Consider the following 144,179-nt stretch of genomic DNA (forward strand, 5'->3'; position numbering starts at 1 on the left):
AGAAGCCCCCTCTCCCAAAGGAAACAGGGCTGTCCATACACACAGCCCCAAGCTATTTGGCTGGCAACTTTGATTGACAAAACTAACAGGCAGCTCTACAGATACAAGTTGGCTAGCTTCTGGATGCTGAAGACAGCCTGACTTGTCCTTATTATAATTTGGCCAGGCCCATGTAGGCATGCGGGTGTCCGGCATGAGGTCAGCACACACAAGGGCATGCTGGGGTTTCTAATTGTAGCCAAGGATGGGGCCAAAGAAACCCCAAATCACAATTAATTCCTTACACTGCCAAATCCTGTGTAATTCTGACTGTAGCTCCATGGTATATTAGTTATTTCTTTTTGGTTGCTTGCAATACCTTTTCTTTGATCTGTGAGTTTTGAAATTTGGCTATGATGTTCCTGGGAGTTTTCATTTTGAGATCTCTTTCAGGCAGTGATTGGTGGATTCTTTCATTGTCTATTTTGCCCTATAGTTCTAATATTTCAAGGCAATTTTCCTTGATAATTTCTTGAAAGATATTGTCAAAAAGAAAAAAAAAAGAAAGCTATTGTCCAGATTTTTGTTTTTGTTTTTTTTTCATATCTTTCAGTTAGTCCAATAATTTTTATATTATCTTTCAGGAATCTATTCTCTAGGTCAGTTGTTTTTTCGATGAGAAATTTTACATTTTCTTCAATTCTTTCTTTTCTGATTTTGTTTTACTGCATCTTGGTGTTTTATAGAGTCTCTAGTTTCCATTTATTCCATTTTAATTTTTAAAGAATTATTTTCTTCATTTACTTTTTGTAATTCCTTTTCCATTTGGCCAAATCTGTTCCTTAGGGAATTATTTTCCTCAGTAATTTTTTTTGTATTTTTATATTACTATTTTAGATTTCTTTTTCATGGTTTTGCTGCATAACTTCCAATTTTTCCTCAACCTCTCTAATTTGATTTTCAAATTCCTTTTTAAGCTCTTCCAGGGGATATTCTGAGCCAAGATGGCTGAGTGAGGAAGCAACCCACTGCAGCTCTCCCAGATTTCCCCTCTAAAGCGACCTAAAACTGCCACTGAGCTCACAGAGGAACAGGGAAACAATCTAGCAGCCTGGTGGGAATGGTCTCTCTTACCTGGATGGTAGGGAAGTAAGGTCCAGAAGCAGCAGCAACAGCAATAGCTTCAGGGCTCACAGTAGAGGCCTACAGCCAACATCTGAACCTGCTGAACAGTAGTGAAGCCCTGCCCAATCAGGTCAACAACAGATTCCCATGCCTGTGACCTCCCAACCAAGAGACTATTTCCAGAGCAAAACCAGCCCCACAGATTTAGCAGATTGCAACAAAATTACTATTCAAGGGCCTGTTAACAGAACAACAGGTTACCATAACAACCCATCAGCAGTTTGCCACCACAGGGCATGAAGATCAAAGGGATCACTTCTCCAGGGCCCCACAAAATGAGTAAAAAGAAAAATGAAAAACAACAATGAAAAAAGTTTGACTATTGAGAGCTATCTCAATAAAAGGAAATCTCAAGACACAAATATAGAGGAGGGCAGTAACAAAGTGACTACAGGTGAACCTTCAAAGAGAAGTACAAATTGGTCTCAGGCCCCAAATAAATTCTTACTTTGAATTTCAAGCGGCCCTGTTGCTAAAACAGCAACTAAGGCAATTGCTTTAATGTTTATGATAAATCAATGTGATTTCCAATTTAACAAAAGTCTTTGCCCTCTAGGAAGAGAAGGAGAAAATTTTTGTTTCCTTCAAGTTGAAGGAGCTAATTTCTGCTACCCACAACTAGAAGTAAACTCGTACCAATTCTCACCAGACTCACTATCTAGAAGGTTTTTTTTTGGATTTCTGTTTCCATTGCTATACTAGGTAAATTTGGAAAGAGGATTGCAATTTTGAAATGCTGATCCTCTACTTGCTGCAAATCTAAGACAAATAACATTAATACAGACCAATAAAGCATGGACATGTGTGAACCAAGAGCAAACAGTAGACCATATTACAACTCCTTAATGAATGGGTAGATCTAATAGAAATAGAAAAGGAAAAGTATAGAGAAACTGTGCTTGCTCTTTAGCAAATACTTATAGGGCACATGTATGAAGCAAGAGCAGAATATATATGAAATGGAAAGCAAAATTGTTATCTTCCACAAGTTAGAAATGAAGACTCCAACAACAAAGTTTTGCTTCTTTTTTTAAGCAAGGGATTAAATGCAGATTCCCTCTATCTCAAAGGAAAGAATAAGGGATTGGGAGTGAAAGGAGTGGAGTTTGAATGCTAGCTCTACCACCTGCTTCCTATGTCTTTCAATGAATCATCCCCTCAAAATCTTTGTTTCTTTAGCTTTAAAATTAGAAGGCTGTACTTGATGACCTTCATGGAGCCTTCTAGATTGTCAGATATAATCCTACAAATTGGATCACTATAGACTTCTATTGATATTTTAATCGAGTATTGTGGTTGGGTGTCTACAGATATGGAATGGTGCATGCAATTTAGCATGAAAAGGGAATGAAAGGAGGTTCCTCTTTTCTTGAGTTATATCTAAAAGACATTCCAATTACCAAACACTAAGAAAATCAAACTATTTCTGGCCATTCATTGGGTAAAAAAAAGTGGCTGAAAAGTTAAAGTAACTATTGGTGACAATGAGGGGTGATGAATATTGGCAGAATTGACCATACATTCTTTGTAGGCAAGATCACAGAATCACTGAAGATGTGAGTTGGAAGGTATCCCAGCATCCATCTATCTGCTCCCACCCATTACAAAATAATAAGCCTCTTTTAAATTTATCTGAAATTTACCATCCAGGTGATATTCAAAAAAGAATCCAAGCCTTTAAGAGGAGCTTAAATAACTGTTAGACATATATATTTTTTATTCTTTCAACAAATCTTTGCAGCAAAAATACAAGAAAAACTCTTTCCCTATCACCTAAAGTCACTTTATAATATGAAATTTTGTGATTCTGTGCAATTTCCAGTGATGGTTTACTCACTACCCTCAGAAAGAGCAGATTCTTCCTTTGGACAGATTTATTCATTGTAGTGAGCTTCCTTGTGATGAATCCTAATACGCTTCAGTAATTACCACCTGCTGGTTGTAGCCCTGATTTCTGGTCCAATCATGAACACATCTATTCCCTATTCTAGATGAAAGTTCTTGAAACATTTGAAGCCAAACTTTAGGAAGTCTCTGTTCTCCCCAGGAAACATGCTCATTTCCTTCAACCATCCCTCAAATGACAAGGTGTTTCTGACCTCTCCCTCTCCTGGTTGACCTCCTCTGGACACAGTCTATTTGTCAATGTCAATCTTGAAAAAAAAAAAAAAAGCCCAGCACTGGACAAAATGCTGCAGTTAGGAGCTGTCCAGCAGAGTTTGTATTTCCTATGATACAGACATCAACCTTCTACCTATTCAGCCCCAAAAGAGGTAAATGTGTGTTTAGCAGCAAAACCACACTATTGTTTTACATTAATCTGATGCCTAAGAATAAATTATGTTTGTTTTCACAAGTGATGGCTCTATCACAGGTCTACCAAACTTATATTTGAACATTTTTACTATTTTTGTGGGGCAATGAGGGTTAAGTGACTTGCCCAGGGTCACTCAGCTATTAGATGTCAAGTGTCTGAGGCCAGATTTGAACTCGGGTCCTCCTGAATCCAGGCCTTGTACTTGATCTACTGTGCCACCTAACTGCCCCCCAACAGTTAGACTTTTATTAACAAAAGTGAAAGATATCTCACTTTTCCCTGTTGAATTCATATTTTCATTTTGATCAAGATCTACATATATTTTAGTGACTCATTAAATATTTGCTAAACAAATGAATTAACTATTTAAATAAACAGGAACAAAAGAAAAAGCAAGAAAAGGGGAAGACAGAAGTGTATAGGTATAGAAGAAATCATTCCACCATCACATCAATATTTGGTTCTGGATATTTATCACATTCAGGTCAGGCACATCAATTTTTTTTAAATCCGTTTTAATACCAAAAGGCATTTAAAAATATTTTTGCAATTTTTTCACATTGATATTAATGTCAAATTTACATTGAAACCCATACATGGTATAGGAGAGAGAGACAGAGACAAAGACAGAAACAGACAGAGCTGGCCTCAGATGCAGCTATCAAAACACTTGAATAGCAAACGATTATGTTGTGGTGTGATGGATACAAGAGTAACTTCTGAGTAAGTCCTAGGCTCAAGTACAGCTTCTGAGATTGTGTATATGTATGTGTACAACACACACACATGCACATAAACGCATACACACATATAGATGTGTGTATATTGTGGCTTGGCGATTTGGGGGCAGGTTACTTTATCCCTCAATGCCTCTAATTTTGGATCTTCATTGATAGAGGGTACTTTCTTGCCTAGAGTTCCCTACACTTGATTAAATGGTACTTGCATATAATAATGATAACAACAACCATAATGAAAATATTAAGAATAATGGAAAGAGTTTAGATTGGAAGATAGAGTTGGCCTCAGAGCCAGTAAGGACTGGGTTCGAGTCCCATCTATGACACATATTTTCTCTACAATCCTGGACAAGTGCTTCTGTATATTATCTAAGACTTTAAATTGCAGAAAAATGCCCAGTTTCTACTGCCAGAAGAAATTTGCTGATTAGGTATTCCCTATACCATCAAAAGATCTGGTCCAAAAAAGTAAAACTGTAGATTAAAATGAATATTTGTTTTACTGGTTGTTGATCTACAATTTGGCCACAAGATACCTGTGATCATTCCTGATATTTATTGAATTTGAGAGGATGAAAATAAAATTGCTAGACAAATTTCTATACTATAATTTATCGTGCTAAAGCAGCTCCATCTTCATTTTTGATTCCCCATCTTCCACAGAGAACCAGAAAGTATTATAAAGTCTGGTCCTATGCTAGCAAAGATGGTCATGGTGGATAAATGTTCAGAGCTAAGAACTCAATCTTGTTTTAAGACTGCCATGGTCCTATTTAATGTTTAACTTTTTATCTGGCAACAAGTCATGTAAATAACTAATATCCAGCTTTTCTCTGAATAGTTCAATAAACATCATTAGACTTCATTTTATGTCAATAATATTCTAATTTGATCATTTTAATTGAACAAAATAAAGTCTTATCTAGGATAATTATAAAATGGTCAACTTCAATTGAAAATAAAGTAATCTTAGATGACATATAAGACTTTGGCCTGAATTCTTCTTTACAAGTGGCAATTCAATGTTTGTTACATCTCAAACAGTAGGCTAGATTTTCTGGTAGATCTGAAACTTTGTCTAGTATATTATCTCTGTATCATATCCTCGTTCAAAGGGCACTGGAGACATCAGGAAATCTCTCCACAACTTGGGGACTTTTCTTTCCTAGTTCAGTCTGTCTCCCTATGTGTATTGGAAAGAGTGGAAAGAGTGCTGAACTTGAAATAAGATGAAATGGAGTTGAGTTCTAACACCATTTGACAAAAGTAGATATTCTGTCTGAGCCTTGGTGTCCTCCTCTGGACTTGAGTGTCATCCCAGGGGTAATTGAAAGCAGAGTTGTAACTAGGAATCCCAGTAACTGTATTTGGTGAGGGAGGTTAGGAGAAAGAGAAATAGGGATGGTAAATCAGACTGCCACACAGTTTGGTAAAGTTAGTACAACATTAGGTGAATTTATGGCCCATCCCCTCTCCCTCATTGAACTTCTTTGACTGTTCTTTCTTATGACAGGCCCCAATTTCTCCTCAAATCTCCCTGTAGGCTTAAAGCAAAAGAGGATCATGAGGCACAAGAATAATTGTTTCCCAATCACCAAAGGCAGGTAATCCCCACCTCCCCCACCATATTATTTGCTAATGAAAAACCTTGCCTGTTCCACTCTAGTTATACCTTAGGAATGAAGACTGTGTAGGTACTTTATCCAAAAGCATTGATTCAATATCTACTTTGGACGAGGCACTGTGCAAGATTCTGAGAATATGAGCACAAAAATGAAGTGATACTCATATGGTTAGGAACACTTTGGTTAGCATTCCAGTTAGATTTCAAATTATACTAATAAATGATATAAAATAAGTTTTTGGATAATTAAGAAAATTCCCTTTTTCCTTAAAACAATTATAGGTGACATGTGCACAGCAATTTGAAGTTGTGTGTTATCTAATTTGATCCTGAAAATATCCCTGAGTGAAGTATTATGATCATTTTTATCCCTACATTGCTGATGATAAAGCTGATACTCAGCAAACTTAAATAATTTTTCTCATAACCATAAATCATTTTAAGAAGAATGATTTGAACCCATTACTTCTCTAAATACAAAATCAGTCCACTACAACTCAATATCCAATGCATCTCCAAAGTGATTATTATTGCATTTGTTGGTAAATTACATTACGATTCTAAATTTGAATCAGTCTGGAAAGCAAATGTTCCCTTGACTATAGTTTGTGCTAACCTAAACTTCTAGCCATGAACACAATTGAACTTTAAGAAAAGGTAAAGATATCTTAGGATGAAAAACTAGAAGTTACATCAGAGGGAAGCTAAAGAAACATGCATTCATCAGCATGCCGAACTAGTCCTCCTTCCAGCCTGTGCTTGAAACAATGGTGAACTCTCCTAAGCATCTCTTCCTTCCTTGCAACCTATTCCATGTTTGCAAGATTTTGTTAGGAAACTTTTTCTTTCAGCCTACAAATCCAGAGCTATGTCTAGTATACACCATTCCTGGTAAGAAACTGGCACATTCCTGGCACAGGCCAGGAGAGTGATGAACATGCCTCTCCTTAAATCATACCACCTTGCAAGAACTAAGGATTTACAAATTCCTTGAAGCATCTTGGAGAACAGCTGCTCAAACCCCTTGAAGTTTGGGACAGTGTGCCCTCTTCCCTGTAAGCAGTGCTCTACTCTAACAAAGAGTTAAAAATCAAGAAATAGGCTGGGAAAATGAGCAAACAGAAAAAATTGCTGACTCTAGAAACTTACTATGGTGACAAAGAAGATCAAAATACACTCTCAGAAGAACATAACAAATTCAAAGCTCCTAAATCCAAAGCCTCTGACATTGCCATCACTCTAGTGGAGGCCTTCATCACCTAACATTTGTACTATGTTAATAGTCTGCTAGTGGAGCTTTTCGGATTTCATTGGTATAATTATTATTATTACCCAACAATTCTCAGAACTACATATCCAGCCCCAATCACTGCTTGACCTTTAATCCCACACTGCCAGTTTGAACATTTCAAAATTGATGTCCCAGAAACATTTGAAACAGCATTTCAAAAATCAAAACTCATTATTTTCCCCTTAAACTCATTGCTCATCTAAAGTGTCTTACTTTTGTTGAAGGTTTCACCATCTTTTGAGGTCATAACCTTGACATTACCATTAACTCTTAATTCTTCCTCATTCTATTTATGCATGTAGTCTCAAACTCTTGGCATTTTTTTCCTCCATGACATTTCATGTGTCTCATTCCGTCTAGCCTCACAAACAGTTCAGATCATGCCAATTCAGATGCATCCGTAATCAGCTAGGTTATTGCAAATACCTTCTAATTGGTCTCTTTTCCTCCTGTTCCAGTCTACCTAAAGTACTATTACCAAAGGCATTTTCCCTAAGTAGACCTAGCCATGTCACTCAACTTATTTCAATGCCTTCCTATTGCCTCTGAGATCAAATACGAATGCTTATGTTTAACTTTCTAACTAAAAACTTTCTCATCTTTTTAGACCCATATAGACCGGCATTAACCTATTTTTTCCAGCTTCAATGGATAATACTCCTCTTTCCCATCCTCTGTGATCCAAACTGCTATGCCTCAAAGATAACACTGCATCTCCATTCTCCCATGTCTTTGTTTGTGCCATACCCCTTCTTGGAATGTCCTCCCTCTTTACTTTTAACTCATTGAATCCATCTTTTTCTTTAAGTCACAGCTCAAGTACCACCTTCAGTCTGAAGCCTTTCTTCCCTTCTCTTTACATATTTTGTTTCAATTCTATTTATATGTATTTTATCTAGAATTATGTAAGTTCCTTGTGAATAGGAATTCTTTAGTAGTAGTAAATAATTAATTTAGCACTTATGTGCAAGTTACTATATTAAGTGTTTACAACTATTATTTCATTTGATTCTCACAATAATCCTGAGAGTTAGGTGTTATTATTATCCCCTTTTTATAGAATAGGAAACTGGAGTGAACAGAGCTTAAGTGACTTATCAAAGTCATATGGCTAGCATCTGAGAGTGGATTTTAATTAAGGTCTTCCCAACTCCAGACTCAGTATTCTATCCACTGTGTCACCTTGTTGCTCTTGTTGTGAATTTGTTTACCTAGTGTATAGCACAATCCTATTGTAAAGAAAGAATAAGGGCCTAAAATTCTAGCTATGGTGTCTAAAATCTAATGAGTAGTCTCTTTAAATTAGAAGCTTTAGCAAGAGTTTAGACTTCTAAGTATTTATTAAAGTATAGTAGGGGTTAAAAAAGAGAAACACATGGATAAAGTATGAGATTTGTCTGCCCTCCCTATCCTGCCTGTCTCTGCTGCCAAGCCCTCATCTGGCCATGAAAAGCCTCACTCCTCCCAGAAGCCTCCTGTGAAACAGGAAACAGGGTCATCCACACATGCACAGCTCCAAGCTAATTTGATGGTAGCACTGATTGACAGGACCCACAGGGCAGCAAACATCACTTCCAGATGCTAAAGTCACATGGTTTCTTTTCAGGCCAGAGCTCACAATCTCCCTCCCAGCAGGGGGTGTCATTCCAATTCTCACAGTCCCCCCTGTGCTTTTCCTCACATAAAGCAATAATGTTACAAACACCTATGACTAACAAAATAAAGAGAATGAAAAGAGAACAAGAAACTGAGTGATGCATTGACAAAGGTTAAAGGGGGCACTCCCCTATTAGCAGGTAGACATCACAAACAGAAAAACTAAAGGGGGCACTCCTCTTTACTATGTGGACATTATAAACAGTATATACAATGTGCAAAAGGAAAACAGGAAAATTTCCATTTATGTCTTTGGAAGTTTTTTCTCAGATGATTCTTGGGATGTCCTCTGGGCGTAGTTGTGGAATGTCTTTTCAGGTGTAGATGTGTGGATGCTGGTAATTAGCCAGGAAAATTTCCTACAAAATTGAGCTTAACACAACTTTAAATAGTGTTGCCAATAATCAAATCAAACAATGAGAGTCCTCAAAAAAAAATCATGTCTAAGGAAATTCAGAATCTTAGTTGTCACAGAAGAAATGTGGAACATTCCCTAACATGATTGTGTTTTCTAGATGAAATAGCATTTTAGTCCCTCTGACCTCTATTTATAATAATCATCAGTTGTGTAATTTAGCTCAAATTAACTTCTCTAATGGGACCCAAAAATCAAGGATCAAATGCTGTTGACATAAAGAGGAAAATCTCTGCAAAATTTGGAAGAAAAGCAAACAAATAAAATAATGAAATCTTGATTCCATCACCTACATATTACAGTTGATTTTCTCTTAAACTGAATTATCTTAACTTTCCTCAATTTACAAAGTGGGAAACTAATACTATTATCTTTGGAAAGGACTTCTAATATCAGTTGCCATGCAACCAATATATTCATCTTTAAACTGTTTAGACATGCATTCTTAAAATATGTCAAGCAAGTGAATGAATGAATTGTTCTACAATACTTACCAGGAATCAATTCATCTAAAAGCAATAACTTTTTAATGAGCTCTTTTCTGATTCACCAGCTGTTAACTCCTTTTGCTCTCCCACACTACTAGATGCAAGGATAGATAGAAATAGCGACAGAGACAGATAGATGAGATGTAGATATAGATGTGTATATAAATGTGATTGTGGATGTGGATGTGGATGTGTCTATAGAGATCGAGATGGAGATAGAGATAGGATACATCTATATCCCTAATACAATGTAAACTCCTCAAAGGTAATTATGTTTTTATTTTGTTCTATCTTCCCTCTAGTAAAGTGCCCTCAAATGGTAGGTACTTAATAAATGCTTGCTGATTTCTTTGTTGACTGAGTGAAGTTAGTCAATAGATACTCAATAAGCACCTATTTTGTGCTAGGCACTGTGCTGAGTCTGGGGATACAATAAGATAAAAGACAACCCCTGCTCTCCTCTCAAAGAGCTTACAATCTAATGGAAAAACAAAATGAAAACAATTATATACAAAGAAGATATAATAGAGAATAAATTATAAAATATCAGAGGGAAGACAATGAAAACAAGATGAATGGGAAAGCCTTCTTGCAGAAGGTGAGAGTTTAGTTGAGATAGGGAAAAAAGCCATGGATGTCAGGAGACAGAGATGAGGGAGGATAAAATTCTAGGTATGAGACATGCCAATAAAAATGCATGGAGTTCCATGATGGAGAGTTATATGCGAGGAATCACAAGGAGGCCAGTGTCACCGGATTTTAGAATATATGGAGAGCAGCTAGGGGGCACAATGGATAAAGCACCAGCCCTATGTGTGACCCTGGGCAAGTCACTTAACCCTATGGGGTTTGGGGCAATGAAGGTTAAGTGACTTGCCCATGGTCACTTATTTCCCTCCACATACATATGTATATTTATGTGTGTGTGTGTGTGTATATATATATATATGTGTGTGTGTGTGTGTGTGTGTGTGTGTGTGTGTATGTGTATGTGTATATATATATGTATATATATATATATATATGTGTATATATATATATATATATATATATATATATATATATGGAAATAAGCTGTAAGAAGACTAGAAAGGTAATAAAAATGGAACAGCTTATTAAAAGCACCGAAAGGAAAGTTCTGAAGAGGAGGGTGTTTGGGGTTAAATATAATGAGTTCAATTTTGGAAATATTGAGTCTATGAAACCTTCAACTCAAGATGCCTATTAGGAAGTTTGGAAATGTGAGGCCACAAATTAAGATGGGGGTTAAAACTAGATAAATTCTATCTGAAAACTATTAGTAAAGAGCTGATAATTGAATCCAGGGAAGCTGATGAGATGAGCAATTATGAGAGGAGTGAAATAATATATACTATACCACCATCCCTTAATTTTCTTTAGATATTACAGATTTCCAAAGGGAGCTAGGCAGCACAGATAGAGTGCTGGATCTAGTCAGGATGAACTGAATTCAAATCCAACTTCATAAGCTTAATAGCTAAGTGACCCTGGGAAATTTACTTAACCTGCCTGCCACAATTTCCTCAACCATGGGATGAGGATTATGGCAGCATATACCTTGAAGCACTGTTTTGAGGATCAAATGAAACAATATTATTAAAGAGCTTAAATATAGTGCCTATCACATAGTCGATTCAACACATTTTTTTTTAAATTTCTGATTTCAATGGAGAAGTATTTGTTTCTTTTTCTCTTAGATGTTCAAAGCTTCTGTACTTTCTCGTCTTATTCAGGTTTTTTGTTATATATTTAGGTTTACTCTTTCCCATATGTAAATGATATTCCAAAATATTAATATGCAATGTTTTTAAACAAAGGTTCCTCTTGAGGGAAATCAGTGTGTCATAAAAGTTCGAATACTTTTTTGGAGTTAGGAAGAACTATGTTGGAATGTCCCTTCTGATGGCTACTAGATAAATGATCAAGGACAAATCATTTTATAATTCTCCATTTTCTCTCTTGGAAATGGGACACTAAAATACCTGTAGCATCCACCTCACAAGATTTTTGTGGGGCTCAAATGAGATAATATGTTTACATCTCTCTGTGAACACCATGTTGCTATATTAATAACATTTTTCTTCTTTCCACAGTTTTATCTTAATATTTTCCTATGTTGTTTTAGATAAAATGACAAGAATGTTCTGTTCATTAACTTTTACATTAGCAATCAATGTGACTAATGGTTTACTTTCTGATGTGGGTATCCTTAAAGAATAGCAACCATTTATATTCGTTTTTACATTTTAAAATGTAATTTAAATTGAAAAAAGATTAACTGAAGGAAAGGACATTTACTATTGGACTTTGATAATCTTATCAAAGTGGACCATGTTGGTTATCAAATTGTGTGGCCTATAGATAAGTCTTTTAGGAGTAAGGTGATTTTTTAAAAAAATGAGAGTTGATTATTCCATTTGTTTCATTTACCCTGGTTTTTTTTGTTTGTTTTTTGTTTGGGTTTTTTTGCGGGGCAATGGGGGTTAAGTGACTTGCCCAGGGTCACACAGCTAGTTAAGTGTCAAGTGTCTGAGGCTGGATTTGAACTCAGGTACTCATGAATCCAGGGCCGGTGCTTTATACACTGCACTACCTAGCTGTCCCCCCCTACCCTGTTTTATTGAAAATTGTGTACACACACACACACGTGTATATATATATATATATATATATATATATATATATATATATACACACACACACACACACACACACACACAGATATGTGTGTGTGTGTGAAATATGAAATTGAATGGATTTGGTTTTGTCTGTTTGGTTTTTGTGGAGAGGTAGGTATCTCCTAGCATTTTTTACTACATCAGTGTAAGGAATTTCAGTGAAGAAGCAGTTTCTACAAATGCAACTTCTCTGAATCTTCATCTTAGGGACGTATCTGTGGCACTGAGATGTTAAGTGGCTTTCCCCTGGTCATAGAGCACAGGATTATTACTTCAATAAATTATTCAATTAATAAATATCTATTATATGCCAAAATCTCTGTTAGTCTCAGAGGACAAAAATGAAACAGCCACTAACCTCAAGGAATAAACATTCTCTTAGGGTTAATGAAACAATGGTAGCTCTCATGTAAGCATCTAAGTATCAACATTAATTTACAGTTTTATTCCTGAAAGTCAAGATGACCAGAAATTAAAATCCTTCCCCAGATATTTCTAAGCTGTGATCATAGGCAAGTCACTAAATCTCTTAGACTCAGTTTCTAAATATGTCAAATCAGGATTAAATATATTTATTGTAACTACTTCAGAGCCTTATAAGCCTTAAAAGAGACAATGTGGATGAAGTGTTTTCCAAACTTCAAAATCTTATTAGAATAGTCCCAAAATTCTTAATCTATTTAAGATTTTAAAAGTTTAAACAGCATTTTTGGTAGACCCTGTATGAGTTCCTAGTTATGTGATTGGAATATATTATACAAAAAGAATAGACACATGAATAATTCTTTGAGAACATGTTTAATTGTCAGAAATTCATTCTTGGATTTTGTCTGAAGTAATTCTATCAAAATTGAAACTCAGGCACCAAAGAAAATATGAACTGCTTTCTTTTAAAACCCAGTCCTAACTTTATACTTGACAAGTGTAAACTACAAGGAACATATAAAATCAGAAAAGCTTATTTCATGAAACTATCTGTCTGTCAGCTTTGGGATTATCAAAACATGATTTTTTAATCATTTTCATCTACTTTGGAATCTTTCAACTTTGATAATCCTTTTTGACAATAAAATGAGTATAATACAATGAAATACAGGTTATGGTTCAATACATAAACCATAGGGAGTCTCCACTTTGTAACATTTCTGATTTCACACTAACATGATTAAAACTTCCTTGATAACAAGATAAAATATTTTATGGGTAAAGTGGTTTTTAGAATTATTTTGGTCACACACATTTTTCTGTGTGTACACACACATACATGTATACACAAACTTAGAGATGCACATACATGTGTTTATATATTTGCATACATATACATATATAAATACATATATATGCTTGTATACTTTTATCAGGGATACATAATAGAAAATTTTTTCTTCCAAGCACTATCTTTTATATTCATTCTAACTATGTTGAATGTGCATAAAGTATTAAAATAATATGGAATCAATACCTCCTATTTTTCCTTTATTATTTTTCTGGCTTTTAACTAGTTATATTTTCCCTTATCATACTTGTAAATGATAATTCCTTCCATTTTCTTCTTTTTATATGTAAATTATATACAAATATAAGTATTATATAAATTAATAAAATGACTATATTTGTAACCAGAATAGTCTAGAGGAGAAAGAGTAGAAAGGCATGGTACTACACTAGAAAGTCCTGTACCATGCTGGCTCAGGATACAGATATACAGTGGTCTGTGGAGTTGTCAATTCTATACTTTCAAGTTGGGAGAGTCAGAAGTGAAGATTATGTGCATGTATATAGAGTCCCACACCGATATAAACTATAAATGCATTTAGCCTAACCAACAAGGTTAATTCAGTGTGATAGAGGGGAGGGGAAGCAAGGGGAGAGGAGAAGAGAGGAGAAGAGAGGAGTTTCATGTCATGATGAGACATCACTATAAAACTAGTGAAATAGTAGAAAATTAATGTAAAGACAAAATAATATCAGAAGAAGTAATTGTGAAGAAAACTTAAAATAGAAAACCTGTAGTTATAAACAGAATTTGATATAGACAGAGTAGATATACAGATCTAAAGATGGGGAAAAAAACATCTAAAGCCACCTGAAGACTGTGAACACAAGTTACATATAGGAAATTAGGTTTAGGGGCAGCTAGGTGGCTCAGTGGATAAAGCACTGGCCCTGGATTCAGGTAGGACCTGAGTTCAAATCCGGCCTCACACACTTGACACACTAGCTGTGTGACCCTGCGCAAGTCACTTAACTCTCATTGCCCTTAGGGGTGGGGGGGAAGCTAGGCACAACTTTACCAGCTATCCTTTGCTATTTCATTTCTCTGATCTGCTTCAGTACTCTGAAATTCTAGGTCTCAAAGCTGAACATGGAAATATCAGAATTGTGGAATATTATAATCTGCTTTTATCCTCTCCTTCTATTCTTGTTGTCATAGGAGGGATTTAATATTTTCTTTTCAAATCAAATTCTCCATAAATAGAAAGTTATTTTTTAGATGCACACATTGGATTTTGATGAAAAATTTCCTAAGAGTAGCCAGTCTATAGTTTCACTGTGCATTTGGGTTTAATAAACACTTCTTCCTTTATCTAGGAAAGATGTGTGTGTGTGTGTAATTAATGAAGGATGGAAGCAAATTATGAAAATATACTAGAACAACTTCTGAGGTCCCTGAGTTCAGAATGCTATTTTTGTAGAGAAAATTACCTAAAATAAACCACAAAATCCTTGTTAACAATATAACCTGCTTAATTGTAGGCAGACACAAGTCATGGACTGAGACAGTTCACGATATATCAGCATTTTGTGTTACTAAAAGGAAAATGAAGACATGCATAGGATTTACATATGCTTTAGTATATCACCAATGAATATTTTCATCCAGATATTAGTGTAACATATTTTCTGAACTAAATATATCATTTGCAAAATAATGTGGACAGTTCATGAAGTGAAAGGGAGGAATGACAGATAGACATCTCAAAGATTTCACTGGTGTCCATTCAATGTTAAAACACCTAAAGGATACTCTTTAGCAGCTTGGGAGGGTTCTTACAAGGCCCAGAAATAGAATCACTTTTGAAAAAAAAAAAGGCATTGATCAGTTTCCATTTGTACTTTGGAAAGAGTAATCTTATCAATGAAATAACAGCTCCCTCGAAGTACAGTTTCTGGTTAATGGTTTGCATTTACATTAGCTTAGTTTATGAAATTTATAGATAGGAACTTTATCCAAACTTTCACTGTTGTACTTTGTAACTCTCAAGGAAATGTTCAGGAATAATAAAACTAGTGAAATACAATTAAGGAAGGTTTTGATGTAGTTTATTGGCCAAAAAACTTGTCATAGATCTCATTTCATGATATTTAACTCCATATTCAACAGCAGGAATCAGTACTACAGAATAATTAATAAAATTACATGTCAAAGCTTATATTCATCTTTTCCATAATCTTTTGACTCACCTGAAAATTTATAAGACAAATAAGGAAATGTTCTGGATACCTCCTTATTTTTTTTATTCCAATTCTATCACTCACATCATGGCAAACAAGACTGTGTCATTAGACATCTGTAGTACGAATGAGTTTATATATAATCTGATAATTGATCTATAACTAAAGTATTCTCCTAAAGGTAATAACTAAAAGCCAAACAATCAGGTTTATGCTCCCTTGATGCATCTACCACTAGTTTTGTTTTGTTTTACCTCTCCCATAGACATCACTGTGACAAAATGAAAATATTATCATAAACATTTTGTTTTCATCATCATCAGTCTTGTTATTGCTGATAATGAAACAAACCTACCTAAAATTTCTACACTTATTCTCAAAAATATCATCATGAAAATAGGTTCGCTTTTCTTATTAATGTATCATCTTGGCTAAGACAGTATTAAAAATGTGGTACAGGACTGTTAGGTGGCACAGTAGATAATGGAATATCCCTGGATTCAGGAGGACCTGAGTTAAAATACGACCTCAGGACCTTGACACTTACTAACTGTGTGACCCTGGGGAAGTCACTTAACCCTCATGGCCCTGCAAAAAACTAAAAACAAAAATAAAAACAAACAAATAAACAAAAGAATATGGTACAGTGTGTGTGCCAAGATAATGGAATGTGGTAGATAATCTCCCTGGCTCTAGCAAAGACTGACTCAAATACCAAACTAGCTTGCTGCTCAGCTAACTCAAAGAGCTGCCCTCACTTCCACTCACCACCTGGGGTCCATAGTTTTTCATTGAGAGTCAGCTGTGCAGTCCCTCTCCAGTTCACTCTAGAAGCTCTCTCACCCCAGAATGAATGTCTCTTCCCTTCCTAGTTCCTCCTCTCTCCCTCCCCCAAAGGGGAGGTCCTTCAAGCTGATTGATTGAGAGTGGTATCTTGCTGACTTCAGTAGTACACAAACGCGTCACTCAGGACTGGCCAGGTGTGGCCTCCATCCAATCACCCTTAAGTGGGTTCTTAGTCAGTTTCTCATTCTCACCCATTTCAAACAATACTAAGTCAATCAGGTGGGGCCCCTGGGCATCTGCCAAATTCCATTATTTTCTCACAAAGGTAACACTGCTTTAAATCTGTGAGTCCATAAAAGGTCTGTGAGACAATTATATATTCCTTATAAACTCCTATAATTGTATTCCATTTGTGTTCCTATACTTGTGTCTCAGTATTTTCTAGAAGTAGTTCTCAACAAGAAGAGTTTTCCCTTAATAATAATAAAAACCCCAATGTCACATGATATTTTATCCATCCCTTGCATATTGACTGATATTTGCCAGGATATTCTGTTTGAGGTGAGACTTAAAAGTATGCAAATGGGTTTGCTCTGTAAGGGACAACGGGGAAAAGAGGACCATGGAGCAATACTTGTAGAATGCCTTTTTATGAATCACAAGGAAAAAAGAGTGTAAATATGATCAAAACTGTGCTACGCACCTTTTTATCAGGTCACGGCAAGACTTAATCTATCCAGATTCATATGACAAACCATATTATAACAACCTCTGCTTCACTCATTGAAAAGTAATTTTTGGTCAGTCCACAAGTACTCTGTTTATGATATAATAACAGCTAGATACTAAGAAGCAGGACTTTTTCACATGATAGGACACCACTTTGACTACTGTTGACATGTAGGATGTAACAAGACTACTGAAATCATTCAGAAGTTAAAAAAAGCATTTGGTGTATATAGTATTTATTTCTTAGTTTTTGGTGATTGCAATCAATTCAGGGCTGCGGGGGTTTTTAATTTGGAAATGAGCTACTGTGTTCATTGGACCATTTGTAAAATAATGAGATGAAAGAGCCAAAGTTCTAGAAGGTGATAGACTAGTGGAGGTGTTGTTCTTGGAGCTAAGTCACCTAAGTGCATGTCAGGGAGGGGCTTCCATCTACTCATTTGACTACAAACTCCTCTCTGCTTATCAGTTCCTTCATCTTACAGATGAGGGGATTTGACTTGAACATCTTTAAGATCCCTTCCAGATCTGGTATTCTAAGAATCAAACAATCACAATTGGTGTGCCAATTAATACCTTTCTCTTAAAATAAACATGTAATATTTTGTAGTAGCAATTGCTAAGTAGAACTTTGGAGGCTTGAAAAGATCAGGGAGCTCTGCAAGGTGTCATATTTCTTCCTAGGAACTTCTTTGTGCATTGGGTAAGTTAATTGTATATGGTCCTGATTCCAGTTCTAAATATGTTATCCTATGTATAGAATAGAAACAGAACAATTGACCTAGAACTTTTGAAAAATTTACAGATTGACTGAATCTAAAAAGTGGAATAATCCTTGGAAATGATTTAGTCCAACCCAGATATAAAGAAGAATCACATCTTCCCCGTCGTTATATAATAATCATCCAGCCTTTTTAATCACAGAAAGTTTCATTTCTTGAGAAGAGGATCACCTCTCTGTAGTCAATGGTCAACACCCTTTCATCATCCTCCGTGAAGGTTCCTGTCATTTCAAGTTGTGGAAAATACAGGGAAATTGAATGTAAGGGCTATTTTGTCTGCATTAGGGTGAGCTCATGATTCAGTGCTATACTCCAATTATATATCTTCCACATAGAGAATATTTTTCAAAAAGGACATGAAGATACTGATGATGGACAAACTGAATAGCACAAATTCAGAAAGTATTTATTGAATACCTGCCTACAATGTCCACTTGTGAAAAAATATCTAGTGGAATTACTCGTAGATCTGATCTTGCCCCATGCCCTTCAATATTTGTTATGAATAACTTCAATAAATGAAAGAATGCATAGATGGCATGCCAATCAAAGGTACTGATGGCATAAATCTGGCAAGAGTGGCGAAGCAGTATCTAAAAGACTACTACAGTTGAAAAGTCTGGGCCATCTCTAGTAACATAAAATGTAGACCAATGGATCAATGAATCAGAAAAGAAATTCATGCATATGGTCCCTCTAATGACACAGATTAAAACATACATACAAAAAATGTATGTGTATGCATATGCATATGCACATATATGTATATGCATAGCTATCTGTATAATATTTTTATGTCTATGATGTATATGTATATGTGTGTGCCCATCAAATGCACTTCTTATTTATGCTCTCCCATATGTTTTCCAGAGCTAAATGTATTCATTATACTAGTTGATTACCAAATATCTATCTCAGAAATACAGAATGGTAGAGGCATAGAACGGGATGTTGCATTAAAAATATCTTTGAATTTTAGTATTTTTTTCAATATAAATTTATCACAACAGATTTAACTGTGTAATAAACATGGATAGGTAAAGACGGGAAATATGAGAAGCTCCTCTTTACTACAGAATAGGAAAATTCATACATTTACATAGTGATATTATTGAATCTGTTTAGTTCTCGTTTTGCTTTGGTTTTGCCTGAAGAAGTTTGTTCAATTTCTCTGTCTCTGTCTGTCTATCTTTATCTTTCTGCGCGTTTGTATGTGTGTGTGTGTGTGTGTGTGTGTGTGTGTGTGTGTGTGTGTGTGTGTGTGAGATGATGATCATGACAAGGAGGAAACCTACAGTGTATACCTGGATCATGAAAACAACAGTGTCTGTGCATGGTGGGGGGAACCAGTTTGAAAAGTCAGATGTTAGTTCACTGTTCCCATTTGATGGATAATTATTTTGCTTAACTAATTCTATTACTGGAATGAGATTTCCCATTTAATACACACTTTATCTTAATATTTAGATAATTAGTTTTTTAAACTAAATTATATTTATTTATTGTTACATTTTAAGTTCTAAATTGTCTTTCTTCACTTCCTCCCCACCTCACACTAGAGAAGTATTAGGTTTTTCTAGGTACCGGTACTAATTACTGAAAATCAAATTCCATTTCTTGCCTCCCTCAATACTTTTTGGCCATTTCTTCCTAAACATATTATCATGCCATACATATTTGACTTTCCTCTGTTCATACTAATTTACTTCTTGAGTTTATATACCCTTTTCACTATCAGGGGAAAAATTATAAACCCAATGGTCATTTTGAGGCTCTTAATTTAGGAGCTTGTCAGTTTCACAAAGCTCTTTTTGTAAAGAGGTTTTAAAAGTATGCCTCCTACTTTGACTTCACATATAGAAGGATAAGCTGATGAAAAATAAATGGAACCCACAAATGAAAAAAAAAATTATTCTTTTGAATCTTTTGAAATGCTTTGACTTTTCTTGATGCTGAGTGAATATTTGCTGAATTAGATATTTGTGCTGGATTTGGATTTAGCAAGATCCTACCTCAAATCCTAGCTCAGTCATTTACTTACTATTTATGTGGCCCTAAAAATTCATTTTATCTCGATGGGGCTTAGTTTTCTCATGATTAAGGACTATAAAATAAGGGGCTTGGATTTGATGATATCTAAAGGTTAATTCCAGCTCTAAATGTATGATTTTTATGACCACAAGTTTCTAATAGGATATACACCAAATCATTCAGAATTACTGTAGCTTTCATAGCTATAGAAAACCTTTGAATTAATCTAGTCAAACATCCTCATTTGGGATAGGAAACTTGAGGCACAGAGTGGAGCAAATGATTTAGCCACAGTCATACAGAGAATAAGTAGGAGATCTAGCATTTTTAACTCAGAACTAAGAATGCTAAAAGCATATATTGAGTTGGAAGTGACCCTTTTATTCCTACTAGTAATCACATTCTCAACCTCAAAAAGACAACTTACAAATGCTTGTGATAGAGTATGAGGAGAAACAAATAAGATAGTATGGAAGACTGTTCACTTGCCCTATCTCTGCAAAGAAGGACTCATAAAATCCATTATTCAGCACTAATCTCCCTCTTGAGCTCTTCTTCTCCGTTACCAATGAATGAATGAATGCCACCCAATTAGGTGTCCTATAGAAAATTTCAAATTCAACATGTCTCAAGTGGAACTGATTGTCTTCTATCCTAACATTTTCTCTCTCCAAACTTCTCTATCTCTGATAAACACTCCCCTATCTTTCTAATCATAAAGGTTCATGTAATTAATTGTCAATTCTTCATCTTCCCTCTTTTAAGAAAATAAAATTAGTTTTGTGTGATGAGTTATCTTTCTCAATGCCATATTTGTTTGTTTGTCTTTATGTGATAATCAGCAATATTTCCAGGCTTCCCAGTTATTCAATTTTTAAAATTATCGTTCACTGTATTTATGCCTAGAGATTTGACTGGGATGAAAGTCTTCCCTTGAACTTTTCCTTTCCATATCTTATAGCAGCTCCAGAAGCAAAGTTGGGATTATTCATTGTCAGCCAAGGAGGCAAGGTAGTGATTGAAATCATAGAACTAGGAGGTCTCCTGTTATCTGTCTCTTCAACTACCTGACCTTAGTGGTACTGTCACATATGAAGGATAAAGACACAAAATGTTTTATGTAGTAGTGGAAATAGTATCCACAGTATTTAGAGTTGGAGTAAAAATGACAATCATATAACAATCTTGACTTTACAAATCATTTTATTTGAATGTGCCAAACACCCCAGGAAGTAACAAATGCAAAATTTCTTATCCTATTTTATAGATGAGGAAACTAAAACTCAGAGATGCTAATTGATTTATTTATAGCCAGACAAATAGTGCATCTGTCATGGAAACAATAACCTAACCCCACTCTCCAAGCTTCCAAAAGTTAGGCTAGTCCTTTCTTGCAAGGTAATGAAATTAACCTAGATATTCAAATGGTTTGGGGTACTCAGGCTTAAACCATTGATATAGAATCCTACTACCCTACAAAATAGCCAGGATGAGGGTAGCTTGAACTCTCCCTCTAAGTCTTAAGATGCTGGAAATGCAGAATGACCAGGATGTATGGGGCATTCAGGGAGAAAGAGCACCTCTGGAATGAGGGCTTGCTAAGTCTTCTTCGTGTTGCTCATCTAACTTTGGTGTCTATCTTCACCCAACTCTTACCTGGGCTCCAGAAAGCTATAGTATGTGCAATGGCCACAATCCTACCTCACCCCCAACCTTCTCAGCTATTAGGTTAGATCAGGTTGAGGCTAGGCAACAGGCTTCAGCCCTGTTGGTGAGTTAGGGTGATATCTATCACAAGCATGTAAAGACTTTCCCTGGTGGAATGGGAGAATAAGAACAACTTGTTCCATGAGACATGAAAGTGACTAAAGCAGACATTAGAGAGATTTGGGTCAGCCATTGAATTTGCCAAGATCCTGGATCCTGGGCAATCATGAAGAATTTTGTCTTTCCACTGGACTCAGGAAGAGAGAGTGAGGTTGAGGAATTTGAACAACTCTGCCTCCCTTAAATCCAATTCACATGCAAGTCAAGACATCACCAGTGATGTCAATGGTTCTCTTCAGAAATGAAGGATGAAAAACAACAAGCATAAAGACCAACATTAGGAAAGGAGAGAGATTTATTCAGGTGAATCTAGGCTATATCATGGGTGAGCATCTCTCTGTTACTTAGAATATCCTTCTCCTGCAATAGCTAAGTGTCTTCTTGTGTTCTCATTTTTGGCCTAAATTAGCAAGAGATGGATCTGAGTTAGGCTGTGTCCCCCAAATCAGAGCTTCTTGGTTGTTCTTCAAAACTTTGTCTGATAGACATTTGCTTGTGAATTAGATTTTGTCAATTCAAATAGAAAATATAGGCTAGCCCCTGTTGTGTTGCATTATGTTATCTGTGTCTATGCCATGGCCTTAGTTACTCTTTTTATCTCTGCCTTTTCAAGTCATTGCTTCTGATGTTGGCTTAAAATGAGGTGGCATGCCTGTGATTATATGGAAATTAAAGTTTCATCTTTATCATTATCCAATTGTAAGAGTGCTGTCCTGGAGGTCTGGAAATATGAACATTTAGCTTTCACTGCTGGGGCTGATAGTGACCCCATGTATGATCTTTGGCAAATCACTTATCCTAGTTTGTGAAATCAGTGGAGTCGACAAAGTGACCTTTAAGATCCATTTTACCTCTAGGACTCTCTGATTTAATTATACATGGCTAAAATGAGAGGAACATAATATATACTTGTAGTAGAGTACAACCAAAGGTATGGTTTGGAAAAAATATCCTGTTGCTAATTATCTCACTCTACTATTCTTTGTATACTTTCCATTCCTGTCTTGTGAATGACTCATAAACATATTGGTGTAATCTCTTGAACTATGTTTCTGAATGGATGCAGGTTTACAATTCAATTTAATTCAACAAGCGTTTGTGAAGGGTATGCCTTGTTCAAATCAGAGGGCTACATGTTGGAGATATAAAATTCCTTCAAAGAATTCACATGTTATGTAGGGGGTAGGGAAGAATAGAGGTAAATGGGGAACAACATGAATACCAGTAAATAAGTAGAATAGTTTTTCAGGTCACACAAATGCAAGGATGATTTAAGAGAATGAAGTACCCCAGACACCACACTAAATACATAAGAACTAATATTTACAGATACCTAAAGATTTACAAAGGTCTTTCCTCAGAACAACTCTATGCAGTACAAAAAATACTTTCACTGTTCTTAAAACGTGGAAACTAAGATCCACAGAAACAAAGTGACTCATGCTATTCCCAAGGCTAATGTTTCAGAGACAGAAGTAAAACCTTGATTCCTTCCTTCCTTCCTTCCTTCCTTCCTTCCTTCCTTCTTATTCTTCCTTCCTCTCCTTTCTCTCCACCTCCTCTTTCTTCATCTTTATCATTAAAGGATTTAATTAATGTAAGGAATTAATTGTGATTTGGGGTTTCCATGACCACATCTTTGCTTCATTATGTTCAGACCAAAAAGACATAATCTTGAAAAGCTATGCCACATTAGTGTCCAGAAGCTGGCTGGCTTGCAGCTGTAGAGCTGCCTGTTATTTCTGTCAATCAAAGCTACCAGCAAATTAGCTTGGGGCTGTGTTTTTGTGGACCGCCTTGTTTCTCTTTTTGCAGGAGGTTTCCAGAGGAAGCCCGGGAGGAGAGCACTCATTTTGGGTTTTTGTTTTGTTTTGTTTTTTCCCCGGGAGTGACTGCACAGTGGATTCTCCTTGGAGCTGCAGATTCCAGGTGGTGGTGAGTGTGTTGTTGAAGCAATGCTAGCTCTTTGGGGCTAGCTGAGCTGGAGGCAGGTTTGGGGTGCTTAGGGCCTTTTTACCCTAGAGATTTAGATATATTTTCCCTTTCTCTACCCCCTTTCTCATTGTCCCTGGATCTATTAACTTTACCTGTGTTGTAGATTTGTCCCCATTAATAAAACCTGTTTTGTTTGTTGAAAAGAGTCTGTTAATCTCCTTTCTTACTTCAGTATTACAATGAGCCACCCAATTAACTCTCCCCATACTAAATTTGGCCCTTATACATCTTTTTTCCTCCCATAATCCTCTGTTGAGACAAGCAATGATATGCATTCTACCTACATTGCTCAGGGGTACATATCACAGTAATTTTTCAGAGGTACCCTGCCTGTATTTCCAGGGACTGATACCCTAATTCTCCTATATTCCTGAACATTATTTTCCCATCTACTAACTATAATACATTAAATAATAAACATCTCACTATAAACCTATGGATGTTAAAAGGCATCCTATTGTTGTCCCTCTTTTATTGTTCATTTTTAAGAATGAGGTCAAATGTGTACTCAAAGAGAATTCACCCTCATAGGAAGATTTACTTTCTTCAGTGGGGCACCCCAGGACCTTTTAGTAGAAAGCCAAATAAATTCCTTTTATTAACAGCAAACATACACATTAAGCTCTGAGAATTTATACACTATGGACTAGTAAGGGAACAATATGCACACACAGAAACTCCACCTTAAAATGCCCACTTTTGTTGAGGTGGTAATTAACTCTGAGTTATTTTAAGGGAAAGGAAGGCTCTTATACACCCAATCAATATCAATCTAAAATTGAAGAAGGATATGGGGTGTTGAGTGAGTCAGATTTTGAAGGAATCCCAAATGCAATGAAATAACTAATAATATTCTAATAGTCTGACAGGTTTGTACAATCCCTTTCTCTTCAGTTCCTAAAGAGTTCCCTTTCAATCAATCTATTGATCAACAAAAAAACCTAACTTGCTATGTGCAAGGCATTGTGGTAAGCTCTAGAGATGCGAAAATGAAAATGATATATTCCTTGTCCTTAAGAAGCTTACATTTTTAAGGGGATACAATTTGTGTATATATAAGTAGGTACAAAATAGCAATACTTGCTTAGTTCAAAATAATTCTGAGCAAGAAGAGACATCATTATTGACTGGGTTCACTGGGAAGAATGGCCCCTGTTTTACTCTGTTTTTTTGGGTTTTTTTGGTGGGGCAATGAGAGTTAAGTGACTTACCCAGGGTCACACAGCTAGTAAGTGCCAAGTGTCTGAGGCCAGATTTGAATTCAGGTCCTCCTGAATCCAGGGCCAGTGCTTTATCCACTATAGCACCACCTACCTGCCCCTCTGCTTCACCTTTTTAAAAGGTATGTACAACATTGACCCATCTCTAAGATTTAGGTTTTTCTCCTGTATTTTACAATAGAAAGGGATCTAGGTCTGAACTCTTGTTTCTCCCTTTGACAATTCCTGGCCATCCTTGCCTGATAGGTGGGATAATGGAAAATGGCCAGGACTGGGAGTATTGAATTAGTGAGTTTGAATCTTGACTCAGACACTTGTTAGATGTATGACTGGGCAAGTGATGAAACTTCTCTCAATGTCAATTCCTCATGTGTAAAATGTGGATAATTCTAACACTTACCTATCAGGGTTGTTGTGAATGTACAATTAGATAATATTTGTAAAGTGCTTTGTAAACCTTCAAGGGCTATAAAAACTAACTGTATTTAGATATGAGAAGCAACTGGTATAGCAGATGACAGCAGGATTCAGGAACAGCCAAGAATGGTTAAGTATCATTCTTTTAACTTCCACTTGGTTAATGTCAATTGACATGTTTTAGTTAGTCAACAGTCGTCTCTGAAACTCTTCAAGAGGAATTAAACATAATCTCATAATGTCCCTGAAATTCTCACAATTCTCCAATATAAAATATACTTCTAGAACTCTGTTTCAGTTATAATGATTAAAAAAACTGACAGACACATAAATTAATTTCCTTTAAATATATTTTATAATATTAATTATATTATATAGGAAAAAACAAGTTTATAAGATTAAAAATTGGACACATTAATTGAAATCGTAGATTAGTCCTTTCCTTTGAAAATTGAAGTTCACATTTGGTTCTCATGTCCTCCAAGTAATTTCTATGTTGTTCTCCAAGATGATATTTTTGTCACTAAGACGGATTTCTAATATCTAGAAAGGTTAAAAAAAATATTCAACTTTAATATTCATTCAGACTTTACATTCCTAGATTGTCATGATGATCAATAATACCATCAAAATATATAAATTCACCTTTTTGAGGAAGCAAAGTTTGTTAGAGCTGGAAGGGGCAGTAATAATATTCTAGCCTCAAGTTTCTTAAACTGTGGGTCATAACTCTATATGGGGTCATGTAACTGAATGGGGGGCAGTGTTGCAAAAAATTTGGCAACAATAAAAGGGTATATATGCCTATTTTATATACTTATATACACAGAGTCACATAAAAATTTCTTGGGGAAAAAGTGGTTATGAGTGGAAAAAGTTTAAGAAACCCTGTTCTGGTCCAACCCCTTTGTGAGAAAAGAATTATTAATAATGAATTTCTAGGAGAAACCCAGACTTCTTAGTGTTAGCTGCTCTCTCCCCTTCCCCAGAAACCAACCTGAGATGAGCCTCCAACTTAAAAAAAAAAAGAATGCAGATGGACATTTTTGATTATCAAGGTCAGGAAGCACACCTACATGGTTGGGATTGGATCTCTAGACCCCCCCCCCCCAGGTAATGTCAATCAAAGGAGCAGGATGATGCTAACCAATTAGCTTAGATCAATGTGTGGCAACCTGCCTCTACCAAAAAGAGGATAAAAATCCCTGAGGAGATGAGGGTCACTCTCTGACTCTTACTCTTGGCCCACTCTCCCCCTGTGGCCCCCTTCCTGGGATTCTGACTCCATGCTAGGTATGTGATTACTTAGGCCTTTAACTAACAGGGAAGTCAGGCAGACACATGGTCAATACTTTATTAATATGTGATCCTAATAACAAATGCTTACTGCTAAAACTGGCAATAACCTTTAATTTATAAGTAGCAATATTTTAGAAAATCCCAGCCTAGTCCCACAATATTTTAAATAACACAACTTCTTTGTTACAGATGAAGAAAGAAAAGACCTGGAGGAAGAGACTTGCCTAAAACTACAAAGGTAGTTTGTAGAATAAACAGAATGTCCTTAAGATAAAGGTGGTGGACTCAATGACATTGAAGATCCCCTAGAGCTCTAAAGAAGTGATTTAATCTTTGAAAATCCCCTAAAGGGATGAGAAAAGAGTAAAAGGAGAGTAATTTGTAATAAGTGGTAATACACAAGGCACCAACTTTCTCACAAGTAGCACATTCTTATTATTAGTGCTTTCTCCACTGTTCTAGAACAGTGAATATGAATGACACTACTTCTCTTCGCAGCCAATTATTCTTTTGAGATAGCTCTATAAAAGGTGTTTGTTTTTTTCTTTCATAAAACCTAAATGTCCCACCCTGCTACTTGCATCTTTTCCTTCTAATTCTATGCTTTGGGGAGAAGAACAAGTCTAATCCCTCTTCCACCTGAAAAACTTCAAGTACTTAAAAGTTAAATAGTCTACATTGGAGTCAGGATTTTTTTAAGAGGATTGATCACTTAAACCTACTACTATTTTTCCTAATCAAAGGCTATTTCCAGCAACAAACTTATTTTGGAAAAAAGAAAGAAGAAAAGAATTCAATGGGAGAGAAGAGGAGAGAAAAAAGGAAAGAAGAAAAAGAGGGGAGGAAATTTTTCAAAGCAATAATATTTTTCATCAGCCCAAATTTACTTCTTTTATTTTAGAAAACATGAAAACACCAGGTTTAAAAGAATTTATATATAATAGGAATCTTCATTCAGATCTTACCCCATTGTTTGCGTCATTATTAAAGTTGACACTTTCAGTCACGCCATTGTATGTGAGTTGAACACTTGAAACTGAAGACTTGTCTTTTCCCCATACTTTGATATATCCAAGCCTCAGCTCATCGGGGTTTGAATACCCCCGATATAAGACAGTACTTGTCAGAGTAGTCTGAAAAGTTATAGAAGAAAGACAATATTTAAGTTGAAATAATTTTACCACATGCTAGACCACAAAGAATAGCTATATACACTAGAATACACACACACACACACACACACACACACACATATATATCACTAGAGTTAGAAGTCACCAGGATGCATTAAATAGAAAAGAGGTACATTTATTTGTTCTCTCACCCGTGGAATTTGTAACATGGATGTCTATTAACTTGAAAAAGAAGTACCTCACCTATTGCAAAAATTAGTTAAAATATACACTTTTGGGGGGCAGCTAGGTGGCACAGTGGATAGAGCACCAGCCCTGGAGTCAGGAGGACCTGAGTTCAAAGGAAGTCTCAGACCCTTGACACTTACTAGCTGTGTGACTCTGGGCAAATCACTTAATCCTCATTGACCAGCCAAGCAAAAAAGAAAAGAAAAAAATATGCTTTTCACCAAAAGAAAAAAAAATTGACAGTTTTAGGATGATTCTTACCTGATTTAACCTAAACTGTACTGACAGGTATTGGCCTCTTTCGTAAGTATCTATTAAAAAAGAAAGAAAGAAAACATTTTTATAGAAAAGTGTGAAAGAATGTGAAAATATTTTGTTCTCCCCCCCCTCCCCCAATCCCTTAGGAATTACTTGAAAGAGCTAAAAATCCACATGGATACACTTTTCCAGCAAAGCATAGAGGATAAACTGCTGGACATGGGAATTAAGGGGAAATTCTATGAATCTCAGCTCTAATACCGACTAACTATATGGTTATGGCAAACACTTAGCTTCTCTTAGACTCAGTTTTCTCATCTGCAAAATAAGGGTAATAGACCTGTAGTAAATACCAGTATGAAATTGTTGTGAGGCTCAAAGCATGCAAAAACACTCTGTCAAACATTTTACAAAATTGCAAGTACTAAATAAACATGAGCTGTTATTCTTTGGGGGGTTAATTACATTTTTCTTGTATATACTTAAGAAGTAGAATGATAGAGATCATTAAATTGAGCTCTTACTGCCTGGATGAAAGAACAAACCTTATCTGGACCACATTCCCTACCACACATTATAAACACACACACACACACACGTATGTCTATACATATATATGTAGGTATGCACATATGTAAACATACATATCCATACTCATGCATGCATGAGTATATATGCATGTATGCATACACACAATTGAGATGAAGGTGAGAGGCTCACTTTTTTTCTTGCAAGTTTTGCCAAATTTCGATCCCTATACATGAATCAGTATGCTCTGGACTATGTTGTCTATACCACAACCTTGGGTGATCATGTGATGCTACCTCACTCCAGCACACACAACATTGGTCAAGGAAGGTAGCCAATGGTTTGGCCCCATTGTGAGAGCAAATAGCACAGTTACTTCGAGAGGAAGCTCACGTTATAGCTTACCACCTGAGATATAGATGAGCTTCTACCTTACCTAAAAAGCTAAGGAATAAGGGCAGAGGAGGAGAAAAATAATTAGCACTCTGGCAATATTGGACATAGTGATTTGCTACTATCCAGTAACAAAATCAGACTCACCAATGCTTTCTCCATCATCCCAGAACAATGAACCTCTTGCCGTTCGGTCATCATCCACAGCAACAATGAGCCCCATGTAATTTTTTCGACTGTAAGAAAATCATTTTCAAAATGGTCAATTATAATTATTTCACAGAGAGTGATAAAAATATGACTATCTGAAACATATAAATAAGGAATATTTAACTTGTCTCCCACTATATCCCATATCCAATGAATCATAATTTTTTTTTTTTAAAAGGACACTGGTTAGTAAAGCTTGAGTCTAATTTGAGGAATGGCTTTTGTATACAAATACAAGCAAATAGTTTTATTATATCTCCAGTCTCATCTTTTCCCCAAACTATCTTCCTTTCATGCTACCCCTCTTCTCCAAATCATATTATTAAATTTGGCCTTCTACAATAACAGGGAAGCTATGGTTTAGGAGGAAGATTCTATTTTAGAGACATAGAGTTTAACCTGTCTACTGGAAATCTAATTGAAAATGTCCAAAAGGCAGCTGGAGATCCAAAAATAAACACACACACACAAATGCATACACACACGTGTGTATACATACATGCATGTGTAAATGTATATAGTCATTAATACATGTTATACATACTGTCTACATGCATGTGTACGTATTCCAGTCTACTGCCCCCAGGTTAACCACGCCTGATTTAGAAATATTGCTCACAAGAAGCTCCGTGTATGTTCTATTACATATAGAGCACATAAAGTATTTCATATCTATTTTAAAAATTGAGAGATTCCTGTTTCAATATGAGACATCCCATCATTACCCATCACGGATCTGAAATCCAGTATTTCTCATTTTACTTTCCTTACCTATAAAACGTAGTCTGGGCAGGCTCCTGACAAGGAAGAATATGACCACCCCGTACATGAAGGTTGATTTTATCTAGAGGAGCATCAAAATCTGTATATTGCTTCCTAATTCCAATATCTAGCCCCTAAAAAGAAGAGATTGAGGCAAAATATTAGGAAGAAGAACTGAAACCATAGGTAATACTTGCAGGAATCTATCACACATGCATATTTTTATATAAAGATAAATTTAAACTTAAAATAAATACATCTTCAAAGAACATTTAATAACCTTGAATAAATACGTCAATTTTAAATAGGGGAAGAGAGTAATTTAATGTTTTCTAAGCTCCCTAAAAACAAATCTCATTATATAATCAAATTCCATATATAGTTCAAGATATTTAACATATGGTTCAATATATTCAATTTATAGTTGAATTTAATATATTTTCAACAGTAAGTGGAAGTAATATAGCACTTTGAGATTAGCAAAGTACTTATCTCACTATTTTCCAGGCCCTAGAATAGTATTCTGTATATAATTAATGGATTTATTTTATTATGAGTTAGCCTTATATCTAGATCTGTGGATTTCACATGCAGAAAAAGTGAGTGGGAATTCGGCAGCGATAGAGATTGCCTCTGACATGAAAATGGGATTTTCTTCCCCCTTAAGATTATTCTTTATCTCTATTCAATGTATGTGACATAATGTGATCTAGGTTTGGTTTCATGAACCATATGAAACCAAGGCAACAGTTAGATTATCCAAAAAAAAAAAACAAAAAAAAAACCTCAAAGCAGGTCCACTATCACCTTATTTCTATCTATGCAAGTTAGTTCCCAGGATGTTCACCCACTCAAGCCTATGTGTACCAGGATGCTCCTTTCCTCTGGTTATGTTAGATGCTTTCTAAAGTGCATTTTGAAAGGGAAAGTACATTCTTCATCTCTTACCGTGTGGTAATCAAACCAGCGGGCATCAGGCACATATGCACGTACGCTTCTGAGACCCTGAAGATTAAAACAGATGAGCATCAAACACGATTTGGTTTTAAATACCCATGAAACAAAGAGTGATATTCCAGTACTTACAGGCTCCAAAACTGGGCTGACCAAAAAGCCTGAGCCCCAGAGAAACTGCTTGAAGATTTCCCAGGTTTCCTTATCATCAAAGAACCTTGAAATGGTAAACATATGATCAGTTGTCATATGTATGAATACAACAAATTAAGATAATTGATAGAAAAGGAACATACCATATTTGACAGATCATAGATAATTTACATGTACACATACATACACAAAAAATAAAGGAGCATGTTATACACAGTACATATTAAGTTGTGTTTCATTTCTTTACTATACAAATATTATTACAAGGAACTGTTCCTCTCAGATAAAAACCTAGTGAATACTAGCTTCATTTTCAGGCTTTTTAAATAAACATTAGTAGATAAACATATTACTGTGTTTCCCCTTTTAAATGCTTACAACAGTTACAGTTTTATAGTTTAAATTAAGCCCTTTAAAAATATGATATCAGGTGGTGCTGTGGATAGAGCATGGGACCTGGATTCAGGAAGACCTGAGTTCAAACCCAGTCTCAGACACTTGAAACTTACTAGCTCTGTGACCCTGGGCAAGTCACTTAACCTTCATTGCCCTCCCCCCCCCAAAAAAAAATCTATCACAGGTTTGTAAGAGACAAGGTAAAAATAATATGGTGGCCCTGTCCTTAGAAATATACATTTGGTAGAGGGATTCAATCCTAAGTAGGGATATGTCAACACAAAAAATGATAATTTTTAGCACCTGAATTCTATTTGCATTAAGGTTTTTCATCCCATTTTTTTAAATGGCTTGAATCTCAGCATAAACAATGATTTTTTTTGAAGGGTCAGCGAAGGTTAAGTGACTTGCCCAGGGTCACGCAGCTAGTAAGTGTCAAGTGTCTGAGGCCAGATTTGAACTCATGTCCTCCTGAATCCAGCACCAGTTCTTAATCCACTGTGCCACCTAGCTGCCCCCTACAATGATTTTTTTTGTTTTGTTTTGTTTTGTTTTTGTTTTTTTTGTTTTTTAGTGAGGCAATTGGGGTTAAGTGACTTGCCCAGGGTCACACAGCTAGTAAGTGTTAAGTGTCTGAGGCCGAATTTGAACTCAGGTACTCCTGACTCCAGGGCTGGTGCTCTATCCAGTGTGCTACCTAGCTGCCCCCCCTACAATGATTTTTAAATTAGCAAATCTGGTAAACTTTTTTCAGTCCTTATCCTTCTTGAACCCTCTACAACTCTGATAATATGGGTCACTTTTTTCCTGCTATCTTCCAGATTTTCAAGAATCTGTCCTTTGCTTGTTCTCCTGTCTGACTGACCACTCTTCTGTCTCCTCCAGGCCATCACTGGTAATTGTGTGTGTCCCTCAAAAGTGCTGTTCTGGGGGCAGCTAGATGGTGCAGTGGATAGAGCACTGGTCCTGGAGTCAGTAGGACCTGAGTTCAAATACGGCCTCAGACACTTGACACTTACTAGCTGTGTGACCCTGGGCAAGTCACTTAACCCCCATTGCCTCACTAAAAAAAAAAAAAAAGTGCTGTTCTGCTCCCTTTTCTCTTTTTCCTCTATATTATTTCACTTGGTGACATCACTCTTTTCATCCCCTATTCCAATTATTTGCAAACTCCTAATCACTTCTGATCTGGATTACTAGAATACCTTTCTGTTGAAACACAATCCCTGAAATCCTTCATGTCCCCAGGCCTCCTTCCATTCAGATGCCAAAAGATCCTCCCAAAGCACACATGCAATTTTGAAATGTGTGTATCTTAAAGTGACTTATGACTCTGCCTTATGACTACCCTCCTCAGACTCTGTGAGGTAGTAACACTGGCCTCCTGGCTATCTCTTGCTCAAGACACTTGATTTTATATTCCAGGCATTCCAATAACTCTCCTCTATGCCTAGAATTATCTATATCCTGTACTCCACATCATTGCTTTCTTACCTTCCTTCAAAAATCTCCAAATCTCAGGGCAGCTAGGTGGTACAGTGGATAGAGAACTGGCCCTGGATTCAGGAGGACCTGAGTTCAAATTTGACCTCAGACACTTAATGATTACTAGATGTGTGACCCTGGGGCAAGTCACTTAACCCCAATTGCCTCACCAAAAAAAAAAAAATCTCCAAATCACAGAGAAGGGACTAAGTTATAAGGAGCTTTAAGATACACACAGGTGATTTTATATTTAATTCTACAGGTAATAGGGTTCCCCTGGTGTGACAGAGGGAGGGGGAGTAATATGGTCAGATGGGTACTTTGGGAGGCTATTTTTGGCATCTGAGTGGAAGGAGAATTGGGATCAGGAAAGATTTCAGGGATAGTGTTTAAGCAGAAGGCTGCAGTTTATCATTGTGAACAAAATATGTTATACCACTTGGGGAGATTGGATAGATACAGTGAATTTTGCCTTGGAATTGGAGCCAAAAGACCTGAGTTCAAAGTCACAGACATATGGTTCATGTGAAGACAAGGAAGGGACTTGACATCTTCAAACCTCGTTTTCATCAGTGAAATGGGGAAAATAATATAAGTACTACTTTCTTCATGCTGTTTTTTTGGGCAAGGTACTTTGCCATGATTCAATTTTAAAATGTGATCTATTGTTATTGATCCTCAACCATGAGATGAACGGTATCAATTTTATTGTCTCCATTTTACAATTGAGAAAACTTAGATACAGAGATATTGTCTACCCTAAAGGAACATATTCTACTGAGAGGAAACAGTATATATACATATAAGTGAAAATGAAATACATTCAAAATAAATACATAGCAATTGGGTGAGAAGCTAGAGGCAGAGGACCAACAACACCAGAGGAAACTTCAAAATAAAGGTTGTACTTCCAAGAATAAAGGACATTTTTGAAGGGTTTTTTTTGTTTGTTGTTGTTATTTTTTAACAGAGTTCATAAAGAAAATTATCACTCTTTGTGGAAAATATGATTGTATACTTAGAGAATCCTAGAACAGCAGCTAACAAAACTAGATGTAATAACACCTTTAGCAAAGTTCCTGGATTAAAAAAAAAAAACCCTCACATAATATCTATGTATTACCAACAAAGTTCAGTAGTAAGAGATAAAAAGAGAAATTCCATTTAAAATAACTGCAGAAAGCAGCTAGGTGGCACAGTGGATAAATCATGGCCCTGGCTTCAGGAGTACCTGAGTTGAAATCCAGGGTCAGACACTTGACACTTACTAGCTGTGTGACCTTGGGCAAGTCACTTAACCCTCATTGCCGGGCAAAAATTAAATAAATAAACAAACAAACAAATAAATAAATAAATATGTAAATAAGTAAATCCATGAATAAGCAAATAAATAAATAAATAAATGAGTGAATGAATGGATAGATAGATAGATAGATGCAAACAATTTAAAATGGTATTAAAAATTTAATTTAAAATGGGAGTTTACCTGACAAGACTATATGAGTACAATTACAAAATACTTTTCACACAAATAAAGTCAGATATGAAGAACTGAAGAGATATAAATTGCTCTTGGGTAGGCTGAGTTGATATAATAAAAATTACAATTCAAACTAATTAACTTAATTAGTCAGTGCCATACCAATCAAATTACCCCAAACATATTTTATAGAAATAGAAAAAATCATAATAAAATTAATCTCCAAGAACAAAAGGTCAAGAACATAAAGGGAATGAATGGGAAAAAAATGTGAAGAAAGGTTACTTAGCAATACCAGATCACAAACTATTACAAAGTAGTAATCATAAAAACAATCTGGTACTGGCTAAGAAATTGAGTGCTAGATCAATAAAATAGATTAGGCATACCATAAACAGTAGTAAATGACCACAGAAGTCTAGAGCTTTACAGACCCCAAAATTAGAGATTTTAAGGCAAAAGAAAAATCACAATTTGATTTAAAAAAATGTTGTTGGGACCACTGGAAAGCAGTTTGGCAGAAACTAGGTGTAGACTGATATCACCTACCATATACCAAGATGCAGTCAAAATGTGTAGATGATTTAGACATAAAAGGTGATATTATAAGCAAATTAGGATAGCATGGAATATATTACCTGTCATACTTATGAATAAGGGAAAAACTTATGACCAAACAAAAAATATAGGAATAATATCAGATATAAAATCAATAATTTTGATTACATCAAATTTAAAAGGATTTATATAAACAAAACCAATGTGACCAAGATTTGAAGGAAAGCAGAGAAGTGGGGGGAAAATTATAGCATGCATCTCTGATAAGGGCCACATTTCTCATGAGTCAAATTTATAAGAATGTAAGTCATTCCCCAAATGACTAATGGTCAAAGGATATGAATAGTCAATTTTCAGAAGAAAGCAAAGCTATGTATAGTCATATGAAAAAATGGTTTATCAGTATCGATTGATGTTTCTGTTATTGATGTTCAGTAATTCAGTTGTATATGACTCTTTGTGGACCCCTTTGGAGTTTCCTTGGCAAAGATATTGAAGTGACTTTCATTTTTCTGTTCCAGCTCATTTTATATATAAAGAAATTGAGATGAACAGGGTTAAATGACTTGCCCAGAGTCAAACAGCTAGTAAGTGTCTAAGGTCAGAGTTAAGCTTGTGTCTTCCTGACTCTAGGCCCAGCACTATAACCACTGTATGACCTAGCTTCCATCACTACTGATTAGATAAATGCAAATTGAATGCAAATTAAATCAACTCTGAGGTACTACCTTACACCCATCAGATTGGTTAATATGACAGAAAAGAAAAATGTTGTTGGGGAAGTGGAAAAGTCAGGACACTAATGCATTGTTGGTGGAGTTGTGAACTAGTCTAACCATTCTAGAGAATAATTTGGAACTATGTCCAAAGGTTATAAAACTGTGCATACCCTTTGAAGTAGCAATATCACTATCCCTAAAGAGATTTAAAAAAAAAGTAGAAGGACCAACATGGACAAAAATATTTATAACACCTCTTTTCTGGTGGCAAAGAACTAGAAATTAAGGGTATGCTCGTCAATTGGGGAATGACTGAACAAGTTGTGGTATATTATTATGATGGAAAATTATTTTGCTATAAGAAATGATGAGCCAGATGCTCTCAGAAAAACCTGGAAATACTTACATGAACTGAGGCAAATTGAAATGAGTAGAAAGAAAAGAGCATTGTACATAGTGACAGCAATATTGTAAGATGATCGATTGTGACTAGATATTCCATATATTCCCATATATTTTCCAAAGAAAAAAATTTTTAAACTCTTTCAAAAGTCACAATTAAAGATCTTGGAGGATGTAAAGAAATTACATAATTAAAATTAAATCTACACAGCAGTATATTCATTTTTCATTTATACTTACTCATGTAAGACAGGGCGGATGACTGTACCACCATTAGCATGGATTTCATGCATTAGTGTGTAGAAATGAGGCAGTAGAGTGTATCTGATATTAAGAACATTCCTCGACATGTTTGCAAAAGCTTCATCCCAAGAAACAGGATCTTGTCTCTAAACAAGTTGAAATGTACATTATTATGATCATATCATAATGTTCTCCCTTCAACCCAAAATATTCAGTAATAGTCACAATATATATATATATATGTATATATATGTGTGTGTATATATATATATGTGTGTGTGTGTGTGTATATATATATATATATATATATATAAATGCTTCTTGAGGGCAAGCTGTTTGCCCTCAAAAAAGGTTGCATTTTTTTCCTTTAGATTACTAATGTCTAACAGCAAGCTATAGATAGGTAAGGCACTTTATCTTGTTTGTTGAGCTTACATAAATAAAGAAGAAATTAACAGATAAATCCACTGACACCGTATCATTAACAGATGCAAAAAATGAATCTCCTAAATTTTCTACCATTCCTCCAAGTCCATCTACATTGTTAGATTCAGAATATGACCAATACCACTGAGATAGTTGGCATAAAGTTTAGTTTATATTTTCAGTTTAAATGGTGGTGGTATATAACTAGAGTTCAGCCAAGAAAGAAAAAAAAAATAAGGACTCAAAGAAGTATCTATAGTGATATAGGCAGTGTCCCTACATAGGCAAAAACTTCATTTGTCTCCTCATTTTATGGGATCATAGATTTAAAGGTTATCTAGTTCAATGTGTTCATTTTGCACATAAGGAAACTGAGGGCCCATATATGTTAATTCACTTAACACAGAGGAAACAGGTAGTATTAGAGCTGCTATTGAAAACTAGGTCCTTAAAAACACTTTCCACTGTACACATTTCTTTCTCATATATTTCTTTAAAGTTTTCAAAGTTCCATGTGTTAATATGAATATATGGATCACCTGGATTTGATGGAGGTGCCAAAAGCATTTTTTTATGAAACCCTGGATTAAAAGGATTAATAGGAACCAAAATGTCCTTGAACTGAACTCCAAACTGCACCCAGATAGCTAGCAGATAAAAGACCCTACCTAGTGACTTCTTTTCCTTCAGGATAGTAAGTCCCTATCTTATGGTGACATCTGGGCATCCTTATCTTTGCCAACCCTTTTTTGGAATCCTCTATCATGATGCTTCGATATTTCCTCCATATTTGTTAAAACTGAAATTGTTAAACTGCTTTTGCTTCTGTATCATACTATTGAAACTGACAATTCCCTGTAATCAGAGGGAAAAAAAAATAATATATACCCTCAGAAATGGGGAGTCCCCTGAGTTCTCTTCTTAGGAGGGGAGTCACCACATGATTCTGTTATATATTTCTTCTTAGGACAAAATATTAAATTGATATTATGTTTTTCCTATCCATTCCCTGATCTGGTTTCTGTGAGGTATCTACTTCTGATAAGAGAGGCAGAAATAGCCTTCTCTGATCTGTGTGAACAAATTGTAAGAATTATTATTGATGTCTCGGACCTGTTTATTATCATTTAGGAGAATAGGTACGAAAACTACATTTAATATTCAACACATGATAACCCTCAGTGTTATGGGCTAGTATTCCTTACATGACTATCAACCCAATGTTCCCTGTACACTTAGTATCATCCCATTAAAAGATTCCTCTTTTATGAAGAAAAGCATCAAGATTATAGTTTTAGTAAGACCATGGAAATTATCTTGTCTAACATTTTCATATAGCTCAATGCATGGAGCACTGGTGTTGGAGTCCAGAAGACCTGAGTTAAAATCTAATATTAGACATTTAACAGGCTGTATGAGTATGAGTGTTATTTAATCTGTTTGCCTTGGTTTCTTCAACTGTTGAATGGCTATAAATTATTATAGCATCTGCCTGGGTTATTGTAAATCTCAAATGAGGTAATGTTTATAAAGCACTTAGCATGGTGTCTGGACATGCTTTAGAAATGCTACCTGTTGTTGTTGTTGTTGTTATTGTTGTTATTACAGTTATTACTTATTATTATTATTATTAATTATTATTGTTATTATGAGGAGAAGGAGGCAGAGGTAGAGGAATAAGCCTAAAGGTAGAGGAAGAGAAGGAGAAGAAGGGAGATGAGAAGTAGGAGTGGAGTTTGAGGAGGAGGAACAAAAGGAAGTGAAAGAGGAAGAGGAGTAGAGATGGAGGAGCAGGAGGAGGAGGAAGAGGATATGTAAGTAGAAGAGGAGGAAATGAGAACTCAAAGAGGTTCATTAACTTGCTGACTCTTACTCAGTAGAGGGGGAAGAAGGCTTTGGACCCACATCATGTGACTTTAAATTCTAAATTCCTTCTTCTGCACTAGCCTATTCTTTCTAACCAGAGAGCAATTAAGAAGGATTAAGAGGGAACCAAAGAATCAAAGAGTTCCTTAAATTGCTATAGATAACCCCAAAGCCTTTCAAATCATTACAAGTAATATCTAGAATTCATACATTATTTCATTTGAGACACAACAGGTCCATAATAATGTTAAAATGAGTATTTTTATTTTCATTAGATAGATGAGGAAAGAAGCCCAGAGAAATCAAGTGTCTCTGCCATGGTCACATGAGATTTTAATCCAAGGCGTTCTGACTCAACATCCAACATCTAATTCCAAATTTCATGCTGCATCCCCAAGGATGACCACATCGAACATAAGGGATGGGTAAGACATTCAAAATTATTAAAGGATGCTCTGTTATGCTTTGTTCCACAAAGTCTGGCTAAATCCCTCTGATTAAAAAAAAATAGGGTTTTCCAAATATTCTTTTTTATTAGTTTTTCTTTGGCTTTATATGCTGGTTTCAAATGACAGTTTCGTATCTTTTAAAAAGGAAGTTTGATTCTGACTGATGATGGATCTTCCTGCTTGCTGTATCCATTTGGGGAATACACATAAACAACAAAAAAATATTTTCCCTAGACTTTTTTTTCTCAATCTACACTACCAAGAGCATGTACAGGACCAAGAACCTGAAATATCTTTTCTTACAAAAACAAAACAAAAAAAAAATGATCCAGGGGAGAAATGCATAATTATTGTGATGGGGACATCTTCCCTTTCTCATTTCAGAGACAGGAGGTTTTAACCTTTCATGGTAGATTTCTACAAGGAAATGGGAATGGTGATGGAAAACAAGGATTTAAAAGAGAAGAGCATTTAAATGACTAGAATCTGAATATCTGCTATGTTTAATAACTATTTGATTCTGTAAAAATCATGGCCCCTCTCTGAACCTCTGGTTCCTAATCTGGAAAATGGCAATAATACTATTCTCATAATATACCTCACATGGTTCATTAACTTAGAATTAGGAAGGACCCTAGCATCCACTGTATCCAATTCCTCCGTTTTTCTACTATGAAAAATGAAGCTTAGAAAAATTAAGGAATCCACTCTTTATGGGCTACCCCCACCTATTGTTTTTGCTTGTTTGGTTGGTTTTCCCTAACTCTTTAGTTCCTTAGAACAAGATGCCCTCCCCAGGTTAAGGTCATCACTTTTAATCTTATCACCTGCTGCTTACTCAAACCTTGACTCATACCACCTCCCTCAGCCTTCTTGCCCTCTGATTGGAAGGCATCCTCCCAACTACACTTCTGGACTCACTCCACTCTGCTTTTGCTGCCCTGCCCGTTTTGTTGTTTTCGGACCCATGAACAAAATTCCAGGTAATGCCAGCTATCCTCCTCCTATCCCCTATCCCTCGCCTTCCTGCTTCCTTTTTGGTGCTTTCCTCCCCCATTCAATTGTAAACTTCTTGAGGACAGGGATTATCTTTCTTTTATTAATCGTATCCCTGGTGATTAGCCCAGTGCCTGGCATATAGTAAGGACTTAATAAATGTTTATTAGATTTATTGGATTGGAAAGTGACTTGCTAAGGGTCAGAGTCAATGCTAGGTGTGAGACTTGAATCCAGTGGGTCTATTAGCTACACCAAGGGTAAACAGTAGGGTAGCATAGTAACTATAGTGCTAGCACTAGTGTCTGAAAAACTTAGGTTCAAATTCCATCTCTGATTCTCAGTAGCTGTGTGATTATGGGAACATCACAATCTCTGGATAGTTTCCTTATCTGTAAAACAGGGATAATAAAAATGCCTGTAGTACCTGTTCTGAAGAGTTGCAACAATAAAACGAGAAGGATCAGGATAAGGAGAGAAAGTGGACCTGTCATTTCAATGTTTAAGTAACTTTCAAGAAAGGACACTCCCTCTACAAATGCTAGTCTTCATCTTGGCTGGAATTTATAGTCATAAGAGGAAAAGGTTAAATTACTTGGCCGGGGTCTCACAAATAGTATGTAAAAAGGTAAATTATTCTGATATAAAATATTGTTATTATTATCATTATTATTATACATATACTGTGAATAAGCTTGCCTCATTCCAAATCACTTTGCAATAGTATTATGTGTGGACTATAACTAAACCTTTTTTGGGGGTAATGTCATGAGGTTTTCTATATTGCCATTCATCCAATCACCCATTTATGGGATTAACTCTGCTATTCATTTGGCATTAAGTGTTCTTGATGAAAGCCATTTTCCCTAAAGAGGGATTTTTACAGACCCAATTAAGGAAGCTGGATGGAATTAAGTATTGAGAATATCTGAGTCAGGGAAACATGAATGCACTGACTACATACCCGAGTAAAGGCAATGTTGTGGTTTCTAGAAAATGGATAAAATGATCCAAGTTGCATCCACCTGGTACAGAGCTCATATTCTGAATTGTTGAAAAAGCCACAGATGTCAGCGCCAGTCTGGAACACATCACCATTTTAGATTCAATTTCAATTCATTTTATTAAAAAAAAACTATTCTAAAGTAAGACCATGAGTAAAATAATGATGCTTACATATGATATCCCAAAGAGGCTAAACTCCATCATACCTAAAGCAGAGAGAAAAATCACTTTAATAAGTGACAGATTCCATTTCTTATTATCATTCTACTTTTCATGCTATTATCAGTACAACAACTGTAACAATAACATTTGTAGTAGTTTTAGTAGTGGTGGTAGTAGTAGCAGCAGCATCACTAGCAGCAGTGGTGTGGTGACAGTGGTAGTAGTAGTGGTGGGGGTGGTGGTAATGGTGGTGGTGATAGTAGTAGTAGTAGTAGTAGTAGTAGTAGTAGTAGTAGTAGAAGAAGAAGAAGAAGAAGAAGAAGAAGAAGAAGAAGAAGAAGAAGAGTAGAAGAAGAAGAGTAGTAGAAGAAGAAGAAGAAGAAGAAGAGTAGAAGAAGAAGAGTAGTAGAAGAAGAAGAAGAAGAAGAGTAGAAGAAGAGTAGTAGAAGAAGAAGAAGAAGAAGAAGAAGAGTAGAAGAAGAAGAGTAGTAGAAGAAGAAGAAGAAGAGTAGAAGAAGAAGAGTAGTAGAAGAAGAAGAAGAGTAGAAGAAGAAGAGTAGTAGAAGAAGAGTAGTAGAAGAAGAAGAAGAGTAGTAGAAGAAGAAGAGTAGAAGAAGAAGAGTAGAAGAAGAAGAAGAGTAGTAGAAGAAGAAGAGTAGTAGAAGAAGAAGAGTAGAAGAAGAAGAAGAGTAGTAGAAGTAGAAGTAGTAGTAGTAGAAGAAGAAGAGTAGTAGTAGTAGTAGTAGTAGAAGAAGAAGAATAGTAGAAGAGGTAGCAACAGCAGCAGCAGCAGCTTTTGGGATATTGTATTGTTCCATGTTAGCTTTACAAAATCCCTGTGAGCATATTTGTGTAACTAAACAAATGCTTTATGATTCGTTATTATTTCTCACTTTCTGAGGAAACAGTGGTTAGAAGAGCTACTAGTTAGTGTTAGAAATGAAATGCAACACCTTGTCTTCCTGACTATGTCCAACCCTCCATATAAATATGCCTACTGTCATTATTTAAATTCTATTAAATATATAAATCAATCAACACATTATTTATTCCATTGAATAGTATATTTTTGCCTTATCACATTTAAATGTCTGTGAAAGTAGTATCTATTTTGTGAGAGTTTAAAAATGAAAAACAAAAATAGTTGGGTTCTATGTAACATGATAAGATATTGGGACATATTTCAGCTTTATATACATCTCAGAGGAAAAAATGAAGACTTATTTTAGAAGTTGTACTCTGAAAATGAAGAGGATTTTCTGCATTGATTTAAATATAGAACTCACATTTGTGGAAACAGTTCTTGCTACTATGTGGATGACTTTATTAGGAGCAATGATCATTTCATTAAAATTGAATGAATCTAATTTTGCAGATCCCTTGTTCAAGAATTCTTTAAGTATTGCCTCCATCCTTCTATCCATGAATAGGAAAGATTAATGAAATTCACTTTAAAACAGTAAGAGTTGACTTCCAACACAATTCCTTTTGTACTTAACTACTGAAACATACAACTAAAACATTTTTAATATATTATACTAAACAAAAAAGTTGGTTAGCCAGCCAAATATGTCAGAATTCCTATAAGGATGACTGCAAAACCTTATTGATTTGACCCAACTTATTCAAAAGTCTTTGAAAAATTAAGGAGGCAATTGCTGAAGTTTACCAATATATTCTGACAAAATAAAAAAGAAAATTAGAGGGAGGGCATAGAGGGAGAAAGACAGAAAAACAGAGACCAAGAGACAGAGACTGAAATAAAGAGAGCAAAAGAGACAGTAAGAGACACAGAGCTGCTGTGAAGAAAATGGTAGTAATTATAGAAAAGTCTGTTTAAATGACAAATAAGAATAAGTATATTTCATAGGCATAAGTTGTACCATTTCTATATTTTGATTTGAACAATTCCACAAATAAAAAATAATGTATATCTATTCGCATATCTTTGGGCTATTTCTGACACTACAAAGAAGGGTGTCATTTTTAGCTTTTTATCTCTGGATCCTGACCCTTAATTTATACTTAATAAATGCTTACTGACTGAGTGCTTTGAATCCCACTTCTTCTGCTTCCTTCCAGTAGGACCTCGGGTAAGTCATTTAAATTCTGTAGATCTCAGTTTCCTCATCAGTGAATGGAGTGGTAGGGGAAGGACTAGATTCCTCTTACAATATATTTCATCTCCATACTTATAATACTATGAGTAATTGTTCAACCAATGATTAACAATATATTATTTGCCGTTAATTTAGTTACTCGACAAATCTAAATAAAATAAATTATCACTTCTTAAATATTTTATGATTCAGCTTTCCTTACATAGACAGGCTTAGTAAAGTTTCTTATGTAGCACAATATTAAAAAAGAATTTTTTCTTTTTTTATATTTTGTTATATTTCATCATGAATAATGATATCATAGGAAGAAAACTCAAGCTATCTATTGCTCTGTCTAGCCTAAGGAGTTACTGGATAGTAATTCTAATGCCAGGATTCCAGCATGACGCTGACCTTGACTTGTTTCTTGACTAATAAATGCAATGCTATTGTCAATCCAACACCTTATAGATGACCAATATAGGCAAACTTAAAATGTGGTTAGAATAAACCTGGCTGACAGATGTGTAATGGCTTATTACTGGGACACCGACAAAGGCAGATGCTATGTTCTTCCAGGAAGGAAGCTTCCCTGGATATTCTTTTCAAGAATAAAGTAATGGACTGAATAGAATGGTATTCTAATTTCCAATCACATTTCTGATTTTTCTCTAATTTAGAGTCCTATAAACTTTCCCTTCCATGTAGCTGAAGTCTTGCTACCTAGCACCACAATGACATATTTGTACATTATGAAGTTTTGTACATTGTAAGACTTTAAAATAACTACTTATGGCTCTAATTTACCATAGCAAAATGTGTGAAAACAATTTGTACCTGTCAGTACAATAATTATTAACAAATTTTACATTTTCATATAGGAACTGCGTGTATTGAAACTTCACCTAAAGAGGATAAAAATATTTTTTGTTCATGGAGATTCCTTCAAAAAAAACAACTCCATTTCATTATAAATACCCTAACCTATAGTTAGCAAAACTTCTTTATTAATTCTTCCCTTCCTTCTCCTTTCTTCTTCCTTCCTTCCTTCCCTCTTTTCTTCCTTCCTTGTTTTCTTCCTGCCTGCCTTCTTGCCTTCCTCAGTTTCTCTCTTCTTTCTCTTTCTTCCTCCTTCCTTCTTTTCTCTCTCCCTTCATTTACCTCCAGATAAAATCACAGATCTTTGAAGTACTGAAATTTGTAGTACACAGATTGATAGGGGAATGTTCTAAACGTGTAATCTTAATTTCATTAATGCATTTGAAAAAGTCTCTAATGTTACCTTTAAAAACAAAATAAGAAAATTTAACCACGATAATCCAAAATTAAATGATTTATGATAATAGCTACATACCAATGATGGATTTGTCCAAATTGTCCCAGTTTGCATAGTTGTCACCAAGCCAATGTCCTCCCCATCGACCACCAGTGGGGAATGTGGAACGAGAGATAACGATTCCTCGTTTTCCTGTTGTTTTTTGCAAGGCACTAATGTAGTAAAAGGAATTAAAAAGTTAAAGAAATTAAATATATGTTTAAAACATTAGAAACACTTAATTTGTCATTCAAATTATGAAAAAAGTAGCCTAGCAAAAAATTTTTTAAAGTAGGTATAATCATATTATTATATTGTGGGATATTACCCAGTTTTAATCATGAGAACTAAATGACTGACAGTATTCACTTTAGTTACTTGTAGTTTTATAGATATTTATACATATTAATGTTACCATATCTGCTTAATTAGGATGTAGGGAAATGATTTATCCATTTTTTCTCAGAAAAAAAAAACATGGTTTTGAATTAAGAAATGGTAAAAGCCAAATAATTAATAGAGTATTCAAGTTAGAAAGCAATATCTCATAAACATAATTTGACTGTAGCTTATTAGATTGAAAACTATTGATTACTAATGTAGAAGTGTTTTTAGAATAAGGGATTTCTGTGAAAAAAATCTTTCATATTGTGTCATATATTATAATACAAGATCATTAAATCAAAGGTAAAAATTAATGCAAAATTAAAATAATAATTAAAAATTAGGAAAACACTTCATGAAAATGCAAGATCTTCAAATCTAACTTCTAGTGCTTCTAAAAGGTAGGAAATATATTTAAAAAGATGGTGGCTTTAATTATCTCCATGACCTTGAAAGACTTTATGAAAACAAATGTTATTCAATGTGGAAGTCTAAAGAACTAAGGAAAACATGTAGTGTGTTGCCAAAGGAAAGAGACAGAGTGGGAGAGAGACAGAAAGACAGAGACAGAGAGACAGAAAAAGACAGAGAGGCAGAGAGGCAGAGAGAATAGTAATGCAGTTAAGTATGAGAGAATTGATATGCAATACACACATCCAAGTAAAATATATGTAGTAGCGAGAAATTTAAAGGGAAGTCTCTAGCACCTTGGTTAGTCCTGCTATGAAAGATGATGTGTATCTATGTTTCTTCATCAGTAGAATGGAAATAAGAATAGCACCTACTTTCCAGAGTTGTGAAGATCAACTGAGAGAAATGTAATGTACTTAACATGGTTATTAATATGGCGTAACAGCTATATTAATGTCAGCTACTATTATTATTAAGTGCCAGGAAGAAAGTTCCTATAAATTAGAATTTTGTCCATTGTGTCCAGTATCTGGTCTGGGTTTTATCTGGGTATCTCTAATAGAAAAATGTGGTAGTTTTTCTCTACATAATCACCCTGACAGAGAGATGTACAACAAATATTCCTAATAATTTCTGAATGTCAATCATCTATTTATCTGATTTCTCCTACAGTGTGGTAATAATATTAATGATGCTACAGCTAATGATAGTTATTATTATCATCGTTGTTATTTTTTACCATTTTAAAGCTTACAAAGTACTTTACAAATATTGCATTTTATCCTCATACAAACCTTACTTGTCCTCATTATCTCATTTTATAGATGGGGAAACTGAAGATGAAAGAAGTTTTATGTCACTGTCCAGGGGTCAAAAAGTTAGAAAGTATCTGAGGCTAGATTTGAACTCATGTTTTTCTAGACCATTTTCAGCACTCTATCAAATAAACTTCCTAGCTGCCACAAATATTATAGTGGGGGTAAAATGGTAGAAATGACATCATATTACCTAAGTTCAAATGATTCCTCTGCAAACTCACAACTTGTATAAACTTAGGAAAATACTGAGACTCCCATCTTTTAATTGTCTTCATCTATATAAAGTTTCAAATTCAGAAAGAGTACATTCTCCTGGATTATTATGAGCAATGAAAGTATTTTAAGAGAATAAAACATCAAATAGTTTTATACAAAGATTAATAGTGAAAAATGACTTACTCATAAGTTGGTTTTATCTGGGACCATCCATATAAGTTGTGGACGTCATAGTGTAGTACTGAGGTTCCATCACTCAGGATCTGTTCAGCTTCCATGCAAATTGTTCTGAAATGCAATCCCTCTCCTCTTTTTGTTAGAGCTAAGGATGAAAAAAATCAGTATCAAACCTTAGAATTATTCTATTTCATCTATTATTATTTATTAACAAAATTTTTGTCAAAATTCCACACCATGCTTTTAAATAGTTAATGTATTCCAATTTTTTAACCTTGTGAAGGAATACTTTATATGTCCTAACTAGGGCCAACAGATAGTTCAATAAGTTAAACTAACACTATTATTCAAAAATACTCAAAAATTGTGCTTGAATGAACTGCAGTACAAAAAAAACATTAATTGGTTTAAAAATTAATTAAATGTAGTGGTACAAACCCATTCTGGTAATAAAATCATTAAATATTCATATTTAGGTAGAAAGTATTTATTAAAGAGACTCCTCAATTTTTTCACTTAATAACTAGGAATTAGAGGAACAGGCAGATATCACAACCTGGGTTAGTGCTCTTTGGTCTAAAAGTGAAAAATGCTTTGTATCTTGGCTAGCCCGACTCAATGAAATTTACCACAGGTCATTGGTGCCCAACTCTACCCTTATGGGATTCAAAGGATGTAAGAAATGAAAAAAGAAGTATGAAGAAGCTTCTGCCTAGTAGGGAAGACCTGAGAACTGCTTTTTCCCTTGCCAATATGAGTAACAGACTTTCACATGCTGATCCTCTGTCTTTAATTTAATCCTGATAAAAACAAAGTTACATTGTTTCATCAAAAAAGTGTCTAACTAAAGCTTTGAAATATCTACAGGTAAATATGGATGCTCTTAAAAGTTATTTCTTGCCAAGAAAATGTTTATAGTCAGTAATGAAGTGTGTGTCTATGTACATGTGTGTACATGTGTATAAGAATACATGTATACATGCATTCATGGCTATAATATTCACCCCTAAAAAAGGGAAGAAGGAAGGATAGAGAAAGAGGAAGGAAGGAAGGAAAGAGAGAAAGAAAGAAAAAGAAAGAGAGAGAAACAATGAAAGAGAAATGAAGAAAGAGGAAAAGAAAGAAAATTGAAAATGTAAGAAAATAATATTCTTATGGGGAAATGACAGTTTTCTTTAAATATTTGGTTGCTTGTCATATGGAAGAATGGCTTACACTTGTTCTGCTTGACTCTAGAGGACAAAATGGTAGTGATAAGTGGAAGTTATGAAGAATTAGAGTTCATATAGAGAAAACATTTTTTTAAATGAAGGGTATTTGAGCATGAAAATATGTTTTCCTTTCTCTTGAGATCTAGTGGAAGATGCTGGATGAACATTTGTCAAAGATGTTTGTCCAGACAAGGGTAGAAATATATGATCCCTGATGTCTTTCCAAATTTGAGATTCCATGGTCCAATAGAGTAAATGTTTTTTTTTTCCCCTTGGGGCAATGGGGGTTAAGTGACTTGCCCAGGGTCACACAGCTAGTCAAGTGTCTGAGGCCAGATTTGAACTCAGGTACTCCTGAATCCAAGGCTGGTGCTTTATCCACTGTGCCACCTAGCTGCCCTCCATAGAGGAAATGCTTTTGTAAATGTAAGTGGGTCACATTCCTTGCTTTCAATAGGGTCCCAAGCCAACTCCTTAATATCACTGATATTCAAGGCTCATTTCATTTACTATCATCTCACAGTGATGACATCAAATTTATTCTTACCTGGAAAATAAGGTGGATAATTTAGCGTGTCATTCCGGCACACATTAGAAGTTGTCCCATTGACAAAGCTAGATGGTTCATTCATATCCTAAAATAAACACACACACACACAGAGAAATTTCTTTTTTTTCTAAAACTCTTATGTAACTCAGTGATTACTTTTTTTATTTTTTTTTTTTAGTGAGGCAATTGGGGTTAAGTGACTTGCCCAGGGTCACACAGCTAGTAAGTGTTAAGTGTCTGAGACTGGATTTGAACTCAGGTCCTCCTGACGCCAGGGCTGGTGTTCTATCCACTGCACCACCTAGCTGCCCCACAGTGAGTGATTAAATATAACTTATTTGGGCAATCATACCCTTGTAAGCAAATTTTAAGTAACCATGGATGTTTGTAAAGCAATGTCTCTTTAGGAAATTATAATGATGTATGTGTGAAAATGTGACACAATAATTTTGGACATTTATGTGGTAATTTAAAGTCTGTAAAGTTATTTGCATGCACTATCTCACCTAAGTGTCAAAACTTTTATTCAGAGGCTATCTTGACATTATAATCCTCATTTATGAGATGAGGAAAATGACACACAGAGAGGAGATTTGATCTGATTGTGACCCAAACTTAACAATTGTTAGATGTAGGATTCAAAGCAGTTCTTCCTTAGTCCATATGTAACATTCTATCCACTTTGTCATGAATGACCTGAGATTTTGTTCTCCCTTTGGTTAGGAGAAATTTGAAAATTCCTTCATGTTCAGAAAGAGAAACCAAGAAATGGGGCAATTTTGTTAATGCCTTGGTGATTAAATAAGAACTTTCCAGAAAACAGACTAAATAACAAACAATGAACATATTTTAGCTAATCCTCTAGATTAATTTTCTAAAACTTCTGTCCACTTACAATCCACAAACCATCAAACTTCATCACATCATTGTAGAAATCTACAATTTCAGTTGTCCACCACTCGGGGGTGTTTGCCCGGAAAAAGTCTGGGAAAGCTACATGAGCTCGGGAAGCCTGTAAAAGAATGATACAAAATTCCTTGTGAAGAAAAGCACAGCTAATGGAGACTAATTTTGAGGAACTGAGGCTAATTAATGAATTTCCCTAGACCTTTTTCCAATTTAAATATTGTTCATAAGCAAGATTAAAGATGGTTATAATTATATTAGAACATGTTTACCCTACTACTGTGCTCCTCACCTCTATTCAATTAAATTAATTTTATTTCAACAACCATATAATAAAAATATGAATAATAATAATAAAGAAATAGTAATATTGTCATATTCATATATTGTTATATGAGGGAAAGAGCATTACAAATATCACCTCATTTTACACTCACAACAACACTGGAAATTAAGTGTTATTGCTATCTCCATTTTCCAGATAAAGAAACAGAGGTACAGAATGGTAAGGAGACTTGCCCAGATTCACATATGTAGAAAGCGTCTAAGGCTAGATTTGAACTCAGCACTTGCTAACTTTAAGTCCAGCACTGTTCACACTCTACCACCTAGTTACTTCAAGCCACCTTAAAGGACCTACCTTGTGCCAGAAAGAAGGGACAAGAGACAAAAACAAAGTGGTCTCCAGAGTTAAGGAGAAATCACAGGAGTGTTTAACATCGTCTTTAATTCCTCTCTGACATTCAATTCTATCACTTCTTCACCTATTAAATGAGGGGGTTCAACTAGTTGGCCTTTTGTGGTCCCTTCCAGTTCTAGATCTGTGGCCCTAATTCAGGTAGATGATGAAAGTGATTCATTCTACTGAAATATCTACATATGTATAGGAAGTGGAAGGACCAGAGACTGTTCAGTCTAGAGAAGAGAAGATTGAGGGTAGGGGGTAGTGACACAATTGTCTTCAAGTATTTAGTTGACTCTCATTTGGAAGAAGGATTGAACATAATTTGCTAGGCTCCACAGAGAGGATCTGGAAAGCACAGGTATAAATTGAAGAGAGGCAGGTTTGGTCTAGATGTTAGCATGTTGTCCCTCAGTTGTTTTGACAGTGGAATGGGCAGTGTCAGAAGGTAGTGAGCCTCATCACTAGAGGCCTTTAATCCAAACCTGGATGGCCACCTCTGTGACATGAGAAAGATAATTTGTTCTGGTAAGGTATGTTCCAATTCTGAAATTCTGTGATTTTTTTTTTTTTTTTGCTTCTGTTCCTGCTGCTGCTGCTACTGTACAGGGTCATGACATGACCTTCCTCCTCCCTGCCCTTCTTGACTGATCAATTGATTAATCAGATAGACAGCAGGCTAATCCTCTGAACTTCCATGCTAGATTTTTACCACCTTTCCCATGCCCTAGAAAATTCTTCAAGTGGGAGGGCTAATAAATAGGGGTGGGGTAGTCCAGGACAAAAACCTCCCTGACCCTTTTCTTGTCATCTTCATTGCCTGTCACTGTAGCCTCCGTGCAGGGACACCCACTGTGTACATTCCTCCTCCCGGCCCTGCTTTCCAGTTCTGGAATGGCAGTTGTCAGGGCTGCTATTGCTACTAGAAGGGGAGCATAGTGGAACTGGACTAACATCTTCAGTGGGAGTTTGGGAGACAGATCAGAAGGGCTATTATATTTAAATCTAAAACTATAACTTTAGTTAACTAAACCTATAACTTTAAAACGTTGATTTACTGGGTTGTGTTTTCTGGAAGAAAGCTGTCACTTGCAATCCCTTACATTTATTTATTTACTTGAAGCAGATCTAGGTAATCCAATAAGGATGCTCACTTTCCCACTGCTTATCCACAGCTTCACTGAAACTTATAGACTAGAGCAGAGCTTCTTAAACTTTTTCCACCCGTGACTCTTTTTTGCCCAAGAAATTTTTATGACACCTCGTGACAGCATGAGCAGTACAAAGTGTGCAGGTTGTGTGTTCACAACCAAAGTTGCAGCAACCCCCACATTCAGTTATGCAACCTCATATGGAGTCAAGACCCACAGTTTTAGAAAATTGGGTCTATCAAAGGGTATAAATACTAAGGTTTGTGAGTTGATAAGGTCTTAGAGCCCTTATGTTTCAGGGTCAAGACTTGACTTCTGGTCTTCCTGACTTTGAGTGTGGTTGTTATTCTGTTATTCCATTCTGCCTCTCAGCTGATTTTATTTATCACTTTAAAGTTCATGGATTACTCTATGGATACCATCTCCTTTGAGCCTCACAACAAGCTTGTGATGTAGGCAGTTAGAAGCATTATTATTATTAGTATTTTCATTTTACAGCTAAGTAAACAGAGCTTTATAGAGTAGTTGGGCCCCCTAGTCACACAACCAGTAAGTTTAGGAAAAAGGATTTGCATCCATATCTTTCTGTCTCCATATACAGCACTGTAGCTACTACAGCAAATGGCATCTCTGTAATTGATCAAGGCATCCACTAGCTAATCACTATTAAAATGTGGGGCAAATCAGAGAACTTACATTTACAGCTTCATCTTCAGTCAAGCTTTCATCTATGGTGATATTGGGCAAGTCTGGCCAAACCTATTGAAAGAAAAGAAAGGAAAAGCATTCAAGATAAACTATGTAGAATCCCACTAGCAGTAAAGAAGGGCAACTGGGGAGAGTATGATGTTGGAAGATATTCTATTATTCTTCTACTTGGCATTACAGTAGAGCTAGTCTTAGGACCAACCAAAGTAATTCTGAAGAAGCTCCAAGGCAGAACGTTGCCCAAAGCCGATGATGTAAAAAAAATATATCCTAAGTAACTCATGAAATTTTCTAACACCTATGAAGATTCTAATCTGGATTATGAGAATAACTACATGAATGAAATAATGAATTTTCATTTATAAACCCTAATGTTACCTGATGACTACACTAAAGCTTTGTCTATTTCTCTTCTCATTGACAACAGGGGAAATTGGTAGAAGATACAGAACCCAAGAATATGATATTATCTCTATTAGGGTTTTCTACTAATTGTTTAAAAAATGAAGCATAAAGATTCCTGTCCTCTAGGTAACATCTTGTCTTAATTGGACCAATGGGATAGGATAAAAAAAATATTGCATGTTACATATTCTGAAGTAATAGCCATTAGGCAAATCATTCACTCTAATTGCTAATTAATTTTCTATATGTTTTTAAATTATTATAGAAAATATATTTTGTAAACAAATAATTCCATAGTATCCTAGTGTTAGAGCTGGAAGGGACTTTGGGATCATCTCTTCAGCTTCATCTAAAGTCTGAATGCTCTCTTTATCATTGCTTAATCAGTTCATCAGAAAATCTTATAATTCCATACTATCAACCTCTATTTCCCTATGAATAGACTTTTTTTGTTTTTCGTTTGTTTGTTAGTTTTTGAGGGGCAATGGGGGTTAAGTGACTTGCCCAGGGTCACACAGCTAGTAAGTGTCAAGTGTCTGAGGCCGGATTTGAACCCAGGTACTCCTGAATCCAGGGCAGGTGCTTTATCCACTGCGCCACCTAAGCCATCCCCATGAATAGACTTTTAATAGGTAATTTTTAAAGTGTGATGAAAAATTTAAATATTATACCCAAAAGGGGGAAAAGTGATTTTAATAAAAATAAGCTCAATTCAACCTGTTTCTAAATAGGTTGAGATAAGATAAAATTTCTAAAGCATTTAGCACAATGCCTGGTATATGATAGGCATAAAATAAATGCTTGTTTCTTTCATTCCTTCCTTGCTTGCTTTCTTCCTTCCTTTTTTCCCTCTGTCCTTCCTTCCTTCTTTCCTCCTTACTTTCCTGTTTCTCTGTTTTACTGACTTCCTTTTTCTGGCTATTTTAAAGGTATTTATTATAATCATACCTTTGCCCAACAAATTTCATCAGTATTGGGCCATTTGACAAAGACATCCTTCTCAAGCCCTCTGGTAAATGCAGGATAGGGTTGAGTCTCATTTCCAGAAATTGCAGGATCCTGAATTGAAATATTCATCCATATCAAATAAATCTGTGACCTAAGTATAGTTGTCATTAATCAACCATCAATCAATCAGCGAGTATTTATTAAGCTGTTCTATTGTGACAGGCACAAGGCTAGGCACTGGAGATGCAAAGGCAAAGAATGAAATGATTTTTATTCTCAATGAGCTTATATTCTAATGAAGGACATACATAGTCACTATTGTATAAGCTGCTTCTTTTGTCAAGGAGTAACAGAGTGTCCCTTCTTCCTCACCATTTAGCTGTCTACTATCACTCTCTGTCAACACCCATTGCCCATGTTTCCCTCCTGCTCCTACGTCCATTGCAGCTATCCACATAGACTTCCAAGCTTGATGCTGCCCTCCTTGAAGATGATTTAACTGTATGGGTCAAGGAAGGAAACTATATTGAATGGCAGGTAAATCAGTAAAATGTAACAAACTATCCTTGTACAGTGAGCATGAGAATCAGTATGCCAAGTACTGCTAGAAAAACAAGTTATATTTGCTCTCAAGTATTATTCAATGCATTAATAATTCCCCATGAAAGAGACTTAAGTTTGCCATCTGGAAATTGTATTAAATGGAATCTCCTTGAGCATATTTCAAATTTCAAAGCAGCTTTGCAACTCTAGCAAAAATAGAGGACTTCCTCTGGTTCTGAGTTTAGAACTGGAAGGGATATAGATATTTCATAGTCACTTATTTTTGGATCCTGGATAGATCAAAAGACATAAAGAGAAAAATTGTTTTTTATTTTCTTTCAAGCTCTGAGTTGTTGTAATAGGATATTTGCTCAAGGGAAAACTGGGACCATTTCTGGTGGTCCATCAGAACCCCAGATCAAGATCCTTAACTTTTTTGTGGGTCACAGATACCTTTCAAGAAAATGTTTTTAAATGGTGAACAAAAAATATGAAGGCTCTCAAAGGAAAACAATTGTAAGAAAATATTATCAAAGTATTATTTTTAAATGTCTAAAGACCCAAGTTAGGAACCCCCAAATTAGGGTTAATATGTGTAAGGAGGGAAAAGATGAGTACTGGAGACTGAAAGGTGATTGTAGGTTCTAACTGTGGTGTGCTGGAGCTAGTTAATCCTGTATTGAGAAATCGGCTTGTTGAATTTTCAAAGTGAATATTTATACCTAAGAAAAGATACAAGCTACAAATTAGAGTTTGGCTTATTGTTTTGATGATTGTTAAAATTTCAATGTGAATATTTATACCTCAGAAATAGATAAAAGCTACAAATTAGAGTTTGATTGATTGTTTTAATGATTATCTAGATTAAAGAAAGTAACGGAGAAGATATTAATTATCCAGATTAAACTTTCAATTTTGCCATCTGTACTCCCCCACCCATCCCAGAGAGCCAGTTGTTAAACCTTTGCCAGCTTACTTCTGGTTCTGGAATTGTTGACCTCCAATTTCTGTTTAACATTGCTTAATGTTAAACATTTTCTTTTACTCAAGGTGGAAAAAAAATAAAAGAAAGCTAAAGAGATAAGAATCAAACTCAATCACGAAAAAAGGAGAAACACTGACCAGAATAATAATGTATCTCATCCCTTCATTTCTTATTCTGTCAACAAACTGTGGGAGTTCCTGGAATCTGTCACGAAGGGTAAAATCAAGTTGTCGTTCCATGTAGTCGATGTCTGTGTACTGTATATCCTGCAATATACCAGAAACATGACAGCAAAGAAGCCTTTGAAAACATGGGTTAAAAAAAAAAGTCCGAGTCTGGCAAGAACTAATTTATCTCAAGTGAGTTTTGTGATTTCTCTAATTTAGGCCAGTAATTCAGGGCCAAACCTCCCAAAATGGGCACATTCAAGCTTTCACTTTCCATGAAAGATCAAAAAGACAAAAGTTGGTCAGTCAAGTTAATAAGCACTTATTGGAAGTTGACTATGTTACAGGCACCATGGTAAGTGTGAGTGATATAAAAAAAAAGGCAAAAATAGAGTGATCACCTTCAAGGAGCACACATTCTAATGGGGATAGAAAATAAACAGTTGTTGAGGGTGTGACAGGAAATTAGAGGGGTCTTTTTTTTTTTTGTGAGGCAATTGGGGTTAAGTGACTGGCCCAGGGTCACACAGCTAGTAAGTGTCAAATGTCTGAGGCCGGATTTGAACTCAGGTCCTCCTGAATTCAGGGCCGGTGCTCTATCCACTGAGCCACCTAGCTGCCCCTAGAGGGGTCTTTTAAGTTATTTTTGTCCTGTGTCCATAAAGAATAATAGCTGGATAGCTAGTTTCTATATTCTGGGTTAATAGGTTTTCTGTCTGTCTCCCCAGAAAGCAAAGAAATGCAGATTAATATAACTGTAGAGATGATTTTTGAAAGGGACAAAAAGCATTAAAACATTCATTAATATTCTTCAATTGTCAACTCTAATGAGTTTGTTTGAGTTTGCATCCTAAATTTGTCATTCTTCCTGACTGTCAGCAAGAGATAATGGGTTCATTTGAGCTAAACATGATTGTCCTTCCCAAAGGAACTGAAAACAGGAGCCCAATTAATGAATGTGGTTATTTTTTTCTTTCTGATTTCTTCTTCCCCTGTTACTCTTAAGTACTTTAAGTGATATGTGGACTAAGAACAAAATTATAGCAAAATGATTATTTTCATTAAATCCTGAAGGAGTTTTAATATTTAAATTAAAAATTTAATTTAAAAATATTTCCTCACAACCCTTTTAGATAAGTACTATAAATTCAATTATCCCCATTTTAAAGATAAGTAAACTTCATGAGACCCAGTGAAATTATTTCATGTTTTAGGAGGGAAGAGCTTTGCAATCTTTCTTTTTTAAATAATCAAGCAACAAATATTTATTAAGCACCTAATATATTTCTGGAAATGTGCTCAGTTTTTTTTTTAAATTTATGAAATAATATAAGCATTTCCATAGCATAGCAGAATTTCATAAAAGATGATTGTGCATGAAACTGCCAATCTATTATGTACAACTTGCTATTCCATTTAAATATATAACAAAGTTAACTTTCTCATTGGGGATTCCATATACCAATGAAATTATAGTTCTGGCATAGATAGATAGATGGATGGATGGTTGTATGGAGGGATGGATGGATGGATAGATAGGTGGGTGGATGGATAGATAGGTGGGTGGGTGGGTGGGTGGATGGATGGATGGATAGACAGACAGATATGTGTTCATTATATACATATGTATACAATAACATATAGGTATATATGTATATATACCTATATGTGTGTGTTTGAATATATACATATATGTATAGGATCTACCCTTGACTAGGCAGTCATGATATTAAAATGAGGTAATATATATACATTGCTTTGTGATTTAAAGTAGTCTATAAATGGCTGTTAGATGATGCTCAAAACTAATACTTACTTGGTGCTTTAACATTAACAAAATGTTTCACATATATTATCTCATTTGATCTTCACAACAACTTTGTGGTATAGAAGCTATTATGTTCCACATTTTACAGATGAGAAAATTGAGGCTGAGAAAGTTTAAAGGTTTTGCCAAACGTCTACAAAACTACGAGGTATCCAAAGGAAAATTTTAACTCAGTTGTCCCTGATTCCAAATCTACCAGTCTATCCACTATGTCATGTAATATGCTTAGTCACACAGTAAGTTCTTAAGCTCAGATCTTCCCACATAAAATCCCAATGCCCTTTCTTTTCACAATATCATATCGCCTCTCAATATTAGATAGTTAATTTTTTCTCTGTTACCTCTTCCATTTTGATTGATGCTTTTAAAAAAATATATATATGGTTGCTAATCATTGGTTGATCTAAGTGTGTCCAGGCTTACTTAGAGACTCACAGAGGGTATCTAGAAAATCCAGAATTTGAACCCAGGATCTCTGACACTTTTTAATTCATAAGGCTTTGTCACTAAGGGATATCAAGAAAGTTATATGTTACTAACTGAAAACTAGATTCATGAACACATGTAGCACTAGGTACTAGAGAATATAGAAATTCCTGAACTTAGAGGGTCTTATATGATAATACCCTAGAGTCAATTTTATGTTTCTCTCTAGAGGGACAAAATTGTCTTCTTAGAACTGGTAGATGATGGATCACCCCCTCTCTGAAGCTTTGCTACTTGTCTCTATGAAGCAAAAGAGCAATTGATATAATGATATCACTTTGAGTAAATGGGGTTATTCCTTAAAGACTCTCAAGGAGATACAATAGAAGAACATTCAGGGAAATGCTCATATGCAGAATTTCCTAACCAACCCATGGGATTAGGAACAGGGAAACTCCTCTACTCATAGGTGGGTTGTAGAAAAGTAGGAAATGAAGTTAGCATCCTCCCTGCTATGAATCCACCAATGGCATGTTTCAGCAACTTACCTTTCAACCTATTGCCAGTATCTATGGAAAACACCTCTCAAATATTTTCTTCAATATGCAACCTCTCCAGTATTCATTTATTTATTTCATTAGTTAATGTAAATGGGAAGGTGGTATAGAGAGGGAGTATGGTACAATGCAAAGAATACTAAGTTCAGACTCAAAGAGCCTTGGGTAAGTCACCTCACTGGATTGGACTTGTTTCCTAAACTGTAAAATGAGTTATTTAGACAAGATGGTTTCTAAGATTTCTTCAGTTTCTCAATTTATGATGCTACTGTGTTTTCAAATGACTTTAAATAACAAACTTGCCATTTTTATTTGATATACTTACATAAGGGATCCTGGCATTTACCATCCCTTCATAGACAGTAACAATCTCAGAGGTGTTTCGGTATCCATAACGACACAGCTGGAATCCCAAACCCCAGTAAGGTGGCATAACTGGATGGCCAATGAACTAAACAAAAGCAGGGAAAAGCATAGTTTTTGATCTGTGGTCTCAAGTAACCATAGATAAAAAGCTTTCTAGATCATTGAAAAAAAGACATGAAACCATTCCTACATCATGATATTGTATAGATGCCCCTTCAGGAGTTGGACCCAAAAACATGTAAAAGTCCAAGATCCCACCAACAGTGCGGTAAGTCAGAGCTGGAGTTGGCTGGAATGTCACATCTGGAATGAAATCGCATATTCATCATCTTACAAATAGTCACTTTAATTGGAAAATCTCAGGGAGTAAAATGACTTTAGAAAAACACACACATATATTTTTATATATATTTACCCATTGCATTACTGTTGAGCAGAAGGACTCCATGAGCATTGCCTTCATTTTCCATAACCATGTGATAGGGATGGAAGCCATAGGAATTCAGTTTGTACTGAAAAGCAAAAGAGCATATCTGATTGTCACTGAGATAGTGTCCTGTGTTTCAAGGGGCTGCTGTGATGGGGGCTGAGCATGTGGCTATGCAATTAGAGGATCAGTGAGACCTATGAGTTAAATGGGCCCATTCTTCATAAAATCATAATAGCTAGCAATTACAAAGCACTTTAAGTTATGAAAAGTACTTCACTTGTTACTTCATATGATGTTCCCTAACAACCTTGTGGAATAGGGATTGTTATTCTATATCCCATTCATTCTACTAAGAAATTAAGACTGAGAAAGTTTAAGTGACTGTCCCAGGATGAAAAGCCAGTAAATGTTTGAGGTAGCATTAGAACTTAGGACTTTCTGATTTCAAGTCCAACACTATCCACTAAGTCACTGAGCTGAATATTTTACTGAAAAGAAACAGTTAGGTTTCCCTAAAGGGGGGGGGGGTCGGGCAATGAGGGTTAAGTAAATTGCCCAAGGTTACAGAGCTAGTAAGTGTCAAGTGTCTGAAGCTGGATTTGAACTCAGGTCCTCCTGAATCCAGGGCCGGTACTTTATCCACTGTGCCACCTAGCTGCCCCAGAAAATAATTTAAGGATGTTTAAAACCCATGTTTTAAAATGGCTTCAGCTTTAGACCTATCAAATAAGATGGAAAGATATTGAGTTTCATTCCAAGCTTTTGTTCTGATATTTCACCAGTGTGCAGGACAAAGGAAGCATTTACTCTTTTAGAAAGAAAAAAGAAAATCTGAATCAGTAATCTCAAAAAGAAAAAAGAGCCGCAAAATATAGGCACTCCCCATGAAAGTGATTAGTCAATTAATGTTATGCCAAGTAATAATATCAATGATTGTGTTAGATGTAGGAATCGTAACCTTTTGGGTGTGTGTCATAGACACCCCTGACAGTCTGGGGAAGCTATGCAAGCCTTCTCATAAGCCTATTTTTACATGTGAAATAAAATGTATAGTGTTTCAAAAGAAGCCATTTGTATTAAAAATGTTTTAATATATTAAGGAAAAATTCGTAGAACCTAGGTTAAACACTTTTTGTTTCATTAATTGATTTGGAAATCAACTCAAGAAAAATAGGTAACCCAATGTAGCACTTAAACCTAAATGTGGATTCTTCCAGTGTGTGCCTAGGAAACATGTATGTTGGACATGAGCACAGACAGATCATAGTCTATGACGAATACAAAAAGCAAATGTTCTCCAATGGCATAAGTGATTGATTGAGCTGCCAGTTGAGCCCATGTTTTTTTCAAAAGGATATCTTTGTCTTCACGATATTAAGTTATTGGATAAATTGAGAAAAGTAGAGGGGGCAGATTTTAATTCCTGAATTCTTATTCGAGGACAGAGATTGAAGGAGAATCCTGAAAACACAGTATTTCCCTGAAATAAGAAAATTTCAGGGACAGCTAGGTGGCGCAGTGGATAGAGCACCGGCCCTGGAGTCTGGAGGACCTGAATTCAAATCCGGCCTCAGACACTTAACACTTACTAACTGTCTGACCCTGGGCAAGTCACTTAACCCCAACTGCCTCACTAAAAACAAACAAACAAAAAAAACAAAGAAAATTTCAGATCTAGACTATAGCCTTGATTCTTTCATCTAAAGCCTAGAACTACTAAATAAGTTCATAGGATCAAAGATCTTGTTCTTCAAGCCATCAGAGTTCAAAGGTTAAATGATATACCAAGGTCGCTCATGCAATATTATAGATGTGATTTGAATCTAAGTCTAAAGTGAATTCTAAAATGAGTGTTAAAATTAGTGCTTTCTTGGGGGCAGCTAGGTGGCACAGTGGATAGAGCACCAGCCCTGGATAGAGCACCAGCCCTGGATTCAGGAGGACCTGAGTTCAAATCTGGCCTCAGACACTTAACACTTACTAGCAGTGTGACCCTGGGCAAGTCACTTAACCCCCAATTGCCTCACCAAGAAAAAAAAAAGTAGTGCTTTCTTATTTTATTTAAAACTAAATCTCAGGGGCGGCTAGGTGGCACAGTGGATAAAGCACTGGCCCTGGATTCAGGAGTTCCTGAGTTCAAATCCGGCCTCAGACACTTGACACTTACTAGCTGTGTGACCCTGGGCAAGTCACTTAACCCCAATGCCCTGTTAAAAAAAAATTTAAAAATTAAAAAATTAAAAATAAATAAATAAAACTAAATCTCTTCTTTTATCTTTCGTAATTCCATGAAACATGGGCGTAAAAGATAAACAGTCTAGGTATTATTCAGAGTCTTGCCATTGATTCATGGTATGGCCAATGGCCACATGAAATATGCCCACTCATATACACATATATACATGACCATATATGTATATGTAGGTTTGATAGATACATACATACACATACATAAATATATGTTCAATTAAAGGGCCTACTCTGGGGTTCTGGGGAATGATTGCTTTTTTGAGAAATACTTCAAGTGCATCAGAAGAAAGCGACTATATTCTCTTGAAGAATAGGGATTGTTATAAATGCACTATTACCCTTGAAAAAGTAGCCATAACTTGTAAAGTGCTCTGTTGGGAGGCCCTCTGTGTGTACCCAAAAGTAGAACCAAGTCACTTACACCGGGAGGCTGGTCCCTGGTGAACATTCCCCAAGTATGCCAGTTCAGATTTCGCTTAAATGCAGTATGTTCAACTTCTCCAAATCCATAGATGAATTCTGAAGGCAGGCGAGTCGATATCTGAATGAACTGGTCATGAAAAGCAAATCCAGGCAACTGAGTATCAAAGCTAAATGAGGACAACAAAAATAAGATTTGCAGAATGAATATTATTAGTAATAAACATACTCCTCCCCAAACCCAGCATTTGGCGGGCATCTTTGGAAGATATTTTAATTTTTATGACATTGTTTGACCTCAATCTAGATACAAATTCAAAATTATTCTTCTAATCTAGTTACCTAGATCAGATGAAGTGAGGATTAAATAACAAAGTATCCCCAAAATTTAAAAATATAAAATAGAATTAAAATGGTGAATCATGATATAAAATGATAATAGAAATTCTTAAAATGAAGTTATTGCTTAATTGAAGTTTAATCTATACTAAAGACCTGTTCTTTTACATTATAGAGTCACACATACAGAAGGGATCACTGTTACCAACAAAGTCAAACGCCATCATTTTATACATGAATAAAATGAAGGTCACAGAGACGGAAGGACTCATGCAAGGTCACAAAGAGGCAAGAATGGAACCGAGGTGTTCTGACTTCATGGACTGTGCTCTTTCCATCTTTCACAAAGATGACTCTTCTTTAAAGCTCATCCACCCAATTATCCATCCATCTGTCCATTCACCTATCTGACCAGCCACCCAGATAATCATACTGGCTAAGAATTTAAATGGTTAAGTTCATCAGTCTTCTGAATTCAGTCAACATACTATGATAGCGAAAGCTATCACAGTGTTTGCCAACATGGAGAAGTTTGGAGTTCAGGCCTTTAGGTTAATGTGGAGACCAGCTTGTTAATTGTGGAGATGATGATCAGCAGGTTGGCCAAGGGTGATGGAAATTTTGATCAAGTAACTCTTGACTATCTACTAAGTGGTAAATGGGTCTTGCTCTACATCAGTAAGGAATAAACCCATACTGATAAGATTGGAAATCTTGGAATATGATGCATTTAATAATAGCAAGAATTTTATAAAGTGCCTTATGATCTGCAATGTGCTTTACAAATGTTAACTCATTTGATCCTCACAACAACCCTGGGACATAGGTGGTGTTACTATCCCCATTATACAAATGAAGAAATTTAGGTAGTCAGTGATTAAGTGATGTGTTCATGATCAAACAGCTAATAAATGTTTGATTCTCAATTTGAACTCAGGACTCCCTGACTCAAGATCCAGACTATTGTCCACTATGTCGGTGTTGTCAAACTCAAACAGAAATGGGAGGCACTAATCCATATTTTTTTTTTTTTTTAGTGAGGCAATTGGGGCTAAGTGACTTGCCCAGGGTCACACAGCTAGTAAGTGTCTGAGGCTGGATTTCAACTCAGGTACTCCTGACTCCAAAGCCAGTGCTCTATCCACTGTGCCATCTAGCTGCCCCGACACTAATCCATATTTAAGGATCACTGAGGACTTCATTATTAACTTAGTTTTAAAATGTGAGACTCTATATTTTATTGTATTTATATTGTTAAGTATTTCCCAATTACATTTGAATCCACTTCAAGCTTGACCCAAAAGTGTTGTAGGCCATGTATTCAAAACTTCTACCATGTATTCTTACTCTACCTAGCTCCCGTACTTGAAGCACTCAAACTCTTTAATAGGAGTAACAGTGTATCCAGTAGATGGAGAGCCAGCCTTGGAGAAGGACCTGTGTTCAAAGTATGTCTTTCATTCTCACTGGCTGAGTGACTTTGGGCAAATCATCTTATCTTTCAGTGGCCCAATTCTCTTACTACAACTTATATGTAAAAGGTAGCTAGGTATAGCAATGGTTAGGGTGTTAGGTCTGAAATCAGGAAGACCTGAGTTCAAATGCAGCCTCAGACACTAACTAGCTGTTTGACCCTGGGCAAGTCACTTAAACCTGTTTGCCTTAGGGGCAGCTAGATGGCGCAGTGGATAGAGCACCGGCCCTGGAGTCAGGAGTACCTGAGTTCAAATCCGGCCTCAGACACTTAACACTTACTAGCTGTGTGACCCTGGGCAAGTCACTTAACCCCAATTGCCTCACTAAAACAAAATAAAACAAAAAAAAAAACTTGTTTGCCTTAGTATCCTCATTTGTAGAATAAACTGTAGAAGGAAATGGAAAATTACTCCAGTATCTTTGTCAAGAAAACCCCAAATGGGGTCATGAAGAGTCAAACAAAACTGAAACAACAGAACAAAACAACAGACAATTTTCACATGAGAAATTCCCCATATCAAAGAAATCATAGCTCTAGCCCTCCTCCATCACCATTATGATTTTTTAAAACAACTATTATTTGCCTGTTTCCCCACACCCTCAAGGAAAGAGAGATAAATGAGAATGAGTACCTATTGCTGGGAATCCCTGTCAAAATGGGAGTATAGTGCACATCTTTTTGTTTTGTTTTGTTTTGCGGGGCAATGAGGGTTAAGTGACTTGCCCAGGGTCACACAGCTAGTTAGTGTCAAGTGTCTGAGGCCGGACTTGAACTCGGGTCCTCCTGAATCCAGGACCGGTGCTCTATCCACTGTGCCACCTAGCTGCCCCAGTGCACATCTTTTTAAGAATTTAATTTTGTTTTCATACTAATCTATGTTTCTGGATAAATCAAAATGTATTTGTTGCAGATAACTTTGATCCTTTAGTCTGTTGGTGTGTGGAGCCAATGATGAATCTAGTTTTGACTAAGATAAGGAAACCACTAAAGTATTAGAATCTTTTTGCAAAAAGAATTGGACATTTTCTGACCTAGAAGCTTTGTAAAATGTCTTTTATACAATGTCATTTAATCTATAAGGATGGCTTAGAAATAAATCACAGAAATTCTTTCCATTATAATCCACAATATTAATAGAACTTTATACACACAATTGGTGAGTCTATTATTCCATGGCTTTTACAGTACTCCAGAAGTGATTATTTTCACCAGAAAATATTTGTTTCTTAATATAATGAGCATATGGTGTTATTCACTGAACTTCCCATATTTCTTTCTACATTTTTTTCACTTTTTCTCATTTTCTAGTCTTGGCTCTTCTTCATTCTTTTATTGTTCTACTCATTGCCACTCCTTTTCCTTCTCTCTTTCTCCCCCTTCAGCTTCCTCTCAGCTCATGATCCTTCTACTAAAACCTTGCTCTGTGAGTTTTCCAGTATGACACATAAATGGGGGGGGGGGATGATAGAAAGAAGGAAAAGGGCAAGGAATTTCTTTCAAGAAGAAAATGACAACATTTTTTGATCCATACTGACACAGAGAAAAGTGGTTAACATAACAAAGATAGAAAAGGATAAATAAAATTGAAACATATGTATACATATTTTTTTGTATTCACTTTGCTCACATCTTTTGGTTTTGGTATATGAATATCATAAAAAGTTAAATATAACAAGTGTGTTAAATACAGAACAGCCTTATATAAAAAGGAAAAGGAGTTTGACAAGAATTGAGGCGAACTATTCCATTGGTACTTTTTTTTTTTTTTTAGTGAGGCGATTGGGATTAAGTGACTTGCCCAGGGTCACACAGCTAGTAAGTGTTAAGTATCTGAGGCTCGATTTGAACTCAGGCACTCCTGACTCCAGGGCCAGTGCTCTATCCACTGCGCCACCTAGCTGCTCTGGTAATTTTCTGATGATGTCAATTAATCTCCTTTTTTGGTCTGTACTATCGAACTGTCCCTTCAAGGAAACCTGTATTTAGTTTACCCACTTCTGAGCCAAAATAATAATTTTAAAAGTATTCAGATTGCACAGACATAATTACTTTTGCATTTGTATTTAAGAATTTTGCATTCTGTTCTGTCTCTAGCTGCTAAAACATAGTAGGCCTAGGTTTAAAAGGCAAAAATCATTCTTTAGGATGTGACTAAAAGCATTTGCCTTAAAATGTTTGTGATTTTTCCATTATGCGTCATAATATGAAAAATGTATAAATGTCTATATGCATTCAGATGATATGTATATGTAAATAGGCATACATCCATGTGTATACACACAAAAAATGGCAAGACTATTTTCTCCTTGTGCAAATGGTCATTTTGTTTAGTGGAATGACTACTGACTCTGGAGTCAAAGGTCCTTACCTGAGTCCTGGCTCTGCCACCCTCTATCTACCTGTATAACTTTAGGAAAGCTCCTTAACCTGGCTAGCCTTCTGATTTCTCATTTTTAAAATAAGAGGGTTAGACAAGATGACCTCTGAGGTATTTTCCTATTCTGTCCCTATTATCCTCTGGAAATAAGAATCCTTTGAATGTTTCTTGTACTGACACAGGGATCCAGTTTTGCTCTCTCTCATAGGCTTTGGTGGCTCTTCATCACCGGCATTTAATCAGTGTATATCAGCTCCAATTTCAACAGATCTCTCAGCATCCTTAATCCAGGAGGCTGAAAATAATCTAAATTCTAATGGCTGATAGGCCCGGTAATAATCCCTCTGGATATGTGTCTAATCTTTTGGTTCTCAACTTGATTAATAGGCAGAAGCTGACATTTTGCAAGAAAATCAATGTCACCAAAAATATGAATGAAAATCTAAGCAACTGTATCTGAAGATTTTCTAAAGTCTGTTCATAGTTTCCCCAAAAGAATGGTGTCTACTAAGATATAGCAGGCTATTATTCACTCGAATACTATGTGCTCATGATAATGCCTAATATTTTATATAGCCCTTTAACATTTTCATAAAGTATTTGTTATCCAATTATTTATACAAATAATCTCATTTGAGCTTCACTTACCCTGAAAAGTGAAGATCATGAGTATTACCCCTATTTTAAATATGAGAAAATTGAAGCTCAGAGAAGTTGTTACTTGCCCAAGATCACTTAGCTGAGTAAGTGACAGAACTGGATTTGAACTCAAATCTTCATAATTTCAAGACAGGTATACTATTCACTGTACAATGCTGCTAATTTAGCTCATCGTGGTCTATTCACTTCCTTTATTCACTTACCTAATCTATAATTTAAATGTCATTCACATAAAATACACAATCACTTACATGACTACTCCTGTGCTCCTTCGACGGATTTGGATACCAAATGGCTTTTCCTTAATTTCAACATCATAGAGCCTTTCTCCGTAAGTGCTTGTAGGTGTAGTAGGGATGTTTAGTGGTACTGGAACTTCATATCTCTTTCTGTCAGCATCATAAATCTATGTGTCCAAAGAAATGGGCAGGAGAAAAAAATTTCTTTTTAAATGTATCACTGTTATTCCATTCACATACTATGAAATCATTTACATAGTGATAAAAGCAGGAACAGAGGAACAGGTCTTAGAATCATTCTGTATGATATGCATCCCCAAGCTTTCTTTGCCAAATGGAGAAGAAAGCAAATGCTACATGGTCTTTATTATATCTGACATGCAGGATTCCATATGCACAGAGAGAGAACAATTGAGCAATATACAAAGCTGTATGTATGGGGGGAAAGCCTATGTTCCTGAACTGTCATTTTTTAAAAAAATAAATGAAGTTTTGGTATTTCAATAAAGTTTATGGTATCCCCCTCAAAGTAGTAGAGTTTTAAGCTAATAAGGCAAAAAGTTGGGGAAACCCTGTATAAGTAAATGAATCACCTGGTGAATTATTGAGTAGCCTTTCTTTCATAAATATATAAAGTATTATTTATGAGTTCTATATAAATGAATCTTGACATTTTATTTATAATATCAACTGGTAACATCTATGATAATAGAATTGTTTCCACAAAGCTAAACCTCTACACAGATCCAATCTAAATTTGAGTAGCCAAATATCCAAAATAGTTAAAGTATAACTTAAGAGTTAATTACTTGTTTAGACAACTTGGATAACAAACTTTATCCAAGAAATTTAATACAATTTTTCCCATTTGACAACTTTCTTATCCTAGAAATATTAATTTTGTTGGTATAAAAGTTTTTCAATTTCATATAATCACAATTATGTATTTTAACTTTTATAATTATCTATATTTCTTGTTTGGTTAAGAATTTATTTTCTGCTCATAGCTAGGAATGTTATATGATTTACTTCTCTTCTATTTTTTAGAATAGTTAATATTTAGGTGAGTTATACATTTGGATGTATTATGGAATATGATATAATATGTTGGTGTCAGCCTAATTTTTATGAGGCTGAAATCTAGGCTTTCAGACAGTTTTTTTTTTTAATCAAATGGATAAAAGTAGATAACTAATCAATCTTTTTTCAAAATGAAATGGATACCCCTGGCAGGCAGTAAATGTTTATTCTTTAGAAAGTTTTGATCAATGATAGGTTGCCCATTTCAGTGGGATTGGATGTCAACTGAGCTCTCTTCCAACTGTAAGATACTGTGATTGTGAGTAATATCTGCTGATTGTACTGTTAATTGTGCAAAATCAAGAGAATTTAGTCAAGATCACTAGTCACATTCACTGAATACCTAATTTGGTATTAATTAAAATAAAAACAAATTATATTCAAAGAAAAATATTAGAAGCCATTCAGAGCTAATCAAAAAGCAAATTTTAAAAATAGCATAGAAAATACTTCTTCTACAAGTTGGTTTCTAGGGTGGATCAACCAGTTTTGGTTTGTTTTTAAAATCCAAATAGCTGAAAAGACTTGATAACTTAAAATCAATTAACAGGGAGTGTGGGGGGGAGGGAGTGGGGGACTACATTAATGGTATTCACATTCACTTAGCTCATACCTTAAACTGTAGCATTTCATTTTTGTGATATTTCACCTCCAGTCGAAGATTCTGAATAGGATTAGGATATGCTGATATCCTAGGACTTGCTGCTTTTGAAGAGGTTAATTTGAGATCAGCTGTTATGCCTGTTGCTGTATATGCTACAGAACTGACAGTATAAGGATCATCATTTGCAGGAAAATAGCACTTGGGTGCTAAATTGTCAGTGGTAGGCTGAAAAATAATAATATGGCATAAGAATTAGATCTGATGAGATTTTTAAAACAATATTTCCATAGTTATATTTATTCCCTTTGTTAGATACTTAATTATTAAGTTCACAATAGTTCTTAAGTTCATAATTATTGAACCTTTAATACTTATTGTCCACACACCTGACATGGCTCTTGGTTGTAGTTTATATGGTCATAGATTTGAGCAAGAAGTGATTTTAGAGACCATCATGTTCATTCTCATCTTACAGAAGATGAAACAGAACTAAGGAGCTTAACTTGCCCAAGCCAGGTCATACAGGTAGTGAGCATCAACGGTAGAAATTGAACTCTATTTTGCTGATTCTGGACAATGTTATTTACATTATGCTGAGCACCTGACCATAAAGAATTCCTTACCTGTGGCTATTGATACTGTTTTTAGGACTGAATGTAAAACCTAAGATGTGATGGATATTTTAGCTGCATAATAAAATGTTGATGCCCATTGATGTTACAATTCATTAAGATCCAAGGCCTTCTACTTACTACCAACATGATCTTTAGAAAATTAATGAACCTCTCCAACTTTCAGTTTCTATAATGAGAGCACTGGACACTGTAACTATTAACTTTCCTCCTAACTCTAAACCTATAATCCCTGTGCTGAAAAATTCTTAGGAGGTTTCCAGAATAACTATTATCTAACCATAGTTCCTCTATATTGTACTAGAGAAATGTTTGTCCATTTATTTGTGTGCTTGCTGGCTTACCATATGTTTACTTATTCATTCATCCATTTATTTTTTTTCTTCTTTATAAGGCTAGGCTAACATATTGCATTTGGAAGTTAATGAAGTGTAATGGAAAGAAAGCTAGAAGTCAGGAAAGACCTGGACTTGAGTCCTTACTTAATAGCTATGTGATCCTGGTCAAGTCACTGACTTTCTCAGTGCCTCAGTTTCCCCACTTTAGAACAAAGGAATATATATATATATATATATATATATATATATATATATATACACACCTCAGAATGAAGGACTATGTCAATGCACTGTTTAAACATAGGTGTATAAATGTCCATAAGAAGTTTTACCTTCCTTGATTTGGTAGATATTTTAGCCTGCCTGTTTGGTAATCCCTTCTTTACAACCCCCAAGTACTAAACACATTCGTGAAATGTTGCTAGATTGGATTAACATGGTGCTTTGCAGAACTGAGCAAATTAGTCACAAGTACTCTCATATGCAAACATATGAGGAAAACATAGTCTTTGGTATAGGGTCATCTAGTCCGGCCCCCTCACTTAACATATTAAAAAAAAAATTCAGTTTTAACCAAGAAAGGGTAAGTGACTTGTCCTAGGCTTTAGAGTTAAATTTTTCAGAGGGAGGATTTGAACTCAGATCCTCTGTTTCCAAAATCATTTTTCTATTATACTATGCCACTTCTGTGTTGAAAGTATCCTGTACTTCCCAAAGTTCTTAATCTAGAAGGAGAAAGTAGAGTCCTTAACTCAAGAGATGAATCCTAGGGTTAACTGAATAATAATTCTCAAACCATAAAAAAAATTCAACACACTTGCCCCAAAATCACTACTTAATTTTCAATTCCAACTTTCTAGCTGTCCTCTATGATAAATATTGTCATATTTTATAGTCTTCATATTTGATATTATTTCAGTTAAAGCAGGATTTTTTAAGCACCCACTATGCACCAGGCATTGCACTTGTCCCTGGGCATTCATAAATTCAAGTCTGTAGATTGCTTTAGAATCTCAGTGTTCAAGTCACACACAAAATGAAACATACAACAGTGTGATTATTACCACATTCCACAAACAAGCCCGCTGTCTGCAGTTCGCCTCGTTTTCACCATCCATATCAGGATAGCAATTAAATCTTTCTTTTTCAGGGAAGGATGAAGTCCATTTCACTTGGTAGGATTGTCCTAGGGAAAGCCTGAGTCCTGTAATTTGAAGAACCTTTGAAGGCAAAAAAAAAAGATTAGTTCCCCTGCCTGATCACTTAGAACCTCTTTAATCTAACTTTCTTCCTTTCCTGGTTTTAGGTCATTTAAATCTCTTTACTCAATCTTTTAAAACTTCTTTTCACACCATCTTTCATACTGATAGTGGTTTGCTGTCTATTTTCAAGCTCTTTTTTAAAAGACTCCTTTTTATGATTCTTTTTTAAAAAAATATGGTTTTACAAAATGAATGTCCAACTTATAGTAGGTAATAATTAGAAGGAATGATAGACCAGATTGTACATATGGTTCAGAAATCTAAGTGACTTGTATGCCAGAATGGTAATCAGTGAGGGAAAAGGAAATCTTCCAAACTTTCCCCACATAGACAGGAACCAAAAGAAAAGATGAAGAATCACAGCAAGGCAATGGGCCTAGGTTAGAGAAATTAATTCTAATTTGTACACTTAAAAGATGGATACTTTAGCCATGGATTTCAACATCTATTAAAACCAGATTTTAAATATTTAATCAACAAAATAGAATGGTGTGACCCAATGAGTAAAACCTTTTTAAAAGCTATTTAGTTTATGAATGATGGCACTGAAACACAAGCTCTTATCCTATGGCAGAGGGAAAATCTACTTGTACTCAGATCATATTTACCTTGTTTGAAGGATCATGACTCCATTTATGATTAGATGATATTGGATTGTCATTTAGATCAGTCACTGTGACACTATTAGCATTGTATTCAAATCCAAGAATTTTAATTTCTTCAAAAGCTAATGAGCTGAATGAATTTGATGGATGTACAACAAGAATGTTTAAGGTATTCTGGAAAAAAGAAATTTTATTGGTTATATACCACTTATATCTAAATTTTGTTATAGTTCTTTAAGATTAATAATCAGTATTCTGTGTATTAATGTTTTAAGGCCCTACAATATTCTGGAAACTGTGCTAGAAGCTGAGGATATAGATTCAGTACACAAACGTGTATATGTAAGCACACATATGTGTATATACACATATATGTGTGTGTGCATATGTATATGTGTATATGTGTATGTATGTGTAGATAGACAAATAAATAGAGTTGTATATTTGTATTTATTCCATTTCCATTCATCTATATACTTAAATGTGTATTTTTGGTCTTCTCCATCATAATGTAAGCTAGTTTTGAATACAAACTATTCCACTCTTTGGTCTTGTATTCCCAGTGCCTAGTACAATTTCTGTTAACATAGTAAGTGCTCAATATATGTTTGTTGATAGACTGAAAGAAGAGAGAGATCCTTTTAGATGAAAATCAGGAGGGAGTGCATTTCAAGCATGGAAAATGGCCAATATAAAGGCATAGAGATGGAAAATAGAGTGTTGTAAGTGAAGAACAGAGAGAAGGGCTAACTGGCTGGATCACAGAATGAGTGGTTGAGGAATGGGGTGAGTAGGAAGGGTTAACTATGTTGTGGGGTTTTTGTTTGTTTGTTTTGTTTTGTTTTTGCGGGGCAATGAGGGGTAAGTAACTTGCCCAGAGTCACCAGCTAGTAAGTGTCAAGTATCTAAGGCTGGATTTGAACTCAGGTCCTCCCGAATTCAGGGTCGGTGCATTATCTACTGTGCCACCTAGCTGCCCCTGGGATTAACTGTGTTATAAAAATCTTTGAAAGCTCAGCTGAGAAGTTCATAGTTCATCTAGAGACAATGGGGAGCTATTGGTGTTTGTTACCTAGGGGACTGACAAGATCATATTTGTGCTCAAGGAAAATTTCTGGCAATAGGGAGGCCAGACTATTGGTGAGACTTCAGGCAGTGATTCTATGGATAGAAGGAACTGGGTGATGTAAGAAATTCTATGTAGGTATAAATGACAAGATATGGCAACTGATTATATGTGTGCTGATGGGAAGTTGTGAGTCCAAGGTATTAGGCCTTGGAAAAAGGGAGGAAATGCAGAAAAAGGGCATTTGGAAGGGAGCTGATAAAGATAATGTCCTCTTTTGGATATGTTTAATTTGCAAGGTTGAAATATCCAATTACTAGTTGCTTATGTGGACCTGAGAGGCAGTTACTACAAACATAATAATCCCCATTTTACAGGCCTGGAAACTAAGAGTAAAGGAGTTTGTGATTCACCCATAGTCTACACTGCTACCCCTTGCCTAGTTTGAAACAAGGCTTCTTCTCAATCCAGAAAATTATGCTGCCTCTGTATTTGATTATGCAGTAAATCCAAAAATGGATTTTCACAGAAGCTTAGTTTATTATAATTGTATAAAGTTTGAAAGATAAGCATACTGTAAATTAAAATAACATGTAAAAATAAATGTAAATTAAAAACACGCACAAACAAATAACGTAAAGATTTGTTAAAAAATAAAGTAAGACATATTTCAAATAAGAAATAAATCAGAACTCTAAGCACTGTGCTTAATGCAGGAAATAAAATAGCATTCACCACGTCCCCAAGGAAGATACTTACAGAGGCAACTGTAAAGTTATACAGGATGTAGTTTTCCTGTTCTATTGAATCTGATTTGGAAAAAAAAGGAATAGACACATTGAGATATTCTTGAACACATCAGAATCCCACAAAACTTCCTGATAAAAATAGATTATTTGATTCTTAATACCTATGAAATATATGTGGCGAAAATTTAAAGGAACTAATAAAAAAGTATTACTAAAAGTGAAGGATAAAATTTTCATGCTAAGGTGTTACAATTGATAGAATACTGGGCCTAAGGTCAGAAAGACCTGAATTCAAATCCAGATTCAGATATTTACAACCTGTTTGACCCTGCGTAAGTCATTTAACCCCATTTGCCTCAGTTTCTTCATCTTTAAAATGAGCTGGGGAAGAAAACAGCAAACCACTCCACTATCTTTGCCAAGAAAACCCCAAATGGGTTCACAAATACTCAGACACAACTGAAAAGACTGAACCACAACAAAAATATGCTCAATAAAATGTTTCATTTTCCCTTTGAATTTATTCCATGGATTTAAATCTTTCACTACCTTTTTCAAGGTCTATTAAAATACTTCCAAAGTATTGGCTAAAACACCAATGTTATGTTTTATGTACACTACTATTCCAATCTGCCTAGAAAAACACTCCCATTATGTTGCTCATTTTACTTGCAAAAGGTTGTGTTTCTCACTAGGTGTTTTTGTGTATATTTATTGATTAGTAACTGAAAAAAATTGAAAACGGAGGGTGAACAAAAAAGTGGACATGAACATTTCTAGTCCTTTCAGTTTTATAAAATGCCTTATACAATAAGAAATAAGGATGTATCAGTGAGGAAAACGACAGCTTCCTGTATATGACAAAACATTTAAGCAAGAACTTCAACGTAAGGATGAGATTAAAATACAAAATTAAATTGGGGCAACTGGCTTAGAAGAAATCAGGGATCCTGTATATCTTCACCAAGCACATTGCACAAGATCATCAATGGAGAAAACAGATATCTCTATTTTGTTGTTATTCACACATTTTTAAGTTGTCTGACTCTGTGACCCCTTTTGGATTGTCCTTGACAAAGATACTGGAATGGTTTGACTTTTCCTTCTCTAGTTCATTTTAAAGATGAGGAAACTGAGGCAAACAGGATTAAGTGACTTGCTCAGGTTCACATAGCTGGTAAGTTCCTGAAACCATATTTGAACACTGGAAGATGAGTCTTCCTGACTCCAAGCCTGGTGCTCTACTGCGTTGCCCCCTGCACCACCTAGCTGCCCACATCTATCTATACTATTTCTTTAAATGCAACATATTCTACCAAAAGTGAATCAAAATAGAGGCAGCACTGATCAAGCAATAAACAAACACTTATAAAGTGTCAACTATATCCTTAATATGGTGCTAGGCATTGGTGATACACTAGCAATAGTAAAACAATTTCTGTCTTCAAGGAGCTCATATTCTGATATTCAATTGGCAGGGGAAAAGGGAGAGTATATTAAGGGTGACTTTATTTCCTTGCCAAAGAGTTGAATAATTATTGACTAAAAGTGCCATTTCCATCTTCAAGTTACTGTGTAGTGGAAAATGCATCTGTAATTAGATATATTAATGGATTATGTCATATTTAAACCAACAAGTGATACTCTTTGGATTTAAGATTCATTAATTAAAGTCAAGTGTGCTAAGATCCAAAAAGAAAATATTTATTTCCTATGTTCTTTTAGTTCTTTCTCCTTCCTTTATTTCTTCTTCTTTTTTCCAAAGTGTATCATAAAAAAAAAATGTGTATCATAGGTTCATTCCAGTAACCTCATCTTAGAATATATTAACTTTGTGTTTGGAGGGGGGGGGCAGTGAGTGTCAAGTGACTTGCCCAGGGTCACACAGCTAGTAAGTGTCAAGTGTCTGAGGCTGCACCTGAACTCAGGTCCTCCTGAATCCAGGGCTGGTGCCTTATCCACTGCACCACCTAGCTGCCCCAGAATATATTAACTTTTAATGAGCATGCCATAAATCCATTTTGGGGCAAAATTCCCCTTGAGGAATTTCACTACTGACTTTTACTTTCTCTAACATCTATATGAATCTCATCCTATCCTAAATCTTGAACTAATCCTATTTTCCTCCTTTTGGGCCATCATTTATTTATCATTAAGCTTAAATTGAAATAATCCCACTGTGACCATTCTCATTTTGTTCAATTTATTTAGAAACATATTCATTAAGAACTTTTGAAAATTTAAGTGAATTTGGTTTGAGGCCAAAGGAAAATGTGATGGGTCAGTACTGGATTTATATATTCAGGCCAACTTAAAGGAATTAAAATGACTTGATTCCTGAAATTCCAAAACCCAGTAAAAGTAAAAAAATATATATTTTTAAAAAATTACTTATAGCATTATAAATATAGAGCTAGAAAGGACCTAAGTTGTCCTCTAATAATCCCCCCCTCATTTTACAGATCATGAAATTGAAGCTCCAAGAGTTTCAGTGACATGCTAAAAAGGTCATACAGCAAATCAGTGGCACTCTAAGGATTTCAACCTCTGTCATTTAACTACAAGTCCAATGTTCGTTCCAGCTGAGTATAATCACATCACATGCAAGAACTTACTCATTCTGTCTGGGCATCTTCTGTGTCTGGAACATAGTAGAAGCTTAATTGCTTTTTGTTGAGTGGAATTGAAATGAATTTCCACTGTGTTGCATCACTTCCCAAGTGATTATCACTATCTACTAAAAACTATGGTAATTATTTCTAAATCTGTATTTCCAAGTTCTGCTGTCTTTCAGAAATGAAATGCAAGGACAAAATAGTAAAACCTCAGTTTGCTGCATGATTTTTTCCATGTATTTGAAATATGAAGATTTATGTACATTTTTTTTAATTATCATCTAGATGTTTTGGCATCTAAGCATAAAGCTTGATTGCAAAGTTTAGGGGGGTATTTTTTCATGCTCTCTAAGAAACAGTGTGAAAAAGTAGAAAAGTCAATGTTCTTCGAGTCAGAAAACCTGCCTTCAATATTCTCTTCTAATCTTTTTACCAGTATGAACTTAGCAAGTACCTAGGATACGAATTTTTAAAAATCTGTACATCTAAGTCATTGAGCCAGATCATTTTTGGTTTCCATTCTAGCACTCAATCCATAAGCATCTGATCTTAAGTATGTTCTTTAATTATACAATGAATGTGTTTCTTTATCAATTATTTGTATTATTAGAGATTTCTGTCATTATGGAATTTCATTATTATTCACCTTTACTTTCTCCATCATCCCAAAAGAAGTCTCCTTTAGCTGTGTTATCGTCATCCAATGCAATAATGAGGCCAAGGGGATTCTGACGACTGAAACAAGAAAAATTTAGAGATCTATGCTTATTTAAAGTAATAATCTCTCAACTTCTAAGTACTTTCTTAGGTCATTACTCATGCTCAGACTTCATTTTCTCCCTTTCTCATATAGACCTTATAGTTACCCAATTAAAATGTGAACTGGTCTTCTTGAACCTCACTCAGACCCATATATTCTGTGATCCAGTGAAACTGACCCATTGTTATTTCTCACATAAAATATTCCATTTCCTGACCCCAGACATTTTGTCTTACTTTCCCAAAGCCTAAATTCTGCCCTACCTCATCCTGATCTTTCTGGCTTTCTTCAAATCCAAGGTAAAATCTCCCCAGGTATCGCAAGCCTTTCTTGATCCTCTTTAATGCTAGTGTCTCCCCTCTGAAGATTTTCTCCAACTTTTCCCATATACATCTTGATTTTCTCTACTAGATTGAATGGTTCTCCCCTCATAAGACTGTAAGCTCCTTGAGAGTAGGGAATCCTTTTACTTTTCTTTGTATCCCTAGGTTCTAGCACAGATCCTAGCACACAGACCTTGGCCACATGGGAGACACTTTATAAATTCTTATTAACTTACTGACTCAAAATCAAGCATGCTATCAAGTGCTTTCATTTTGTCAAAAGTTGATATTAAAGAATTCTTATATTTGTTTCTATGAAAAAATGGGGGAAAGTTGTCAAAATATCCAGATAGATTTTAGATTTTAGCTAGGAACTTTACCAATATGGTTCAAGTAATTTCATGAAAGATGAGTGACAAATCTGAGCAACAAAGATTGTTCATTTTGTGTTTTTTTTCATTGACACTTAAATGATCAGAGTAGAGATTGAGTTTACCAGCCTCCAGAAAGCTGAGGGTCTAGATCCCTGTAACCATTTGTTATTTTGTAGAGTTTTATTTCATAAAAGTATTTCAACATAATTTTTCATTTAAAAAATCACTTCTATTTAAAGATCACTATATTTGGAGTCAGTGAATCTGGGTTTCAATTACAGTGCTTCTATTTACTATCTGTCTGGCCTTGGGCAAGATGCTTCATGTCTCTTTCCCTTATTCCCTTCAACTGTAAAATATAAAGAAGTGGTTACATAGTTGACCTCCAAGGTACTTTTAAGCACAGGATAAATGATTGTACAATGTTATCATTTATTTTAAAATTTCAGCATATATCAAATATTTTATTGTTTGCAGGGTTGTTGTAAGGATCAAATTGGATAATAATTGTAATGTATTTATCACAGTGTCTGGCACATAGTAAGCACTATATAAATGTTAGCTGTTATTATTAGCTATAGTTTCCAAATCAACTTGCCAACATCACCCTAGAAAGGGTTCTTCTTAATTTGGGGTCAGGGGAATGTTGAAAACATTGGAAGAAATGATGAAGTTCTTTTGCTTCTAATTTCTTATTTTTGCAATTTTCATATTCACCATCTTGAATTTCTTATAGTTTATTTGCATACTTGCTTATTTTTTCTATGTGTCAAGAGGAATGGTGGGGAACGTATTTATTCTAAAAATATTAGGCTGTACTTGATACTTGATTATTGTTTTACATATGGTACACTTATTTAAAAAAAAAAAAAAACTTGTAGGGTTTCCAAACAGTTCATTCCAATCAATGCTTCATTTGCAAAGGGAAGATGAGAAGATAGGGGGAAAGTCTTACAAAATTGAGATAAAGACATCCTAATTATAGCATTCAGGCATTATTGAAGGAAACAGTACTAAACTGTCAACTGTCAAGCAAGCCAATGGGTTTTTGAATGCCAAAGGGATATTTGGGCTATAGCTAGGCAATTGACATAATTGCTTCCTAAAAATAATTTCTTTAGGAGAAATTTTTAAAGTGAATTAGTGATGCTATTGGTTGAATGGCACACAGTATGATTCACAATTTACTTCTACTAACATTCTGACCTCTGTCTCTTTCTTGGTTTTTCCTTTCTCACATTTGTCCCTTCATTACCATTTCCATCTTAACCATCCCAATTGATGCTCTTCCAACACTTCACACTAAAATCAATGTATTTTGCCACATTACCTGGCAGTTGTTGTTACATCGGGCTGCTGAGTGGGCAAAATGTAACCTCCTCTCAGATGTAATCCTATTTTGTCTATTGGGAGATACATGTCAACTCGTTGTTTTCTCCATGTTCTTTTGGCCCCCTGTGTTTAGTAAATAAAATCAAGTTAATTTGGAATTAGCAATGCAGAATTTATCTTTGTTCCTACAAGATAGCAGAGGCATCAGAGTATGTGTATAAAAACTAATCGGTATTTTCAGTATCTGTGGAAACTGGGTGAGCATTTACAAAATACATCTGAAGCATATAAGAAAGGAGCATTCCAAATCTATCACCCAATAAGAGATGATGTTCCATATTTCTCTCAAAGAAACTAATTAAAGTAGAGAAAAATATCTGAATTTTATACATTATAAAATGGAAAGACTTCATTCTCTCACTGGCAGTACAGTGTTTATAGTACTAGACACAAAATCTGGAAAACCTGAGTTTGCGTTCCACTTCTGACACTAATTATCTTACCTTGGATGAGTTACTTTACTTTCTGTGCATCAATTTCCCCTTCCCAAATTGAGTTAATAGTACTGTACTCAAATCACAAGATTCTTGTAATGATTAAAAGGGATCATGTATGCAAAGCACTTTGAAACCTCAAAAATGCAATATAAATGTGTTATCATTGTTTTTATTGTCTTTGGTACTTTCCTATTTTATTCCATTGTTCTGAAGTAAAGAAAGCCAAACTCAAAATCTCGGAATCTATTCTCCTTAGAAAACTCAAATTGAAACAAATAAAGATTATATTAAAACTAGTTGATTATTATTAACCTATTACAAATAATGTATATTTAGATTATGTAGAATCAAATATCAACAACCCCATACCTGTCCCACACCTGTCATTTTATTATTATAAAGAACTCCCAGCATAGAAACATCCTCTAAAATGGTACAGGTCAGCAAATTAATCTGGAGCACTTCCAAGATCTCTTTAACTCAAGAGGTATTATTTTATAATCTTCTCTTGGATAATTTAAACTCAGAGTTGACTGAGGAACTGAAAGGTTAAGTGTCCGGCCCATGATCACATTACTAATATGTTTCAGATGCACTCCTTAAACCTCAGTCTTCCTCAGTCCAATATCAGCCCTCTATCCAGTAAGTCATTCTATCCCTTATTTTCTTAACTTTATAAATTACTACATTACAGGTCTAACCCTGGGAAAGACACTTGACCTATTATTGCCAACCAGCTCTCTAAATTCAGTATAGGTGCTGACCTACTTTGGCACATTGGCAGAAGTTTTTTTTGTTGTTGTTTGTTTTTTTTACACTAAGAGTTCCTTATGCCAGTGAAATGACAAATATGGTCCAAACTGTAATGTCATTGGTACAGAGGGTTCCCAGGCAAGGGGTGGGTGTGTCTCCTACCTATATATTCCCTGAGACACCCAGACTTGCACAGCCAGTATCTGACAGACTCTGAAACCTGAATTATTGGGCCATAAGCTCCCTAATAGTAGGTACTTCTTATTATCTCATCTCTATTCCTAGCACTTAGCACTGTCTATTACATAGTAGATACTTAATAAAACTTTTTTTTTTCTAAGACCAGTTCTAGCACCATGTAATAGTGACTCAATAATGCACTGATTTCACAATCAAGGAAACACACATCCAAAGTATTGACAAGAATGTCTCCCTTGCCCATTAAGATGGCCATAAAAGCAATGCTTTTTCCATGAAGTTGAATCTTTTTTCATTGAAACACATGATTAGAAGGTTTAGAAAAGTCCTTGGGGGTCAGCATTCGGTACAATAATATGATAAAGTGAATGATATCATGAAGTTGAGGCCCCATTCTTCATAAATATCATGTTAACGCTTTCTTACTCCAAATTGCCAGTAACAAGAATGTATGTCACCACATAGCTCTTTTAATTGCATCAAAACTCATTTAAGCAACAGTTTAGCTTCTGCTCACAGTCCAGGGTTACATCTCTTCACATATAATCAAATTTGGGGAGTTCTTGAATAGAATAATCCCACCCACATGAAACACTAAATTGTATATAATTTATTTATTTGAATTGATATCTTGCTCTTAGTATCATATTATCTACTAAAGATACTTACTGTTTCATAGTCATACCAAGTTGCATCAGGAATATATGCACTGACTGTTTCAGCACCCTAGAACAAAAAACAAATAGAAAAAAAAAAAAAACATGATGTGGGCATCAAGAGATCAACGGAAAGATAGATATGCTGAATTTCTAAAAATTTTCAGATGGCCATAACAGTGTTTGGTTGAGACTAGTCAGTACATGTTCAACATGGATTTGTTAAACACATCTTATATACTGGGAACTATAGTAGCTACACAGGAAAAGTAAATAAAAATAAAACATTCCCTACCTGTCTTCAAGGAACCTGCTGATAGCCAAAGTTTTCTTCCCTCCCTCTGGTGAGAGAAATCCTAACACCCCCCCCCCCCCCCCCGGTGAAGTTATGAGTCTGGATGACTATATATGTCCATGAAAAAAAGGTCAGATTGACTAGGGATGGGAAGTGAGCATTTTTTCCTGTTTTAATTGTTAACAGTCTATGGTGAGGCCTTTTTATCCATTTTCTGCATGATTAAATAAAGGTTGTTCTAGAACTAAAATTGATATTGTTAGCCAAGTATTTGCTCTGGATTTGAAGACATTTTGACCCATATGTATAGAGAACTAAATGTGAGCTGTGATTTGAGATCTCCAGGTATAGCCAGGGTGGGGTCAAATTATCCAGACCTTGGGTTTCCAGGAAAGACTAGATAAAGTCACAATGAGCAAAAGAGAGTGACACCCCCAAGGTTTTCATATATTGAGACATCCTATAATATGATGCTTGCCTAATACGATCTTAACTTGGATCATTATAATTAAGGGAGCACTTCCCCCTGCAGATGTGATAGATATCCTAATTTGCTTTTTAAAAAAAAACTAAAATATAACTTGACATGTTTTAAAAGATAAAGTGAAGCAACCACCAATAGTAAAATATCTCTGTGCTAACAATTATTTTGTTTTTTTCTTAATTGAATGTCCTAACAATTATTTTGTTGCATTTCTAAATGATTTTCTTTAGATTCAATCTATGACATCTATAATACATTTGAAAATTTTAAAAAATGATTGCTTTTTTAATCATCAGAATATTGATATTCCCCTGTGGCAGCCGGCTATGGTAATAGCAGTTTTTGTTTTGAAAAGTCACTGAGACATTTAAAAGATTGGGTTAAAGCTATTCCACAACATTCATTGCACACAACTTTGAAAATATACTTTGAAATTTATGTATGTGAGACTCTCTTTAAATCAGTGACATTAAACGCAAAGGGAAATGACACTAACAAACCATATATAAGATCCCTTCAGGCCACATATTGACTAAGAAAACCATTAACATGTTTGTACTGTTGTTCTTTTCTGCATTTTGTTGAATATTTCCTCAATGGATTGTAAGCAGGTTCAAGTGTACTTGAGAACATTGTGAGCTAGTTGAGCTAAAAGACAGTAAGCCTTTTTGACACCTTTCCTTTAAATGACAAATATATTAATTCCCGAATTGTAAAACTTACCTGTTTAAGAACAGGTGTGATAAGCAAGGCAGGACCCCACAGGAATTGAGTGTCCTCAACCCAGCTGTTTTCATCTGTATAAAACCTACGGTAAAGCAAAATACTGTCTTAAAACATATGTAACACAAACCAAGTCAGCCAAACCACTTAGTTTCCTAATCAATAAAATGGGGGAGATTATACTTCTAGCACCTGCTTCATCAATTTGCTATTAAGGAACTCTTTGATAAATTTTAATAGAAATATGAATTTTACTACAATTATGTTTCAGTGACTTGGTACTGTCTCTGGGTGGTTCCGAATGTCAGACTTTCCTTTGTTAGTGAGAATATTAATTTCTTCAGTATCTCCTCACAAATGCTGGTTGAATGATATCCCTTAAAATCTTAGTTTTTCTCCTGACATAAGGTTCTTAAGCAAAACCCTGGGAGAAACAGCATGAAAAAATATAATAGCTACTGAGAAGTAGCATGGTAATGGGAAGGGACTTAATCGTGAATCAAGAAAAAGAAATGTGTTCATATCTCTCCTCTGACAGTGAATGTCTATATACCCATGGGGAGATCACTTAACCTTTTTGAATTTCAGTTTCTCCTTCTGTAGAAGAGAAATAATAATATTCATAATATCTGTTCCACAGGATTTCTATTAGGGTTAAGTGAGAAGTTTACAAAGTTATTTGAAAGCCTGAAAGCACAATATAGGTGGCAACTTACAAGTCACACACAACATATCTGTTCAGTGATTTTTTTCTTCCCCAGGGAAAAATTTACCATAACTCTTTTATGTTTTGCCCACCTACACTCAACTTTTCATTTTATGACCCCAGATTTTCACCTGGTTCTGAAAATGCCTATGAGACATGGCCTGTCAAAGGAAAGAGCCCTACATCTATTAATTAATCTGGAGAAGCATCTCTTCATTTTTGGCAACCATACATTTGAGGGAAAATGTTCTATGAAAAATGAGCATCCTAAAAAGAACCCTGGACTTAGTCAGACTGGTATAGTAGAAAGAGTGCAAGATTTGGCATCAGAAAGACCTGGGTTCAAATCTACTTCCCATCATGTACAAACTTTTTAATCTTGGGAAAATAAATTTCCTTCAATAAAACTTAGTCAACTCCCTAGGATTTAACTACTGAGTAAAGGCAAAGTTGTGATCTGCATTAGTGGAGGGAGCTCTTGCATGAAATCTCTACATCACAGAAGTTCTAGTCATGGCTGTGTTCCTGTTTACTTATGTAATATCAGACAAGTTACTTAACCTCTCCTGGCCTTGGTTTCCTCACGTACAAAATGGGTAGGTTGTATTATTTGGTGGGGTGAGGAAGGTCTGCAACCTTTATTTCACTGGAACTGCTTTGGAAACTCCATGCATTAATTTGCACAAGCAAAAAAAAATCATCAGTTAGTCAATCAATAAATATTTAGTAAGCACTTATTATATGGGAAGTACTATGCTAAGTCCTGGGGATACAAAAAGATGCAAAAGGCAATTCCTGTCCTAAAGGTGCTTATAATCTAATGTTAGACAGCCAGTAGTATCAATGAATTTGAACTAAGATCTTCATGCCCAAAGGTTGTCCCCTTGATCATTATACTACCCTCATTGTTTCTTGATCTTGAGAATTCCTCTTTCTAATTTCTTGCATGTTTTTGATTATCATCCTTCTGAGTATGGTTGCTATTAATTCCTTGAATTTAGATATACAATACTGTCACTTCTGCAGACAACAAATGCAATTCCCATCCTAATGCTTTCAAAACAAATTAAAATAGCTTAATAGTGGACTCACTCATGAAGGATTGGTCTGGACACTGTGTCACCATATACATGAGCTTTGTAAAACAGGGTATAGAGGAAGGGCAGCAAAGTGTAGCGGATAGTCAGATAATTTCGCGATGACTTGACCAAAATAGAATTTGCTCCAAAAACAGCTGGGTCTTGAGGCTGAAAAAGGAATAATATTCTTGATAGGAAGCTAAAGGCAGAAAGTGAGGGAATACACTGCATTCCTAAAATGTTTCATCTTTTTTTTTCTTTTACCTGATCATGAGACTTTTACTTGGAGTTGACAAAAAGTTGAATGTGGCAAAAATCTTATAACCAATGAGTGATGGGTGACTCATAACCTTTTTCCATGTTAGATTCTTTTCTTGGATTTAAGTTTTAAGGACAGTCTATTTAGAGTTGGGAAAATGAGAAGAGAAAAAAGAAAAAGAGGCCATATGGAAAGAGAAGGAGACAGACAGTTTGACCTATATCAGGCACACAGACAAACATTTACATTTTCATCATGTGAGTCTGAAAAATGTTTTCTAAAAGTTTGAGTAAATTTCTCAAAGTAAGTGGAGAAGAGAATATCTAAAAGTAGAGAAATAGTCTTGAAGCACAAGGCAGGTAAATTAGAAGAGGTTAGCAATGAGACTGAAAGAATCTGTATGGATCTGAAACTTGTCTTTCCAAGGTTCAACCAGTAAGGTCCAACCTGTAGCCAGTACATGCTAAAGAATTTCTGAAAGTGCCATTTGGATACTATTTGATAATGTTTTGTCAAAAATCAAGTTGAAAGAATTATATTCAATTTAAGCAAAAGACAGCCTTGTTTATACCATTCTCCCTAAAGGTCACCTCTCATGTTTAAAAAAAAAACAAAACAGAAGGATTTACAATACAACCTTCTGTTTCAGCAATCTTCTTCTAATACTGAAACCTTTTATTTAATTACAAAACTCATCTATTAGAGACATCCATTTCCCTATCACTAGAAGAAGAAGGAAACTAGTCCTGGTATCTTAATTTCCTGCACCCACAATAGAGCTCTTCAGAGAACATACTCAAATGTCCCTGCAATTACTTTCAAGTAAGCCACTGACCTCACCCAAAGGGGACTTTGGAAAATATGAATATTTCTTAAATGCACATTTGATTTGGTATTAGGCTAATAAGTTTAGTCTCTAGGAGCTCACAAAAACCTTTAAGCAAAAACATAAGAATGTATCTTATTTGAAAAGGGTTCCTATATATATTCTTGACTAATTTTGTATTCTCTAGTCTCACATGGCCTGAAGATGCGTATGTAATCTTGAGAGTGAAAACAGTAGATTCCTACCCATCTGTAGAAGCTTCTGGTATCAGCTCAGTGCTGGCTGAATAAGTGATGTCCAAGGAAGACCAAGCTAAGTATAGAAAGACTTAATTTTAAAGACTTAGCCATCAGGAGATTATTTCTTGAGGGGGTGGGCCACAAAACTCAATTGGAGAGTAGTGGTTGTAATCACTGGAGAAAGTATTCATGCAGATGCTGCCACAAAACCCTCAGGTACTGAAATAATAATATGCATGTGTGTGAGGACATCTGTATACCTATGCATGAACATTTGGTTTTTTCTTATTTTTGGTTTGTTTATTTTATAAACATATAGTTATTATTTTTCTCCAAGAAAAAATGTTCTAAGAGAAGGTATCAAAGGACCTCTGTTTTGAGGCAACTCCATGACTGGTGAATCCTTGTCTCAAACTTTTATATCCTGGGCAGGTCTAGGTGGACTGGTCAGATTCTCATCTGCTAGCTCACTCTCCAGGCTCCTTCACCTGCTCACTGATGGCTTAGCCTAAACCTGCCTTTTAACTGCTCTTTAGGTGTTATCTTTTCCTATCAACATGCGGACTACTTGAGAGTAGAGACCATTTTGTATTCTTGTTTTTGTATCCCAACATTGCACTGTGTCTGGCACAAATGAAACGATAAATGTTTCATCTACCTAGCTACCTACCTGTCTTTCTCTCTGTCTATTTATCTATCTATCTCATCTAGAAAATTACTTGGTAGACAACTTCTAGGAAGTCACTTAATCCTAATAAGGCCTAGTTCATATATATATATATGTGTGTGTGTTTGTGTGTATACATATGTATATATATATATATGTGTGTGTGTGTGTATATATGTATATATATGTATATGTATATATATGTATATATATATATATATATATATATGCATGTATGTTCATAGATAGATAGATATAGATAGATAAAGACAATTAACTGAGAACTGACTGATCCCCACCTACTCCCCCTTCCCAGGCTAAATGAGGCTAAGGATCTTTGTCAATTCCAGACTCTTGATTATTTTATACATCTCCCCCAAACTATCCCCTCTCAAAGATTACCCACCTTACTCCCTGGACTTTAGGTTATTATGTAAAAGGACCCATTTACATTAAGTAGTTTCTATTTAGAGTTAAGTAGCTTCTATACTTAACTTGAGCAGTCCCATAGTTCCCTTTGTTAAAGGTTCATTTACATTATTAAGTAGATAAGTAGTTTCTGTCTGTGAGAAACTTATTTTTCCCTTGGGTAGTCTCATAGCTCCCTTCTTCTGTAACCCTATATAAACCCTGTCCTCAGCCCCCATCTTTGGATATTCCTAGCATTGCTTTGTGATACCTTTAGTTATAGCTCCTCTACCTTGATTAAAGACCTTATTTCTCCTATATTGATTGTTTCATTAATTTTCAAGTTTTATATATATATATATATAAAGGATTAGACTGGATCATAGATTTAGAGCTGGAAGGAAACCTGCTGATCATTTAGTCCAACCTCTAATTTTACAGATGAGTAAACTGAGGCTAGAGAAGTTCATTGGCTTGCTTAAGTTTATACAGATAGTAAGTGTCAAAGTGTCAAACTCATATCCTCTGACACCAGGCTCAGTAGTCTTTCCCATACTATCCCACACTGACTCAAATCTTTGAGGAATAGTCACTTTCAAGTGAGTTTATGTAATGAGCTAGTGAGTGATTTATGACTTCCAATTCTACTTCTCAACTAGCCCTTCAAAACTGAGTTCAGAATCTCTCCTCCTTTAATTCATTTGTCTGAATATATAAGTGTTCTGGAGACCACCTCTCTAGCCTCATATTTGAATAAGGAAGTTGCATATATTCCCAGTGACATCAAATGATTGAACATAATAAACATCAGGCAATAAGGCACCAGAAGTTACTTACCTTGTATATTTCCCCATTATGATTTCTTGAAAATGGATAAAATGCTCCAAGCTGCATCCATCGAGTGCACAGCTCTTCTGTCGTGTCACCCAGAAAGCCACAGATGTCTGCTCCAGCCTAAAAAAACACACATTCACATGTCCCCTGTTGTAAATTTCCTCAATTCTTTTTCCTCATCTCAAGTTCCCATGCCATTTAAGGATTTGCTGTTTTGTACTCTCTTGCTTTCCTCCCTGTTCTTGTTTTTTCACTCTCTCTCAATATTCTCCTTCCCATACTGTTTTTTCACCAATTTCAGTGTTAGGCAGAATTCGGAGAGATTCAGTATCCAGAACTAGGGAGATGATAGAAGTGCTGTACTCCTGATCAGATGGAATATTTTGTTCAATTGTGAGTATTGAAATTTAGGAAGTATAATGATATGTCAGGGGGTATCTAGCAAAGGGAAAATAGGGTGCAAAAGAGCCTCAAGGGCATTCTGTCTGCTGATTTATTGAAGGAACAGAGTATGATTAGCCTTGAGAAGACCCAGAGGATACAAAATTTCTGTCTTTAATTTTTTGGAGTCCTGTTGTTTAGTTCAAAGATCATACTAGCTCCATTACGCCCTTTAGGGCAGAACCAGGACTTCTTAGTAGTAGTTGCAAAGAGGCAACTTTAGTTTTAACTCCAGGAAAAACTTTGCTGCCTTCCTTAAAACTTGCTTTTCTTAGACTCTGAACAAGCAAGAATAAAGAAAGTAAGTAAGAATGTAAAAAAAAAAAAAAGTTCCAATTGTAGTCCCATTTAAATCATAGTACACCTAATCATGTGATTTTCAGGACAATGAAGCAGGTTCTGTAGAATTATTTCCATGTTGTCTACTCTCAGCCATTGTAAACATATAATCATTAAGATGGCACTAATTGAATAAATTTAAATATAACATTTTCAGGAGTAATATTCAATGCAAAAGAAAAAAAAAACACCCAACAATAAAACAAACAAAAAACCATGTTCTTACATAAGGTATTCCAAACAGGCTAAATTCCAGCAGTCCAGGGATTGACCATTCCATTTGTTCCCATGAAGCAGTGTTGTCTCCTAACCAATGGGCAGCATATTTTCCAGAGCCAGCAAAAGTTGAGCGGGTCAAAATGAAGCTTCTTTTATTTGGAAATACCCTTTCAATGGCTCTAAAATGAGATGAGATTAATGAATGGGTTGATTTTCAAAACCTTAATGGCAATTTATGAGTTTGATAAAGGTTTTTCATGGACAATCAGCCAAGATATAAGAATGAGAGAGAGAGAGAGGGGGGGGGGGGATAATTTAGAAAAAAAGTTTTAAAAAATTTAGCATTTAAAGCCCTGTACAATATGGTTTAAGACCTACTTTCCAAGATGATTACTCATTACTTCCAGTTATACACACTATACTTCAGTCCAGCTGGTCTACTTACTGTTTTAACATATGTGAAACTCTATCTCCTAATTCTATGCTTTTATCCAGGTTATTCCCCATGTCCAATATCCACTGTCTCCTCACCCCTCCCTCTTGGAGCCTCTATCACCTTTCAAGGCTCATATCAAAGTGGCACCTCCTAAAGATGTTTTTCCTAATGCCTTACAGCTGTTGGTATCTCTCCAATGTCCTTTTATTTAGTTTGATTATATGTATATTTTGTACCCCCCTAGTGGAATGTGATCTCCTTGAAGAAAGATATTGTTTTTTTGTCTTTGTCTACTGCCCTGAACAGTGCCTGGCTCATAGGGAATGTTTGTTGAAAAGAATGGAATAATTATTTCTTGGAGAATAGTGTCTTTGCAGCTCTGTTAAGGTACTTTTCTATTTCTAGGTATGAGAAATTAATTTTCTGCAGCTTTCTTTGTGGTCTTCATAGAACTAATCACCAAAAGTAATATTTGCATTTTCATGAGTTCTTGTCAAATGGTGTCATGAAAAGCCTGAGATGAGAGAGATGTAGATTCTCCCTGAGCTCTTTCCCACCACTATCATCATCCATCTCTCCTACAGATAGGTATGAACTAGGACACCATCATTCGTCCTATCCTCTGTAATAACCACTTAGAATTACAATGAAAATGTAAGAACTAGAAATGACTTTGGAAGTCTCCTGACCCACATGATAAAACTGAAGTCCAGAGAGATGAATTTCCCAATCTCACTTGGCTGCTTGAAGACAGGGCAGGAATTAAGCCTCAGATCTTTTGCCTTTCGAGCTAAATCTCTTTCCCAGTATTTTACTGGACTTTTATTTGCTAGCCTCTGCACAATCTTTCTTCCAATGGGGAATTCTTAATGTACTAATCCATGTAAGCTATAGTTTGGGGTGGGAGTCAGTTGCTGCTCACTCTTGGTTTCTACTGCACCATCATCTCCATCATGCCCCACTAGGTATAAACTTATCACCAGGATGTCATCACCAGGAAACTCATAATCATTGAGATTATTTCAGCTTTGCTATTCATACCTTATCAATGCCCTCAGTTTATTCTGATTCTCTGATTGGAGGGATGGATGGAGGAGCAAAAAGCTCCTATACTTTCCCTTATAGAGGGCTCAAAATGCAAGTCCTCTCCTAATTTACCATCATCCCCTCAACTTGCTTTAGAGTCCATCAACATCTTGATCATGCCGTGTAGGGGATACACCCTGGCACTCCCCCTCTGACTTCCAGCTTTTTTGTGTGTTGTCTTTTCCTATTAGATTGTAAGCTTGTTGAGGGCAGACACTGTCTTTCCTTTTCTTATTTGTATCCCCAATGGTTAGTACGGTGCCTGGTACATGGTAGATGCTGAATCAATGATTGTCATATGGTGAATTCTGATAAAAGGAGTCTCAACCATGGAATGCTTCTATTTTAGGGGCCAACATAAAAGAAAGGTTGTCCCATGTGTGCCATTACTTCATATACAATTATTTGAAAAAACATAAAATTTGTATGCGGTGGTTGAGAAACCATTCCATTTCAAAACTTTGATGTGTATTGCAGAAAGATTGTCATGTTCAGTCCAGCAAACACGTGCCAAACCACTAGTTAAGTAAAGTTTTCGAAAATAGGAGCATTATGAGCTGAGCCACTGGCCTATTCATTTATTTTTTTAAAAATAGAGATACTACTACAGTAAAAGAAACATCCCAGCTTTTTAAAAAAAAAGTTATAAAGTCAATAGAGTTCAGAACATGTGACTCTAGCAAGTAACTTCCCTTCTCAGTATTTCAGGCCACGTTCTATAAGTTGTAGAGAAGGTACCAAGCTGTACTGGCTGAGGCACCTCCCAATAACCTGTTTTTGAAAGTGTCATGAGTCTTCCCACAATGCCTTGAAATTGTTTGGTCAATAACTAGAACCTTATTTTGTGGTTTATTTTAACTCTTATGCATCGTGTTGTATGGGCTGATAAATAGAGGTATCTTCTCTTTTTTAAAGCAACAACAGCACTGAATAATGCCCTTTCCCCTTACCTTTCTGTAGCAATTGCCATGCTGTATCCATAAAGGCTGTGGACATCATACTGCTTCCCCCAGTTCTGCACAGCATCCATGCAAATGGTCTTTGAAAACATGACTCTGTCAAGGATACCTTGAAAATAGAAAATAAAATTGTTCAGAAATGTTTTTTTCCATATTTTTTATCTCAATTCAAATAAATAAACTTTTACTGAGGAGTTATCATGTGGAAAGTAGTCTTGGTATTACAAAGACAAAAACAAAGCAGTCCCTACCCACAAAGAACTCATATTCTACTAGATTAAGCTCCATCCTTTGCTTTTTCATAATGCATATCGATATGAGACCCTTGTGTTTTTCACATCTTTTATTGTCATGTTACCCTTAGCCGAGCTAAGTTAAAGTCAGATAATGTTAATTCACAGAATCTCAGACTTGGAAGAGACCTGGAAGCCCATCTTGCCTAGCCTGTACCTGAACGACAATCCCTTTTACAGCATACCTTTTCAGGAGTCATCCTGCTTTGACTTGAAGACTTACTGGGAAGGGAACCTGCTGTCTCCTATTGAGACTCATTCTCTTTTGGCATAGATGTGCTTCTTAGCATCAAGACATTTTTTTTTCTCTTTATAACTACTATTCATTATCTCTTTCATCCTCTCTAAGACCATGAAAGAACAACCCTAATCAGTCTTCCACTAATGATGCTTCACATAGATGCAAACTATTGTGTCACCATTCAGTACCTTCTCCAACCTAAAGCTTCTCACTTTCTGCAACTGTTCCTCTTATGGTTTGGCCTAAAAGAACTGCACCAAAGTGGCAACCCCCTTTAGAACTATTTACTTTATTAATGTCTGTACTAAAATATGATGTGCAGAACTGAACAACTATGCCAAATGCAATAGAGAAAAGTGCTGATCGATTTGCCTGAGTTAAGCTGCCTATTAATTAATTAATCTGTATTTCATTTGGCCATTGACTCTTTTTAAATCCTCATTAACTATTAACACCATAACTGCCTAATAGATGCCATACGTCGTGGAATCCAATAAATCAATGGGAAGGGGGAGAATTAAATAGCAACAATGAGTATTTTTCTTTAAAAATCAGTCTTGATAGCTAGTGAGTACAGTCTGTATAATCAAATTCAGATCATGAGGGACATCATACATGCCAAATCATAAAGCATAAAAAATGTGCATGGGATAAAATTTTAAATATGAGTCACCTTTAAGAATTTCTGTTAACTCCCAGACTTTTAGGTTAGTTGAGAATATGATAGCACATTCATCATTCTATTCACCCCAATAATAATATAATGATCGAAATAATATTAATTTTCATTATTTAGAAAATTTCTGTCACAATGATTTTATGAGGTCCATTTTACAGATGAAGAAACTGAGGTTTGGACAGGTGAAATGACTAGTCCAAGGAGGTATCACAGATAGAATGAGAGCCTAGTTCTCCTAACTTGCACTTGCGCAAAGTATAGCCCCTTGTCTCTCCTGGTAGGACATTGAGAAAGATAGCTCTGGCTTCATCCAGAGGCAGCTAAGTGGCACAGTGTATAGAGTGCTACGCCAAGAATCAGAAGAACTTAATCACAAGTTGTGTGACCTTGGGAAAGTTACTTAATTTCTCTGCCTCAATTTTTTTTTTTTTTTGTCGGGGCAATGGGGGTTAAGTGACTTGCCCAGAGTCACACAGCTAATAAGTGTCAAGTGTCTGAGGCCAGATTTGAACTCAGGTATTCCTGAATCCAGGGCCAGTGCTTTATCCACTGCGCCACCTAGCCACCCCTCTGCCTCAATTTTTTCATCTGTAAAATGAAGGTAATAATTCCTATCTCCTATGGTAGTTATAAAGAGAAAATTTCACAAAATTTTGTAAAGTGTTTTACAAACTTAAAGTGCTATATAAATGCTTGCTAATACTATTTTTCCTATTTATGAGTAGTACTGAGTTTGTCTTTACTCAGCCATAAGAAGAACTCATTTTTCTGGATAAATGAAATGCAATGATTTATGCTGCCATTATAGCATGAGGTATATTATAATACTTTTCAGAGCATCTTCTGAGGTACTCTTGGAAAACACTATGTTTTATTTAATTTGTTTTTTAATTTCATGGTGGTGGCAAAATGATTTATGACATAGGGAAGTAAGTAGCTAGAGTGCATTAAGGTATCTATGAATAAGAAAAAGTATTATCTCTGAAAAAATCATCAGATTGACTTTTTGTTTCTTCAAGTACTGCCTACGAAGGCACAAAACTTAGGGACACTTTTCTTAGTAACTCAAAAAGAAATGAGTCTTTAATTTAGAACTACTTGTTCTTTGGGGCAGGGGGAGAAAAAATGGATTCTATATCATAAAAGGTACTAAACTTACCTGGAGTGAAGGGTGGGTAGTTCAGATTGTTGACTGCACATCCTCTCCTTGATCCTTGAACAAAGCTGGAAACTTCATTCATATCCTGAAGAGACATGGTGAAGGACAAGATTTTTAAATTGAAGAAGCTATTGTGAAATCCCCAATGTCCATTTGAACTTTGGGAAGGCAGTTAGGTTGCTATATTATGTAAAGAAGCCATGAATTTCCAAACCATAATCTACTTATTGAAATGATTAAAGATGTTCTGAGGTGAGCCAACATGTGAGTGAAAGAAGAAGGATTTTAATCCAGGGAAACATTCTCCTTCCCCTTTCTCAAATGCTGTTGTTTACTTCCCCCCACCTCTGGAAACCCTTCCTGCTCACTTAATCTCTTCCAATCATGTCTTTGGTTATGTCTTCCCTTTCCATCAAATTCTTTCCCGTTCTTTGAGGGGCATCCCAAACATCACTACCTCCACAAAATCTTTTCATTTCACCATCTGGAAGTTTTCTCTCCCTCCTCAAATGAAATATTGTCCCTACCCCTCTTAAGGCACTCATCACATATAGCCTACATTGAACTGATGTTCTTGTATAGCTTATCTCCACTTTGAGTCTAAACTTCTGTAGGGTTCGAACTGCCCCTCATTCTTTTGATTTTCCTCATAGTTCCCAGGGTACGGAACTCTGTAGATAACTTCTGAGTGGGGAGCCACTGTAAAAATAAGGACCATGTAAAGCATCAGAGAACCCCTCAATTTTTTTCCAAACTAGTTGTAGGTGATACCAACACTTCCTGAGTCTCTATTTTCATCATTCTAACAGAGAGGAAGAGGAAGCCATTGATCCAATGTTGACCCAGCCCAACATGGTTTCTGTAGCACATGGGCTGTCACAGACACTATGACTTCTAATTGGTAAAAGAAAAGTTGTCTTTTCCATAGTTTCATAGTATATATAATAAACATATGCTAATTGAATGCAACTCCCCTCAGAACTTCCTCTTTTCTTTAGTTTTAACATTTTTTGAGGAGTTATTTTCAACATTTCTTTCTGTTTAATTTTGTTATTGGTTATCTTACCCCGTTCTATATATATTGTCCAGGTCAAGAGTCCAATCACCACATGGGCCACGGACCTATGTTCTGTGCAACAGTCACAGGTATATACCTCTGCCCTATTATACCTGTTTCACAAGTGCAGACCATTGGTTATTTTTTTAAACTCTTTGTCTTGGTTTCCACATTTGTAGACTGTGTGGTGGGAATAAAAATTACCACATTGAAGAATGACTATTACCAGTAAATTACTGGCAGAACCAAAGAAAAATCAATCTGTATTCCTAAATTTTCCTTTCAACATATATAACAGAAATGATGTATAAGCTTCTATGTTGGGGAAAAATATTTTAGCATTCAACAGCCATTACTATAACTAGACAATCATTTTATCTTGCCTTTCTGACATGTGAGTTTCAAAAAATTACTTACAATCCATAATCCATCATAAGGCACTGTGTTGTGAAAAATTTGACATTCGTTTGCCCACCACTCTACACATTCTGGTTTGGTGAAATCTGGAAACACAGTGAAGCCAGGCCAGACCTAAAAGTCAAAGGTTAAATGATGATGTTGTCAATAACTGTGAATGGCCACATAGAAAGAGAAGAATGAGTAAGCACATGATATGTTAGGAAAGAGAACTGTTCATAACCAAAATTGTAATAATTATAATAATTCTGCCCTATCTCTTATATTGGGTTTTATGCATTGCAAGGTGATTTCACATTATGATTCACTGGATTTTCACAAATTTTCTGAGTGTAACACTGAACCTAGCCATCAAAATAATTCTGGGAGAAGTCACTTAAATCTCTTGCCAGATTAAACACTCTCACTATCTTCTCTGCTTCTTACTCGCCTTTCCTTTGCTTTAACCCTGAAAAATACTCTAAAGATTTCAGAGGAAAAGAGCTGACAAATATTGCCTGAAATAGCTTTCTGTTCTTATCTATGGTATATGGTTTCAACTATACTTTGTGTTCATCTTCCAAAATCACAAAGATTAAAACACATGTTGTTTATAAATGTGCAAGTACCAGACAAAAATTGTGTTTTAGTTTATTTTGTTTAGCATTGTTTTAAACTGTATACCCTACTTCACCCAGGCTGATTAGGTTGGTAGCTCTGAATGACTCTGTTTTTGACCTGGGCTAATTCACTCCTCCTTTAGCAATGTGGTTCCCCCACCCCCTTCTCCAATAGGCTCACTGTATTGATGCCAAACTTAAAGTAGATGTTCAGTCTGTATGGCTCACTACAGTTCTGCTCAATGATCATGGGCCACTAGAAACAAGAAGGGATGTTCCAGTAAATGATTAACAATCAGCTCTCCAAAAGTGAAGAAAAAAATACTCATGACACACTTTTTAAAGATATAACTCCATTATTATTTTCTCCATTACATCCTCAAGTCTAGATAATCAACAAAACAATGACTTAAGCCATGATTTATATCATTTACTCATTTCCAATGTGTAAATACTCCCACTGAAAATTTAACAATTGGATCTTATGGGCTGGTTTGATCAGACTCCAGAACAGCCTTGTCAGTTCCATAGCCTTTCCATAGCACAAGAGCCTAGCCAATACTATTTACTATGAACAGATCCCTAAACTGATATGATTATCATGATATACATTTAAAATGGTGCTTACATTGCTACTAAAAAAAGTAAATTTTCTAGTCATTAAGAATTTTTTGTTCCTTATACATTCTAGAAGTTCTCAATTCAAGTACATGTCAAGTACTTGCTATATTCCAAGGACTAAACAAGATCTGAAGATTCAAGTAAATAAATAATGCTAATACTAAAAATTAATGCACCCTTGTCCTTAAAAAGCATACATTCTAAGATGTAAGCCTTAACTGTTTGATCTATCATATGGTCTTTGTATGTGGTATTTTATACTGAGGTTCAGTACACTCTCACTTGGCAAGATAAGCATTTTTATTTCATGCCAAATTCCAAAGGCAGCATGATTTAGTGGGAAAAGAATTGTCATTGCCTCTAATAGATCCCCAAGAGGCATAGACTCAAACCCATTAATAACATTAATAATAACTAAACATTGGTATAACAGTTTCAGGTTTGCAAAGCCTTTACCTATGTCATCTCATTTAATCCTCCTAACAACTCTAAAACACCAGGTCCTATGATTATCCCTATTTCACTGAGACTGAGCCAAGTAAAGTGATATCCAGGATTACACAGTCAGTCAGTATTTGAAGCAAGGTTTGAAATGAGATAGGCCTGAGTCCAAGTCCAGTGCTTTATTCACTGTACTACCTAGGTACCAGTGACATTGGTACTCTGAGAACAAAGGAAGAACAACAACACCTGGCTACTACATCCTAGTTGCCCTGTGGTTTGTAGACTGAGTGAGATAGGGAAAGCCAGTTTAAAACAATACTAAACAGAATAAAATAAAACAGATAGTTTTTAGTTTGTCTTGTAAATCTATAAATGACAAGTAATTTGATCCTTTTGATTTTGGAGGATGATCACAAAGCATAGTTTAAACCATAGATTGTGATTTGCCTCTTCTCTGCATGTAGTGAAAACTACAACCCAGTTCTTATCCTTTCCTACCTATCAATCAGGTTTTTTTGTTGTTATTGAATTATTGCAATTTTTTTTTTCATTCCCTTGTGCTTCCAGTTCTACCAGAGAATAAGTGAAAGCAAAAGTTGAAACTATTATAAAGCCATCTTGACACTAGTTACCTGCTCTATATATACTCTTTTTTTTTTTTTTTTTGCAGGGCAATGAGGGTTAAGTGACTTGCCCAGGGTCACACAGCTAGTAAATGTCAAGTGTCTGAGGCCGGATTTGAACTCAGGAACTCCTGAATTCAGGGCTGGTGCTTTATCCACTGCGCCACCTAGCTGCCCCCTCTATATATACTCTTAAGGACAAAAGACTACAATGAATGAATCAGAAGCCCAAGGTCCAAGGTCTCAGCTCTTTACCTATGTTATCTTAGATAATTTACCAGATCTTTCCATGCCTTAGCTTCCTCATTAAAAAGAGAGTTGGGGGGCGGCTAGGTGGCGCAGTGGATAAAGCACCGGCCCTGGATTCAGGAGTTCCTGAGTTCAAATCCAGCCTCAGACACTTGACACTTACTAGCTGTGTGACCTTGGGCAAGTCACTTAACCCCCATTGCCTCACTAAAAATTAAAAAAATAAAATAAAAAAATTAAAAATTAAAAAAATTTAAAAAAAGAGAGTTGGGCTTAGATGTATTCTAAGGTTCCCTTTCGGCTGTTATTTTAACATCTGTGGTTTGGTACAGTGGAAAGAGTGTGGGGCCTATAGTAAGAGGATCTGGGTTTGAATCTTGTCTCTGCCACTTAATTCTGTGTGACCTTGGCCAAGATGCCATGATTCTATTCATTTAAGTTTCTTCATTTGTACAATATGGAAGTAGGACGATGATGGCCTCTAAACTCCCTTCCAGTCCTAGATTAAAATTGCAATTCTATCTATGATTTTCCTATGAATGAGAAAATATACAATCTTCTGTCGAAATCAAATTATCAGTTGAGATAAACTTTATTTTGCCAAATAATAGGATTAATAGAATTAGAACTTATGTCTGTGAATTTAACAGTTACCTCTCCAATGAGTGGTGTTACCCCATCTGCCTCCTTTATCCACGCATTTTGTGCTGTTCCCCTCTCATATGTCTCATATGCAGCTCCATTAATTCGTCTTTCTATAGAAATGGCAGGGTCCTTATAACAGAAAAGAAGAAATATTAGGACAATCTACTAGTTATTCCAAGTTAGAGTTATGAAAAGCATATGTAGTTAATCATTACCAGAATGATGACATATTTTTGTCCATAGTTGTGCAAATCTCGAACAAAATCAGGGAGTCCTGAAAAATTTTGCGTATCATAAGTAAAATCTTTCTTTTGCTCCATGTAGTCAATGTCCGTGACTTGAACATCCTAAAAGTCAATGAAATCTATATCAATAACTGGTAAAAAAGAAATCAGTTCCAAGACACTAAAATCTTATAATTTCAGGTTGAAATTTTTATTGTTAATATTATTGAAACATCAATTATGTTCATTAAGAATCTTTTGATTTATTTTTTAAAATATTTTTATTTTATAAGCAAAACCAGGTAATAATATTTTCTAAATCTGACTTTTATAGTTTTGTCTATATTACTTGTTTTAAGACTAATTTAATTCACACTAATTGAAAAGTTATACTTTTTAAAATCTAGGGTATTTTCCTATTTATTAACTATCACATCTACATTGTTTTCTTTTTTATACAATTAAAGACTCATTGTCAAATTTTTTTTGATCATCACTTAAAATCAATTCAGCACAATTAAAATAACTTATGATATATATTTTGCGTGATTTCCAAAAATATACTCATATATGAGGTACATTTGTTGCTGACTGAAATAATTATAATTATTATATGAATATATTATAATTCTGAGGGTATAACAAAATATAGGAAATTAATAAAATTTCTAGGACATATAGGGAAGAAATATTATAAAACTTAGAATAACATATATTAATATTTTAAATTTAGGATTGTTAATATAAATTAAGAATCTATGTGCAAAAAATGTCACTCCACTTACAAAAGGAATGCCAGCTGCCCGATTTCTTTCCACCACATTTCTCAGCTCAGTAATATTTAGGTAATTCCAGCGGCTCAGTTGGAATCCCAGACCCCAGTATGCTGGCATCACTGGCCGTCCAATAAGCTTAGATACAAAAAATTTTAATTAGTCATAACAAAGAGAACGATGTCTCATTTTGAACACTAATATTATTGTCTTTCTTTAGCATTAAAGGAAAGAAAGAAGGAAGGAAGGAAGGAAAAAAGCATTTATTAAGCATTGCTATGTGTCAGTTACTATGCTAAACACTTTAAAAATAATAACTTATTTGATCATCACAACAACCCTAGTAGGTAGGCCTTATCATTCTTTTTATCTTACCATTGAGGAAAATAGATATTAAAGCAATTTTCTCAGGGTCACGAAGCTAGTGAGCTTAAAGTAGCTATTAGGGTATACTATGACTATTATCAGTGCTCTGGAAAGTCACTTAAAAGTTTTCCCTAAATGTATTATAATATATTATGGCATGGCAAGAATGAGAGGCTTAGTATATCTTCCTTCTGTTCCTCTATCTTCCCTTCCCATTCCTCTTTATTTCTTCCTAGTGCTTTATCCCTACTTCTTTTCTATCTTTGAAAAATTAAGGATTGGGGACAGCTAGGTGGCACAGTGGATAAAGCACTGACCCTGGATTCAGGACTACCTGAGTTCAAATCTGTCCTCAGACACTTGACAAGTACTAGCTGTGTGGCCTTGGACAAGTCACTTAACCCTCATTGCCCCACAAAAAAGAAAAAAAAAAAGAAAAAAGAAAATTAAAGATAAATTCCTGATAACTAACAAGATTACATGGGAAGTTCCAGAAAAGTAGAATAAAAGACTACTACAGAGAATTTTTTTTAAAACAATCATTTTAGTGTCAAAAAGAATATTCAAGGGAGGAAGACAGTGATACATATAAAATTGCATAAGAAAACACTTGCAAAGTAAAAATAATGAGAAATGCTTAAAATAGTGACAGTCATCCTGTCTCATGTCAACAATGATTGTCATAGTATAGACCATCATTTAAATTATGTCATTTTTAATGGCCCGTCTTTGGTTTTCTCTGAGATAGCCAAACTCATTGGGTTACTATGTCAGGTTAATGTACAAGATCAGACACCCAATTTCCTTTCTTAAGACTGAAATTAAGTTCCTGCTTCTCTAATCTCCTTCTATTCCATTACCCCCAAACTCCATACAGCAAACAAGTGTTCTATACAATTTTCTGCAGACTTGTAATAATGACATTTTTTTTTCAAAAAAGAGGAAAACCCAGCAAGAATATGCATGTCTTTTAGTATCTTCAATTAAGCAACTACTCAAATGTTTCCCAAAACACACAAAATAGTGTCAAAGGATTACTGATTAAGACAAACCATTTAACCGCAATGATTGCTCCCTGATTGATTAAAAATGGTATAGAAAAAACTCTTGTTGAGCTTCTCATTTATGATCAATTTAAGTTTTATTTAACACTGAGTTCAAGCTAAATTTGAAGATCATCAGTTGGGGCCAAGGAAAATGGTGGAAAATTTGAGATACCTGGCTTTTCTATGGAGATATTTGAATGGAAAGAGCCAAGTGGGGAATGGAGATAAGGAAGACAGTGGTGGCAGTAAGGTGATCTCACACTTCTCTCTTATGACAATTTCTTACCAAAATGGATGAAACACAATCATAGGCATAGTTTAGAGAGCAGCTTAGAAGGCAGGTCAGGAAAAATTTTCATACAGCCAACATATACACAACAAGAATCAACAACTGGAATTCCAGTTTCTTCTACAGAAGAAAGCAGATTGAAAGTTCTGCTCTCTAGAGATTTATCTAGAAGATAAAGAGGAACTCTAGTGAAAATGGTTCCCCTCCTTTCCTCTTGATCTTGGCTTTTAGGACTTCCTTCATGTCTCAGCTAAAATTTGATCTTATGCAAGAAGCCTTTCCTTATACAGCTAAATTCTAGTGTCTTCAATCTGAAATTTCCTACAATTGCTTATAATGTTGTTGTTCAATCACTGTTCAGTTGTGTCCATCTCTTCATTACCGGATTTGGGGTTTTCTTGGCAAAGATACTGTAGTGATTTGCCATCTCCTTCTTTAGTTCATTTTACAAATGAGGTAACTGAGACAAACAAGATTAAGGTCCCATAGCTAGTAAGTGTCTTAGGCCAGATTTGAACTCAAGATAAGTCTTCTTGATTCCACGGTCAGTACTCTATCTCCCCCATGAAAATGTCAGCTCCTGAAAGTTTTTTGCCTTTGTTTGTATTTCCAGCACTTAGCACAGAGCCTGACACGAAGTAGGTGTTAGATCCATACATGTGGTTTCCAAATAAAATGTACTCTCTTTGAGAGTATAAATTGTTTAATTTTTTTGTCATTGTGTCCCTACTTCCTAGGACAGAACCCAGCAGATAGTATACAATAAATGCTTGTTGATTGAAATAGAAAAATTAAAATACTTTGGCCTAAGGACTTGTTCCGATACTACTTCTGTGACCATGGATCTCAATTTCCTCTAAAGCGAGGGGGGTTGAATTAAATGATGCCTAAGGCCCCTTTCTAGATATGTCTAACATCCTATCAACTCTGAAGGGAGATAGTGTTTTAAAGTGTGTTTGTTATAGAGCAGAAGAAATTTGAAGTACCTATCAGCTACATTCCTTGGCCACCTTTGAAGATAGGAGAGAAGAAAGGCGTTAGTTCCAGGTCCTGTAAAGAAAGGCTTAGCCATACCTCAGTATATTGTTGGACAACTTCTTCTGGATTATCTCCTAGAAAAATGTAAAAGTCCAGAATTCCACCTGTGACCCTGTAAGTTACAATAGGGGTTGGCTGGACAAAAATCTCTGCAGAAATAAAATTTGAAAAAGCAAATGTTAACAGTAAAATAATATGCAGAAATATAAGAATCACTACATATAATTTAGATTATTGTCAATAGACGACAGGTAATTCATAGAGTTCCACCCATTAATTGTTTATTTTTTTAGGGAAAAGATGTAATAACACCCACAAATGTGTACCTCTAACCAAACATTTCAACTTCTTTAAAATAGAACTACAAATACTTGTACCCCCCAAGTAATTTCAGTCTAAATTTTTGTTGTTATTATTATTCTTGATTTAAATGAACAAAAGTAAAATGACAGGAAGGCTATCTATCTCCAAAACATACTCTTGGTGGGGAAAAAAATAAAAGCAAGTATTCTAATGGTAGGACATTTTTAAGAGGGCAGGGTTGAAGATTCAATACAGGTGAATGTAGTGAATATTTATACACAAGGCTAAATTGAATTCTTCTGACGTATACATGATATTAAAATATATTATCCTTTGAATATGAAGATTATCATCCTATGATTTTGCATTTAATGTGTTTCAAATATCTAAATTTCTATGCTAGATACTACTGAAATTCAAGAGATTTTATTGGTAATTTAGAGAAGCAGATGAACATTGAAAATGCAATGATACATCTATAATATAATATGATATTTATAATACAATGATATATCCAGACCTATTTAGCTCTTTCTCTATATAGGTATACATATGTTTTCAATTGTTCAGTTATTTACAGTTGTGTTCAAATCTTTGCGAACCCATTGTAGTTTTCTTGACGAAGATACTAGAGTGGTTTGCCATTTCTTTCTCCAGCTCATTTTACAGATGAGGAAACTGAGGCAAATAGAGTTAAGTGACTTGCCCAGGGTCACACAGCTGGTAAGTGTCTGCAGGCAGATTTGAACTTAGGTCTTCTTGATTCCAGGCCTAACATTCCATACACTGTACCACCTAGTAAGTATATATGTTTGTGTGTGTATATAGATTACTTTTAAGAAAGTACACAATTATGTTAATTATGCCAAGTCTCTCTTTTAAACAAAAAAAAATTTTTTTTCAAGTACCAATATTCTTCCAAATATTGTCTGGTTAGAAATCTAGGCACTCTAGTGTCCAAAGGATTGGAGTTGAGGAACACTCAAAGGGGAGGCTTAGTACAAGCAAGAATTACCTAAAAATGGAACAATATAAGGACTGGTCACATTTTGAGAATGAGGGATATGTGATGGGACAGACAAATTCTGTTAATGCTCTCAACCATGCTAAGAGGACTCAAGGAAAGTCCCATTTCATGCTAGGTAGGTTCCATCTGTTGCTAAAAATATGGGAAGACTTGGACAAGGGAGGGTCAGGATGAGCAGGCATTACTAGAAGGAACATCCACCTTGATCAGATCTGAGATCCTCAAGGGCATGTGTTCAGACTGAGGACCCTTACCCATTGCATTGCTGTTCATAAGGAAAACTCCAAAAGACAGTCCTGTGTTATCTTCAATGCATGTGAAGAACGTATGATGGCCATATAAATTGTGGTTGTTCTAGAAGAAAAGCAAAGTTCTTATTGGTGGAATTGTAGAATCCAGCAAAAGTAAGAAGTAGACATGCTGAAGAAAGATTTAAAACCTGTTTATTTCTCTTCTTTCATTTTTTATAATAAGAACCTGCAAGGTTGGTGGTATTCAGTCTTTTACAGCCAAATTCTTTGGGATTTAGAGCCTAACTGTACCTCCAGAAATTCCCATAGAGCTGTCTCACCAGCCACAGTCAAGAGGCTATGAATATGTTGGAAAACACCATAAAAACTCAAAAGCCCAGGAAGGTATGATTGCAATATTTCATATTGTAGACTGAGTCTAAGGGAGAGTATAATTGGGATTCTGTCAACCAGATCAAGGCTAGGAGTATGAGTATCTGATGAGCAAAGCTTCCTTGCTTGATGGTCACTTAACCCCAATTGCCTCACCAAAAAAAAAAAAAAAAAGAATATAATGACTGAAATTCTGATTTTATTGGTATAGAGAACTCCCAGAGGCAGAATTCACTCTGACTTTACAAATTAGCATTGTTTTTTCAACTTATAATCTTAGAGGGTTCACCTAGAAGCTGACCTGATTGTCTGTCTGGGGACTGAACCAGATAAATTATTTGACCAAGACCACACAGCTAGTGTGTGTGTGTGTGTGTGTGTGTGTGTGTGTGTGTGTGTGTGTGTGTGTGTGTGTGTGTGACATAGAATTTGAACCCAAGTCTTCCTGACTTCAAGAAGTTCTCTAACCATTATGTGACTTAGCCTTTAGTATAGCTTTATGTCCACAAAATGCTTCTTTTAGTTGCCTCCCTATGCCATCAGAATGGGTCTTTAGTCTTGAAGGATATCCTAGTAGATTGGTCCTAACATGCTACAAAGGATTTGAGTAACACTGATATTACTTCCAGTCCAAGGGCCAGGCTACCCACCCTTCTGGTGCTCAGACTCTCACACTATTGTAGATGCTAACATTTTCTACCTCTGTAGGACTAGCTACTGCTCTGTGGCTGTGGGATATGTTCTCTAGCTTTACAACAAAATCATCTTAAAGCTGGCTCCTCTTACTATGAAGTATCAAACTTCAATATAATTCATAATCGTGGAAAAGAAGCCAACTCTTAAGGATGAGGATTACCATCCTGTGATTTTGTAGCATATGTGTTCGTCATATCGAAATGATTGTGCTAGATATTATTGACTATTAAGGAATTTCATTGGGAATTTACAACAGCAGATAAAACTTGGATACCCACAGATGTCTAATCTTCTCTAACATTCTCTTGGCTATTTATAGGAAGATGCAGAAAATGATTTCTTACATCACCAGGCAGTTCATCCCGGGTAAAGATGGGCCAGTTTTTCCAGTAGGTATCATGACGGAACCGTTTGTGTATATGCTCTCCAATACCATAGAAATATTCACTGGGTAATTTGACTGAGAGTTGTAAGTACTGGTTTGAGTAAACCAGAGGCCCAATGCTGGTGTCAAACCTGAAAAAGATAATGGCATGTATAAAGCAACTTAAAGTTTGCAAAGCACTTTACAATCATTACAGTATTTAATCTTCACAACAACCTTATCGTATAAGTATTATTATTGTATGCATTTTATAGTGAGAAAACCGAAGAGAGAGATTAAATGACTTGTCCAGGGTCACACAGCTAGGAAGGGTATGGATTTGAACTTAGTTCTTCCTGACTCCAAATCCAAGACTTCAATTTGCTATGCCACCTGATTGCCATGTTACGTCTGTATTTGTAAGTAGTCATGAAGCAGGTATAAATAGAGACAGAATGATAAAGTAGATAGACAATTGGCCTCATCTAGAAAGTATGGATTCAAGTCCTGCATCTGACACAATGGCTACATAACCTCTAGGCTAGCTACTTTACTATTCACTAATTGATTCATCATAGAATCTCAAGACTAAATAATAAGAACTTAATAATTATTTGTTGCTTGTTGCCTTCCAAGACTATAAAATAGAAGGAAGGTACTGATCTGCATTGGGAGGGGAAATATCCTCATTTGGGAGTTTCCTATATCACTGAAATCATGGCTTCAGATCCTATCCCTAGGTAAAAATATATATAAGAGCTAGCTAGCTCCATGAGTTGTCAACTTAGATGATAAAATAGTCCCCATTAGAGATGAAAATTTTTATCTATTAATCACTTATTGGAACGCTTACATCGATTCAATACACATTGACCAAGCACCTTCTCTATGAATAACACTGTGCAGGACTCTGGGGAAGATACTCAGTTTAGATAAAAAGAAATAGGGGCAGCTAGGTGGCACAGTGGATAAAGCACCTGCTCTGGATTCAGGAGGACCTGAGTTCAAATTGGGCCTCAGACACTAGACACTTACTAGCTGTGTGACTCTGGGCAAGTCACTTAACCCTCATTGTCTCACAAAAAAATTAATTAATTAATAGATAAAAAGAAATAAAAGGCCCCTGTCTTCCAGGGAGTTACAATCTAGTAAGGGGCCAAGACACGACCACAGATAGCAACTTTGTGGACACCTTCAATGAATCATATCCTGAACCATTAAGGTATAATTGTTGATCACCTGGTATTTCCTTATCAGCCTTTCAATCAATATTTATAGCAAAGTTATTTGGAGTATTAAAAATTTACAAATAAAGAGTAAGTGGGATAGTGAGGTGGTACAGTGGATAAAGCACTAGCCCTGGATTCAGGAAGACCTGAGTTCAAATCTGGCCTCAGACACTTGACATTTGCTAACTGTCTGACCCTGAGCAAGTCACTTAACCCTCATTGCCTCATTAGATAGGTAGATAGATAGATAGATAGATAGATTGATAGATAGTTAAATAAATGAATAAATAAATAAATAAAGTATATGAGTAAATGAATAAATAAATGTATGAATGAATGGATAGATAAATGAATAAATAAATAAATAAATAAATAAATAAATAAAGGATAAAGAGTAAGTTCTATTTTAAAAAATTCAAATTGTTTGTCAATATTTATACTGATGATTGTAAATAGTTGCAGGCCCATAATGGCTAGAGAGCTGGAGTGAGACACCTAAATTGAATTCTCTCTAATCAAGCCTCAACTTTTTATTTACCGTAGGCCAGTCCCCTTAAACCACTAAGGCTCAATTTGCTAATCTATAATATGGAGATAATTACAACACCTAATTTTGGGTAGTTGCAAAGATCAAAAAAAGAATATCTATCTACCTATCTATATCTATCTATCATCTATATTTCTATCTCTGTCTTACTAATTTCTTGATATTACATATTGCTTACTTGTACATTTCCATATATATGGGTTTTTCTCCCATATACACAAAGTTCTTGGTAAATCTATGCACAATATAAATGTTAGGTATTAATTGAGAAACTGCTTGTTTTTACTACATTCTTGTCTCAATAACAAAGCAGTCAAAGACTGAGTTTTACTAACTGACACAAATGGTACTTTACATTTTGTACAGTGTTTTCCATGTTATCTTATTCAAATTGTATAACAGTTCTATGATTTAGGTAGCATAGGAGTTAATGTCCCCATTTTACAGTTAAGAGAACAGTGACTCTAAAGGGTTAATGGATTCCATCCATAGTCAGAGATCATACTTGAGCTCCAATCTCCTTTACTCTCAAGGCCAGTATTTGATCCACTATGATATACCCATCAATAAATTATAAAATATTCAGGAACATATGTTCTTGATGTCTATAAAATCTAAAAGAAGATTATGGTACCATTACATTCCACACTAACTATGCGATACAAATATCATCAAGGGGGTAAATATACATGGATCCCATTTTTTTTTAAGAGAAGCTTTAAAACTACTAGGAAAAGGATTAAATCAAGTCCTTTCTATTCTTGATCTCTGCAATGAGCGTAGGAATAGCAGAATCTTATAGGGGAGGCATATAGACATCAAAAGAAATCACTTACAAAACTCGGTTATTGCTTTTTCGAATTACTTTGATGCTAAATGGGTTGTCAGTCACTTGTATGTCATATTTTGTATCAGAAGCTGCTGGTTGAGTAAATTCTGTGACATACTGATGGGGAACTTCAAATCTTTTGTTGTTTGGGTCAGTAATCTGAAAAGATTCAAGATTTTTAAATCAAGTTAAAATTTTTTGATATGAAATAAATTAAGACTTAAAAATGCTCTTTCTGCTGATCCAGGTATAGAATCAATAATAGTCTTCATTTTCAACTTTCTGAAGTGATTTGTTGCATATATTTTGGCATGTGTAGAGTTGCTATGATATATGAAAAGGATAATTAAATTTTAGGAGAGAACTGGACTTGAATACTACTTTTCAGCCTTCCTTAATGTTTTCCTGTTATAAGTCCCTTCATTTTTCTGAACCTCTTTCCTCATCTATAAAATGAGGGTTATAATACATGTAGCAGTAACATTATAAGATTGTTTTAAAGACCATGTGTGTAAAATATGGCCAGCTACAATGTTCTACAAAAATGGTAGAATCACAAGGTTATACGTGTATTGTTACATCCATTTTACAGATGAAGCAAGCAAAGTTCAGAGGACTATGTGTTGCTCATGCTCACAGAGCTAATAAATATCAAAAAATAATAAAGGCAGGATTCAAACACATGTCTCGCTAGCTCCAAGTCCACCAAACTATTCATTATTCTAAGGATAATTGATATTTTACAATTGAAAGGTTGTTCAAATGTTATATTGCAGTTTTATCAGTCCCATATAATTGTTTTTCAACATTTAAATATTTTAAATACATTTCATCATGAAAATGATATACAAATAATCTTATATAGGTTTCATTTAGTTTTAAGATTTATAATTAAAAATACTTTCTCTCCAACTACTACAATTTGCTGATAGTCAATAAACTTGTATTTACCTTTCAACTTACTCTTTTAGCATTTATAGATAACTAACAAATGATGAAGTATTCTTGAAATCTATGATTCAACAAGTTTTGTACCTGATCCAGGTACAATAATAGGCATTTGTGATGCAAAGACAGCATGAAAAAAAATCCCTCCTTCAAGGATCTTTCATTCTACTAGAATTTATTTGAAATTCCCTATTTGGGAATAAGCTTCATTTTTTTTTCAAAAAGAAAAGTGATTTTTCTTTGAGTATTATTTGTCTATTGCTTTCCTTTTAAAGTCTAATTCCAAGACTTAGAAAACCATACCTTGAATCGCAATCGACTGGCTGTCTGACTTTGTGTTGTGAGTAAGACATTGTTAATGTCATTTCCAAATAAAGAAGGTGAAGATATCCTGCTTAATTTAAGTTGCAGTCCTTTAAAAAGCAGGAAAAAGCAGAGTGAGTTTCTTTATTAAATTGTACATTTCATGAATAGGTTAAACCTTGAAAGGTAAACCGGTGTTTACCAGAGTTAGTTGTCCCCCGTTCATAAACTCTGTAACCATGGTTCTCCCCAAAGATGCACCAAGGCTGGGTAGTGCTATCCAGTGGACTCCAGCAGCAGCCACGCTGGGCGCATAGTGTCTGTGTCAACAGCAAACAAAAGTCATTTGTGGTGCTTAGTTATTCCATTTCTAATTTTAATGTCTAACTCTTTCCCTAAGAATATTCTGGTTTCATCTTTTGCCTAAATAACCTTATGCATGACTTCATTTCATCTATTGTTTTCTGATGAAGTTAGATATTGGGAGTTCAGAGTCAGTCTGTTATTAGACAATAGCATTTAGTTACAAGAATTTTAGAAGACTTCTTCCTTCCCTCCAAGTGCTTCCAGTGTAATTCACTTTCATTGTTTTGATGTGAGGATAAAAAGACAAAGAAATGGCATAAGACATTCCTGATGAACATTTTTAAATATTATGTGGCACCATGGTATATGCCTAGTGAGATGGAACATGTTGCCAAGGTTAGATTTAGAATAGAATTCTATAAGGGTATTTTCTTTACCTGTTAGGTATGGGTAGGGGGGAGGGAGAGGGTGGAATGATAGGAGCTGAAACAGCTTTACAGATATAAAATGTAATATTATAGAATAATTTCATTGAAGAGAGAGAAAGTCTTTTATAAGCTCCCTCCCTTTGTCTAATGTAGACTACATGTTATACTACTTCCTTTTTGAATATGATGCTAAGTTTACAAGTAGAGTTGTGTAACTTTAATTACTTAGCTAGGAAGACTTTTGACTATTTACAAAACTTTTCTCTCTCTCTCTCTCTCTCTCTCTCTCTCTCTCTCTCTCTCTCTCTCTCTCTCTCTCTCTTCCCCCCTTAATTTTTAAAAGTAAATATCAAAACTGTATCTTAACTGTATCACCATTTCTAAACCACAAATTTATTTTGCAGGATATGGATCAGCTTCATAGAGGATGGCTCATTCCTCTAAAATGTATCTTCGGCTACATTTTGAACTATTAGCTCATAAGCTATTAGATGGCTCTTTGCTTTGAGTCACAAGCACCTGACCTTCAATTTATATGCTAGTATCTTATCAGCACAAATCCCTTATTTAGAAGGGGGATTACTTTTATCTGTCAGCAATGGTAAGCTATGGAATGACATAATAACAAAGGAATCGGGCTGATCTTCTTTAATGATATGGAAAAATATATAGCAGGTGTATCAAAGGGAAATTATAAGAAGGAAAATCAATGAATTTGAAGGTTCCCTAACAGCAGTTGCTATGGTGGGGAAAAGACTAGAGAGTGATCACCTATAGAGATTTCAAAGTCTCTTTATGGTGAAAATGAGAAACAGGATAGATGAATGGAAATCTTGCTTGGTTCCAGAGAAGCTCCCACTGACAATGCCCAACCCATACTTTTCACTTGTCATTCCAGGAATAAGGCAATCTCTCCTCACACTTTTTGGTAGGCATATCCCTTTTTATAGAAGATCAAAGAGCTCTTTTGAATAAACAAAACACCCCCATCCTTTGAAAAGGATCTCTCAAGACTCTGGTATCAAAAATGGAAAAATATTTCAAAACTCATTTGGCTTTCCTAATCCAACTAAGGGAAAGATGTCTCCCTGAAATTACAAAGACAACAGTCCAGCATGGCTGGGCAAAACATAAGCTTCTTGTTATCAATCTGATATTTTTGATAAAATTCTAGTAAAAATCTTCATAGTAATGGGTCAAATGCAGCCTAATTAATGTGTACATACCCTGAAAAGGGGAACTGGGCCCAATTTTTATGTCCAACTATCAATAACCATTCATTAATTCAACCAATATGTATTAAGTATCTACGATAGGCAAGGCATCATACAAGAACCTAGGCTGTTTAAAAATAATATCATCCCATAAAGAGTATATAGCCTCAGAATAGCATAGTTATAACATGCTAGAAATAATTGTAATATTTTTCAAACCTCTGTTGCATATTGGTCTGGTATGCAGTTTATTCTCCCATTTATATTGGAATTTGCATCACTTGGGCACTTTCCTGGAGTAGATGGGGTAGTTCCAGAAACATATTCTAAAAGAAAGCAGATGACATGTTATTCCAAGGTTTTGTATACCATGCTGATGTCTGTTTTCAAGTAATATAATCTTAGGTTCATGAAAACACATGCTTAGTTGATAAAATACAAATTAAGACATATGCTACAAGGGCAGCTATTTGGCTCAGTGCATAAAGCACTGGCCCTGGATTCAGGAGGACCTGAGTTCAAATCTGACCTCAGACACTTGACATGTACTAGCTATGTGACCCCGGGCAAGTCACTTAACCCTCTTTGCCCTGCAAAAAACAAAAAACAAATATATGCTACAGATAAGTCCTATTTTTTTAACTCTGATTAAGAGGAAGTGACAAAGAATAATTGGTATCCCTATCAGACATTGGGATTTACCAAACTCTTTTCACGCATGATCTCCATTGGGTCTCACAACAGAACTTTGAGGTAAAGTAACTACAAAGATGTGGTGTCAAAAAAAAAAAAAAGCTTAGTTGCATTTTCAAGTTTTTAAAGCTTTTGAAGTTTGATACTATACTAAGCTTTTAGGGACATGCTGTATTATGACCTCATTTTACATGGGAATACTGTGGCCAGGCAGATTAAGTGATTTGCCCAAAGTCTCACAGTCAGAAAGTACCGAATATGATAAATGAACCTAATTTTTCCTAGATCCAGGTCTTTGCACTGTGTGATATTTTTTGATGAAGAACTGTGAATGACTTGACTATTCTCAACAATACAATGATCCAAGACAATCCGACACAAAGAATATTGATGAAACATATTATCCGCCTACAAGGAAAGAACTGATATTGATGGAACAAATTGAAGCATGCTATTTTTCACATTCTTTCATTAAGGGCCAAATATGTTGATATTTGGCATGATCATATATGTATGGCCCGTATCAGATTGTTTGCCACCTGGGGGGGGAGGGGAGTGAGGGAAGGAGGGATAGAGATTGGAAAAGAAAACTATAAATAAAAATGTTTAACCTGGAAAGCTGGGGGAGGGGTGTGCTGAGAAGGGTAAAGAAGGTAGATATGTATTTATATGTAGATATATATACATATATATACACACATATAAACACATATGTTGTACATTTATGAGTTATTTAGGTCTTATTTATATAGTAATTATAATTTTAAAAATTTGTCATATAAATTATTTATATAAATTGATATGTATATGTTATTTACAAAACAGTTATTTAGGGGCAGCTAGGTAGCACAGTGGATAAAGCACTAGCCCTGGATTTAGGAGAACCTGAGTTCAAATCTGGCCTCAGACACTTGACACTTACTAGCTGTGTGATCCTGGGCAAGTCATTTAACCCTTAGTGTCCCACAAAAATAAATTAATTAAATTAAAAATAAATACAACAGCTATTTAAGGATTGAAAATACTAAGTTTTGTGTTTTAGGACATATCTAGGTATATCTAAATGTAATAATGTAGAAATTTTACATTATATATGGCATATATGTTCATGAGTATATGTTATATCTGTTTTATATATGTAATATAATTATAGATCACAAATAAAATTTTAAAATTTTTTTAAAACCTCTCACAATACATATACTGCCCTTGACAGCATAGCCAGAACCCCAAGATGGTTTCACTCATAGCCCCTCACATGACCTTAAAGTGAAAAAAAATGAGGTAGAAATGTTCTTTCTCATAGCCCCTATCAGTCATGACTTCATACTATCACATCCTAATATTTGGGATGGGGGAGGGGAGGAGGTGAGACATAAGGAAGGAAAAAAATGAGATGGGGAAAAAATAGTGATTCACATTTTCACATTACTTCCTATGTGCCACTGTACTAAGTACTTAATAAATACTATCTCATTTGATCTTCACAGCTCTAGGAGCTGGGTGTTATTATCATCATTTACAGCTAAGGAAAGTGAGGCAAACAGAGGTCAAGCGATTTGTCAAGGTTCACACAGTAAGTTTAAAGTAACTTATACATTAGTCTATTGATATTAGAAATCTTGTTCTGGACAGTCACAGTACAACATTTAGATGAATGTGTAAATTGATTGAATATTCCAGTCCAATATCAATATCTTGACTTCATCTTAGAAGGAAGTCTGTCTCCTAAAGTAACCCAATGATCTCTGCTTAGCCCTCTGCAACTGACTTTTTAAAATTAATGACTCAGATAACAGTGTAGCTGAAAGGACTACTGAATTTACAAATGATGAAAAGCTAAGAGAGATAGCTAATAAAAAAAAATGGCGGACAGGATGAAAAGTACCTTGGTATGATAGAGCAAAATTTCCACTCTAGGTATTCCCCATGCTAATGAAATTGAAGGTCTTAATCAAGAATAAAATCAGCAAAAAAAATGAATTCTGCTGCAAATTCCAAAAGGATCTTTATGAGTACAAAATAGTGGAGAAGTAAGTAGATCATGGTTGAAGAATATTTGGAGTTTTATTAGGGTATAAGCTCAATCTGAATCAACAGGGTGATATAGATTTTGGGGGTCAAATATGGATGGACCTGTGATTTCATTATTATAGAGAGCTTGCTGTGTAGAAACCCCTTACGCTAATGCGAACTGACAACTTGCCTATCATTTATAAGCTAAGTTTCCTTGGACGTTGAAAGATAATCTCTCAGTGACTTAGCCATGGTGCCATAGCAAGTACTTGCCAAAGAATAGATTGAAATCAGTTCTCCCCAACTTCTAGGCCAGCACCCTTATCCCCATGTAATACTGCTTCTCAACAGATCCTAAAGTTCATATGTTTACAGAATAAAGAGACCAAGATGGTGAAACCCCTTGAAATTGTGGCATACAAGGAGCCATTGCAAGACTAGCCTTGTTTTAGGAGTGGGAAGAAAGGAGATAGTAATAAAAGTCATCTTCACACATTTCCTCAAGCTCCCAAAGACTTCTCTGTCTCTTTCCTGGTGTTACAAGATCATAGATGTTACAGAATCTTAAAGGTGGAATGGATTTCACAGACCATTTAATCCAACCTCCTCATTTCACAAATAAAAGGGAAGCCATGAGGTTGAATATCTTGCCTGAGCTTATAAAGTATTAGGCATCAGAGACAGGATTCTAATCTAAGATTTTCAAATATAGAGCTAATTTTCTTTCTCTCACAACACACAAGTAGAGATAGTTGTACTTAGACTACCAGGTGGGCCAGTGGATAAAACACTGGGCCTAGAGTCAGTAAATTGGTGGTGGTGGTGTTGTTCAGTCATATCAGTCATGCCTGAATCTTCATATCCCTGTTTGGGGTTTTCTTGGCAAAGATACTGGAGTAGCTTGCCATTTTCTTCTCCAGCTCATTTACAGATGAGGAAACTAAAGCAAACAAAGTTAAGTGACTTGCCTAGGGTCACACAACTAGCGAGTGTCTGAAGACAGATTTGAAATCAGGTCTTCCTGTCTACAGGCCTAATATTTCTATCCATTGCACCTTCTCACTGGAGTCAGGAATACCTGAATTTAAATTCAATCTCAGATACTTACTAGCTATGTAAATAGCTGGGTAAATTTCTTAAACTTTCTCAGTCTCAGTTTCCTCAACTGTTAAAACAGAGATAATAGGAGTGCCTGCCTGCCAGTGTTGTTGTGAGGATTAAATATGTAAAGTGCTTTGCAAACTATAAAGTACTATATAAATGTGGGATCTCTGTGTTTGTGTGAGTGTGTGATGTTGTGTGAGTATGTGATTGTGTGTGTGTGTGTGAGATAGGATACACACTTATCTCAGACAGAAAGAAATATTGTTTGTGTTTCAGGGTCCGCGTCCTTACCTCTGATTGCTGGTGCTTTTGTTGCTAATGTTACAACTAAGGCCACAGCAATTATAGAAACAATTGCAAACAGGACAATCAAGGAGATTTCTAATCCGCTGAATTTCCTCCTTGCCATCTGAAAGAAGAGAAAAGATTAGTTTTTTAACTTGCTGTTCATAACAAAAGTGAAGTTTCCAGAAAAATCTAAGCTCCGTGGGAGCAGAGACTATCTCCTTATTGACAGTGCATCCCCACACCAACCTTGCCACAGTCCTGGAACATAGCTATTAAGCCTGCTCTTTGCTATGTATATTGGTTGACACTACAGGAGATTAAAAAGAAAAATTAGACATAATCCCTGCCCTTGGGATCTTTTGATCTTGTTTGGAGAAATGAGAGCTATTTGTGTTTGTGAGCATGTATGCGTGCGCACACACACACACACACACACACACATATATATACATATGTGTGTGTGTAAATTATAGGATATATAATTACATGAGAGCACTATAAAAGATTATGAGAAGAAATTAAAGGGAAACCACTTCCAGCTAGGAAAATCATGGAAGTGTTGACAAAAGAGACAGTGTTTGAGTTGGACCTTTAAGGAGGAATAGAATAGTAAATCAATCCTGATAACTAAGTAAAGGGAACATATAAAAAAGGGAGAAAAGTAAAAAACCAAAGGATAACTAAAGAACAAATGAATGAAACAAAGCTATACAAAAAGAAGTGTATAGTTTCTGACAAGCCCAGATGAGTAATAATTGGTCACATTCTTATAGTACTTTAAGTTAACAAAATTCTTCACACACACAACAACCCTGTTGACCGACATAATAAAAGTACTATTATTTGTGTTTTTAACAGATAAAGAAATTGAGACTCTAAGATATAGTGGCTTCTTCAGGGACACATAAACATTAGGTATACAAAGTCAGATTTTTAGCCCAGGTTCCCTGAATTGAGGTCTCCTACCCTTTCCTTTTCTATTGACATCTAGGCTAGAAAGTGCATTGATATCTTGTCCTCATATTAAAAATAGTGGCACCAACAAACAAAACTTATCCTTTAAAAGTGAATAATTATTTCATACTAGGCCTGACGTATCCTCATTGGTGATAGAATGAATGAGTGCAAATTCATCTAATGTATACTGTACAGCAAGACACAGATCGTGCCTCATGTCCAAACTAGAAAACAACCAAGAAACCAGTTCTACCCAGGTGTTTTACCATCTGCCTTGTCACCTTGAACTCCCCTTATCCCCAATTTTCTACATACTGTTCTATGAATAATATTTGAATCAATACCACTAGCCATGCATTACCAGCTGCTTATTAAATATTGTGAATTAGAAGCTCTTATGGATGTCTCAAACTCAATGGATCTCAAACGGGACCTATCTTCCTCCAAAAACAGAACAAAACAAAACAAAAAAGTCATCCGTTTCACAACTTTTCTAATGTACTGACACCACTACCATCCTTCAAGTTACCTAGGTTCATAGGCTCAGTTCTCAACTTATTACTCTCAACTCAATTTCATTACTCATTCTCAACCCCCACATCTAATCCATCATGAAATCTTGTATGTTTGTTTCTTTTCTTTTCTTCACTTCTCTGAGATATATTCCCTTTGCTTCACTCACAGAGCATGTTCAGTCCCTCCTTAGAATTTACATGGACTGTTGTAGTAGCTTGTAACTCATGTCCCTCTATCAAGTCTCTCCACCCTTGACCCACATGCCAGTGATTTTACTAAATTGCAGAAAACTTTCTTAGGATGTTACTCCCCTACTCAATAAAATCTATAGATTCCTTATAACCTCTAGGAACAAACAAAAACTTCACTGTTGATCAGTTAAAGTGCTTCACACCCTGTCTCCCTTAAATATTTCCAGTTTTCATAAAGTAACTTTGATGAACCTGAAGGTCCTTGCACACAGTCTTCTGTCTCATACTTCTTTGTTTTTCCACTAGTTAGCCACCATGCCTGGAATTCTCTCCCTCCATTATTCAGCCTCTTAAAATACCCAGCTTCCTTCAAGACTTGGCTCAAATGACTCTTTCCACATTAGGTCTTTGCTACTTCCCACAGAACTACTGCCATCTTCTCCAAAGTTACCTTCTACCTATCCTCATATATATATACATATATGTGTATGTGCATATGTATGTATAAATGTTTTTGTTGACTTTCCAATTAGAAGTTAAGCTCCTTGAAGACAGGGTCTTTTTGCTTTTTGAATTTCCTTTGTATTCGGGGTAAGAAGGACATAGGAAATAAGCTTTTACATAGTGACTATTATGAATGATTTTCACTAGTTAACTCATTTGATCCTAACAAAAGTCCTGTGAGGCCCCCATTTTATAGGAATATAAGGCAAATATTGGTTTAAATGCCTAACCCAGTGTCACACAGCTAGTAAGAGTCTGAGGATAGATTTAAACTCAGGGTCTTTCTGACTCTAAACCAGTACTCTCTCTGCTATACCACCTGTGACAATAACTGGACGGCTGGCTAGAAATTGAATTAGTTTGGTCTGACTTGTTTGTGATGAACTTATGCTGACTCCTAATAATCACCAATTTCCTTTCTCAGGAATTTTTTCTAGAAATCGAAATTATATGCACTAATCTAAAAATTCATCTTGTTGCCATTTGGAAAAATTAGAAATTATTCTTGGTCTAACACTTTTCTTGCTCTTTGTTGATCTTCAAAGTTTTCTGAGAGGGATTCAAGAATCATATTTATAAATCCTTTCATCTTTAAAGAATATAGGCATGTGATCTCATTTAAGATAGCTAGGTATTCTCTTAGCATCTCCTCATTTGTTTGAGCAAAAATCAAAGTTAATGCCAAACTAGAAGGGATAAAAATTTAAACATATGACTTACAATAGCCTGCTATTGTATTAGTTTATTGTATTGTATTGTATTATGCTGTATTGTGTTGTTATGTTATGTTATGTTATATTATATTATATTATGTCAGGATCAAACCTGACTAATTTAAATAAGCTATTACCATTGAAAAAGTGGGGAACAATAAATGAACAAACTTTAGTGTGGACTATCATGATTTCATGAAGAAGTTTAACTAATGTAAATCAGGAGACCAAAAGGAATTAGTACTACTGAAGTCAGCAGCAACATTTGATCATCTGGCCAAGAAGAGAGATATGGCAATCAAGGGCAACAAAGGTATGGAAAATAAATTTATTTGTAAACTCACATGGAGGAAGGACGTAGAATATTATGAGCAATGTCAACTCATAAAACAATGAAAGCAGAGGAAGAAAAAAACGTTTACAGATAACCTAGCAACAGAAGCAAGAAAACTATCTGAGAGATTTTAGGTGTGAAATTGGAAGCAGGCCAACAAAAAGATGAAATGTATGGATGCATGTATATATGTATGTCTATATGTATGTGTGCTTATTTAAATCTGTAAGCAAAGTTATTTCCCCACCAATGCCTGCCATGTTCATATTCTCCTATCATGTCCTACATAAGCAACTAGAAATAGCTGTAAAGAAAACAAAAATTAGAATAGATGAACTAGACCAAATACATCCAGAGAGGTTGTCTAATAAAAGGTTTGTTTTTTTTTTTGTAATTGAGGATTTGGAGAGAGTAATTCTAAGAATGTTTGAAAAGGGAAAGAAGTTTGGGGGGAGGGAGGGAAATTCCAATAATTTTTAGTACTATGATGATATGACCAAGGAAATGCCAAACCCTTCAAACCCATAAGTCTGTATTCTCATTTCTCTAAAAGCATCATGAGATTAACCTAAACAGGTATTGAAGGCATTCTTAACAAAAGCATGAAAAGGGAACAGGGAGGCTTTAATAAACATTTTATGAGAGCTGATCCCTATGTAGTCATAAAACTTGCTGAAAGGTATAGAGAAAATGAGATGTCATTGTGTTGCTTCTGTACCAAAAAAAAAAAAAAAAACCAACAAAAGATTTGACCTAATCTATCAACATATCATTTAAAGGCTTTCCTCAAGCCAGGTGATTGTTGCAAATGTATGAAATGCCTTGAGAAATATAACCAGCGAGAAAATTTGATCTGTGACTAATTATTAATATTGAGTCAATGATTAATCTAGGACACCTATGATCACTAGCAGTATTTGCTAGTATCATGAAAACAGATCGAAGACAGATTCCCAAGGTCCAGGTGAGATTCTTCAGATGTACCTTTGTAGGTTGGAACCCTGTGAAAGATCTACCTGACGACTTAGACAAGAGTAAGTGGTTTGGAAGACATTGATAAGTTCTGTTCTTCACTGTGGGACCAAGTATCTATACTGCTATGAAATGATAGAAGTATCACAGTATACTTAAAATTGATTCCTGATGCCTACAAAAGAAATTCTACACAACTTAAAATAATAATAATCATAATAATAATAGCTAGAATTTATATAGAGCTACTAAACAATAAATTTGGAGCCTTCAAGCAACCATACAAAATATTTGTCATTTATTAAATTCAAAACAGCTCATAGCTCTCCACTGTAGGTTTGGTCCCTCTTTTCTTGGCTATTGTTGAAATGTTGAAGCAATTTTAATTCTTATCACCCTAATGAAGCTAACAAATTTATAGAGTTATGAAAAATTGAATGAAAAAGGGAGGGAGAATATATATTCCTAAAATAGCAATTGTTTCTATTACTGTGACTTCAAGTACCATATTCATAGAACACTAAATGTGGAATCTAGAAGACAGGTTCAAATTCCTCCTCATACAATTCACTTTCTGTGGGATTATAGGCTCTCCTCTAAATATAGAAGGCTAGACTTTCTAGTTTCTAATATACCTTTTAACTCTGAATATGTGATCCTATCAGCCTAAAAGAAATGATAAACTATCCATAATTTGTAAATAATCCAAATCCTCTGCATTTCCCATTTCAGGCTTATTTTCTCTTACACATATGTACTTTACAATATACTCAAACAGAGCTCTAAAGGTCTTTATTCACAAAAACATAGTATATTCTCCCAAACATCTGTCCTCCATGCTCATCCCACTTGATGAACACAATATGTTGACTGACCCTTTCTCTCACCCTCCCTATATTTTCCTTCCTCTTCCCAACCTGCCAGTAGTTATATGTTGTTTTCTTTATTTCCTGGATCTGTTTCCCTGCCAGTTAGCCCAAAGCAGACAAATCAGGTGGACCTTTTCCATAACTCCCTAAAATTCCAGTACAGACAGACAAGTTATCCATGTCATGTTTTCACCTTATTTCTTTGTCTGCCCTCCTCTTCTGTCACTGCACCTTAGTCCCAGACAATTAAGCCTTATTCCCTGACCACTATTTTCAACTCCTTATTAAACCCCTAAGCCTAACTAGTTTTTCCAACTCCTTTAAATCTCCATTATATTATGAAAGGGAAACTTTCAACCAAACAGACTACCTATTCAATGGATTAACCTTTCTGATTTATCTATCAACTGACTATGCATGATCAACAAAATTGAATATAAAGAATAGAGAAGATTTATCTCTAATTAGAAATGAATCCTTCCAGTTACCCAGATATATTCAGTTACTCTCTATATAGAGAAATAAATCTACTGTTCTCATTTAGTTTTCAGGATCAAATTCAAAATCTTCTCTATACAGAGATAAATCCATTCTTCTTATTCAATGCTATGTAGAAGTATGTGTCTTATACATAATACACATATTATACACATACACACACAAACACACAAACATACACACAAACTTTCCCCCAGTACATTGGTTACTAGAATAATCTGTATCATCTTCTGTTGTTTTTCATCCTCTCTATACAGAGATGAATTCATTCTTCTTATGCAATGCTATATACAGGTATATATGTCATAAACATATTACACATGTTATACACACACACTTTCCTCAAGTACTTTGCTTGCTAAAATATACTGTATCATCTACAGTTTTTCAAGGGTAATAAAATTTCAACTACATGGGGGGCTGAGCAATGAGGGCTGGGGAGAGAATTTCTTTTGAGAGGTACTCTGATAATTTAAGCCACTATCAATAGTATTATTTCTTATTCGAAATTATTCATCAGGGCAGCTAGGTGACACAGTGGATAAAGCACCGGCCCTGGAGTCAGGAGGACCTGTGTTCAAATCCAGCCTCAGTCACTTGACACTAGCTGTGTGATACTGGGCAAGTCACTTAACCCCAGTTGCCTCATACACACACACACACACACACACACACACACACACACACACACACACACACACAAAAGAAATTAATCCTCAAATAATAAGCAGGTGAAAATCATTAAAACAACACCCCCCCTCCCTCCCCCAAATCTACCTGTGAATTGGGAATTGCCTGTATTATATTTCTTTCTTTCTTTCTTTTTTTGGTGGGGCAATGAGGGTTAAGTGACTTGCCCAGGGTCACACAGCTAGTAATTGGCAAGTGTCTGAGGCCAGATTTGAACTCAGATCCTTCTGAATCCACAGCCAGTGTTTTATCCACTGTGCCACCTAGCTGCCCCACCTGTATTATATTTCACCTTGTCACCAGAGCCTTCCTGTTGTAAGGGGCTAAAATTCTAGCTTTACTGTCTAAAATATCTAATGAGTAGTTGCCAATAAATTTTAAGCTTTAGCAAGAGTTTATATTTTAAGCATTTATTAAGGAGAATAAGAATTTGGTGGAGAGAGAAAGGCCTAGATTCATCTATCTATCAAAGGGAGAGCGCATTTCTAGCTCCACTCTCTGCCAGAGTCCTGACGAAAGAGAGTGAGAGAGCCAGTCTCACCCCTTCTTCCTCCCACAAGCAAATTTTACTTCCTGATGCCAAAGAAAAGCCACATGGCTTGCCCTCAGGCGCCTTCTCCTCATGGCTGAGCTTTCCTACAGTAGCTCTCCAGCAGGTGGCGTCATTCTAATCGTTACACTGTGGAACAACATGGGTTAGCAAATACATCCACTTCTTTACCTGAAGAAGCTTTAGATGCTAAACTTCTTATTAAAAGTATGATCTTTAAGTCAACTATATTTTTTTTCTTAATACAAAGAATACTTGTTCTATTTAGGGATCTCTCCATAAATATATCATCATTGTCACTAGCATTGCTAGCATTTAGAGAGAGCTTTGAGGTTTACAGAGCACTTTGCATCTTTTATCTCATTTGGTCTTCACCACACATGAAGCTCTCAGGGCTTCTGAAGCACAGAAGAGGACAGTTAGCAGGATGATGGGTGTGGCCCATCAAATAGGTTTAAAGAAGTTGACTTTGATGTCTCATAGGTCCATAAAACCCTGCATCAATTAATGCCCTGGACTTTAGCATTTCAGTGTACCAGTATCATGTTCTTAATGGTAAGCTTATTAAGTAAAAAAAAAAATCACACATATAACCAATGCACTAACACTTTGGATATATGAAATTATCTACCAGTAACCCATATAATTTAGGAGCTATAACAGGCTGACCAAATAATCTTTCTCACGGGTTACTGCCTATCTAAGATACAATAAAACAGGCATATGGTAGAGCAATCTATTTTATTAGCATTATTTTTTAAATGGCAGTTTCTGACTACTGGGGAATAAAAATATAAATTATAATATTCTGATGGTCTTGTTACCATTCCTTATCCACATGGTGGGATTTTGATGCCTTACCAAAAAAATTTTTTGTGAAATAAATTGGTCTCAAAGTATATACACATATATATGCAAAGATAGACATACATATATGCGTTTGTGTGTGTACATATACATATATGCATATCTACACACATGTGTATTTAGAAGCAAGTACCATTATCAATGTGGTCATGTGTAAAGATGTTTTAGAAATGAAAAGCACATGTCCTCCCTTCACCTTTATAACACCAATAGTAATAACAATAATAATAACTAGCATTTATTTAGTGCCTTCTATATGTCAGACACTGTGCTAAGTGCCCCTTTCTTTCTTCTAACACTGCCACCCAACTAGTGCAAGCCCTCCTCACCTCATGCCTGGACAATTCAATGGTCTGCTTTTGGGTTTGCCTGCTTCAAGACTCTCCCCACTGCAATCCATTCTCCATTCAGTCACAAAAGTGCTTTTCCTAACATAGGCCCCATCATATCATGCTCCTATACAAGAAACTCCAGTGGCTCTCTAATGCCTCTAAGATACAATACAAAATCTTCTGTATGGCATTCAAAGCCCTTTATAACCTAGCCCTTCCTAAGTCTCCAATTGTCTTTTGTCTTACTCCTGCTTACTCTCCAAGTTTGGAAAGTGTATATTTCCTCCTGTTCAAACCAGACATAGCAAGTAAAAGACTTGGGATTTGAAAAAGGTTCTGACTCCAAATGCAGTCCTTTTTCTACTGTTCTATCTCACCTTCACAAATCGATTTTAAGCTCATTTGGGCAGAAATCATGCTGTGTTTGCTTACCTCACAGGGCTATGGTAAGAAAATGGTTTATCTATCTAAAACGATTTAATATGAATGTGTTGAACATGCAAATAAATCAGTGAACATTTGCTAAGCACTTACTATGTGGCAAACGCCAGTCCTAGTGGTGGTGATACAAAGGCAAATAACAAATAATCCTAGATCTCAAAGAGCTGACAGTGTAAGGAGTGAAACAATATATGTACCTACATGGATATAGGCCCATAGAAAGCATACATAAAGTAACCTTAAGTATAGTGCAGGAAAAGCACCAACAGCTGGGGGCCTCAGGAAAGAATCCCCCCATAAAGGGGAAATTAAACTGAATCCTAAAAAAAAGGCAAGGATTTGGATATTCTACTGTATTCTCCCAGAGTGCCTCACAGAGATAGGCAGCTAGAAGGAACTCAATAAATATTTGTTATTTGACTGTCCTCCCCTATACTTTGCCCACAAAATTCAGCCTCTCATTAAGTCCTAAAAATTTTTCCTCTGAAGTATCTCTCATAGCCATCTCTACCTTGTCATAATTGCAGCCACCACCCTAGTGCAACCCAAGTACCCAGATTATGGTCAGTCTAATAACTGGTCTCTTTCTTTAAGTCCCTCCTTCCTTTGATAAATCTTCTCTACAAATAATCAACTGTTCTTCCCAGATCATAAAATCTCATTATCACAAACTTGGAGTTAGCAAAACATTTTATTCACTATAACCCTGTGATAGTCTCGTGATGAAGGTTTTATTATTATTTGCCCATTTTTATTGATGAGGAAACGGAGGTTAAGAGGACAAATGATTTGTTCAAGGTCAGTAGATAAGTTAGAACTGTAACGATTGGAATGACGCCACCTGCTGGATACTTACTGTAGAAGAGTTCTGCCCATGAAGGGAAGGTCTTTGAGGGCAAGATCAGGAGTCAGGAAGTGACGCGGGCTAGTGGAAGGAGGAAGGAAGAGACTGGCGCTCAGTCTCGCTCTCTTTCCTGGGGACGCTGGCGGAGAAGGGAGCTAAAAATGTGCTCTCCCTTTAATAGATAGAAATCTAGGCCTTTCTCTCTCTCTTTACCAAATTCTTGTTTTCCTTAATAAATTCTTAAAAGCCTAACTCTTGCTAAAGCTTATAATTTATTGGCGACCACTCATTAGATATTTTAGACAGACTAGCTAGAATTTTAGCCCTTAACAGAACCTAACTTCCACACAAATCTTTCTTGATCCCATGTCCAATGTTCATTCTACCTGCCCACTCTTCTATCAGTTTGATGTATCACCCCATGATTCCAAAGCCTCCATTATCTTTAGACTGCCTTAATAATAATCCAATCTAATTAATTAGGCACTCAAAGACATGTACAATCTAGATTCGCCCTACTTATTCAATCATTCACTATTCCCTAATAGGAATACTTTGAATCTTTCTAGTACTCACTCCCTCAAACCAAACTATGCAACCCAAACTAATTCTTGAGTCATTTTTTTCATAGGTAGTTACACTCACATACACACACACACACATACATATACACACACTCACACACAATTTCCCTTTCTCTGTCCTCATGTAAAAACTCTCTAGTCTTTACAGTCACAACTTAATTCCCAGTCCTTCCAGAAAGCTTCCCTAACTACCCTATTCAATGAAATCACAATCCCATAATTTTCTATAGCATCCATGATATGATTCATTTATTTTGTAACTCAGTTTTCTCACCTGTAAAACCGAGATGGTGATACTTGTTCTGCATGTCTCCCAGGACTATTGTTAGGCAATCTCTTTATAAATGTTAAAGGATAATAGAAATGTGAATGATTATTGACATGACTTGTCATATACTCAATCATACCTTCTTTCTTGTGTTCCAGTATTTCCTCAGTAGGGGGTAAACTGGAGATCAGGACCTATCTATAACTTAGGTTTAATTTTCGTATCTTCTCAGTACCTAGCACAGTGCTGAGTATATAGTATTCAAGTACTCTCTGGGTAGTGAACAAATATATGAATGAATACATGAATCTCAACCAATAAAATGTAAGATTCTTGAGAGCAAGAATTATTTTATTTTTGTCTTTCCATCTTAAACATCTAGTCCAGTGCCTGGCCTGGAGGCAGGAAGAACTGAGTTCAAATCGTTCTTCTCACACTTACTAGCTATGCAATCCTGGGCAAGTTAATTAGCTCTTTACATAAGTTTTCTTAACTATAAAATGAAGATAATAATAGTACTTCCTTGCAGGATTATTAGTATACGTCTGTTTAAAAGCACAGTGTGAGACAATCCTTCATCTGTCAGTTAGAAGGAAAAGAGAAAAAAAGTTAGGAGCAGGAACATGCAAAACATTGTTGGGAACTGGGATCCTGAAAGTGCCTGAAACTACTTACTCTTTGTCCTAGGATTAGGCCATAAATTTTCGTGGGGCAATTAGCAATGACTCTGCCATCTGTTGTTTAGTTCCTACGGGAGAAGATCAATACGGCCTACAAGGACTTATATATCTCCTAAGAGGCATTACCACAGGAAGACTAGAATGAAACTGAGGGGATCAAAAGATAGGGAGAATAGTTTCCCCAGATACATCTTATTACTGTTTGTGGTTAAGTCCATCAGTTTCTTAATTAAAGTAAGAATGATAATATGGTCTGGTGAACAAAGAATCAAAGAATTTCAGGATTGGAAGAGACTTCAGTAACCAGCTAGTCCAACTTGCACTCCCCACTCCCCAGTTACAAAATTCTTGAAACATCAAGGAACAGTGTGAAAGTGTCTTTGATCTATACATGGAAGAAAAGTCAGCATCAAACTTTTCCAACTTCTTCACTTTACAGATGAGAAAACTGAGACTGAGAGAGGTCAAGTGATTGGACCAAAGTCATTCAGAGGCAGAGGCAAGATTCAAACCCATGTTATTAAACTCGGTCCTATCACCACTGTGTCCTGCTTCCCAATCTCAATGAATTCTAATCATCTACATGAGAAGCAGTTCTAGCAAGCACAAGAAATGAAGCAGATGTCTTTTATCAAACTCCCTTTCCTGTGACCCTAGCAAAGGATTTGAGATATTTCACAGGAGAATGTTTCTTTTAAAGCTTGTGGCTACATTCATTTATTTCACTTTATAGTAATCTTAGAAATACCTTTATGTCACAATAGCATCAATACTTCCATTTTGATTATCCAAAATCCAGAGCCTTTTCTCAATTATATTTTCCTCTGGGAATGAATGCTAGGTAATTTTATTTGGTTTCATAAAACTATATTATGTACTGAGCATTGTAGTATTTGTCAATACAAATTGACAATGTGGTATAAACATGGTGAAGAAAACATGATTCTTGACCTCGTGAAGATTACAGTCTAGAAGATGGATATGGTACATATTTAAATGGCTAGTTGTGTGAAATTGAACAAATAATACATCTTGTTCGGGCAGGTGGGGCTTGTCAGCCTTGGCAGGCAACCTGCCTAGGGGAAGGAAACCCTGATTTTAAATCTCTGCTGCCTTATGGCTATACCCATATATGGGAAAGGCTTCAGGAGTTAACCCCGAGGAAAAATCAGGAGTCAGAGTCCCTTGGGCAGTTGGATGTTGGACATCACATCCCTCTGGCTAGTCCTTTGGCGGCACTGGTTCCAAACGGTATTGGCTCTGCCTCTCCTTTGGATCCACTAATATCAAAGAGAGGGAAAACCTGCATGGGCAACAGCTTGTTTTCCATATTGATCTGCCCAGACCAGCGCCCTGGAGAGGACACTCCAGCTACTCCTCATGGGAAAGATACAACACGGGATGCAGCAGTTACCGGTTATAAGTAACTCAGGAGCTGCGGCTCCTGTATCGGACTGCACAGCCACATGGTGTCCTGTGGCTCTTCAAAAGGCGCTGATCCATGGTTGTCGGCGACTAGTGGAGGCCTACTACTACTAATACATCTTGTCTTACCCCCAATTTCCTTATCTATAAAATAAGGACAATTCTAGTCCTTCTTAACTCAAAGGGCTATTGTTAAGAAATGCTTTGTAAACTTAAAAGCTCAATAGTAAGATGTTATTTTATGACATTATTTTATATCCTATAAAATAGGACATAATGAGTGTACTTAAAATGTAGAGATGAAATGCTGTGTATGAATGAAAGAAGGAAAGATCATTTCTGACTGAATCAAATGAAGAGGAAGAGGGGGAATTTGATCATGATTTTCAAAAATGAGCTCAATTGGGGATATCTGGGAGAGGGTATTCTAGCCCTAGATAATCAGGCAAGTAAAGCTAGGGAGGGGAGAGAGAGTGGAACTTATTTGGGAGAAAGCAAAGTGAGTGACCAATTCCCTAGAGCATAAAAATGGATGGATGGCAGTATTTCATAATAATTTTGGCAAGGTAAGGTAGAACCAAACTGTTAAGGGCCTTGAATACCAGGCTACAGAGCTTGATATCTTTCAGTAAGTAATAGTTATTGAATGAAAGGTTTTAACACAGACATTAATAGAGAAAGCCCATGCAAGAGGAGGATTAATTCAGAAAAAAAGTGGAAGAGATAGATTGACATGCATATAACTGAAGTCTGAATGACCAGTTAAAAAAACTACTGCAACATTCCAGGTAAGTGGTAATAAGGACTTGTACTTAGGGGCTTATATTAGCCCCTATTAGAAAAGCAGACATGAATTTGAGATAAGAGCAGTGCATAGATTTGTGATCAAGGAACATCCACTAGGCACTAAAGCACAGTCTGTAGGTACAAAATACATGGCCACTTTAATAGGGGACGTGAATAATTGTGGAAGATCAGTGAAGTCCTGACTCTACTTTTGAAACTTAGCAATGGCAAGAAAGCAAGCTGGTTCCTTAGCATTGGGATCTATGCCATCAAAGACCTCACTCATGCCTAGACCATAAATCTATAGAGCAACCTGCTCTTATCTCACCCAAAGAACCACATGATGCCACTCAATATTTCACTTTCCTGTACAACTAATCCTCAGGTTCAGACTAATAAAATAACAGTCATTGCAGTTTCCATTATGTTAATGATGCCTTAGCCTGACAAATCCATAATTACCATGAAACAATCCCTTTCTTATGTAGGAAAATCACAGTAAATCAAAAAACTTCACAGAATGAATCATTCATGTGAGTACTTACAGGGATACACCATTATAATTATTTTCATACTATAGATAATGCATTGATCATTATTTATAATAATGAATAGGGAAAGTTGTTTTAGAATTTGTAAACAAATGTTCTTTCTGCTTTGTATATTTCTATCTATTTTCATTATTTTTTTTTAAAAAAGACACTTGATTGGTTGGTAGTTAACTGATCTAAGAAGCATTTCTGAATTAAAGAAAATGCTTCTAAAAGTCAAAAGTCATAAAACCCTTTAGCTTTCACAAGGGCGAAATTTATGCTTTAATTATAGGATGAGACAAGATCTGTGATTTAATTTGCATAAGGACCTCCTAATGAGGAAACTTTCACTGCCAATATACAACAGTACCAGTTCTGCAACAGAATGCTGGAATCCTAAAGGGTTTCCATTACTTGTCCAGTGTCACAAAGCCAGGATAGAACAGAGGCAAGACTTAAACCAAAACTGTCTTTCTAATCACTGTAGCAATCTCCCTCTCATATTTTAATTACATCCTACTTTCTCCCAAAGTTATTTTAAAACTTTTTTTTTCCTATTTGTCACAATTATCAAGATAATTTAGCTGATCCTCACGTATTCCCAACTGATGCTGAAAGCATAATCTTGACCAAAATAAGTGGTGGGGTGGGGTGGAAGCAGAGGAAAAAACAACAACAAGCCCCTACACTCTAGATGCAAACCATGAACTACTCTGATATTCATTTTTCTCTTTTGTTGAAGGGCATGATGACAGGTGCCTAGAAGGAACACTTCACCTACTGGCAGGAAATTCTGAGTTCAAATCCTGCTTAGCTCTCTGACCCTTGCCAAGTTCCTTATCTTTTATCAGCTTCCATTTCTTCATATATAAAATGAGAATAATAACAACACCTACTTCCCAGGTTTGCTTTGAGTAGCAAATGAGATGAGATATGTAAAATACTCTACAATCCTTCAAATGCTGTATTAATGCTAGCTATTATTCTTATGACACCAACTCTGCTTACCCCATAGAGGGATGGCCAGGATCAAATGGGATGAAGAGATAATATGCGTAAAGGATTTTATGAATCTTGAAGTCCTGGATAAATGTTAACCACCGCTGTTACTGTTTTCATTGCAGATTCTATTGTCAATTTTATTCTAAGTAATGATTAAGCCTTAAAAATAGAATGTATACTTAGATTTAAAACTGCAAGAGACTTTCGAGCTCACCTAATTTAACCCTACACTTTAAAACTAAGGAAACGTAGGTTAAGAAGTTAAGTAAGCTGCCCAAAATCACACAAGTTCTATCATTCTTGGGCATTAGCAGAAGTCTATGTGGGGGCAGAGAAAACCAGACTAAAATGAAACAGGGACTGCATCAGAACTGTCAATGAGAAAGTTCAGAATGGCACCTAAGACTGAGCCTGAGGCTTACCTCATAGCCTGAGTTGTCTCTCCCTGGTAGTCCTCTGGAAGCTGGCTCCTATTCCCCCAGTAAGGAGCCAGCAAAGCCACTTGGCTTTATATATTGAATTATTGCTGTGGATTTATGACACACAGAATCAGCCTATTGGTAGATAGCACAAATACATCCAACATAACATACATTGTAAAACATTTTAGTACCCAAAAGCATCGTCATGGATATGTCCAGCTGGGAGCAGCTAGTTAATTAATAATCACTTTCCTTGACATGACCACTGCTTCTTGCCTGTGGTTATTTGTCAGCTGCTATTTCTCAGGTATCAGCTAAGCTTGTCCTTGCTTGATTGTAAACTGATTCTCCTCCACTATTGCAATACAGTGCCGTAGATTATAGCCTCCCCTACCTGCTCCACCCAGGGCAGAAACTTTTTTTTATTCCTAAATTCTTTTTTTTTTTAATTTTTTTTTTTTAGTGAGGCAATTGGGGTTAAGTGACTTGCCCAGGGTCACACAGCTAGTAAGTGTTAAGTGTCTGAGGCCAGATTTGAACTCAGGTACTCCTGACTCCAAGGCCGGTGCTCTATCCACTGCGCCACCTAGCTGCCCCCTATTCCTAAATTCTTAGCCCAGGGTCTGGCATATATCTTTAATATAACTAGCTATTTACAGGTTGTATCCTTCATCAGCATGTAAACCTCTTGAGGGCAGGGGCTATGTTTGCTTTTTTTTATGTACCCAACATTTAACTTAATGTTTGACATACAACGAGTACTTAATAAATGCTTTGTTAACTGCTTCTTCATAAATACTTGCCAATTGCGTGAATATGATTTTCCCACACATGAACTGAAGCATACCTCCAAGAACTCTCTGTTAATGGTTCTTTGTTTAATTGTTTCAGACATGTCATCAGTCATGTTTCATTCTTTGTGACACCATTTAGGGTTTTCTTGGCAAAGAAATAGGAGTGATTTGCCATTTTCTTCGCTGGCTCCTTTTATGAATGAAGAAACTGAACTAAACAGGGTTAGGTGATTAGCCCAGAATCACACAGCTAATAAGTGTCTGAAGCCAGATTTGAACTCAGGTCTTCCTGACTCCAGGAATGGCACTTTATCCACTGAGCTATGTAGCTGCCCTAAAGCATGGTTAATGACTATCCAATTACAAATTTCTGACCAGGGAGGTGGATCTGTAGTATTGTAAAAAGAGAGCTAGATGTAGAACTAGCATCTGGATTCTGTCATTTTCTATACTACTTTAGAAAGGCCGTGTGGTACAATGGACACAAAGCTGAAAGGGCACCTGAGATACCTGTGGGTTTAACTCTCACCTCAGACACATAGCTGTGTGACCCAGGCCAAGTGGCTAAACCAACTTCTGTCAGTTGTTACCTCAACTAGAGCACTACCCTCACTGGGTTGTTATAAGGTCAAATGTGATCATTTCTGTAAATGTTTTGATAATATAAACATCAGAAGTTATTATTGCCTGCATGGCATTGGGTAAGATACTGAACCATAATAAGCATTCCTTTCCTTATCTGTACGTAGCCAGGACTGGCCAAAGAGCCCCAGTCTTTAGGAGCATGTACAGAGTTCTTGGCTCATATAATCTCTATGTGGATTAGGCATAGACAGAGATATTGTGAATAATTCTAGTCTGCTAACCTCATGAGGAAGATGAGCCCTTGGATTGATGGGTCAGATAGAACTAGGGTATATTTAAAAGAGGTGTCAAAAAGATTCCCTCTTTGGTCTGTCTCCTTCCTCCCTAACTACATTCCAGTGAGAAAAGAGAGATAATGATGGAAGGCAAGAGGTCCCGACCCCTCTACATCAAAGGCCAACTGAAGCCCAAGAAAACTGACTGTGTTCATTTGCTATGCCTCATGGGAAGCCTGTGGTGAGGTGCTAAGTCAGCCCTCAAGGTGTAAATTGGGGGGAATCCTGTTTGTACTTTGTTCTTGCTACATCATCAAAGTAAGTACCCATTTGTAAAATCAAGGATAATTAGTTAAACAGAACTAGGTCATTAGTCACTAGGAATTAAAAGTGAGGAGAATTCACAGGAATGGAGTCCTGAACCAACAGCATTAAAAATTAAACAATCTCCACCACCATCATCACCCCTGAGATTTGCCCCACAATCATGAGGGGGAGATCCAGCCAAATAAAGACTTTAGCCTCCAGTTTCTCAGAAGGAACTTACCTTGTTCTTAGTCACCCCGTGACATGCAGTACCAACTTGAGGTCTTTTTTTATTTAAAGGCACTTCATTTGTTCTCTATGATTCTTTTATCATTAATTCTATCTTTGAAAAATCATACTGTTGAGATAATGATATTTGTTCATTTCTTCACTACTATTCTCTTTCTTGGGATATGGGTGTAGAAGGACTTCAGAGTATATGTAGTCCAACCCATAACTAATATATCTAACTCAGTGACTAACCAGTCACTATTAAGCTGAGGCCACAGGGGCTGGCAGCCGTAGCCAAGCCCTGTCCATTACCTGGCCTTTAACCCTAGTCTCATTGCTCTGGGATCTTCTGTTTCCTAAATAGATAAGTAGACTCCTGTAGACTCCTCAGTCACCCTAGGTACCTGAGAAACAATTCTATTTTTAGCTCAAGCATTTCTTTTTTTTTTTCCTTTAAATTTGAGGAACCTAGGTAGTACATTAAATAGAGCACTCAAACAAGAGTCATGAAGACCTGAATTCAAATCCAGTCTCAGATACTTATTGGCTGTGTGACCCTGAGCAAGTCACTTAATATTTCTTAGCCTTGGTTTCTTCATCGGTAAAATGGAGATAATAATAGATCTTCCCAGGTTTTTGTAAGGATAGAATGAGATGACATCTGTTCAGTACTTCACAAACCCTAAAGAGTTATATAAATGATACTTATCATCATCAACATCTTTTTCATCTTCATCAGCTTCTCTGAGATGTCCTCTTAACCAACGGAGGAGGTAGGAGAAAATGTGCAAACTGGGATCTGTGAAAGGCCTTAGCTTAAAAGGCCAAGGTCTCCTATTGCATTGGGGCCATCTCCAGTTGTCCTGTTATCTATCTTGCCACTGGACCCTGACAAACACAGTTGACTGAGAACCAACTGAACTCCATCTAGTTTCATTCCCAGGCCAATGAATTGCTTAGGGCTAGCCCACCATTATAATTCTGGCTTCTGGTTATTTTGTAAACTCCCCAGACTCTAAACTGTGAGAAACTTATGCTTCCCAAAGGCAATCTTGTCACTCTTTGTGTTTTTAAACCCTGTCCCCAGTTCCCTTTTTTGGGTACTCCCAGCTCTTGCTGAGCAGTACCATGAACTACAACTCCTCAGACCCAATTAAAAACCTAAATTTTGTTATATTAATTGTTTTCGTTGATTTGCAGGTTGGCAAACTAGATGGCACGAGAGGACCATGAGACTGGTTATTTCTCAAAGCCCTTTTTCATTTAAATCCAATTCATTTTAAATTGTGACATCACCTCCCCAGTGTCACTGTCCTCTTTGAGAACTAAGGACAAACAATGGTCTCTGGTTTTGACTAAAATATATGACTATTCTACCATCTTCTAGATCAGTTCCCAACTATAACCTCTTACTAATCCATATGGCATGCCTGCTTTAGTGAGAAATCTCTGCCTTTTCTTCCTGAATCTGGTCCTGGTCCCTGAACTGTCTTTAGCTTGTATTCCCTGACACTGACCCTAGTTAATCTAAAAATTTTTCTTCAACCTTCAACTCAACAACAAGATGAGACAGTGGAAAGTGCCCTGCAATTGGAGTCAGAGGACCTGGGTTCGAATACTGCCTTTTCAGTTTACTTTTCCAGGCCTCAACTTCCCTATCCATAAAAAGCACCAGGGTAGATTGGATGAACTCTAACATCCCTTAAATCTGTACATCTAGCACCGCATCAAGTCAATAAGTCTTTATTTAGCACCTACTGTGTGCTAAGCACTGGGGATACAAAGACAGAAAAGAACATTCCCTGATTTCAAGGATATCTATTCTAAAGTGTGCGGGTGTGTGAAGTATAGATTTAACATCCATTCAGACAATGAAAGAGTAAAGTACAATACAGTGTATACAGAGACAATAAAGTGCATACAAAGTCATAAAAATTAATTTCAAGAAGGATAGAATACTAACCTCAGAGGATCAGAAAAATCTCCTGTATAAGGTAACACAGAGACTTGAAGGAAAGTAAGGATTCTTCGAGTCAGAGAGGAGAAAAAAGGAGTTCCAGGCATGGTGTTCAACATTATTAGACCTCTGTCTACCTACCCATTCACAAAACTGTTGGCTGGGGTTTCTGTTCCTGGGACAGGCATGTTCAATCTCAGATAGTCCATTCCTAAGGTATATTAGACCTATTTGTTTGTTACAGGTTCTGAAGGGTATATTTTCAAATCTCTAGCTTCCTCTGCATTCTCCAGGAAGGGATAAGGAGAAGCTATATGGATACAGGCCAAGAACAGTCACTTGTCCCAGGAAACAGAAACTCAACCTATCTAAAGACTATAAATTAATAAAAGGACTTTGGCTTCCTAAGAAAGTGGGAAAGATGAGGAAAGAATGAGAAGATCGGTATTTGGTTTCCATTTCTCTAGTAAAATTGAAATAGTAAGTGTGCCTAATCAATAAAACATCATTTCATCTTTAGGCTCATGAAAAAAAGAAGGAAAGGTGGGGAATGACAGAATGGACTTCTTATAAAATCTAGGTAAATTGCTTTCATCTGTTTGTCAATTTGAAGAGATGAGAGATACCTGAATTGTGGATTGACTGACTATTCTCCATGTAATCTCTTTGGCAAAGATTAGCCATATGGTGAATACTTTTATTCACTGTCTACTTTGGTGTTATTTGTTTTTTGATGTTTACAGATCATAGACAAAAGGATCATTAGAGCTGGAAGGGTCCTTAAAAATCATCTAGTCCAATTTACTCATTTTACTCAGAAAGATCTCTCAAAACTCTAACCATGTTATACTCTAAGTGAGTGATGTCAAATTCAAATAGAAACACATCCCTGAAGGCTGAATATTAGGGAATGGCTGTTAGTCATAGGGGATTATGTTTGTTTGTTTACGTATTGTTCATATATCTTGGAAAACAAGCCCTTAGAGAAACTGGGTACAATTCCCCCCCCCCATTTGACTACCTCCCTTCTTATCCTAGATGTATTAATACTGCCTATAAAAAAGTTTTTCCATTTTAAATTCCATACAGTATTATGTTATTTCTATTACTTTATTTTAATATTTTAATGTGGTTCTATTTCCCCTGGCTCTCCTCCCTTTCACCTCTGATCCTTAGTTCTCATTTGGTGATCGCCACTCCTCCTCTCCCCTTCAGGGAGCCCTGTTTCTGAGTTTTAAAATTTCATTTTTGTTCCCCTTCCCAAAAAAGGATTTCTCGTTCTCTTCCTTATCCATCTTCTCTTTCCATTTACTTTAGACTTTCATTGTCTGATTCATGATTCCTATAATTCTTATCTCTCTCTTTTCTCTGTATTCTTTGAGGTATCAAACCTTCCAGGTTTTGCATTCCCCTCTAAGAATTTTTTTTTACCACTTCCATGTAGGACTTACTCAATTGATTTCCCTTTTCAATTGTACCTCATTTTCAGAGCAATGATGATTATTAATAATAATAATAATAGCAGCTAACATTTATGTAGCACTTAATATGTGCCAGACACAGTGCTAAATGATTTACAATTATTATTTCATCTTCACAACAACCCTGGGAGGCAGTGCTATTATTATCATCATTTTACAGATGAGGAAACTGAGGCAACAGAGATTAAGTGACTTACTCAAGATCAAACAGCTAATAAATACCTGAGACCAGATTGGAATTTAGGTCTTCCTGACTCCAGGCCCAGCACTCTATCTACTGTACCACCTAGTATTGCTTCGTGGTAGGCTCCCTTCCCTACCACATCCCTTATTATGAAGCACACAATTGATCTCTAACTTCCCTTATTGACCTTTTTTTCTACATTTTCCTGGAAATCTTCTCCCTATGTTCATGCTGTGCCATTCCTCCAGGTGCCAGTTACACCCAGAGGTCCCCCCCTTCCCCTACCTCACAGGACAAGTATTCTTTTTAAGGACTAATTCCCCTTCATTCAGTATATTGTTCCCATCTCCCTTCACTGTCATTTCTCTTTACTCAAAAGAACATTCAACAGTAGAATCCCCTCTCATCTCCAAAGTAAGATTGATTTCCTTTCTCTCTACTTTTCAATCTTTCTCCTTTCCTCCTCACCCACTCCAATATAGGATCTTCCCTTTTTTGAAAACACAAAGGTCATCTTCCTCTAATTGCTAGCCATTGATTTGGCTTTGAAGTATCATTGACTCTTCTCTATCTCCCTGCTCCCCTCTATTTTGTACCCTCTCATGGTGTAATGTGGTCCCACAAAAGAAGCATTCAACTATTGGCAGGTTGTTGCTATTTTCTGCCCATAATATCCCTTATCTGACTCTGCACTATTACTTCTACCAGATTTGAACCTTCACACATTTCTCTTTGTGTACATTTAGAAAGATGTACCTTCCTAGTCTTTCTTCTATCACTCTGTTACTGTTAGTCTCCTTGTTTGCTGCCTTTATTCACTCCTACATTTTGAACATCTCTTTGGGGTGTTTGAGAGGCAAATAATCTCTTCATCTATGGTTTTCTCTCTCAAAATATTTCAAATTCATCTTTATTATGGAATATCTATCTTTTCTCATATATAGCTAAGATAAGATTTGCAGAATAGGTGACCATGAACTATATCCTGAAATCCATTGTTCTTCAGAGCACATTATTCCATTACTTCTTCCTTTTTCTAGTGGGTGCAAAATAGTTCTGAATTATTCAAATGTCTTTTCCTTTGTATTTGAAGATCTTTTTCCTGATTGCTTGCAAGACTTGTTTTGGAACAGAATTATTAAATTTAACCATTATGTATCTTCATTTCCAGCCTTAAGTATTGTTTGTTTTTGTTCTAGAAGTGAACAGTGAATTTTTGGGAGTTTTTGTTTATTTGTTTTTTATCATAAAAGTATTTTATTATTTTCTAGTTACATGTAGAGGTAGTTTTCAACATTTGTTTTTATAAGATTTCTAGTTTCAATTTTTTCTCCCTACCACCCTTCCCTCCCCCCTCCCCAAGACAGCAAGCAATCAGATATAGGTTATATATGTACAATCACATTAAACATATTTCAAGTGGTGAATTTTTTAAACTGGAATTTTCATTTTCTATGTTTAAAAGTTCTGAGGAGTTCTCCATTATTTCCTATTTGTGGTATTATGGTTTTTTATCCTGTGGCATTGTTCTAAGACACCTATGTTCCTTAGATTATCTCTGCAGAGTCTGTCTCTGAGTTAAGTTTGTTTTGCATGCATGGTAAGCATATTTTTTTTAATGTTATTGGGTTGTTTGTGCTTCTTTTTTTCAATACTGTCCTTCAGTTTTTTGTGTATTTGCATTTCTAATCTATTGTCTTTCATTTCTTTGGTGAAGTTTGCCATTGTAGATCAAGGTTTTGTTTGTTTTTTTTCCTATTCTGCCCATTCTTTTATTAAATGTATACTATTTAACAAATAAGTATTGGAGTGCTAAGTATTGGAGATACAAAAAGAGGAAAAAGACAATCCTTGCCCTAAAGGAGTTTACAATCTGGTTGGTTGGTTGGTTGTTGTCTTTTGTTCTCAAAGAGGACCAAAATAACATCACTATGTTAGAGTGGTTAGTGTGTCCAGCTGTGGCTGATCAGACCAATATGAGCTCAGAATGCTCTACTACAGGTCAGGCACAAATAATTCATGTGAACACTTCAGTTGGATTCTCTAAATTTGCACATCTTTTGAGCCACTTCAATTCTACTTTGTAATAGAGCACAGCACTTTCTCTGATGAGGGTAAATCATGCTGGGCAGTCTTGTGCCAGTGTCTACCACCTAATGCCATGATGTCCAACGTTCTTAAGAGAGACCTTGAAAATGTCCTTATATTGCTTTTTCTGACCACCTTATAAGTGCCTGCTTTCTGTGAGTTTGCTATGAAATAGTCTTTTAGATATGTATGCATTTGGCTTTCGAACAATGTGGCCAGCCCATCAGAGTTGCAGTCTCTGCAATAGAGTTTAAATGCTTGGCAATTTAGCTTGTGAGAGGACTTCAATGTCTGGTATCTTATGCTGCCAGGTGATCTTCAGCATCTCCCTAAGACAATTCAAATGGAAGAAATTCAGTTTCCTGGCATGGTGCTGGTGTATGGTCCAGGTTTCACTGGCATGTCAATGAAGACAGAATAGCTCTGTAGACCTTCAGTTTCCTAGTCAGTCTAATACTTACTTCTTCTCTCCCACACTTCCCTTCCAGAGCCTCCCAAGTGTGAGCTAGCTCTGGCAATGTGTGTATCAACCTCATTATCAATGTGTATATCCCTAGAACATATACTGCTAAAGTAAGTGAATTTATCCACAGTATTCAAAACTTTTCTATTTGCTGTAACTGATGGTTCCATGTATAGATGGTGCGGTGCTGGCAGATGGAACATCTGTATTTTCTTTTTTTTTTTTTTTTTTAGTGAGGCAATTGGGGTTAGGTGACTTGCCCAGGGTCACACAGCTAGTAAGTGTTAAGTGTCTGAGGCCGGATTTGAACTCAGGTACTCCTGACTCCAAGGCCGGTGCTCTATCCACTGTGCCACTTAGCTGCCCCTTGTATTTTCTTGTTATTAATTGTTGGGCCAAAGTTATCACTAGCAGCAGTGAATTGGTTGATCCATGCTTTGTTGCATCTAAGCTTCAGAGGCTGCACTGAGTGCACAATGATGTGTGAGGTGGCACAGTGGATACAGTATAAGACCTGGAGTCAGAGAGACACATTTTTGTAAGTTCAAATCTGGCCTCAGATACTTAATAGCTGTGTGACTCTGGCGAAATAACTTAACCTCATTTGCCTCAGTTTCCTCATCTTTAATGTAAGCTGGCAAAAGAAAAAGCAAGCCACTCCAATTTACAATCTAATAGAAGACAAAAAGACATAGGTTCAAATCCTGCCTTAAGCCCTGAGTACTTATATAGGAATCTCTGTGTGAAATTTAAACTTTAATAACTTTTTGATCATAATTATGATGGTAATATCTTCTATATGGCATAAAATATTTAATTTTCTCATCATAACTGACAGAAACTTCATTTGTATACACAAAAGAGAAGCTGAAATTGTTTTTGAATCTAAAAAGCCATTTTTTCTTTCTCTTACATAATCCAAATTATGTACATTAGTGTTGTCTGGTTGTTCTCATTCAAATATTCACATAGGTATGGGATCTCATAGATTTGGATATTCTCTTCAAAGATGGAATTTCCACCCATTCCTACCCACCTATCCTCTACAACTTTGTCCACATCTTCCTCTGGGTTTGAGATAGGGGTCCATCCAATGTGCTAAGGGCTTTCCTCATTTACTACTGAAATAATGATGATAGTAAGAGAATACTCAGGCCATCCCCCTGTCATTTATTCACCTTCTCCTAATGACATGCCCTTATTCTTTTTCTATCAAACATGCCCCTGATGTCTATTACTCTGGTTTTCCTTCAAAATTCTTCGATGGTCACACATTGCAGCCTGTCTGCACCTACCATGTATGTGTCCATTACTCTTTATGGAAGTAATCATTTGTAAATTTGCCGAAATTTTTGTGTTATGTCTAACACCACTGGTCAAATATCATTATTTTGAAGAATGATTTTGGTTTCCCAGAAGACATGTGTATTTTGTTTTGTTTTGTTTTGTTTCATTGTTGTTGTTGTTGTTGTTGTTGTTTTGCGGGGCAGCAAGGGTTAAGTGACTTGCCCAGGGTCACACAGCTAGTAAGTGTCCAGTGTCTGAGGCAGGATTTGAACTTAGGTCTTCCTGAATCCAGGGCTGGTGTTTTATCCACTGTGTCACCTAGCTGCCCCGACATGTGTAATTGTTAAAGGAGTTCCCTGGTGGTATTTCAGCCCATTCACTTTCTGTTTAATGCTGGGTGGGCTTAAATCGAACTACTCACCATAATATGCTTAATAGACTTTCTTTTTATGCTAATTCATTGTTGTATGGATTACCAGCCTCTCTTAAGAGACTGCAGATTTCTTCCAAGAAGCACCAAAATGTTGAGACTTGATGCCTGAAGCCCATGAAAAAGAGTACCTGGAGAATTGGTAATCCGCTGTGAATTTCCCTTCAACTTGGAATCCTCATTGGTATTTCTCCATTATAGTCTCAGAAGCTTTGTTAAAGAATGCATCTCTCCATTTTATTGTGGAACATTTTTTATATCTTTCAAGAAATCTTGAAAGCTATGTAGATAGATGGGTGAAAGGAGTCTTTAATGAACTATTACTATACTGAAGCAAATGCTTTTCCAAAGTCAGGAAAATAATAAGCACACTAGAATGTTATATTTCCTACAGGTTTTAGCCAATTGTTTGTTTGCAACAATCTGGTCCATTGTATATTGTCACTTCAAAAAACCTGCCTTTTCAAGAATACCTTCAATGTAGATGTAGATGTAGATGTAGATGTTTTGCATAAAGATTTGAGATAGACAAGAAAGGTAAAGTATAGGTTCCTTGTTGTTTTCTTGGTCACATTTTATCATTATTATGTCTAAGTATGCCTTTAGTATCTTTTTCTTTGGATATATATAAATTTATGCCTCAATCCCTTCACAATTATATCACTTCCAACACAGATCTCATTTGGATGTAGCTAGGTCACATGGGGATAAAGTACTGGACTTAGATCCAGGAAGAAATGAGTTTGGATCTTGCCTCAGACACTTAGTTTTTTGTCCCCTGTACAAGCCATTTAAGCACTCTCCGACTCAGTTTCTTTATCTATAAAATGAAAATAATAATAGATTTCAAATAATAATTTTTGATTGTTGTGAGAATCAAATTAATTAAGATTGGTAAACCACTTTGCAAAGCATAGTCTGTTTTATGTAATAATTTATTTTTTCACTAACTACATGTTTAAACATATTTTTAAAGTTTTGTGTTCCAAATTCTATCCTTCCCCCCCTCCCCCCTCCCCTCCCTAAAATGAAAAGCAATCTGATATAGTTTATACATGTGCAATCATGTAAAACTTTTCCATATTAGTCATTTGATAAAGTATCTTTTAAAGTAGTTATTTTTATTTATGTGCCCTTTGGTCCCAATATGACCATGTCTCCTCATCTTTATTCTTTTTAGTACTGCTTCTATCTCTTGTATACACATATCTAGTATTGTGATGTTAGAGTCCAAGTACAGTGGCTCATATGGTGAAAATAATTTGCTACAAAAATAGCTGAAGAATATTTTCCTCTATCTTCTGTTTGTTGTCCTTCCATTTTTGTTTTTCACTGTGTTCTAGATGATCATACCATGTTTCCCTCATGCTGAGCTTTCTTTTTTTTTAAATTTTTTATTATTATTATTTTTTTTGCAGGGCAATGGGGGTTAAGTGACTTGCCCAGGGTCACACAGCTAGTAAGTGTCAAGTGTCCGAGGGCGGATTTGAACTCAGGAACTCCGGAATCCAGGGCCAGTTCTCTATCCACTGCGCCACCTAGCTGCTCCCACTGAGCTTTCTTTAAACTGCTTATCTTCTACTGATGTTCTCTGCTTTATGAAATGATATTGTACATAATATCCATCAACCTCCAAATATTTTTACAAATGGGTTTTATTCCAAACCAGTCACCTTTGGCTACCATCTCTCTCTTATTGGCTAACTAATTTAGAATTAGATAATGAAGGCACATTTTAGGTTTTTTGCATCTCTGATAATTGATTTACATTTGCTAAATTTCTGTGTAGTTTATAAAAGTTGGTTACAATGTCATTTTTCCTGTCCATTACTTATTTATGATCAATTACATGTTTCTTCAAATTGTTTGAATTGTTTTCTCAAATTGTTTCAAGTGCATATCAAGTTTTAAAAAAATTTCTAGGTATTGCTTATTTTGAACAGTGCGTTAATAAGTGAGTGGCTTAACTATATATACAGCAGTTTCAAATTTGACTTATATATCAATAATAAGATTTGTCTTATCCATTAAAACAAACAGTTTCATTTTTTACCATGTTATTTAGCATTCATCATAGCTAGTACTAAGACTGGGCATAGGATATTTAACCGGACCTCAGAAAGGAGATTCATTCTATCATTGTATCATATTGGATCATATTTGTTTGGATCATATGTTAGCTATTCTCCACTGACATAACCTTCAAGAATCCAGTCATCTTTACATTGCCCCTTCATGGAGAGTATTCTTAATATCAATAAATTTACTTTTAAATATAGTTTGTAAGGCTATAGGTAACAAATGTTGTTAGATACTGTAAGACAAATTTGCTTTACCTATTTGTCCTTTTTCATATTTGTCTTTATTACAAGGTAGTATTCAATGAAACAGTTATAATGGAAAGCTTATTATGATATTCAGTTGTTTTTCAGTCACATTCTCCTCTTCCTGATCCATTTGGAGTTTTCTTAGTAGATATATTGGAATGATTTACATTTCCTTTTCTAGCTCTTTTTAAAGATGAGGAACTGAGACAGTGTTAAGTGACTTGCTTAGCCAGAGTCACATGGCTAGTTAAGTATTCAAGGCCAGATTTGAACTCAGAAAGATGAGTTTTCTTGACTGCAATACCAACAGTAGACACTACACCACTTAGCTGCCTCTTATTCTGATATAAAGGAGACATAAATAAAATGTATTGAATGGAAGATAGATAGATAGATAGGTGGATGGATATGGATATGGAAATGGATATATAGCTATAAATATGAAAATACTTTATAAGTATTTTTATTAAAATTAAAAACTAATCCTGGAATTCATGAAAATGGTTAGCAAGATCCTAACCATTTTTTAAAAATATGGACCTTAAACACATTGTTGCAATTGGTATATCTTGTACATTCAGAAGTTGTTAGAGTAGGTTATAGAATATAATTCAAAATTATATTACAAAATTATATCCCTGTTGTCTTTAATTTTCCAATGGAAAATTAGTCAAAAGGAAAAGCTATCAAAAGAAGGAGCAGCATCTGAAAACTTAGAGTGGATCAAAGCTCAAATGCATTATGAGTGACCACATTGGATACACCTTGCATCTAAGATTACCTCATTTCACAAACACTACAATTGTAAACGCCTAGTAAGCAGTCACCCAATATTTACCTAACAACCTTTAATGAGAGGAACCGACTAACTCCCCAGGCAACCCATTGTACTTTTGGATTAATCTAATTGTTAAGAGGGTTTTGATTTCCATTGTGCTTCAATTTGAGTGACAAGGCAGTGTTCCTGGTTCTGTCCCTGGGGTCCCTCAGAATAAATCAAATCCTTTTTCCACATGGCAATCCCACAAATATTTGAAGGCATCTATCTTGTTGCTTATGAGGTTTCTCTGTATAAAAAAAGCAACTTCAGTAATCTTCATATATTATGAACCCTAGGACCTCAACGTTTTGATTGCCTTCCTCTGGACTCTTCTTTAATCAATGTCCTTAGTAATCTGTGGTACCCAGACCTCAAGATAAAACTCTGACAAGAGCAGAATACAGTGGAACTATCATTTCCTTATCCATAGAAGCTGAGATTTTATTAATGCAACCCAAAATTGCTTTCATTTTTTTGGCTTACTCACATAGAAACTGCAGTCCATTCAAATCTTCAATTCTCTGTTTTCATACAACCTTCTGGGTTGTGTATTTTTCCCCATTTACTAGGCAGTACAAATCAGAGGTCATCATCCTGCAACTGAATCATGTGCCAGTCACCTCCATTCAATCTAAATAAAGAGTACCATCTTAGCAATATATGTAGCTTACTTCCCTGATACTAGTTATTATTATTGAACATATCAAATATTTGCTACCATGCCATCACAGAACATAGAGCTAGAATAGACTGTAGAGTCTGTGTAGTTGAAGTCTCATATTGTACAGATGAGGAAACTAAGACCCAAAGAGATTAAATGATTTACAAGGTTACCTAAGTAGTTTCAGAAGTAGGATTTGAACCCAGATCCTTTCATTCATATTGTACTTTATCATATTATCTCTTACTTTTTGATGCATTATTCTATGTAAATATCTCACCCTCTAACTCCTCTTGGTAAGAATCACTATAGTTCCAGATACCTGAGTCTTCTTTTTTTTTTTTTTTTGTTGGGCAATCATATAGTGACTTGCCCAGGGTCACACAGCTAGTAAGTGTCAAGGGTCCAAGGCCGGATTTGAACTCAGGTACTCCTGAATCCAGAGCCGGTGCTTTATCCACTGTGCTATCTAACCACCCCCGATACCTGAGTTTTAAGGGGCAAGGGCAACTTTGTCCACATATCTTTTTCTAGTTTATGCTGAAAATTTAATTATCACTGGTCAGCTTACCTCTTACTCCTATTGGTAGAATGTAATTTAACCTTCCTCAACATATTCTGGAAAGTTGTTCTCTGTCCCGACCTTAAACTATGTTCTCCAAGCATTATCTTAAAACTTTTCAGTGACAGCATTTTTTATGGTCCCAAACTCCAACTTTTTAGAACATGCTAGTTCTCACTTGTCAGCAAGTCCCCAACTGGCAAAAGCAATGGATTTATGACAGCCATCACTTTCCTCACTCAAAGCTGTTCCCAGGCCACTCAGGATGGCATCTATTTGTAACACAGAGGGGTTGCTTGGATCAGCCAAAGCCAATAATGCTTCATGTGGGTGTCAATTAATTAGATCCTTGAAGGCCTAGTTAAATCACTCCTTCCAGAAATCTCCAAAGTGTTCCAATGAAGTAAATTTATACTAGTTCCTTTGTCTTTGAAGTTA

General features: G+C 35.7%; 1 protein-coding gene across 1 annotated transcript; it reads right to left on the bottom strand.

The window, feature by feature from the left end:
* Positions 1-26,047: 26,047 nt before the first annotated feature.
* SI (sucrase-isomaltase) lies at positions 26,048-114,433 on the bottom strand. The gene is made up of 47 exons (XM_043995734.1): positions 114,316-114,433; positions 110,431-110,537; positions 108,466-108,583; positions 108,264-108,373; positions 107,020-107,171; positions 104,388-104,559; positions 102,979-103,078; positions 101,431-101,543; positions 98,668-98,793; positions 97,874-98,005; positions 97,668-97,787; positions 94,478-94,591; positions 93,004-93,088; positions 90,623-90,740; positions 88,158-88,329; positions 87,155-87,271; positions 83,932-84,086; positions 82,134-82,218; positions 80,645-80,701; positions 78,526-78,650; positions 76,385-76,473; positions 73,134-73,183; positions 71,312-71,482; positions 70,506-70,661; positions 68,481-68,696; positions 66,800-66,954; positions 61,697-61,865; positions 59,011-59,107; positions 58,786-58,898; positions 58,555-58,680; positions 55,389-55,517; positions 53,724-53,834; positions 52,359-52,421; positions 49,819-49,935; positions 48,921-49,008; positions 47,169-47,307; positions 45,196-45,329; positions 41,752-41,786; positions 41,540-41,656; positions 36,836-36,984; positions 31,535-31,619; positions 31,397-31,453; positions 30,458-30,582; positions 29,624-29,712; positions 28,559-28,608; positions 27,902-28,069; positions 26,048-26,180 (listed from the first exon to the last, which is right to left on the bottom strand). Exons 1-47 carry the CDS (start codon positions 114,431-114,433, stop codon positions 26,109-26,111), a joined length of 5,466 nt encoding a protein of 1,821 aa, XP_043851669.1. The 3' UTR covers positions 26,048-26,108.
* Positions 114,434-144,179: the final 29,746 nt, after the last annotated feature.

This window comes from Dromiciops gliroides, chromosome 3, assembly GCF_019393635.1.
Source record: "Dromiciops gliroides isolate mDroGli1 chromosome 3, mDroGli1.pri, whole genome shotgun sequence".
Lineage (NCBI taxonomy): Eukaryota > Metazoa > Chordata > Mammalia > Microbiotheria > Microbiotheriidae > Dromiciops > Dromiciops gliroides.

Excerpts from the sequence above, each read along its gene's own strand:
- SI (XM_043995734.1), bottom strand. The coding sequence starts at position 114,433 with ATGGCAAGGAGGAAATTCAGCGGATTAGAAATCTCCTTGATTGTCCTG. Across the intron at positions 93,089-94,477 it reads CTTATGATGGATTATGGATT|GATATGAATGAAGTTTCCAG; the intron begins GTAAGTAATTTT and ends ATGTCTCTTCAG. Across the intron at positions 55,518-58,554 it reads TAAATGCCAGGATCCCTTAT|GATATACAGTACACAGACAT; the intron begins GTAAGTATATCA and ends GGTATATTGCAG.